Source organism: Paroedura picta, chromosome 15 (assembly GCF_049243985.1).
Source record: "Paroedura picta isolate Pp20150507F chromosome 15, Ppicta_v3.0, whole genome shotgun sequence".
NCBI classification, from domain to species: Eukaryota; Metazoa; Chordata; class Lepidosauria; order Squamata; family Gekkonidae; genus Paroedura; species Paroedura picta.
This window is the reverse complement of record NC_135383.1, coordinates 7718181-7823480: the sequence shown is the minus strand read 5'-3', so window position 1 is coordinate 7823480 and position 105300 is coordinate 7718181. Positions and strand designations below refer to the sequence as shown.

Below are 105300 nucleotides of genomic sequence, written 5' to 3'. Positions count from 1 at the left end.
GAGCATCCTATGCATGGCCCGCAGTGGCTCTTCGAACAGACGGGAGCTTCCAAAATCAGGTTACCAACCTCCTGGTGGTAGCTGGAGATCTTGCATGACAACTGATCTCCAAGCGACGAAGACCAGTTCTGGAGAAACCGGCCACTTTGGAAGTTGGGTTCTATGACCTTACTGAAGTCCCTTCCTCTCCCAAATTCTGACCTCCTCAGGCTCTGCCCCTCCCCAAATCTCCAAGTATTTTCCAACCCAGAGCTGGCATTCCTATTCCAAATTCTGTGTCACAAAGGACAAGATCAGGCCGTACAGCAGAAACAATACCTAAACCTGGACAATGGGCTTGGACGTGACTCTTGTTCTTCATTCATCCCGTGCCCCTCTTCCCTCCCTCGCAGTCTCTCTTCTATGGCCGATTTTAGACTGTAGCCTCCTTGGGGCAGGGGATTCTTGTTACAGGAACAGCAGGAGCAAGGGGCCCAGTTTGCAAACACAGGGCTGTGTCTTCGTCCCGTTTTTAAGCCCCCGAAACAGTGAATTCTGGTTGCAGCAGGCTACCCTAATGGCCTCAAAGTTGTATTTAGGGGGGGGGAGGAAGAACAGGATCCCAGGTTCCTACAGGGGAATGCAAGCAGGTACCCCTTGTTAAAGCCACCAAGGGATTGGGGGAAAGAAAGGGGGTGGGGAGAAAGAAGCCAACCCAGAATGTAGAGCCAGGAAGCTTGTGAATTTGTCTTGGTGCCAAGCCAGGAAATGAGGATCGCTTAGGGCAACTTTCTCTGCTGGGGGGGGTTGAGCCTTAAGAACCCACAGCGGGTGGGGAATGCAAGTGAGCCCACCCTCTCCGCAAGCAATGCTTGGGCATATTCTGCAGGCTGCCAAACCCACTCCCCTCCCTCCTCCTCCTCCTCTTCCTCCCCCCTCCCTTCCTCCACTACCACCCAGCAGATCTCCCCCCACCCCTTCCCACCCCCCCCCAATGTTTTCTTTTCCAAGGGCTCCCTCTCCTGTTTCCCCTCCTCCCCTTCTCCGAAACCTCTCCTGCGAATTCTGTATCTGCCCATTTTAGAAACTGCTCCCAGTTTCTCTTGCAAGAAGTGAACCTTACAAAAATATATATTCTATTCCTTCCCGGGAAGGAAGATTCTTCAAAATCTCCCCTTATGAGATTTTTATTATTTTTTTTAACAAAAAAAAGGGGGGGGGAGAGAGAAAGGAGGGCTCAATTGCCAAGAAGGAGTATTTTTCTTGTTCTTTGCATGTCATGGAAACCAACCCTTTCGCCGGCTTTGGGGCGTGCAGCAACCAGAAGTGAACTGCAGGGCGACCCGGAAGGTTTGAACTAAAGCCTTATAAACCACCCAACGGGAGAGGGAGGGGGAGAAGGGGGAAAAAAGGAAAAGAAAAGGGGAAAAAAAATACAAGCTAGACAGACGGACCGTCCCAAGATCGGCGCGGGGGGGGGAGGAATTTTTCCCCCCAGCTATAAACTTGGGTGGGTTTTTTTTCCTTTTAACCCCCCCTTTCCCCATGCCTGTTTGCAAAACCCAAAGCCCGTTTGCAAAACTCTCTGCAATTCAAGGTGTGTATTATTCCTACCTTCCCCCCTCCCCCCAAAAAAAAATCTGAACTCTCAAAGCAAAGACTGCAGGGGGGGAGGGAGGGGAAGAGAAGGGAGGGGGGTGAAGAGAGAGGAAGAAGAAGAAGAAGAAGAAGAAGAGAGGGCGGGGGAGGGTTTCAATGGATCCGGAGTCGCCGTGAAGTTGCATGCACTTCTCGCGCTGCTTTTGCAACCTGCATGTCAATTTCCAGCCCGGAGCTCGCGCACCCTTTGCAACAAAAAAAAAAAGCTCCACCGCAACAGCCCCCCCCAAAAGGAAAAGGGCAATTGCGTGCAAATGTGAATGCATGCATTTGCACCCGATCCGTGTCCAGATCGGGGGAAGGGGGGGGGTCCTGTCTTCCCGGAGCCCCCTCCTCCTCCTCCTCCTTTCCCCGACGCCTGGGCGGGTGGAGAAGGAGGAGGAGGAGGAGGAGGTGGGGGGGGGGAGAAGGAAGCGAAAAGGGGGGAGCCCATTTTCTTCCTTGCAGACGGATCGCTGGCCGGGTTGCAATTTGAAAGTGGAGCATGTGTATTGGTATAGGAAGTGTCTCTCTCTCTGTCTCTCTCTCTCTCTCTCTATTTTTTTTTAATAAATAAAAGCCGGGCTATTCAAAAAATAATAATAAAATACAAGACCCCTTTGGTGCAATTCTCCGGCCGCCCATGATTTAACGCGACCAAAGCGATGGCAAAAGGGTGTTTGGCTGGTTTTATTTTATTTTTTTTCCTCCCTCCCCGTTTTTCTTTTTTTCTCTTTCCCCCTCCGACTTTATACTTTTGTAGCAGCCTGGATTTTTTTTTCCCCTCTCTTCCCTTCCCTTCCCTTCCCTTCCTCCCTCCCTCTCCCTCTCCCTCTCTCGCTGTCTTCCCCTCTCGGCGCAGGCAAAAAGCTTCCGATTTCTCCGGGTTTTTTTGCAGATCTGCAGAATATGGCGTCTCGATTCTGTTTTAAAAATAAGCCCGGCTGCCATTTTTGCTTCCCTTTTGTCTGAAATTTTTTTAATAAAAACTGTCTGAGAATGTGGGAGGGGAGGGGGAGGGGAGGGGGGTGGGGGGCACCGAAAAGGGGTGTTTTGTTTTGCATTTTCCTAAAAAAAAAAGAGAGAGAGAGGAGGGGGGTGGAAATTCTTCCTTGCTTGGCGTTTGCGGTTGTGCAGGGGGGGGGGATGTCTTTCTTTGGGTGGGTGGTGTTAATTGCACTTTTTAAAAAAGGAACAACCCCATTGCATAGCAAAGACTGATATATATATATTATAATATATATATTTGCTTTTGTTGTTAATCTCAGGAGCAAACTCGTGCCAAAGTTGCTTATGCAAATGTTGGGTCAAGGGGGGGGGGAGAGGAACCCACCCCCAGTTTGCAAGGTTTATTTATTTATTTATTTTTGCCTTTTCCGTTTGGCGTATGGAATGGGGAGGGGGGAGTTCCTTTGCATCTGAGGATTATACTTCCTTTTCTTATTTTCAAAGAGGCGGCTTGGGGGTTGGCTTGTTGTGTGTGTTTGTGTGTGTGTGTTTTTTAAAGGTGGCCAGTTTCTGTGCCTTTTTTTTTTTTTGCCTTTTTTTGCAGAAACCACAATAAAGAGCTTTGTGTTTTTTTAGAGATGCCAGGTTGGCTGAGGAATACTTTGGAAATTTTCTTTATAGGAGTGGAATGTGCTATTTTCATAGTGTGGAATCTGCAGCTATAAAGAATGGTGAGATTCTCCCCCAGCCTTCACCCCCCCCCCCTTGTCCTTGCAGTTCTGGAGAGAGAGGTGTGTGTGTGTGTTACAGGAACATGGATTTCATGTGTGTGTGTCTATTTGTGTCTTTCCATACATGTGATGTCAATATATACCTGTGTTTTTTTTTAATGTTTGGAGCCCTGTATGCTAGTTTGTCGCTGTAAAACAATGTTGCATCATTGCACAAAGAGGTGGTGTGTTTTAGGACAAGTATGAATTTATTTTGGGAGGAGGGTGAGGGTAGACGGAGTTTGGAAATTGCATTTTTTGTTTTACTGGACCTGTGTTTTGCTATGCATGAATCTGAAAGTATTTCCTTTTGTTCAATCTCTATGTGCTGGCAAACTCGAAGGGGTTTGAGGTCTGGATTTGCCATCCTTTTTCATCCGACCGCCAGTTTGATTTAAGTTTGATTTGTTGCCTAGGCCAACTGCGAGGCCTTTAGAGGTGGAGTTGAGCACTGCGTTTTGGACTTCCCGGGGCAGATCTGAAAACTCAGGGTGAAGATGATTCTTGTGTTTGGAGTTATTGTGTTTTGCATAGTAGATGTCATTTCCTCTGTTGATTATTTATAGACCGGGAAGCCTTATATAAAAAATTATTTTTGAGGGGAAAAAAAAAGGAAACTAGCTTTTGTTGGCATGTGCAAGCTTTGAGATCACACAGAACTCTTCTTTGATGGCAAGGGCCCTATATCAAGGGAAACAGGTTTGTTTGGTTGATGCTGCCTTAGTGTTTTGAATTATCTTGGGCCCTTGGTCATTCAAGGGGAGGCATTCTGCTTGAGAAGTGAAGGGTTCCGCCTTCATTTGGAGAGGTTCTGGATTCAAGTTCACAGTTTCTGAGAGGGAAGCGCTTTCACAGTTCCTGCGTAGAGAAAATATGGGGCTAAAAGTGAGGCAGTTGCGGGAAGGGCTGTGACCCATATATGTTTGTGAATAAATGATGCCACCCGCAAAGAACTATGCCAGCAATGGGGGCTGAATTGGAATTGATATTGGTGTTCTGTGAGATAATCCCGAATCTGCTGCATTCATTTTTTTTTAATTGAGAGGCTTCTGAGAGCCCAGTGCTTCCGTCCGTGGAGGAGTCTGCCTGTAATATTGGTGCATAATTAATTTCTCTGTACTTCTTCCAGTCAGCTTCTGCTCTGGATGAGTAATTTTGTTCCTCCCCTTCACAGAGGGATCTTTCCCTTATGGATCTCTGCATGCATCTCTGTATGAGTCCATGATATAGGCTTGAATGCCTTCAGGAAGGTGGGCTATAAGTGAGGCACATCAACCTCCAATCAGGAAGCATGTCTAGAACATTGATTTGTGCAGGAAGAGGAGGCAAGTCCCTGATTATTTCGTTTGCACAGTCTAAAAAGTATGAGAACAAATCTTCTGTTTCAGTGCAGAAAAACCGTGTTCCTCTGTCAAGGTTTAAGAAGCGAACTTGCATGAATGCAGAATTGGATCACCAACTAAATCAGGGGTAGTCGAACTGTGGCCCTCCAGATGTCCACTGACTACAATTTTGCTGGCAGGGGCTCATGGGAATTGTAGTCCATGGACATCTGGAGGGCCGCAGTTTGACTTGCCCTGCTTTATGCTCCTCCGCATGCAGCCAGCTAGGTGACCTTGGCCTAGTCACAGCCCTATTAGAGCTGTTCTTCCAGAGCAGTTCTGGCAGGGCTCTCTCAGCCCTACCTACCTCACAGGGCATCTGTTGTGGGGAGAGGAAGGGAGAGATGTTTGTAAGCCGCTTTGGAGCTCTTTCGGGTAGTGAAAAGCGGGGTATTAAAAATGACTCCTTTTCACATGGGACCAAGATTTTTATTATCATTTATTATTTAATAAATCTACTATATTCTTAGTCCTGCATTTTGGCCAGAATTGGCAGCTCTTGAGAGTCAAAATCCAAAGGGAGCCTGGTTGTTTCCTGTCTTCCCTTTGGTGGCCTCCTTGATTACAGCTGGAAAACAGCCTTTAACACTGTCCTTTATATGTTCAGTCCCAATACTATCCCATATGGGGTTTGTAGCTGCTGCCCATTTCCCCATAGCACAGAGAAGCCCCCTGGTGCCCCGGGGCTGCCTACCTGACCCCTAGCCTAGTCCCTAATCCTCGTTGATCCATTTAAGTTGTTTTTAGCTTGTGTGGGACCCAAGCAGCAGAACCTAATCCCTTCTTCCTGCCTTCTTCCTGCTTTGGTAGAGCCTCTCCCATTTGATGTTGTTCACTCCCAAAGCCAGGCAAAGGTCTCCTTAGCTCTTTCCTTTCCAGGGGGTAAATGGCAGCACAGGCTTTGGGAAAGTGCGTGCCCTTTGTCCCTCTCAACTGGTTAGTCCTGTGTTTTGGCAAATGCACACAGAGGTAAGCAACTGGGAGGGGGGGGGATATAAAGGCAGGAACTGGATGCTTCCTTGTGGAGGCTTTTGCATGTGGCTTGACCCGGGAGGAGTAAGGCCCAGTGTACAGTTGTCTTCTCCCTATCTAAGAGGGTAGATTCCAATGGGTCATCGTGTTGGTCTGAAGTAGCACAACAAAAACTGGAGTCCAATAGGACCTTTAAGACCGACAAAGATTTATTCAAGGCGTGAGCTTTCGAGTGCATGCGAACGCATGCACTCGAAAGCTCACGCCTTGAATAAATCTTTGTCGGTCTTAAAGGTCCTATTGGACTCTGTTTTTGTTGTGCCTTTCTAAGAGCAAACCAAAGACCCTCATGTAGTCTTTCAGACTCCATTTGGTAGTCATGAGGCCTAGGCTTAGCATGTTTGTGGACTTCAGCCACAAATTTAATTGAAAATCGCCTCTGGTTTAACATAACAGCAGCAAGATGCTAACTGCTCTGAACTGCTTAGTAACAGAGTCGAAATTTGAACCCAGGACTTCTGGACCCTCATGGCTCATGCACTTTGGTTGGGCATGTAAATATCCAGTCCCATGGTCCCTTCTGGTAGTAAGGATTGCCTGGCAAGTGGCCAGCCAGGGAAGAGCTTTTTGAAAGAAACAGAATTGAAAAATGTTTTTGTCAAAACACATTGTCATGCCAGAAATGCTCAGGACTGACAGAAAAGGCCAGAAATAAATTCTGTGGCTGGTATTTTAGTGAGGGCCCAATGTCAAGCATGTCATAGGATGGTTCTTCGTGGTCTCTTGCATGGTCTCTCCAAATCTCTTAAAAGAGCAGCACATAGTTTCAGACATGATATTCAGGGGTGTGGGTGACTTGGGCCTAGATCCCCAAAAGAGACAACCCTTGTTTTGGGAGGCCAGAAAAGTAACTCATGCCCCGACCCCTTTTGCACGTTTGAATTACTTATTTCGACTAAAACTTTATTTTGCTTTTTTACCACCTAGCATGGTGGTGAACAATTCTGAGAAGAATCTTGGCCTACTTCACTCCCTAGCTGGATGCTGTGTTTTCGTGGTCGAATAGAGAGCAGCCAACTTTTGAGCTATTTTCCCTGACTAATCTAAATCTGATTCGCCATAGGTGACCAGCCGTTTCCAGCCGGGCCCTCTAGCAACAAAGAAGTGGAACGGCACCCCATAAATTGTGTGTTCTTGTTTCCCTTGTTCCTTTCTCCCCTTTGCTAGGTATCCAGTTGTTGTAAATCCTGCCAAATGTCAGGCTGGATTTTATTTCATATTAATTGTACGGTACGCAGCTTAACACTTCATACCGTGCAAACGGGATAATGACCAAACAGGAGTCAGGAGACCTGCTGGAATTTCTTTCTGCTACTTGGGCATGTGGCTTCCCCAGCCAGAAACCCTTGGGGGCAGGGGGTGGCATTGCCATGGGCTGTATTGCTCCCTGCAAAACAGAGGAATAGCTGTGCAAGACCAGCCATAGGGCCCTTGCCAACCATCATCACAAACTATCGTTGGTCTCCCTGGCCCGCAGTCCTGGCAGCACAGGAACTAGGAGGCCGGTGGTCACAGGGCTTTGACTTGGAGGCCTGTCCTGCTTGGACCTTGGGCTTTCTCAAGCCAGGATGCTGAAATAATACCCTGAAGAGAACAGAAATCCTATGTAGACCTTGGAGCATTGATTGAACATCCTTTTGTGACCAGAGGATAGCTGGTTACCCCCTGAAATGATATCTGAAGCGGCCATTTTTTGTTGGTCTTGTGGAGGAGTAATTGACCGCAGGCCCAAGATGTTGGAGATCTTGTATGGTGCATAGTCCCTTCTGAGAAGGTGCAGACTGTCCATAAGGGGCCATTTTTAAAGACATTTTTAAAGACTCTGGCCTTGATGCTGGGCTTCTTTAAAATGGGCACTTAATGCCTGGAAGTTTGCATCTCCTTGTGTATTTACAGCAGAAGTCTGGTTCCCTTCACTGGGGGCATTCCGAGGACCTTCCCTGAATGTTTAGCTTTCATTCAGGAAAAAAAAAAGAAACCCTCATCTTTTGTTTAAGGCAGGGGTAGTCAACCTGTGGTCCTCCAGATGTCCATGGACTACAATTCCCATGAGCCCCTGCCAGCAACTGGCAGGGGGATCATGGGAATTGTAGCCCATGGACATCTGGAGGACCACAGGTTGACTACCCCTGGTTTAAGGGACATGGCAGGCTTATTAGTAGCCAACTAATGGCACAGCTGACATTGGCAAGGCCAATAATTAATTAATTAGTAACAAGGTTGTGTTCTGGCTTAGGAGGAGGGAATCTGCTCCTGCATTCTGGCCAGGGCACTCAAAGCTTCCAGGATGGCTGGTACTGGTTTTCCTGTTGATTTACAATGACCTCCCCTTCAATGCTGGTCTAAACGTGGGCTAATGTTTGAAATGACTGGATGGTTTGCGGGTAGGTTGTTCCACTGCATGGGACCGTTTCCGTGTGGTAGTCATGGGGCTGCTTATTGTTTTCCAGACTTCTGATAGCTCAGGCCTACTTCTCCCACCCCACCCCTTGTGGTAAATTGAAGGCATCTTTTAACCCTTATGTCTCACTCCCCTTATAAGAATGCCCCGTGTGTTTCTGTGAAATTCAGGGAGCTGGATGTGCAATCTGAAAGCAATCCAGAACAGTGACTCACACAGAGATGCAACAGGCAACATCCATTAGGATTTCAGTGGTCTCGATCATCAACAATATAACAGGAACAGCAACTTAGATAAGGCCCCCCCAGAGAGGTCAGACTGGTTTAGGCCATGAAGGGGATGTCTATGGGGAACCTGTGGGTGTTATTGGGTTTGGTCAGTCTCAGGGAGATGCCTGGTGGAGGAGCTCCCTTTTGCAGGCCCTGCGAAATTGTGGGAGTTCAGGGAAGACCCTGTTCTGTTCAGGGAGCTTGTTCCACCCGGTGGGGGCCAGGACCGAAAAATCTCTGGCCCTTGTTGAGGACCAGCGTTCTTCTTTGGGGCCTGGGATCACCAGCCAGTTGGCGGTGGTGGAGCATAATGCTCTTTTGGGAGTGTATTAAAAATATTTTTGGATTTCAGATAGCATCTGATGGACTTCCTTGATAAATTTATTTGCAGTGGGCAGCCGTGGCTTCCTGAACATGGCAGAACAGTTTGCACACCAGCTCGGTTAAGCATCTGTAGCTATTATCACTTGGCAAGTACAGCTTGATTTTGCAGCTTGGTATGGCTAGCAGCCCAGCTGGAACCAGATGTGGTGTGAATACGAAGTCTCAAGGGTGGGTGCTTCTGTTTCAAAACTGTTGGGTTTCAATTAGGCTTAGCTGTGGCCGTTTGGAACGAGGGTCCTTAAGATGTCTACCTCATCTACAAATGTTTACTAGATATGGGGGGCACCCATGAATGTGAATGCCGGGGTGGGGGACAGCTATGGTGGAGATGCAGCTGAAGAAGTGTCCTGTCCTGTCCCCTGAACCTTCACCGCAAATGCCATCTCTGTTAGTATATTAGGAAGAAAACACAAAGATATCTGGATTTCCCATGTGATGTGTCATTTGCTCTGACGTGGATAGCTCAGCCTAGCCCGATCTCTTCAGAGCTTGGAAGCTAAGCAGGGTTTGCCCTGGTTAGTTGGATGGGAGACCACCAAAGGCAAGAAAACGCAAACCCACCTTGGTTTGCCTCTCGCCTTGAAAACCCTATGGGCTCACCGTGAATCGGCTGTGACTCAAGGGCAGTTTCTACTGCCGCCATGAAATTCAGCCTTGCTTATTTTGGTAGAAACCATCCATTGGTCCTCATGGTACTTTCCGCTCCTCCTTCCTTTCCGAGGCCATGGTGGAAATCCTAAATGCTCAAGAGCCAGAGGCCTTGCCACAGCATCTGCTATACACTGAAGAGGCAAGCTGCTTTTCAGTGACGGTTTAAGCACCGCTGTTTAACGTGGCTGGCCTCTTCCGCATCTGTCCGCTGTAGGAAGGTTGGCATGGGGGCAGTGTAAGCAAGGGGGATGATTTCCAAAATCTTCCAAAGTGAGGACTGTAAGGAAAAAAAATGTGTGAGCCCCACAGGGCAACAATCCAGAATCGTGGTTCTTGTAGTAATACAATATATTTCTTCTGGTTTCTTCATCCATTCAAAGAGTAGCTAGAAAAAAACCTTGTTAAAGGCTGTTTGAGTATTGAAAATCCACCAGTAACGTAACGGGGTGTTGTTGTTTTTTAAATCTGTGCCTGGCTATATCCCACAGGCAGCCTCTGAGGTGACAGAATTCTACGGAGGCCGTGAGTTTCTGGGCCAGACTGCGGTGGCCAGCAACTGTACCCAAATTTAGACCTGGATTCAGCTCAGGCACCCTGAGGCACACCAGACAGAAGGAAATTCCTGCTCGGTTGACCAGACAAGGACATGAGACCATGCTCAGAGTATTTCTTCCAGGCCTGTCTCAATCCGAACGTTTCCTCCTGCCGCCAGTCTCAGTTATAAGGCTGGACTCCTAGCCTGGCCCCTTTCCGTGCCGGAAGAGGACTCCGAGGCCTGAGCGCTCACTCACACATCTGTGCTAACCTTGGTCCCAGCCTTGATCAGGACAGGTTCAAGGCCTGGCTTGCAGGATTGGCAGGAGATGGGAAAGATGGTTCCTTCTCCTCTGGCTGTTGCATAGAGGAGTGATGTTTTTCCTTTCTGACATCCCAGTGGACTCTCTGTCAAAGAAGCTGGGTCCCACCCAGGTTGTCTGGAGCCTGGAGATGAACTGCAATGGTCCAGCTGGTCGCAGGCCAGGTAGGCAGTGCAGACATGCTGTTAGAGATCAGCCACTGAAGGTTTCTTCCTTTTGCACTGGCTGATGCTTCCAGACTGGGTTTTTCTGTGGGGTGCTCCTGTAAAGAGCACAAGAGTCATCTAGAGCAGGAGTAGTCAACCTGTGGTCCTCCAGATGTTCATGGACTACAACACCCATAAGTTGTAGTGATGGGAATTGTAGTCCATTAACATCTGGAGGACCACAGGTTGACTACCGTTGCTCTAGAGGTTTTCAGATCTTTTTTTACCTGGTTGGAGAGAATGACATGGGGTCAGGGGAGGACACCGGCCAGGCCGCCTGGTTCCTTTGGAAGCTCACCTGAGAATGCTTTTAAGATTGATTAGTGATTGGACAGTCTTCTTATTGGGGAACACCTGCCCGGTGTGGGAATTCCTGCCATAATGAGCACATGAGGTTACCGTGAAGCAGGCATGGAGACCGGGTACAACGAACATCCCCAAGATATGGGGATCTAGACGATCCCACCAAGATCCATTCTTGTATATAGCTTGTTAAGGATTCGATATTTTATAGCCGCGCTCGAGTACTAGCAGCAATACTATATTAACTTTATATATAACTGGCATCATTGTCGATTACATCTCACTGTTTGTTTGTGTGCTTGTGGTTGTAGCTTTGAAGCTGTATCTTAAATGGGCTCTCTTGGAACCCCAGTATGAATATACTTAACAGAAGTGTTAAACTTGGGACCATTTGTGAATCTAACCCCTTAGAGCAGGGCTGGCCAAACTGGGGCGCTCCAGCTGCCCACGGACTACAACGCCCATGAGCCCCTGGCATTGGAGTCCATGGACATCTGGAGGACCACAGGTTGACCACCCCTGCCTTAGAGGATCTAAAACGAAGCCAGCTGCAGCCTCCAGCTGTTTCTCCTTTGCAGGAGGCAAAAATGGGGGAGGGGATGCTTGCTTCGGCAGCATCCCCCCCCCCTTCTCTCATCTCCCTTCCCCCTTCCATCAGAATATACTCTAGGATTTGGGGGGTGCCCTTTGGTTAGACTCCCGCCACTTGGAAGAAGTGAGGTCTACAATCTCTCTTAATGCCTCTGACCTTCCATTCGGGCAGTAGGGCCTCCCGTTCTTAAAGGCCCCGAAGATGCCTGACCTTGTCACCCTCCAGTGCTGACCCCGACAGGTGACACAACCTGCACTGAGTCAACTAGAACGTGCATCTTGGATCTCCGTCCCTGCACAGCCCACCCCCACACACATTGGTTCCCGTGTTTCCCCGTGTCGGTTCTTTTCCCAAACGGGCTGCAGCCCAGAGCTTGGCTGCCTGACTCTCTCCAGGGGTTGGGGCGGTGCTGCCGGCCCGTCCCTCTGACCAGCCGCCGTGCCATTTCTGTGTAAAGAATCTCTTATTTCTCTCTATTTCAGCCAAGCGAGACAGAGGGGGCCTCAAAAGCAGGGGAGTCCCACATGGGACCCTAGCTTGTATTAACCACACTTTGGTAGGAACTGGCGAAGGCCTGTGAGCCCCCCAGCCCCAGGGACTGGTGCTTGTACCCGCCTGCACCAGCGGGGGACCGTCTGCCGCCCGCCAGCCTGGAGCACCATCTACACGCCTCCCCAGGCAGCTGTGGCCACCGGGCTTCCGAGGCCAGCCTGTGAGTACCGATCCACGGCGGAGCTAACCTCTTCCCTTTTGCAGGGCTACGACAGGTCCCTGCCTTGACCGCTGGGGGACAATCCCCTCCCCCGTGCCTTCTTACCGGACCAGGGCGGAGTTCGTCCCGTTGTCGTCCTGCTTCTGGCAGAGGCCAGCTGCGTGCTGTGGGAACTCTCAAGCAGGGTGGGAAAGCCAGGACCGGTCCCCGGCCGCCCCCTGCGTTTAGCATTCGGTGGTCTGCGGCTTGTGAACAGGGATGTTCTGTTGATCTGTATAACTATTTGATAGAATAATGCAGGCGTAGTCGACCTGTGGTCCTCCAGATGTTCGTGGACTACAATTCCCACGAGCCCCTGCCAGCAAATGCTGGCAGGGGCTCATGGGAATTGTAGTCCACGAACATCTGGAGGACCACAGGTTGACTAACCCTGTAATAATGTACCAAAAAGGATACACCGAATCCAGGGATAGAAAAAGGCACAATCTGTATTACTGGCTCTACATAATAATATGAAATAGATATTGCGCAGAGCCGGTAATACACAGATTGTGTCTTTTTTTCTAGGGCTGTTTGATAGACCCGTGCCTTTGAAACGGAGCCTGCCTCCTGCAGTATCTGCTCTTGCAGCAATGCTTACCGGCCTGTACCCATCAGGACTCCATAGGCTCTCTTTGTGTCAGTCACCTCCAATTCATCCAGTGTGTGAGGTTTTTCTGGGCTCTACCCACCCATTCTATCTCACAGCTGCATGGCAGAGCTTCCTTCTCCCCCTGCTCAAATCTAGCTGCCTCTCCACGTTCTGTTTGCCCCGCTACATAGTTTTCTCTCATCTGAGATTCTTCTCCTGGACGCCTTTGCCGAGCGTTTGATCTGCAATACCCATGGAGATGCCAGTGCTTCTGGAGGCCTCTTAATATCCAATCTTGTCACCCGCCAGCATCTCGGGCACCCGCAAGAGGAAATGGGAAGGAACACACCCTGGCATCATGCCAAAATGCTCATATCACTTCCGGTAAAATCTGGCCGATGTGTTATCAGTGATAAGAGTTTTTGCAAAATGCTAGACCGTCCACCGTGTCACTTCTGGATTTTTTTTGCAAGCCGTCCACCAGGCTCCATCCTGCAATTGCTCTTCGGTGGCCTTAGGTATCAGCTGGTCAGTTATTGATTTGATTAAGTCAAGAATTCCCAGCAATAAGCAGGGAATACAAAAGATTAAATCGCTCTACCCTGCAGTGTCCAGTCTTCACAAGTAATACAGATGTTCCCTTCAACCCAAATTGGACTCCCGTTCATCGTAGCTGTTCCGCGTTTCCAGGTGTTCTGTTTATCCTTTTCCTCACATGAGTTAGAATGTTTATGAATGTTCCGTATATTCTAGGAACTGGGTTGACAACTATAGGGGTTTTTCAGGCAGCAGCCTGTTACATGTTAATGTTTGGCCTGCAAGTGTGTGGCGGTGAGTTTGTTCTGCTGCTGACTCCACTTGTGGCATATATATTTTTTAAAAATTGATGTATTTATCACTCATTTTCAGTCCTCGTGGACCCCACCCTTACACCAGAGCAGCTAATAATGTCAAAGATCCCATTTACAGCCATGATACCACCACAATTAAACATGTTAAGGAAAGGTTTTCACTACCCAAAGGAGTTTCAGAGCGGCTTCCGATCGCCCACCGTTCCTCTCCCCACCCTGTGGTGTAGATGGGGCTGAGAGAGCTCTGAGAGAACCATGACCAGCCCAGCTGGCTGCACGCGGAGGAGGACTGGGGAATCAACCCCAGTTCTCCAGCTTAGAAGCCGCCGCCGCTTTGAGCCACTACACGAAGCCAGCTTTCACCAAAATCACCCACTGTTTCTATCGATTGTGGACTCAGCAGCTGTGCTATTGAGGCCAGAAGGCTTCCCTGCAGGATTTTTCCACAAGGGCTCTCTGGAAGCATCCGCCGTCACCAGAGGCAGTGACTCACCTCTGGCCAGGGATGAAATGTGGGGCGTTCCTCTCTGTCGCTGCACCACAACGTCGAGGGCTCAATTCAACATAGCAGCTTGGATCTCAGCAGTTGCCTGAACCGCTTTGGCTTCGCGTCCTGGAAAAACCTCTGTTCCTCCCATGCTTTCCTTCTTGTGCCATCCTGAGAGCTGCCTTTCCAAAGTCACTGCTGCAGAGAAGAAAGGAGCATCTCAAAAAGTTGCGATCACCGCAGCCCGTTTCCCAGCCTCGGAGACCGTTCTGCCGCCAGCTTTTCCACGCACCTGTCTTTCTCCAGGTGCCTTCGGCAGTTTGCAACCAGCAAACGTCTCTGTTACCTTGTGGTGGTGCTTCTGTCAAGGCAGCCCGGCGAGGGCTCATTTGCAAGGCTTGCCGCCAGCCATCGGTCATACTAGAACCTCTAGGCCGGTCTTCTTTCAACCTTTTGTCCATGGAGGAGCCCCTGAAATAATTTCTTCAGGCTTCGAGGAGCCCTGGAAGTGATGTCAGCTGGCCACGCCCCCAGAAATGACATCACAGCCTGCACCCCTAGCCCTCGTTTTGCTCCCTCCCCTGGTCCTTACTACTACCACTTACTACTACTTAAAGATGAGTAGAAGCGGAGAAGACAGCCCGGACCCCCCTACGCTACTACAGAGCTCCCACAGACCCCCTTCAGAGCTTCCATGGACCTCCAGGGTTGGAAATCCCTGCTCTAGGCAAAAAGGCCTCTCGGGGCCACACCTGTTTAGAATGTTTTTGTGAGTTGCGTTCGCATTTGTTACCCCTAATTTGCTGCCGGGTGTCCTGGTCGGACATGCCTCAATGACAGGGGTAGGTGGGTGGCTTTGTCCCTTCCGTTGAGCAACCCCCTGGTCCTGCCCTGCTCTTAACCTCAGTTTTATGCAAGCCTCTTCTCACTTGCTTTGGGCTCTTTGCTAGCTCTCTCCCCACTCTCTTACACACACACACACAAACGCACACTTTCTGTATTGGTTTTCCTTGTATGTTAGCGTGTTTGGTGTCTTCGGGTAGAGGTGGACTAGACTCGGAATGCTCGAATCTTTGGGTCCCAGGTTCTTTGGCCTGACAGAACGTAGTATAATATATCTCGCTCTTTTCCGCTGCTCCAGACAGAAGAACGTTCTATCTTGATCTACCCCGCAAGGCTGTTGTATGGATGCCCCCCCCCGCCCTCAGCCAGGCTGCTTGTCCTACCACGACCCCTGTGAAAGGCTCATTCGACCCCCAAAGGGGTCCCGACCCCCAGGTTGAGAACCACTGATCTAGAGAGTATTGAGTATTCTTTTTAGCCTACTCATGCAAACAGGAAGTTGTTTCTTTTCCCATAAGGTCTGGTTGGCTCTCGGTGGTAGAGAGGTTGACGGTGGGAGCTCACGGGGGTCTCTACACTCCTGCTTCTCCAAAATCTAGTTAAAGGTCTCGATATTCTTCCTTCTGTCCCTCTCTCCATCCTTCTATTCATTTTTCTAGTACTTTCCAGCTGCTGGGATAAATATAGACCAAGGGGATTGTGTGGGGGGGCAAGCAGAGAATTGATATTTCCTGTTCCAAACAGCATTCTAAGGTCTGAGCAGAATAAGGACGAAGCGATTGTGACCTGGTGACGTTGTAGGAGAGGAACAGCCAACCACCCGTCGAGCAGATTTTATAACCATCCGCCTGTTCCCTTTTCCTTTTGTCCCCAAAATAGGCAGGCACTTTGAAAAGGAATCCCTTCTGATCTCAGTATACTGTGACAGGAAAGAGAGAATGTTAGAATGGGTCTACTTTGAGTAAATAAAAGCTGATTGCGACATCGGCTCTCCGAGGAGCCTCCTGACTGTTCCTTGTGGTTTTAGTTGTTGTTGATTTCAAACATGTGCTATTCTCTTACCTTAGGGGTTATTGTGTTTTTTTAAAGGTTTGCTGCTCTGAAAGAGGAAGACTTTTTTAAAAATTCCCTAATTTACCTTGCCGTTGGAGAGGGGTGTGAGGGTTGGACTGGGAAATACCTGGAGATTTTAGGGGTAGATCCTGGAGAGGACGGGGGTTTGGGAAGGAGAGTAACCCCAGCAAGGTATAATGCCTTAGAGCAGGGGTAGTCAACCTGTGGTCCTCCAGATGTCCATGGACTACAATTCCCATGAGCCCCTGCCAGCATTCGCTGGCAGGGGCTCATGGGAATTGTAGTCCATGGACATCTGGAGGACCACAGGTTGACTACCCCTGCCTTAGAGCAAGGGTGGCCAGACTGTGGCTCTCCAGATGTCCGTGGGCGTACTTGGCAGGGGCTCATGGGAATTGTAGTCCATGGACATCCGGAGAACAACAGTCTTGGCCACCCCTGCTACGGAGTCTACCCTGCAAAGCAGCCATTTTCTCCAAGGGAACTGAGCTTGGTTGTCTGCAGATCAGTCGATCTCCCTGTGCCACCTGGTGGTGGGCAATCCTTAGGAGGTGAATTTCAAAAATTTATTTCATTTTAAAAGCTGAATTCGAATGCCTTTGAAGGTTGTGAATAGAACGCAGGAGGCCCCTCGGTGCATATTCCGGGCAGGGAGAAGGGCTGGTTACACCTTGTTACCCTGTGTGTGGATGGAATCTGATAATTGAGTGCTGGATCCAGATTCTTAGCTTCACAGGTTTTGGTCTTTTGGAAGGGCAAGTTTCTGTTTTTTCCCCGGGGACAATCTCCTGACGCCATGGGAGGGAGGGGGAGGCTGAGTAGACCCATCTCCTTTCGCTTATTGCCTTTCTCCAGGACGGCCAGGATAAATTGCCTGTATTTGTTTAGTCTATACGTATTGCAGAGTTATTTTTTCCCATGGTACAGAATTCAGATATTCTTGGTGATGGTTGTCCTCTCCTCTCCAGACTAGAACCCCTGCCATACACACACACACACACACACACACACACACACACACACACACACAGAGTAAGGTTTGGAGTCAGGAGTGTGTCCTAAGAACTAGAGATTCTAGGTCTTGAATCAGGATCTGCATGGGCTTGCGGCTGGTCAAGCCCTGGTTCCGCTGGCTGGGCTTCAGGTTGCTGCATGAAGGGGGCCTAATCTGGGTAGCAGCCTCTGGTTTGGGGTTAGTCTCCCCGTCTTTTGCAGCGTGGCCCAGGCCCAGTGTAACACAAGAGCTGGCAGCTGGTTTGGCAGCCCGTCATGCAATGTCTGCCCGTGCCCGGAACACACCACGAGCTGGTGCTCATTTGCATATATTACTGCGATTTGCATAGGGCAATGACAGGGAAGGTCAAAACCACCTCCCCGTCTGAAGCCCGGATCCAGATCTCTTGTTTCTTCAACTGCTTTTTTTCGCCAAAAGGTGGCCACCCACCGTTTAGCTGCAGGAGACCGACTTTCTGGGAGATAACGTTGTTCCAAGTTCCCCTGACCAAATAAGAATTTGCCCTTCCCATGAGCATCCAGGTTGTTAATGTGGGAGCGCAAGCTTCCATGGCAGCAGGAGGATTCAAATCTGGGTCTCTCCTCTCCTAATTTGACACTCCAGCATCACGCGATGCTCCTCTCCTGCATAGTCTTTGCAGAAGGCGCATTCCCTCTCACTGCGTAATTCAGAATGACGCTCTGTACATGCCTTGAGGCAAGACCCTTTCCACCCATTAATCCCCAGTGTGTTCTCACCATAGCTGTTCTTTTTTCCCTTCTAGACAGCTCCTTTGATTTCCGTATGTCAGCTTAGGTAGACTCTGAATCCCCCCTCCTTTTGGCCTGCTGGTGTTCTTTTTTTGGCAAGGGGGGGGCAGTCTTCTGCCCGCCTCCCATCTGTGCTGTGGCCAGGAAGCATCTGTGGTTTTCTGCTTCCTGAAGCAGGGCACAAAGAGGTATTTGTACAGGAGAGGAGAGCTGCACCTTAGATCCCCTCTGCTGAGTTCTCCCTTCCACTTTTACATTAATTTGGCAGGCAGAGAGCCCCTCCATGTTTAGTAAGCAAAAATCGGGGCAGGCCTGTCTGAGTCCCCCCAGCCTCTGCCTTTTGCTGCAAGGATGCGTTTTCCATTTTTAAAAAACTGCACCGAGTTCTGTGCAACTCTAGCAAATGCAGAGAATGAATTATTGTACGTCTAGGGTGCCAGGCTCCCCAGGACTCCACAATGCTGAGAGCTTGGTTATCTGACAACATACTAGGTGCTTTTTCTGTGGATGCAACCATGAAAAGAGGAGAGTGTTCACCACTTGATTTTTTTTGTTAAAAAATCAGACTGTCAGGAGGTTTCAACTCAATTGTATGACTAAATTTGTAATGGACTGAGGTCATCATAGCCCCCAGATACTTAGCCGTGCTGGGCCATTTGCACTATAAATAAAAATACTTAATTCCTTATCTAAATGCATCTTCCCGTTTTTAACCCATGACTTAACTGACGAGGACTTGCCTTTGAAAAGGACTGAAGTCATTATAGATAGAGCTCAGGGGGGGTCAACCACAATGCATCTTCCATGGCCTGATTGTGGCTAAAAGACTTATATTGCAACAATGGGAAAAGAAATGCTCACCTTCTGTAATCCAGTGGATCGAGGACTTGTCAACATTTGAATGCACGGCGCATAGACAGCAATTATGCACGGACTGATATTTAGGCACTTGGAAAGCTTTGATGGTGGCTTATCTGTAAACTGTTCCCCATTGTTGTTATATCTTGTTATTATTTTAGTGCTTTTGAGAGTTCTGTCTATGATCATAACTGGATTTGTTTTTTTAAAAGCCATCCTAGATAATTGGTTGAAGTATTTTTCTCTTAATCTGTTAGCCTTAATATATTATTTCATTCCTTTTAATTTATTGTTCCTTTATTACCAAAGAGCCAGCTTGGTGCAGTGGTTAAGAGCGACGGTTTCTAATCTGGCGAGCCGGGTTCGATTCCCCGCTCCTCCACATGCAGCCAGCTGGGTGACCTTGGGCCAGTCACAGCCCTGATAGAGCTGCTCTCACAGAGCTGTAACATCAGGGCTCTCTGAGCCCCACCCACCTCCCAGGGTGTCTCTTGTGGGGAGAGGAAAGGAAGGCGATTGTAGACCACTTAGAGACTCATTTGGGTAGAGAAAAGCGGGGTATAAAAACCGACTCTTCTTCTGCTCGGGCTACGATTTTAATTCTGCAACTTGAACTCCTGCCTAATTTATGCTTGGGTGAGGCTAATAATGTGGTCAGTCCATAAATGTGGGGTGGAGAGGGAAGGGGGGGGAGGCATTCCTGTCCAGAAATGTGGAGCCGTCAGAAGATTTGGCCCATTTCTGACCCATAACCGTCTTTTCCCTCTTTCTCTTTTGGCTTCCTCCTCAGGATGGCGGAGCCGCGCTTTAACAACCCGTACTTCTGGCCTCCACCTCCCACCATGCCCAGCCAGGTAAGTGGACTCCCCCTCTCTCCGTGACCTGAGTTTGAACCTCAAACATTGCCCAGAATCTCTGGCAGAGCTTCCGGAACGGTTAAGCTTATCGGCAAAGGAGTCTAGACGTTTTGGAAACCGCGGTGGTACGAAATGGCTCAGCTGGGCCAAACCCAACAAGTTGGCTTCTGGACAACAGCGGCTCTTACCAGTCGCTCGGTGCCCACCTGGAGCCATGCTGCCCCCTGTAGGATTGCAAGGGCCAGCATCAGGGGCTAAAAAATGTGCATGTATTGATAGAAACTAGTTAGAAGCAATACTCAGAACACACCCAGCTGTCTCCTTGAGTCTCAGACTCCATCATGGTCACTGTCTTAACTGGAGATTGAACCTGGGACCTTCTGCGCCTCAAACAGATGCTGTTCTATGCTTGAAGGACAATGCAGACCAATAGGAAAAAGTGTCCAGAAGAGGATGGGTCCAGAAAGTAATTTCTATGAGAAAGATGGGAGGATCTGGTTTGTGGTCCCCTAGAGCAGGGGTAGTCAACCTGTGGTCCTCCAGATGTCCATGGACTACAATTCCCACGAGCCCCTGCCAGCAAACACTGGCAGGGGCTTGTGGGAATTGTAGTCCATGGACATCTGGAGGACCACAGGTTGACTACCCCTAGAGAGGAGGCCTCATTGCTGCCTTTAGGTATCTGAAAGCTTTTGGAGGAGAACCCCGGCTGGTTCTCCGCCGCTCCACAGACCAGACCAGACCCAGGAGGGTCGTGTGAACAGAGAGTAAGCTCTGTAAGAGCCGTTTGTCCACAGGACTGAGGAATGAAGCGTGTGACAGATTCTCCTTCAGTGGGGCTGATCAGACACAGACCGGACACTTGTCCGTTAGGAAAGAGCGAGCTCTGGATTTCCTGCACGAAGCAAGGGATGGCCCTTCACTTCCAGGGCAGGCGATGGTTGTTTTTTTTCTCAGTGGTCACTCGCATCTCTTTCCGCAGCTGGACAACCTGGTGCTGATCAACAAAATCAAGGAGCAGCTCATGGCGGAGAAGATCCGGCCGCCGCACTTGCCCCCAACCTCGGTGTCTTCCCAGCAGCCCCTGCTGGTGCCGCCCTCCCCTGCCGAGGGCAGCCAATCAATTATGTCCATTCCCAAGCTGCAGCAGGTCCCTGGGCTGCACCCCCAGGCCGTCCCGCAGCCCGACGTGGCCCTGCACGCTCGCCCAGCCACCAGCACGGTCACAGGTAGGCATGGGGGAGAGGGGAGGGGGGTCGAGACCAGCTGCACTTCTCTGGGGCCAGGGATTACGAGCAGGTTGGAATTTCACACTGTGCATTCCACAGCTAGGTTATGGTTAGCCAAGCGTTGCTGGACCTCTCAGGCACTCCTTGGAAGTTCAGGGACTTTTGGCGCCGGGGCGGGCAAATGTAATAAGGAAAGACTTCCTCGAAAATGGAAGGTTTTGGAAACCAGGATTTGTTATTTATTTATTGCATGGCGTAAGCAGCGTAGGCAGGAGATTTAAGGGCTGTCTGACAGCCGGGCAAGGGATGTTTGGAGGAGGGTTGCCTGCCTCCGAATCATGACCCCTAGTGTTCCTTGGAGGAATTACCACCCCAATCCTTGTGGGTCAGCCCTGATTTTCTTCCGAGATCTGATGAGATCATGCTTCTCTGGGCTATCCAGGTCAGGCAGGAAAAAGAAGAGCTGTTTTCTTTTTTACGCCGTGCTTTTCGCTACCCAAAGGAGTTGCAAAGTGGCTTGCAAATACCCTCCCCTCCCTGCAACAGACACCCTGTGAGGGAGGTGAGGCTGAGAGAGCTCTGAGAAAACCGGGACTGACCCCAGTTCATCCAGCTGCCTGCACGCAGAGGAGGAGTGGAGAATCCAACCCGGTTCCCCAGATTAGAATCCAGTGCTCTTAACCACTACGCCATGCTGGCTTGCACCCAAATTACCCACCGTGAGATAGGAGGGGTGGGGATAGGACTGAGCAAGGAGGATATATGCCCCCAATCTGCTGTGCGTGATTTTTCCACCCTCCATTGGACACCCAGGAAGCTGCCTCCTTCCGAATCAGACCCCCGGTCAGGCTGCGACTGCTGTAAATTAGTGGCAGAAACTCTGCCCTTGTTGCTCCTGAAGAAGCTGGCGTGAGCTTTTGCTCCTTTTGCCTTCCAGGTTTGGGACTGGGCTCCCGCGCCCCTGCCGTTAGTACCTCGGAATCCAGTGCCGGCACTGGCACCAGTACCCCCTCCACGCCCACCTCGACCAGCCAGAGCCGCCTCATTGCCTCCTCGCCTACCCTTATCTCAGGGATCACCAGCCCCCCGCTCTTGGACTCCATCAAGACCATTCAGGGCCACAGCCTGCTGGGGGCCCCCAAAACAGAACGAGGACGCAAGAAGATCAAAGCAGAGAATCCGTCGGGGCCCCCCGTCCTTGTGGTGCCCTACCCCATCTTAGCCTCGGGTGACATCGGGAAAGAGGGCAAGACGTACAGGTAGGAACGGAAGGGCCGGGGGGACCCCAACGCTGCCCCCAGGGATGCCTGCCTTCCGCCCCCTTCCCTCCTCGTGCTTCAGTGGCGTTCTCCGAGAATTCCATTCCATTAGACCAGGATTTCCGGGGTTTCCGGATGGCCATGGGAGGGTTTCCCAAATGGGTGGAGTTAATTCATTTCATAGAATCATAGAGTTGGAAGGGGCCATACAGACCATCTAGTCCAACCTCCTGCTCCAAGCTGGATCAGCCCTAAGCATCCTATATTTTTTAAATTTGTTAAATATTTATCGGGTGAGGTGACCATAGATGCTCACGTCGCCCTGCCCTCCCACCCAAATGGCCAATGATGGGCCTGGAGGGGGTGGGAAGGGGTGGGCGATCGCACCACTTCTGCGGTTCCTGAGCCACCATTTTGTATCTGGGTTGTGGGGTTGTTGTTGTTGTTGTTGTTTTTTGCATGGGAGGGTGTGTCTCTGATTCCCTTTATTAAAAATGCAGAGTATGGAAGTTCACGGCCACTTTTAGCGCACTTCCCTATCCCGCACAGTTTTGCGTGTTAATAAAGCATCTTCATTTGGGGCCGAACAGAAGAAGAAGAGAAGCTGTTTTTTTGGACCCCACTTTTGACTCCCCAAAGGAGTCCTAAAACGGCTTACGAACACCTCCCTCCCCCTACAACAGACTCCCTGTGAGATAGGTGAGGACTGAGAGAGTCCTAAGAGAACTGCTGTGCGAGAACAGCCCTAAGAGAACTGTGACTAGCCCACGGCCACCCAGCTGGCTGCATGTGGAGGAGTGGGGAATCAATCCCTGTCCTCCACATTAGAGCACCGCTCTTTAAAATAGCGGTCCCCAGCCTTCTTCTGGTCGGGGACCGCCTCCGGGGGTGGGGGAGAGCCAGCGGCCCGGCTGCCGCAGTTGCTCATAAACATGCATGCCCAATTGCTGCGCATGCGCGTTTTGGCCACCAGGTGGCGCTAACACGCATGCACAGAGTTGCTGCGCATGCACGCTTTGGCCACCAGGGGACGCAAACGCACATGCACGGCAGTTCCGCGCATGCGCATTTGCGTAGCTGGCGCGCTGGCTGCCACACCGGCCTCTTTCCCCCCCTCTCGCTGCAGGGGGGGGAGGCCAGCGTGGTCACTGGCGGCCCGGAATGATGGCCTTTGTGGCCCGGTACCGTGCCGCGTACCGGGGGTTGGGGACCCCTGCTTTAAAAGCTACACCACTCTGGCTCACAGTCCTGCCGATTTCCTGTAAGGTGAGGATTTTATGCTCCAGGGTCTACCCAAATGGCCCGATTTGGGTAAGGGAGTGGCTGTGACTATCACCAGGGGCGGTGGGGAGGAATGAAATGGCATGGCGACCCGTGTCCGGAAGCTGCCGTGCATCGTGACACTTCCTTCTTCTCCCCCTCCAGGTGCAAAGTCTGCCCCCTTACCTTCTTCACCAAGTCGGAGATGCAGATCCACTCTAAGTCGCACACCGAGGCCAAGCCCCACAAGTGCCCCCACTGTTCCAAGTCTTTCGCCAACGCCTCCTACCTGGCGCAGCACCTGCGCATCCACCTGGGCGTCAAGCCCTACCACTGCTCCTACTGCGAGAAGTCGTTCCGCCAGCTCTCCCACCTCCAGCAGCACACAAGGTGAGTGACCTCCCCCCACCCCCCCACGTCCCCGTGGTCTCCCTCGGCCTTCTCTCCGCTCCCCTCCAGCCGTGCACAAAGAGTATGCAGGGTAGGACAGGCTAGGAAGATTTCCAAGGGATGGCTGACATTTGCAGGTAGATTTGCAAAGGCTGCCTTAAGTCCGTCCTGCTTCCCCAGCGTAGTCATTCTCTGGAATCATTGCTGGGCTGGGCCAGATCGGCGTGTCAATCCATTCCATTCCATTCCATTCCATTCCTTCCTTCCTTCCTTCCTTCCTTCCTTCCTTCCTTCCTTCATTCCTTCATTCCTTCATTCATTCATTCATTCATTCATTCATTCTATATGTATATACCGCCCTCCCCTGAAGCTTATAAGAAATGCACCGGTTAAATAAAGAGCCCAACTTACCCACTCTCCAGAGGAGGTTCACTGCAATGTCTCTGTCTGATTCACTGCCCTGGCTTGACCTTGTTCCAGTCAGCCTCTTGGAAGCAGTCAGTCTTTCCCAACACCCCAGAATTGCTTCTCTTCAGAGAAGGCTGCTTGGTGTCTGCCTGAATCACTTCTCTGGGCCAATTTACTTAGAATCATAGAATCATGGAATTGGAAGGGGCCATCTAGGCCATCTAGTCCAACCCCCTCAGTGTCAGGCTGTGATCTGGGAGTCCCAGGTTCTAATCTTCACTTTGCCGTGGAAGTTTGCTTTGGGACCTTGGGCCAGTTCATTCGTATCAGTTCTGCCTTGTGCACCAAAATTTCAATGTTCCTTGTTGTTCCGTTTCAGAATCCACACCGGCGACAGACCCTACAAGTGCCCACATGCGGGCTGTGAAAAAGCATTCACACAGCTCTCCAATCTCCAGGTCGGTAAGGAGGATGGGTAAAAGGGGGGTGGGGGGGAGTGGGACAGGCCGGGAGAGAATGGGTGAGATCCAGAGGGCTTGAGGTACGGACGGCCTCTCGGTTCAGCTTCACAGCCAAAACTTGGCCCACAAAAAGCAGCAGGCAGCAATTCAAAACCAGTGCTTGCTTGCAAATTAATTGAGTAATTAGTTTTAATTAATTAGCAAATTAATAAATTGGAATTTTAGGCCGCTCTCCTGGGGAACTGACTCAGGGCGGTGTACAAAGTTTGTATACAAAACAGAATTTAAGTTTAAAATTAATTGAAATTGGGGTCCCCCGCGGGTGGGCAGGTAGTTGTGAGTTTGGGCATTGTGCAGGGGATTGGACTGGATGACCCTGGAGGGCCCTTTCCAACTCTAGGGTTCTATAAGAAACAGGTTAAAAATTAGCAGCAGCTGCTTCTCCGCAGAGCATCTGTTGAGATGATCCCCAAACCGTCAGGCTGGGTCTGGGAGTAAATAGGTGAATGGATAGTTGGACCGATATATGAGTGGGTGGGGCCATAAATAGGTAGGTCCAGAGGTAGTCAATCTGTGGTCCTCCAGATGTCCATGGACTACAATCCCCATGAGCCCCTGCCAGCAAATGCTGGCAGGGGCTCATGGGAATTGTAGTCCATGGACATCTGGAGGACCACAGGTTGACTACCCCTGGCCTGGAGGACCCCTGAGCATCTCCAGACAGGGTCAGGGTATCCACAGCCCTGCCTTTGAAGACTCAGCATTAACTCAACCATCAGGAACAACACACTGCCCCTTCCTTTCGCTGGCGGGAGAACAGATCCCGCCATGGCCTTGCAGGGCACAGTTAGAGGTGGGGGAAACGGAGAACGTGGTCCGAAGGAGGGAACGAGCCGATTGACCTCCCCCTTTCCCTCCCCGCCCCCCGTTGCTTTGCAGTCTCACCAACGGCAGCACAACAAGGACAAACCCTACAAATGTCCCAACTGCTACCGGGCCTACACAGACTCCGCCTCGCTCCAGATCCACCTCTCTGCGCACGCCATCAAGCACGCCAAGGCCTACTGCTGCAGCATGTGTGGGAGAGCCTATACTTCGGTGAGTGTGAGGGCCGGGTGACCCACCGGAGAGGTGGTGGCAGCGGTGGGGAGACCTCAAGTCCTGGGTTCTGCAGAGTGGGAGGACGACGAGGTGGTTAGGAGTGGCGGCTTCTAATCCGGCGAGCCGGGTTTGATTCCCCGCTCCTCCACGTGCGGCCCGCTGGGTGATCTTGGAGCTAGTCACAGCCCTGATAGTGCCGTTCTCTCAGAGCTCTCTCAGCCCCACCCCACCTCCCAGGGTGCCTGTTGTGAGGGGGAGGGAAGGGAAGGCTATCGTAAGCCGCTTTGAGACTCTTTCGGGCAATGAAAAGTAGGGTATAAAAACTTTCTGTATCGAGCCTGTGTGCTTTCCTTGGTCGAGTGGTCATTTACTGCCCCTGAGAAAGAGAGGACAGAGCGTGGTGGTCCCTCCTTCCCCGCGTCTCTTGTTGCTGGCCCCTCACGGCAGCCTTTGGGGGTTGAAGATGAAGAAACATTATACCAGTATAACAGATTTCCCTTGACCACTATACTTATTTGGTTTTAGATAAGAATGCATTATTTAATATTATTGACCACCGAGGAAGACCCAGTAGGGTCAAAATATGTTTGGTCTGTTTATGTACATTTGGGATTGTCAGTCTCTAGAAGAAGAAGAAGAAGAGTTGGTTCTTATATGCCACTTTTCCCTACCCGAAGGAGGCTCAAAGCAGCTTACATTCATCTTCCCTTTCCTCTCCCCACAACAGACACTCTGTGAGGGGGGTGAGACTTGAAGAGCCCTGATATTCCTGCTTGGTCAGAACAGTTTTATCAGTGCTGTGGCGAGCCCAAGGTCACCCAGCTGGTTGCATGTGGAGGAGGAGCGGGGAATCAAACCTGGCATGCCAGATTAGTAGTCCGCACTCCTAACCACTACACCAAACAGGAATGGGAGAAAAAGCAGAGACAGGCTTCTGCAGTCCTGTTTTCCCATCTTCCCCCAAGTAGCCCGTAAGACATCAGGGACGACGGCCATCTTGGTTTGCCAGAACTGAGGGAGGGCCATCGCGGAAGAGGAAAGACCCGGCTGACCGGGCAAGGAGGGCCTGACTCTGTGGTCCCCTGACGTGGTTTCCGTTCTCTCTCTCTCTCTCTGCCCCAACCAGGAAACCTATTTGATGAAACACATGTCCAAGCATACGGTGGTGGAACATCTAGTGAGTCAGCATTCACCTCAAAGGACGGAGTCTCCCGGGATTCCCGTGCGAATTTCTCTCATCTGAATTTCGGGGAGCCCCGCCCTGAGCACGGCCCCTCTGGAATGACAAAAGCCGAGGGGGAAGGACAGAGAAGCTTGGAATCGGATCACAGGAACCTCGGCCTCTTCGGGGCACCGTCCCCCCCCCCCCGCTCCGGGGGCCCGCCGGGTCTCCCCCTCCACGGCCAGGGTCAAGAGATGGAGTCTGGACACGCCCCCCGCCCCCGAGCCGGGGAGATCCTCCTTCAATTTTGGTGGCAGCCAAAGACAGTTCCAGAGCACTTTGAACCTCTGTGTGTCTCCCACCCCCCACCCCACCCCACCCCACCCACCCGCCCGAAACACACACCCGTAGCCCATCTTTTTTTTGAATCGCCTCCAGCCTTTTGAAAGCCCTGGTCCAGTTTGTCTTTCCCCCGTTTTATTTTCCCCCTGCTTGTTTTTAAGTTTAGCTGTCAAACCATCTTATAATTTATTGGCCCCACACCTGATGCAATGACCAAGAGGGCCCCCGAGCCTTTCTGGACTCTCCTTGGGAGAGGCGACGGATGTGACCTGCAGAGGTGCCCACAGGCCTGGCCAAGGGGGAACGGCCGCGAGGCCCAAATTGCTGGGACGATGCGGGGGCTTTCGGTGCAAAGGTGCCCGGCCAGGGGCCTCCGCTGCCGACTTCAGCCGGATTGCAACCCGTGCGTGGAGGGATCCGGGGAAGGAGGCAGGGGCAGGGGCAGGTGCGCCGGACTAGAAAGAAGCTGGCCTCTTTGTGGAAGGAGAGTAGCTTTTGGAAGATTTGACTAGCGTGTGAAGCAGCTGGAGACCCCCGGAGAAGAGCGGGCGGGAGGAAACAGTGACTGAACCCTGCCATCCGTTCAATCCGTATTCATTTTAGCCTTGAGAATTAATTGAAAGAGCATCCCTCCCCCCCTTCAGAAGGCAAATGGCTGAAAACTGCGTTCCGTCTCGGCTTTAGCAGCGCATGGGACGGAGGGGGGGGGGGGCTTGGGCTGTGATGTGGCAAGGGAGGGTGTCTCTCCAAGTCCCCCTTCCCTCCCCACTCACGCATGGAGTTTCCCCTGTGCCCTGCCCCACCCCATGCTTCATATGTAGTCTACCCTTCCATCTGCCAGGGGCTCTCAGTATACCTTTCGAACTAGGGGGGTCAGTTTTCGAGTTATCCGATTGGTACTGATACTTGCCAGACTCCGCCGTCTCCAGGGAAACCCACCTAGGCAGCTCTGGACCCTGCCCCTTTTATGTCACCCACCCTGCAGGCTTGGCCCAGAACCACATGACTGTTTTGTTTTCCAGCAATGGTCCCCCATGAACCAGGACGCACCTGAGTGAGGCGAGCTTCACGGATGCTCTGGTGCAAAGGAAATCCACTGAGGGACATGAGCACATCCCCCAACACAGCTGCTTCCTGGAGGTCAGAAGAGGTTCTAGAGCAGGGGTAGTCAACCTGTGGTCCTCCAGATGTTCATGGACTACAAATCCCAGGAACCCCTGCCAGCGAATGCTGGCAGGGGCTCCTGGGAATTGTAGTCCATGAACATCTGGAGGACCACAGGTTGACTACCCCTGTTCTAGAGGGAGAACACCGCAAAGGCACCTGGAAGCTATAATACCCCTCTAACCCTTCCTTTAGCCTTGGTTAAGACAGTTATGTAGGGGGCACTTCCATTTCATCACCCCCCCCCCACACACACACACCTGATTTTTGCAGAGGCAGGTCCCTATGTTCTTAGACAGCTCTCTCCCCCCCACCTGCAAGGTCAGCCATTCAACTGCAGGTCCAAGGAACACAGGTGAAGGCTGCAGATTTTCCATCCTTTCCATACCTGAAGCACAAGCGGTACCAGTGTACTGGCTAGCCACATGGTTGTCCCAGGGGAAGTGACCCGCCCCAATCCTGGAGCCCTAACAGTATTACATTATATTCAGTCTCTGCCCCCCCCCCCCTTCCAAATCAAAGATTCAGTCGGCGAAAGGTTTGCATGTTCCTGCCATACAAACTCTGCAAACTCCCCGCTCATTTTGGGATGTCTCCCTTCAAAGCAAGCGTGGTGGACACAAAATTCCTCCCCCCCCCCAAGAAAGGAAAAAAGCAACCGGCAAACCACCCCCCACCCCCACAATGTATTTTCCTGTTCCATTTCGGATATGAATTAACTGTAATTAAAAAACAAACAAACACTTTTTAAGCCTTAAAATATATCATTTTGTTTATACCAGGTTGTTTCTTTTTATCACTGTATATTAATTTGATTCTTCTTCTTTTTTTGTTCTTCAAATCCCCCATCCCCTCCACCCCTTTTCCCATCTCCCTTGGTTTCTAATGGATGTTGTACGATAATTCAATATTGTAGCTTTTTTGGCCCGCATGTTAATAACTCTGTAAATAGGACTCTTATACATAACGTTAACACAATTTGTTTTTCTATATAAAAAGCCCAGGCTGCATCTAGCTAGGACCCTAGTTCTTACCTTAATAATGAAAATGGACGGAAAGAAGGAAAAAACTCTAAGAGGCTTCCCCCACCCTTCCCCTCCCCTCCCCTCCCTTTAAACTCTTGCACCCTGGTTACAAAGATGGGTGGGAGGCAGCTCTGTTCCCAACAGGCATTGTTTGAACAATTGGGGGGGGGGAGGGAGTTTTTTTCCAGAAAAAAAAATAAGTTGCTTTGTATTTCTTTGTTGTGGAAAAAATAAAATGTCTTTGCAACCTTGGGCTGGACTGGGAGAGTTCTGCTCTTCTGTTCAGGGCAGGGGGGGCAGCACAGAAGACTCCGCTTACCCTCCCCTTAACTGGCCCGTGCCAAAATTGGAAACTGGCCCTGTATGTTGTGCCAGCCAAGCAGCCAGCCCAGGCTTTTCAACCAGGGTTTTGTGAAATCTCGGGGTTCCGTGATGGCCCTGAATGGGTGGGTGGGAGTTGTTGATGTATATTTTCAAAAATCACTAATATTTATTGGATTATATGACCTTATATGATCAGGTCAACCCAGCCACCCCACCTCCCAAACTGGCCAATGATGGGGTGGGAAGGGGAGGGGCCCTGGGTGGGTGTGGACACAGCTCTGCTTCCCAACCATATTCTGCACGGTTGGGCCACTTCTGGGCTTCCTTGAAGCCTGAGGAAGGTTTCAGGGGTTTCCCAACACTAAAGAAGTTGGGAAAGGCCGAGTTAGACCTTTCCACCTGTGATCCTAGCAAGCATAAAACAGGAATTCTGCTATGAGGTCTGTGACAGCTCGGGGGTCAAAAGCACCATGAAGATGCATCTGAATTATGGCAATTCTGTACTGTTTTCAAAGAGTCTCAAAGTGGCTTACGATCCCTTTCTCACAACGGACACCCAGTGAGGTAAGTGGGGCTTAAAGAGCTCTGGAAGAACTGCTCAGACAGAACAGCATTATCAGGGCTGTGACTAGGCCAAGGTCCCACCGTTCTTAACTGCCACGCCAGTCAAAATCTCTCCAACCCAGATGCTCCGAGAGAACGGGCTGGAGGTTCTTATTTCCCGGCCCGTTTTCCTCGTTGCGTAAATCCTAGAATAAGTCGCCCACCGCCCCCAAACCACCAACCCCCTACTTAACCATGATGGTGCACGCACAAACACTAAAAGCTTTCTTTTAAAAGGAGTTTATTAAAAACCGACAAAGGGGGAGCGGGAAATAGAAAGTCCTTCGTCTTCAGCCCCCAAAGGCTGCAGTGAGTGGCCAGCACCAAGGGACGGGGAAGGAGGGACCACTGCACTCTTCCCCCCCCCCATACAAACCATTGGGGGCAAGCAGCTCAGCTGCTGTCCCCATTCCCCCCATCTCTTCCTGCCATTGCCCTTGGAGAGCTGCTCTGCTTGAGGCCAGCCCCATCTTCCAGAGAGAACCAGCTCGTCCAGCTGCCCCGTGTCTTGGTCACCGGCGTTGACGTTCGGAGAAGGGTCTGTAAGGCAGATGCTGAACTGTCCCCCAACCCCGCCCCAGGTCCCGGCCGACCGCAGGGGCATCTCCTAGGAAGACCTGCGGCCCCGAAAACAACTCCAGCATAGCCAAGCCGGTCCTCGTGGTTCGTCGCTGGGCAGCGGCCTCCCCCCCAAATGAGCAAGAAGGGAAAGCAGCCCAGCCCCTCCGTGCCGGTGGCGATTTGGCCAAACGCTTGGAAGGGAAGGAGGTCCCGAGTTAGAAGCACGGGGCGGACAGAAAGGACCCCCCCCCCCTCTTCGGTTGCTTTGAAAAATTGGCCAGAGAATAGAAACCGAATGAGACGTTGGGGGGGCAGAAGGGGAGAAGGTGGGAGAGGGCACTAGGTGGCAACACAACCACACTGAACACACGCACACACCCCTAACAAATTTTAAGGCAACTGTCCTGTTTGGTTTTTGAGGTTTCAAGTAGGGTTTCTGTCCAGTCCGAGGGAGGGTTATCGGTGCCGCCTGGAAACAGGAGGTGAAGGAGCACTCGCCCCGCCCCCCAATTTGGGGAGGGGCGCAGGTAGAAAGGGGAGCTAAAGCTACAGATTATGTACAGCCCCACAGCCTCGTCTTCCGGACACCCTGGCTCAAAACAGACGCGGGGGAATCGTCTCTCCTCCGCTCCCCGTCCGTGGGGGGTGGGGGGTGGCTTGTGCTCAAGATACGGTGCAGAAAAGGGGGGGGGGTGGGGAGAGAACCAAGCCGGTCAGTCTGTCTGATCTCTAAAAAAAAAAAAAAAAAGCACCCCACCCCCTCAAAAAAAAAAAAAAAAAAAGCATCCCTGCAAGGAAGGCACAAGAGGTCGGACGCTTCTAGGAGTCCTTCAGCATGCAGATGCGCGCATAGATCTTGAGGGCCGGGCCTAGCTTGATGTTCATGGCGCTCATGAGGTGGTCCTCTTTGAGCAGGAGCAGCGCCTGCCCGTCGATTTCCTGCGCGCGGAACTCCTCCGCGATTTCCTGGCAACCTGGACGGGAAAACAGGAAACGTTTGCCCGGTCAGAATTCCCACGGTGTTCCGAGCCGTGAGTCGACCGTCAGGCCTTCCAACGGCGAACTCGAAGCACGAGAAGGAAAAATGCCTATGCCACCGGGTACCACCCCTCCCCGACGCGGCCAGCCCTACCTGGCAAGGAGCGGATGAACTCGTAGACGTCTTCCACATTCCACTTGGTGGGCTCGCTGGGCAGGAAGTGGTGCCCGATGCCCACGAGGTCCCGCACGTGCATGTCGGGCAGCTCTATGTCCCGCTCCCCCTGACGCCGGCGAGAGGCGGACGAACTGGCCGAGAGGGGGGAGAGGGGCTCCTCGTAGCTGGAGTTGTCGGAGCAGCGGCTCGAGTCCTCCTGGGGGTGGCTGAGCTGCAGTGACCCGGTGACGGAAATGGGCCCAGAGCTGGGCGTGAGCGAGGGCGGCGCCTGGGGACACGAGGAAGACAACAAGAGGTGTCAGTGGCCAGTGGAGAGTGAATCCGCCGGGCTCAACAACAGGCGATCCTTCTACCAGGCCTCGGAAAGGGTCCAAAGTGATCAACTGGAGACACAGAGGGACAGAACCTGGGAACTTCTGGATGGAAAACATATGCTAGGGAACACCCAAGGCACAGTGGAGCCGGCTGCCTAGCGAGATTGTGAATTCTCCCTCAGTAGCGGTTCTCAAGCAGCAGCTGGATACTTATCCTGGCTGCTCTAGGCTGACCCTGCATTGAGCAGGGGGTCTATGGATTCTATGAGTGACTGAGAGTGGGGGCCAGACCCTCCCCTCACTGCTGGGCGCTCCAAGGTGGACTCCAGAATCTAATTCCCAGAGATCTAGAGAGAGCAGCTCGCTCAAGTTTCCCTGGCTCCAAGGAGATCAGATTGGCCTCACCCACCCATGATACGGCAGGCACTGAATACCAGGACAGTGAAACCTGGTGGAATGCCCTTCCGGATAAAATCAGAGCCTGGCAGGACCTTGGTTCTGCAGGGCTTGTAAAAACAGGGCGGTCCCACCAAGCCTACGGCGGACGCCTAAAACAACTTCGGAATTATGCTGACCTCCCATGTCAAAATCCCTAGTGGAAATACCAGCTGGGGCTAGCGGGACCCTCCCGCCGCCCCTCTCCTCCAGCAGCAGAAGAACTAGGCCCTTTTTCAGCATTTAAAACGGACAACGGCGTAGGGTTGTCCCCGCTCCGAATAGCCACAGGCAGCTTCAAAGGGTTAGCGTTTCAGAGAGCAGCCCCCGAACGGTTAGATTTCACCCCAGTGGAAACTTCGATTCCCAGCTTTCGAGAGCCAAAAGCTGCCTTCGCTGGATCGGAGATGTGCTGTGACCCCCTGAAAGCTCCCCCCCCCGCCCCCGCCAGCCCCGACTGTCCGGCCCCTCAAGGCCCGTCCTTCTCGTCATTTACCTGCTTCTTGTTTTCTTTGCTCAGAGGCGGGAGGGTGCTCTTGCATGTCCGGCGACGGCCGTGCGAAGGAGTGCTAGGCTTCTGAAGCTTGCTGCGGTCGGGGTGGAAGAGTCCCACGCGTTTTGTGCACCCCACATTGTACCTGCGGGAGGGACGAGAGGAAAGGTTAGATTTGCAGCCTCAGACGCCCAAGTCAACAAGGAGCCTGGATCTTTGGGGTGGGGAGGGGAGCGGAGAAGCAAAGCCAGCTGCCCCCTCGCTCGCCGGGCTCTACCTCTTGGCGCATGCCATGGAGCAGAAGCGCTTGGACCGCTTGAACTTGTACGCGAAGTCCAGGCGGCCGCAGAGCTCGCATTTCAGCTTCGGGGGTGACCCCTCCTCTTTGGATTCTGTAGGACAGCAAAAAGGTGTTTTGGAGAAGGGCAGCCCAAGCCCGCCTTCTCTTATCTGATCCGCTCGCGTTGTGCAGAAAGCCAGCCCTGGTCGACAGCCAAAGGTCCGTCTAGCCCAGTGTTGAGGCAGATAATGGCTTTTGGGAAGGTCCCTCCTCCACGACGCCATGAATGGAGGAGCCTCCCCCCCAGCATCCTGTGCGGAGGTATACTGCCTTGGGACATGGAGGTTCCATCTATCTAGGACAGTGAATGATCACCGGTGGACCTCTTCATGCATTTGTCCAACCTCTCTTGTTGGCAGCCAGGAGTTCCCAAATTATTCACTCGTGTTCGGTTTAAAATTTTTTTTCTTTGGTCTCTCACACCGTATTACCAAGCGATTCCACTGGTTGCCCCCCGGTGTTAGGGGTGTTTGTGAGTGTGCGTGTCAGGCATTCTTCTCCAATTACCCTCTCCTTAAATGAGGTTCCATTTTTAATTGTCTTTCTCTTCTCCTAAACTTCTTCATCTGGGAATACCACTTGTTGCATTGAGGGCCGTGCTGCATTGATATTAACGTGCAATTCTTTAAAAAATTCTCAGCTTGCTAAAAAGGCTACAGTCCTCGGTGTATTTAGTCCAGGACTGAATACTGTGGAGCGTACACTTGCAAACAATCGCATGGAGAGAAGCCCACCCATCCTCTGTAAATACATTTTCAGACCAACAATTGCTCCTCCTGAATGTCTGCCACATGAAAGGATGGCCAAGAACATGTTCTAGGGCAGGGGTGGCCAATGTGGCTCTCCAGATGTCCAAGACTACAAAGGTTGGATACACACTTTTCTTGGATGCTTTAGGATGCTCTGGGCTGATCCTGCGTAGAGAAGGGGGTTGGACTAGATGGCCTGTATGGCCCCTTCCAACTCTATGACTCTATGATTCTATGATTCCCATGAGCCGCTGGTATACTGGCAGGGGGTCATGGAAATTGTAGCCCATGGACATCTGGGGAGCCTCAGTTTCACCACCCCTGCTCTAGAATACGCAGGGAGTCCGCACTGCAAAGCAGGACTCAAAAACAGGCCTTCTATGCTAGGAAGCATCCGGTCATCCAATAAATCAGAAGTTCTCCCTTGCAAGAGACAGTTCTCACTCACTCGGCTGGTTTTCCTACAGGGCATGCATACATCCAAAGCACACCCAATGCTTTACATGGACTTGGCTTAACCAGGTGAACAGACGAGAGTTCTGCCTTGCTGGATCAGGCCAGGATCATTCATTCAACAGGCAGCCAGATGCCTCTGGAACGGGGCCGTTTGGCAGGGCCTGCAGCGTCTGCTGCTCAGAGGTAAACTGCCTCTAACAGGGAGGTCTCAATTTCATCTGTGACAGCTCAAACTAAACCCATCCTCCTCCCTTGCCTAGCCCCCCTTTTTGAAAGTTAAGCAAGCTAGTCGCTAACGCCACATCCTGAGACGGGGAGTTCCAAAGGTTAACCAAGACCTTGCAAGGTTTAAGCAATTTTTAAAAATGCATCAAGGAATCTCCTAGACTTCCAGAAGGAAGTTGCACAATAAAACCAGAGTCCAGTGGCACCTTTAAGACCCACAAAGATTGATTCAAGGCGTGAACTTTCGAGTGCAAGCACTCTTCCTCAGACTAAGAACTCCCTACAGGACCGTGGGAATATATAGCAAAAATTAATTGTGTTAAGACAGTTTGCAGGAGATTCGTCTGGCCCTCACTGAAGGAGGTATTTTTCCTTTGGAAAACAGACAGCACTGCCAAACACTTTCTCCATCCTTCCAGGTGCAAGTTAAAACCCCGATGCCACGGGGCAGACTGACGCCTCCCTCCCTCCCTGACCAGGAAGGGGAAGACCTAGACCAGGGGTAGTCAACCTGTGGTCCTCCAGATGTCCATGGGCTACAATTCCCATGAGCCCCTGCCAGCGTTTGCTGGCAGGGGCTCATGGGGATTGTAGTCCATGGACATCTGGAGGACCACAGGTTGACTACCCCTGACCTAGACTGCATCCCGCATCCTCCCTGCTTCTTTGCAGCACCGCACAGCTCCTTGTCCTGCATCCTGGCACTGAACACACACACACACACACACACACAGGTGTGCCCCTGGCTCTACCTTGCAGATAGGGTTCCTCCATTTCGGAGTCGGTGGTGGTTGTGTTATCTTGCTGCGGGGGTTTCTCGGCCAGGAGGCCTTGGGCATATTTCTTCTTGAGGTTCCCCACGAGCAGCGAAGAGCGCCCCACCTGGCAAGAGGACAGAGATGGGCGAGGCGGAATCGTCAGAGGGTCGCCACGTGGAGACTTGTGGGGTAACCCCGCCCCCCTGTGGCTTTTACCCTGCAGGATGAGGGAAAAACAAAGCCTTGATGGACAGCTGCGGTAGCGAATGGGGTTAGCTGTGCGACCCAAGCATACAAAGGTTATCAGAAATACAAAAAATTAAAGGGGGGGGGGGTTCCCCGGTGGTCACGTTTCACCCGCTAAGTACAAGCCTGGCTCCCAGGGATTTCAGAGCATGTGTTGAGTGTAAGACCAGGCTGGGGTATTTTGATATTAAAGAGCTTCTCTCCGTCCCCCTCCCCGACCTTGCCCAAACCTTCTGCGACCATCCAAAAACGAAACCAAAAGGCCGAAATAATGATTCTCTTTTTATTAGGTATATTACATTAATCATTCAACTTCTTGGCAACCAGAACCGGGGTCTCAGGTAAGTTTCTCCCGTTTTCTGATTCTTCCTCAATGATTACCACTCCAAAAATCTATGTTCCATTCAGCAGTTACAAATCAAATGAAGCGAATCCCTTGGTTGTAAGCTCTGTTGTCTCAAGGTTGCCAACCGTTCCGGTGGCCAAGAAGTTGAATGATTAATATACTTAATAAGAGCGGATGAAAGACTCATTGTGGCCTTTATGATTTCGTTTCTGGATTATCTATAACAGGGGTAGTCAACCTGTGGTCCTCCAGATATTCATGGACTACAATTATTCATGGACTACAATTCCCATGAGCTCCTGCCAGCGTTTGCTGGCAGGGGCTCATGGGAATTGTAGCCCATGAACATCTGGAGGACCGCAGGTTGACTACCCCTGATCTATAACACTGGGAGATCAACGGTGCAGCTTCTTTGCATCAAACCTCTGCAACAGCAGACAGGATCTACCGGCTAGAACGTTTCCCTCTCACGTACCCCCACGGTGTCCCCCCACCCGTGCCCCAGCCTGATCAACTGGTCCCACGCCTTCCCCCCCCCCCCAAAGTCCTTGCCTGCACCACAAAGGGATTACCCTCCTGTTCCCTTCCCAAATATTCCTTGCACAGGACTGTCCAGGAACCAGCTGCAGAAAGACAACGTTTCCCCACTCCCATGCCCTCCCCCAATTTCTCGTCCTAGTACTTTTAACACCCGATCGCAGCAAAAAAAAAAACAACCCGCCCACACAAGAAAATGCAAGCTGTCCCCGCTGAGCAGGGGCGATGCGTACCGGGAACGGCTCAGCCCCTTCTTGGATCACGAACCCCTCGATGACGTGGGTCAAGATCTGCGGCTTCACGACGGCTTGGGGAGGCTTGTTCTCACCGTTCTGGGGGGCGGTGCCGGTGACGGTGGAGGCAGAGCTCCCGTTCCCCGAGGTCATGCCGGGGCTGCTGGTGTCTGGTGGGGGGTGAACACGGTCCTGTCCGGCCTCTGCGTGGGAGAACGAAGAGGGAGGAAAAAATATATGATGTACCAAGCAGACAAAGGCAGAGGCGCGAAGGAGCGCGGACCGGCCCTGCCCCTCTGTGCCCCCTCCCCGCTCTCCCCCATTACCATACAGCTGACTTGTCCCGGCTCCCCATCAAGGGCTGGCGGCATGAATGAGCTTTCAACAGCCAAGCCGCATGGGATGGGCCTTCGGGGTTTGTGGAGGTGGGGGGGGGGGGGGGAAGAGGGCGCACACACAATTGTACAAGGCTTTAGACCTGCCAACACCTAGCTCAATCTCTTGCGGGCACAAAGACGCAAGTTCCTGGCAGGAAGAAGCGCTGGAGGAGTGTCCCAAGAAGGTGCAGAGACTCACAGCCCTCTGCAGGGTCTTTACATCGTGCAGTGGGACCTGAAACTGCCCCCCTGGGCCGTCCTCAATGTTAGTCGAACCCTCTCAAAATTGCATCCTCGTCTGCACCGGTCCACAAAGGCAGATTGCCCTACTCAACCAAACATGAGACAACTCGGCCCCTTTTGGAGCATCTTGCTACAGATTGCAGGGGGAGAAGAATCACATGTTTGTTGGCAATCAGGCAGCATCTCAGGGATCCGGGACGTCTAAGGTTGGCAGCTCTAGCTGCCACATCGTCTGCGGCTGATTCATTGGGGGGGGGGGGAGACTCTCTTAGAAGTTGGTTCAACAAAGGGATAGTTACAGTCCTGCAGATTTCCTTATTTCTGCACCGAAGACTCCTCTTTTTTCCTGTCAACCTTAATATCTGCAGAACTCTGGTGTATAAAGCACCCTCTACCCGTTACAATCATTTATTATTATTATTATTATTATTATTATTATTATTTATTAGCCGCCTCCCCCGGTGGCTCGAGGTGGGTTACAATCACTTTACTACTCCTTTATCCAGCTGTTCCCCTGACGCACTTCAGGCAGCCTTCCGGGTCTGCCCCCACCTATTTTATCTGCACCACAACACTGTAAAGTAGGCTACGGGGGAAGTGCACGATTGGTTGTTGGGAGTCTGGCAGCATCTCAGGGAATCGAACCCGGGTCTTCCGAGGTTGGCGGCTCTACCTGCCCCATCCCCTGCGGCTGATTCACGGGGGGGAGGGAGGGGGGACTCTTAGAAGTTGGTTCAACAAAGGGATAGTTACAAGAAGTCCTGCAGATTTCTGCAAAAAGATATCGCATGTGCGCACCATTCTACATGGGTTTGGATGTGCAGGAAAGAGTCAAGTGGACATGTGTACGCTCATGGCACGCCCGCCCAGCAGGACTTCACAACGCTCCCATGCTTCAATGCATTTATGGCCGGATAGAAAACGAAAAGGATCCTCACCATACCACCAGAAGCTCAGACTTAAGAGACAACCTGTGCCCTCTGGACAAGCCCCTTGTTCAAGGAGCATCCATGAACTAAATGTTCCCAGCTTGGTGTAGTGGTTAGGAGAGCGGACTTGTAATCTGGCAGGACGGGTTTGATTCCCCACTCCCCCATATGCAGCCAGCTGGGTGACCTTGGGCTTGCCACGGCACTGATAAAACTGTTCTGATTGAGCAGGGATATCAGGGCTCTCTCAGCCTCACCTGCCTCACAGGGTGTTTGTCGTGGGGAGAGGAAAGGGAAGGTGACTGTAAGCCGCTTTGAGCCTCCTTCGGGGAGAGAAAAAGCAGCATATAAGAACCAACTCTTCTTCTTCAACATGCAACAGTTTGGAGCCAAGAAGCTGGTCCATGCGCCACAGCTGTGGTTACCAAACTGTGTGGCAGACTAACCGGAAGGTTCCCATCCTACAGATGATAAAGCTGGAACCAAATGACTCAAGGAAGGATCCTTTACAAAGGGAGTGTGTGGCCTATGCAGTTGTTCTATCTCCTGCCTGGATTCTCCTACTTTTGGAGACTTCATTTTTATGCTTCCGTGTTGCCATTCCCTGCATCGCTCAACGCCATCGGGTTCAATACCGAATTCCAGACTGCAGGGATCCTACACGGAGGGCACAGGCTTGAGTGGGATCATCCCATCTCTGCACCTCAGCGAGACCCGGGGACTGCAGAATGAACAAACAGAAATCCTGCTGCATCTCAGAGGCAGCCGCAGACCTCTGGGACTGCCTGGAGGTCGAATCTGAATCCATTGTTTTTAAAGGGCAAATCCACAAACAGAGAGAGAGAGAGAGAGGGATAGGGAGAGAATGAAGCTAGCCTGCACAGATAAAAACATCGCTCTCTCCTCCGTACATCGCGTACGAGACCACCTAGGAACACATGTGCCGATGTAAGAAAGAGACCATAATCTGAGCCTCCCAGGAACAAACAAGGGAAGAGTCCCTTTTTCCTCTCCCTGCCGCAAATCCCTTTCAGCTCACCTGCAGAAAGCAGCCATGGGGGGCTCTGGGTTTCTTGCACGGTTGTTCCTCCCCCCCCCCCCCAATCCTGCTCCAACCCTCCCAGCCCCAGCAGGCAGAACATTAAATATTAACACCGCGAAGGAGCTGCAGACGCGCACACAGTCCGGGCTCACTGCAAGGCATGCTGGGAGTTCCCGTGCCAAGACACAAACAAAGGAAAAACAAAACAGCCTTTGGAAGGGGGTGGGTGGGGGGAAGCCACATGCTCCGGGTTTCTTTGTAGAGCCCGGCCACAAGTGGATCCCACAACACTCTGGCTTAAGATGGGGCCAAAGAGCTTTGCGGTGCGCAAAACCGACCGCTTGAGCCGAATTTCAGAGATGCCCCTTCTTGTTTTGAATTTTAAACCAGTCACTTCGCAGCCTGGTTAGGGCAGCTCTCGATCTTGAACGCTGCCTGCCCCTCACCCTTGAGGTTTGGTGCTTTTAGCACATGGGCTGTGCACATGGGACACGACATGCTCTCTGGCCCAAGCGTTCGGGGTGGGTAGTCTCGGACAGGTTTTCCTAAAACCATTTGGGGGTTTGCGACCTCAACTCCGCCAAGGCAGTGTCATCTTAAAGAGGGGGGGGGGGAACCACCCTACAATCTTGCTGACACTGCTTTGAAATAGCCCTTAATCCTTAGTGTGTGCTTGCCTAAATTTTGGGGCGCATTTTCCCCCCAAAAAAACCACAGGGCAGCAGCTCTTGATCTTTCTAACTGCGGCTGGCAAGGCTCCCTCCAACGGTGGACAAGACTCCTGCATCTCTGCATCCGGGCAGACCAGGGGGGGGCACAATAGCCGACAGTGCAGAGAACAGAGGACATGGCTTCTAAGTAAGTGACTGCCAAGCCGCTCAGATGCCACGGTTCAAGGGAAGGAGCCCACAGGCCCCTAGGTGCTTTCCAAGCATTTCAGTAACCAGCAGCCTCCCGTAACTAAATCACAGCCTGCCTCCTGGCCATCCCCTGATCTACAGATTGCGCTTCCAGCTTGCTTTTCAGTCCAAAGCTGCCCCCCAAAGCAAGCCCTGGGGCCGTAACAGCTCCTGTCCATGTAGATTCCACCGGGTAAGTTGGGCCATCAGAATCTTGGCCTATACGAAGAATGCATTGTTTTGCATTCTCGAAAACACGGGCTGGCCCTTCAAGCCTATTGCAACCGCCAGGGTAGGAGGGAGACTGCTGGGGCAGCAATTAAAGACAGAAACACGTAAAAGATGCATGTGACACAGCTGCCACTAATGGGGATTCAACCCGTGGCCGGCTGGCTCGGTTCCAATATTCCTTAAAAAAAATAAAAGATTCCTGCATGCACATAGTCGTTTTGAAGCTTCATCGTCACCAGTGGTCCAGCTTTGCTTCAACGAAGAATACAAAGGAGTGGGCCTACAAGGACTGCCCTGCTAGATCAGGTCTCACCCCCCGGCCATCCTGGCGCATTCAGAAAGCTCAGAAATGGGGCATGTGTCCCCTGCCAATGGAGTGCAGAGAGATACTGACCCAATAGGGAGAATTCCATTTAGCTTCTATTTCTGTCCACTGAACTTTGTTGGCCTAATTCTTTAAAGCCCTTTGCATGCTGTAGCGGGCCTGTTTTTTTTTCTCTCCCTGGCCTTTGGAAAGTTCAAAGTCCCACAAACAAGTGGAAGGGACCCCATGCAAGGATTTTGCTTACGGGACCAGCCACAGGACAATCCACATCTACAGGCTGTAGAGACAGTTCCTGGTTCCCCAAAATACTGTCTCTCCCCCCACTTTTCATTTTTTTAAAAATTCAGCATCCTACCCAAAGAGTGCCATGACATGTAAAAGCTTGCCTTCTACTATGTGACATTTTCTAAAGAAAAAGTCACGACTCTGCTTCTGCATTTCGGAGTTTCTCCCAAGAATTATGGGCCAGAACAGGACTGTAAATTTTGTACCAGCGATGAGAGGCAAAGCCACTGAAATGCGCAGGGGCGCTTAAGCTAATTAATTGGCATCCCTGTGTCTTGGTGGGCAGCAAATCTCATCCTTTAAATCTCGAGCCACGTGCGGAAATATTTCCAGTGGTGCGTCCTGAACATGCCATTAATCAGCTTCGCTGGGGGACTCCCAAGCTTCCTGGGAGGGAGAAAACCCGTTCTCTTCTGACCGTCATTCTTAGCTTTTCAACACAAGCTTCCCATCCCCAAAACTTATGAGCTCCAAAAACTGTGCCCCACGAGTCAGCCTGCAAGCCTCTTCCATGGGGTCTCCTTGAAGCAGGCTGGCTTCTCAGCTGCACAAGGACTGGCCACACTGTTGGGTGTTGGTGGCCAGCAAGACACCAAGGGGGAGGGCACGGCGGTGGAGAGAGAGCAGCTGCTGAAGGAGACATGGGCTGGCCTGGATCCTGTCCCCCAAGGCTGCCTGAGGCCTTGCTCACCCATGCTCCAGGGCTCAAGCCTAGGCTTCCATCACACGCCCCAGGAACACGAACCGGAGAGCAGCCAGTGGCCTCCCCAGCCCCTGGAAATGCCCCCCACCCCCGTGAGAGCCTGCCAGTTGGCCTAGGCAGCTGCTCTTGGGAGAAAGCCACTCCTACGCAGCAAAGCCAGAGGGGCAGGGGGGGGGCAGAGAGAGAGAGAGAGAAGCCACATATGTGCTTGGCTTAGCACGCAGCACCAGAGGGGGGGAAAGGGGCGGCATGAAAACCTGGCTGGAACTGTGTGAGGGGCGGACAGGAGCTGGACCACAGCGGCAGCAGGAAGCTGCAGACCTGGAGTTCTGGGCCAGAAGTCACCAACCGCATTTCCAGCAAGGGAGGGAGAAAGGGAGGTTGGCCACAGAGAGGAGCGTGGAAATTTGTGCTTTGGGAGGAAAAAAGAGAGAAGAACCTCACCGGTTCCCCAGAGAACATGGGCACAAATGCTCCCCAGAAGCTCCCCTTCCCTCTTGAAGACCCCCCAAGCAGGACGTGTGCACATTTCCCCCCCCTGCAGTTGCTCCCTGTAGAACACCTTATTATTCCGAAGCTTAAGAAAAACAAAACCGGATTTGTCCCACTGAAATGCACTAAGCATCACCCCTGAAAACTATATTTTGTCTTCCTAGGATTCAGTTGAGCCACAAAAAAAATGCTGCTTTGTACATTTCTAGCCTTCTAGGACGCCAGAAGGAGATATCTGGAGAGGTGGGAAAGGCAACAATTAACAGCGTGGCGGAATGGTTAGTGTGTCAAGCTAGGTCCTGGAAGACCCGGGTTCAAATCCCCCACTCTGCTACGGAAGCTTTGGCCGGTCACCCACTCTACCTAATTTACCCACGAAGATTGTGTAAGTGAAGTAAATATATTTTCTAAAGAAATGAACCAAGCACCATTCCACCAGTTCCGTCCACCCTCGCTGTGCTAGAAAAGCAGGTATCTGCTCCATATTATTTTCTGAAAACCCAACATACTTTCCCGCAACACAACCCCGGCTTCCAAGCTGAAAGCCAGCACCTTCTGCACTCCAGTGCAGCTGTACTGAATGCACTGAACAAAGGGGAAGGAGGATGCGTTGCTAGGTGCCTCTGGAGATGCACATCAAAGCAGTGCTTCCCAAGATGTGCCTGGCAACAAAGATGCCACGCTACCCTCCGGGGCTCACTTTCAATCCGGTGCAGAACCAGGCCCCTTCAGTATCAGGGCCTGTTATTCTCCTTATAATGCGCCCAATGCACACTGCACCTTCCCTAAAGGAAGGGGAAAAAGAGCACAACCTGTGCCCCGAGAGGCATATGATGTAAGCTGCCTCCCACAGCCGAAACCTGCCTTATCAGCCTTTCTCGACCATTTTACCATTCAGATTAACGTTCTTCAGGATTCGAGAAACCCCAGAAGTGATGTCAGCAGGCCACACCTTCCTGCCACGCCCCCAGAAGTCACATGTCAGCAGAAGGGACACGTGACTTCATATCACCCGGACTCTCCCACCAGACGTCACCAGGCATTTGTTTGGCTGGGGCCCTTCTTTTCTCACCCCCTCCAGGCCCATCACTGGCCATTTTGGGAGGGGGGAGGAGGAAAGTAGACATGACCATATCACTGATTTTTTTAAAATTAATGTTAATAATTAATTAACTCCCATCCAATTGGAGAAAACCTCCATGGCCATCAGCAAGCCCCAGGGTTTCACGAACACTTCAGTCCCCTTTTGAGAATAGGCAGGTAGCAACCCAGGAGAGCACCTTCTCAGTGATGGCAAGAAAAATCTGTAGTTCTCTCTCCCTCTCTGAGAGACTCTCCTGCCTCCATCTTGCGCCACTGAAGGACAATTCTCTGTTTCTTCTGGGTTCCCTGATCCCTCCCTTCCTGCCCTCGGTTTTCATTGCTGCTTTTAATGCTTCTGTTTGTGTATTTTAGCTTTAGTTTTAATGATATGCTTTTGTTTGATTTTAAACAATGTATGTTTTCAACCTGCTAGCCACCTCCGGTGACCCTGATAACAGCAGAAAAGCAGGGTACAAATGTTTTGTCAACAAAATAAATACCATGGGCCATTGTTGGGAGAGTAACTGGTCTAACGGCTCTCCATGCATGCTCAGGAGGGGGGCTGCAACAAAAATTGCTCCAGACCAAGCTTGTAAACAACAATTTCCTTTGGTGACCTATGGAAAGGGAGGACCAAGCCAGAAGGTCACCAGGTTCGAATTCAGTCTCTGCCACTGATTCACTCAATGGCCTTCGGCAAGTTGGGCTTCCAGCAGGGATTAGTACAACTGATCAAAGAAAATACCCCACCAGCACAAAGTGGTGTTTTGTGTTTTGTGGAGCAGCAGATCTCTGCAGGACAACAGGGTTTCCTGCAAACGTTTTGCGGGTGGCTGTCTCACACAAGGCTGTTTTGCGAAGCCAGGCCTTGGCTGTGGAATCCTGAAGATTGCACTGTTGGTCAATTTACAGCGGCTGTCGAGAATCACAAAATAACTGGGAGACACAGTTGTGAAGTAAACAATAACGTACAGACAAAACTGTGCCTGCCTGGGTTTTTATCAAGAAAGGCGGACTCACCTTCCTCATTTATACTCACCCAAAAGTATATGGGGGTACCTATGGGCAATGTAAACCCTATATGGAACTCTTTTCACTCAAAAAACATATAAAGCGTATCATTCGAGTGAGCATGAAGGAGGAAGTTGAATCCACACTGAAATGTTCTCTCGGATTCATCAGATTTATGATGACTATAAGCAAAGCAAGTAAAAGAAAAAAAAAGACTACAAGCTAGAGGTTTTGCTTCCTAATGGATCAACCCAGCCAGGCACAGATGGCTTTGTATATTATTATATCTCTCTGGGACTAGGATAGCCTTTCTCGTTGAGAAACCCAGGAAACAGGCTTCAGGCTTCAAGAAATCCCAGAAGTGGTACGATCATGCAGAATATGGCTGGGAAGTATAGCTGTGGACACGCCCACTCAGGGCCCCTCCCCTTCCCACCCCCTCCAGCCCCATCATTGGCCATTCGGGGAAGGAGGGCGAGTCAATATGACCATATATGGTCCTATTACCCGATAAACATTTAACACATTTCAAAAATATATTAAAAATTAACTAATTCCCACCATGCGGAAGCCCTTCCGGGGCCATCAAGAAACCCCAGGGTTTTGCAAAACCCTGGTTAAGAAATCCTGTTCTACGAGCCTTTCACATCCCCTGCTAATTGATCTTTTTCAGTGGAGCTGCTAAGGACAGAACCTGGGACTCTCCATATGCAAGCAGAGACCCTCCCCTGAGCCACAGCCCCTCCCCGTTCCTTAAACAGAAGCACCCAGCGTCTTAAAGAGATGGATTAGGTGTTCAGAATTGGGGGGGGAGGGCAGAGAAAACTGAGACTGCTAGGTCTAAAACGGTTAGAGAGCCTCCCCAGAGATCCCAGGCCCATTTTACAGCCAAGGGAGGAGACAAAAACAACAAAGGAATGGGGCTGACCAGGGACACAGGATTCTTATCTGGCTACAAATGCTAATTTTCTGCCCCACGACCGTTTCCCCTCTGTTCTAGTCACTCCGATTACAATACCCTGTGGTACCTCAGCATCCTTCACAAGCCGACATCCCTCCCACCTGCTGAGGAGCAAATTAAAAAGGACCCAAATATTTCAATCGCTACTCATGTCTGATGCTCTCTAAGGTGATCCAATCTAATTGTCTTGCACAGACCAAAGGGGGTTTTCCTCTGGGGGGAAGCAAAAGAAGAAAAAAGAACAGGATTTGTGGGCAGAGTGACTTGCTGGAAGAATCAGTCACTGCACCTCTTCCGAGGGGGTGCTGATGAGCCCATCGCATGCGATTCACCTTGCCCAGCGCTCCTTAAAGAGAAGGCCATGAGCATTTGACTGGAACCAAAACAGTGTCAGGAGTCCCACCCCTACGGCTTTAAGTATAGCCTGCGAAGCAAGCAGTTGGAATAAACAGGCTGCTGCAAGACATTAGACCCCAGAGAATCCTGTGGCAGAAGCCGACCCAGATGGCTCCAGCAAGCAGCCCAAACTGCATCTGCGGCAGAGCGGAGTAAAGAACATGTTTTTTAAAGGACACCGTGGGAAAGATTCCTTCCCAACTCCTAGCCTGGCAAATGCCGGCCTATGTTGCCTTCCCAGAGCAGCAACTTCCAGAGCACATGGTAAGTAAAATGTTTGTTTTTAAGCAAAGGATCCAGCAAAAAAAAGCATGTCTCCCGAGGCACCTGCCTGCTGTCTCTCTGCATGAGTCTCTGATCTGGTTTCAACTCTGTTGGGCAGGGAAATCCATTCCACAGTGTTGCTGGGTTTTTTTGCACTGAATGTTCCTGCAACACTTGAGCGCTCCCGGTACAGACTAGTAGCACGCTTTGCTGACGTCAGAGGAGTCTGCCTGTTCCTCCCCACCCGAGTCACTGCACTATTCTGATCTCCCTCCAATTAAGACAGAGGATTCAAGTAGGCCTGGAAAGAGCGGTGTCCAGGTCCGTATTCAGCCCCTCGTTCTTCCTCACCCCACCTCTGGGGCTCACAGGATTGAAATTGTCAGGTTATAACGTAGGTGAGAGAATTACAGACACACACAGCCCCGATCCCGACAAAGAGAGGACAAAGAGAGGATGGATGAGCTCACTAAAGGACCCTCGCACAGGTAATAACCCAAATTATCCTTTCATTACAGGCTAAGCCACAGTAGACTAACTAAGCCATATCATTTCAAAGTACTTTGAGGATGGGGAGTCACATTTGGTAATGTAATGAAAGGGAAATCACAAAGCTGGATCTTTCTCCCCAATTTCTACAGATGGGGAGGGGGGGAGACGGGGCACATGGGGAACATGAACAAAGTTATGGTCAAGAGCTCCACATTTTATTCCCTTCTGTACAGCTTGTCAAATGCCTTGAAATCCAGAGAAGCTACTAGCTAGGGCAAGCGTGTACCAGCTCTGCAGTTTGTACATACAATTCCTAGCATTGCTTAGGAGGAAAATGCAAAATCACTTCCTGGTCACCTGGAGGAGTTTGTTAATTGCAAGAGAGGCACTAAAATAAGTGACCTAACTTACATATTCTTCCTTTCCACAATTGTTGCATCTGTAATAGATAAAGCCAAAGATGATTTGAGCACTAATCCTGACTAATTACTACCTTTGGACAGACATCTTGGCTTAGCTCAACCTACACTGCAACATTGTTGTGATGCCTGAATGAAATGTCTTTGTAGGTTGCACTGGACTCAAGGGGGAAATCATATGCTTTAGCCTACAGCTATGACCTCTTATGAGGATCTGCTGAGACTCAGGTTCAAATCCCTGCCTCATCCCAGAAATTAACTGGGAAACTTCAGCCTCGCCTACCTCCCAAGGTTGTTGTTATGATAATTAAATCATAACAACCTTGTGTTAGCCTTTGGGGAGAAACATCCAGGCCAAACAAAGCTGTGTGATTTCTAAATAAGAATACAGCAGTCAAACCACCAAACCGAAGATGACGGAAAATGTAAATAACCCACCAAATAACCCACCGTGACACTTCCTCAAGAGCAATCCGGCCCAACCGCCCTCCCAGGGTGCCGAAATGCGGTTCAACAGGCTTCTGTTGCCATCTGCAAAACTCACCGTAAGGCTCCTGTTGTTCGTTTTTTAAAAGGACATCAGAATCTCGCAGCCTCGACCCAAAAAGCCAGTTAGTTCATTGCAGCATCCTGTTCCCTGCAGCCAGCCAAGCCAGAAGGCCCACACAAAGGCCAAACTCCCTTGGCTGCCGCTCCCCTCCCCTCCCCACCCCCTGCCGCCCACAACTAGCATTCAATATTAGTTTGGCAAGCAGCGGTTCCATTTGAGCCACCCACCCACAAACCGAGCCTCAAAGTGCTAACTCAGCTCCCAAACCTGGTTGGTGGTCTTTGGTGGAGATTTGTCCCTGGAGGGGGGGGGGGTGAAGCATCCGTAGGAATACACAAAAATGCATTATACTGAACCAGGCCCATCAATAAAATCAGAGTCCAGTTAAGTAGCACCTTTAAGACCTTTGTTGGTCTTAAAGGTGCTACTGGACTCTGGTTTTATTGTGCTGCTTCAGACCAACCGGGCGACACATTTGAATCAGGCCCATCAATGTCAGCTCTGGCTCTCCAACATCTCAGGAAAGTGTCTTTCACAGCCCCAACTGCCGGATCTAACTGGAGATACCGGGGATAGAACCTGGGACCTTGTGCATGCGAAGGAGAAACCCTTTTACTGAGCCCCGGCCCTTTCCACACTCAGAATGCCCCAAAACGACACTCAAAAGAGCTGATTATTCATACATAATGGTTGCGCGCATGCAAGGACGGTGTTCAAGTCCAATGCCTCCTTAAAAACTGTGTTTCCAGTGCGTGGAAGGAAGATCAGTTCAGTCACATCCAGGCCTGCTCCAAGTTTTATCCCAGCCAATCCAAGATTTAAGTTTTATCTTAACCAACCAAGACTTCCCAGTCTGCTCAGCAGGCTTCAGCTGGCCGGCCCAAACCTCTTTGCATTTATCCCTTAAGCTCAAGGAGCCTTGCTCTTGGATCAATGGGCACAGAATTGCTTCCTCGGAGAATCCCGCTTCTTAGCAACGTTTTAGCCCCTTCTAGGAGACTCAGGAGCGCATCAATGCTTTCCAAACGGTGAGCTCACATGCATTTGTTTAGCACCTTTCCAGAGATGTACATTACGGCGGGGAGGGGATGATGATGATGATGGCACCAGAGAGGCTTCCCGGTAACAATCGCCGTAAAGGCGGGCCTCCGACTTGCAACCTCCACCCTGCCCACATCTGGCTAATTCTGGCCCGCCTGACCTCAGACCCAGGAGACCTGCTGCTTCGAGAGCGCTTCTGGGAAGGCCAGAAGAGCCCCTCCCAGAAGAACAACATGCATACAAAGAACCCCAAGGGCAGCGACCAGCGAGATCCAGTTCTGCTTCCAAAGAGGGGGGCCGCCGGATGCCTCCTGAAACTCTGCAGGGGAGTAAGAGAAGCGGCTGGTGGCTTCCCCACCGGCGCCCGGCGCTGAGATACACTGCCTCTGCCGGGGGAGGCTCCACTGCGCGCTCACCGCCACCGAGCACCGTTGAGTTGAGACCCTCTCCAACCTCACCCACCCTCTCCATCCGACGCGCGGCCCGCTCACCTGGGTCACCCGCGCAGCTGCGCCAAGGCGCGCAGGCCGTCCCCGCGGCACAGCTCCATGGGGCGCAAAGGCGGCGCGCTAAGGCCGCGGCGGGCGGGCCGGGGCAGCCTCCGGGCTCCCGCCGCGCGGCATCGGGAAGGGCGGCCGGAACAAAGCGAGGCGGTCCCGCCGCAGAGCCGCCGAGCCAAGCACCTGTCCGGCCCCGAAGCCTGCCGCTCGCTCTGGCTCCCGTGCGCCCTAGGCGCGCCTCCTCTCCGGCCTCGCCTCGCCCGCCATGGGCCGCCCGAAGGGAAGCGCAAACAATGCCGCCCGCCGAGCGCCGCCCGAGGAGGAGGAGGAGGAAGGGAAACAAGGGCGAGCAGGAGGAGGTGGGAGGAGAAGGAGGAGGGCGCTGCTGCACCCGGGCCGGCCTCCTCCGCCGCCAAGCGCCAATGGGCTGCTGAGCCGCCGCGGGGCGAGGGGAGGGCGCGCAGAAGGGAAGGGAAGGGAAGGGAAGGGAAAGGAAAGGAGGCGGCGCCGGCCTGATCCGTGCGCGGCCCGAGCAGCTGGCGGGCGCGCCGGGCACAAAGGCGAGCGGGGCCAAGCCGAGCCAAGCCAAGCCGCCCGGGGAGCCCTGATGGCCCCGGGCGACGCGTTCGGGGGAGAGCAAGGGAAGCAAGGAGGAGCCCGCTTCGGAGGCGCGCTTGGAGGCGCAGGGCGCACCCGTGCGCCTTCGTGGCTGCGCCGGGCCGAAGTCGGCCCCGACCGGTTGTAGGAGGGAGGAAGGCCGGTCTTCTCCAAAAAAAAAAAAAAAAAAAACACACATTAATTCCCCCCTCCCTGCGCGCACACACTCACTCACACACAGCTCCCTCCTTTCTAGTAACCGTGTTTCAAGCGGGGAAAAGAAAAGAAAACCTGCCAGCAGGTGAAGTCTACAAAGCTCTGGCTCAGTTTAGGCAGGAAGGAGAGAGGAGAAAGGGCACCCCCTTTCCTTATCTCTTTGCCCCAGGAGGGTCCTAAGGAAATATGACCAAGGTCAGCCTGGTGTTTACGCCATTGTTTCTTTTGCCTGTGCATTTGGATTCCTTTTGCTCTGAGGTTGGTTGCAGGCAACTGCCCTCTGCAATGCACACATGCACATGCCCCAAATGCATTTCACAGGGCCCAGGAGGGAGGGAGCTCAGGTAAAATCAGCTCCCAGTGGGAATCCTCCCTCCAGAAGTCTACCAGCTCCCCGGCCCTGCATGCTTTCTCTTCTTCCAAAGCTTTTCCCCAAACCTCCTTTGGAGTGCTGGGCATAAACCTGAAGTCCCCATTGCCACCTAAAATTAAGTTTATATAGATTTGGATGTATATTCCAGATCAGGGGTAGTCGAACTGCAGCCCTCCAGATATCCATGGACAACAATTCCCATGAGCCCCTGCCAGCAGTTGCCCACAGTGCCCACAGTGCTGTTCTCCAGATGGCAAAGAAACTTCTGCCACTCCTGGCACAAGAGCAGCCTGAACATGTTTGCCCTTGGGCAGGTAACAATCCACTATCAACTCCCCATTCCCCTTGCATCCTCCTTTTTCTTCTCCCCCCCCCCCCCAACGTCTTTGTGTTTTTGAGTATGGGCAATTTGGATGCCTGGTTTCAAGAAGAACAACATGTATCCCTGCACAAGGGAAAGGAAGATCAAGATGAGCTACCAGGAAGACTATACCTGGAAAATATTCAAATGGGTCGCCGTGTTGGTCTGAAGTAGCACAATAAAATCAGAGTCCAGTAGCACCTTTAAGACCAACAAAGATTTGTTTGGTCTTAAAGGTGCTACTGGACTCTGATTTTATTGCACCTGGAAAACTATGGTGCAGTAGATGAGCCTTGAAAAATTCTAAGATGCTTTTTGGGGGGGGAAATAACAACCACCTAGACCTCCTTTCATCTTTCACAAGTTCTCACCTCCCCCCCAAGTTTGCTCCTCTCCCTTGACACCCCTTCCCCCTCCTTTTAACTCTTTGGACTTCATTCTCTTGGCTAATTCATTAACTTTGTTACACAGTTAAAAACCAAGAAGTCTGTGATTCTCTCCCTCCCCCTTCCCAGTACAGCTAACCCCATATGCTACATTAACCTAACTCTTAATCTAATTTAATCAAACATGCCGAAATTTGTATTTGAATAAAAGCAGGAAACGAAACAGCTATGATTCTACCTAACTTTTTCTGCTTTGAGGTGGTGCTTCCTTAAGACGGGAAGAAAATTCCTGCTGGATCAAGCAAGTGATCCATCTAGTTCAGCATTCTGTAGCCAACCAGTTCTCCGGAAGGGGCAAAAACCAAGCAAAGAGACCTGCTGTTGCCTCCTTAGCCAAAACTGGACCGCCTCTGAATGTGGAAGTTCCCTTTAGTTACTTTCCAACATGCCTATGAATTCTTACAAGAGCCATTCCTTCCTCTCCCTATGAGGAAAGGAGGGAAGCTACTTCTAAGGACAGAGCATGCATTCTGCAGTTCTTAAAAGTGCTTAAAACACAGCTCACTGGGAACACCCTTAATCAAAACTGGTTTTAATCAACCAATGAACTACCCAACCTGCAGGGTAGAACAACTTGGGGAAGGTAGGGCTGGCTTCTGAAAATAGAAGCCCTACACTAAATTTTTCCTTGTCTCCTGATGTGGCCATGGCCATTTTCCCTGTTCCAGATAAATGGTAGCCATCAATTGAAATCGGGAAATACATACAAAATGACATGAGTCAGTTTCCTTTTGTGTGATGGAGAGGAAGAAACAAAACGCCAGAAGGCAGTTTTCAGTGGCAGCCCCAGGTCATTCCTAACATGGGCTACTGCGGGAGTTGTGCAAAATTTCTGCTTAAGAAAGCCATTCAATACCAAGATAAACATTCGCTGTATTCCAGGGAATGCTAAATTCCCTGCTCAGTAGGCATTCGTCAAAGGCCTTGCTTCAGGTAATTGATTCTCTGCTTTTGCTAGTCATGAAGCAAAACACAACAAGGGTGCAGAAACTCTGCCCCATAAATACAGGAAACCTCTCTAATAAACCCCCCTTGCAGAAATTTTATCAGGCACTGACCAGCAACATGGGCATAAGGGCTAGAAACTTGATTTTTTTTATTTAAAAAAAAAATAGAAGCTGATATTCTTAGGATGCACAAATTTGGCAAGCTGGTCAATTTTGCCATTGCATCACTTTCCTTGCAAACATTTCTTTCCCTTTCTTCCTTTCCCCAGCTCTTTCACTTTCAGGTCTACATACATGCGTCTCTGTTCCCTATTCAGTTTTTAAGACTCAGATTCTGAGCTTACGTGAATTTGGATCATATTCCATGCTCCCCTTTCTCACTGTTTGGCCATTGGAGAGGAATGAGAAGGCGACTGTAAGCCACTTTGAGCCTAAGTGGCATATAAGAACCAACTCTTCTTCTTCTTCTCCATTTCTCCCTCTTTTACCCCGAAACACAACTCACTCAAAATCCCAGATTTGAGGGGGAGGGGAGGAATACTTGCAAAACAACAACAAAAAAAACCTCCACTCGTTTCTCCCTCTCAAAAAGAACGCCTCTCAATGGTTTTTGCGTTTTTCCCCCGCCACTCCATCATCCCCCCCCACCCCGCCCCTTCCCCTGTTCTGTTGGAATCGGATTCTTGGCTGCTGCTTTGCTGTTTCCTCTTCTCTGGGTGCTCTCCTTTGTTTCCTCAATGCCCAGCAAAGGGAGGGGAAAAAAGGAAGCGAAAGCTGGTGGGAGGGGGGGGGGAGAAGTTTGCATGAGAAGCCAGCAGCTGTGAGGGGCTGGGGGAGCAGGTGTGCCTGTGTGGGCCTACAGCCCCCCCCCCTCTCCTTCCTCAGCAGGGCCCCGCGGTTATTACTAATGGGGCAAAGGCTACGCGGGAAGGGCCTGCGAATGGGATGGCAGCCACAGGAGAGCGGCTTTGTGCACTCTCTTGGAGGGATTATCCGGCCCCCTCGGAACCCCCGGCGCAAATGCAGATGCGAGCTCCTTTTCCCAGTAGGGAAGGCTCGCTCCATTTAACTTGATTGAAGGGAATTTGCAGCCGGGTCAAAGATCTTGCCGTGGGGTGGGGGAGCCGGGCGGCCATGCCTTTTTGTCTACAGTGACAGCAGCAGCACTTCCCCCCCCTCTAGAAATGGACAGGGTGTATGGGGGGGGGAGGCCTGCCCAGGAGCCTGCACCCTGCCTTGCCCCCCCCCCTCCCAAAGAAAACATACGTCAGATTTCTAACTTCAGCTCTGAGATGTTAAGCCAAGAAAGTGCAAATGCAAAGGGAGGGGGGACTGACACAGAAGGCCCACGAGCACACACGGTTGCAGGCTGGAGGCCTTGGGTTCAATTCCCAGTGGTCTGAAAGGACTGGCTGAAAGGACTGGGGACGGCCTCTCTCAACACGGCTATGGAGATCGCCCATACATCCGAGTAAGCTTTACTAGGCAAGGAGGCCCCCTCATGAGAAGGAAGGACTCCCTGGAGAAGAGCCTAATGCTGGGAGCGATGGAGGGCAAAAGAAGAAGGGGACGACAGAGAACGAGGTGGCTGGATGGAGTAAATGAAGCAGTCGGTGCAAACTCAAATGGACTCCGGGGAATGGCAGAGGACAGGAAGGCCTGGAGGATAATTGTCCATGGAGTTGCAGTGGGTCGGACACGACTTCGCACCTAACAACAACAACACCAACAAGGCAAGAAGGAGGCAGCTCTATACATCCATATGGGAGCCATAGGCTGCCATTCACTGGAGGGGGAGGCGGGGGTGTCTCTAGCACGTCTGGTTTTATTTCTCCCTTCCCAGCACAGAATGACAAAGCTTGTTTTCAAGAGGGCCAACAAAAAATCCACAAAAGTACCATCCTCGGAGGTATAGCTCTCCCGGAGCTAGCGGAATTCCGCAGGGCCTGCAGAATAGAACTCTTCTGCCAAGCTTTCAATTGAGGCCAAGCAAAACAAAAACACTGTCCACGCCCTCCCCCAAAACCCCTCCCCACCGCCAGATACGCCCATCAGGCACAGCCCAGGGTGACTGGCCACCCCATAAATCAACAGTTGCACGTACAATTATGTAGCTAACAGTTTAAACGTTTATGCGGTTTATAATATAATATTCGTAATGTTAACGCTAGGAGCCTCTTGTGGCGCAGAGTGGTAATGCAGCAGACATGCAGTCTGAAGCTCTGCCCATGAGGCTGGGAGTTCGATCCTAGCAGCCGGCTCAAGGTTGACTCAGCCTTCCATCCCTCCGAGGTCGGTAAAATGAGTACCCAGCTTGCTGGGGGGTAAACGGTAATTTTTGGGGAAGGCACTGGCAAACCACCCCCTATTGAGTATGCCATGAAAACGCTAGAGGGCGTCACCCCAAGGGTCAGACATGACTCGGTGCTTGCACAGGGGATAACTTTACCTTTACCTTTAATGTTAACGCATGTTAAGTGTCACTTCCTGGTACTGCACCAGCATTACAATGGGTTTGGAAGTTGTGATTCATATTGTAAACCGTCCTGAGAGGGCAGTTTAAAAAATAGCGAAGGCATCCTCATTTTGATGTCCTCTTGGCCCGATCCTCGGAGGCTGATATATCCACACTTTAGATTCAAGTGGGTAGTTGTGTTGGTCTGGAGCAGCACAACAAAACAAAATCAAGAGTCCAGTGGCACTTTTAAGAGCAACAAAGATTTATTCAAGGCGTGAGCTTTTGAGCGCAAGTCTGAGGAAGAGTGCTTGCACTCGAAAGCTCACGCCTTGAATAAATCTTTGTTGCTCTTTAAGGTGCCACTGGACTCTGATTTTGTTTTGTTATATCCACACTTTGCCGTTCAGTGCTGCCAACGGGAGGGAAAAAATTAGACACGTGCCACACTTTCCACTGGCAGAAGTTGGGTCTTTCCTTCCCCAAACAGGAGCAGTCTACCTGAGTAGTGAGAAACCCGAGATTCCAGCAGGGGGACCCCAAAAAGTTCACAACCCGTCTCAACTCATCCCACCAGTTCTAACCCACAGTAGGTCAAATCTGTAAGAATTATTCCCTGCGACGTTTCATTCCCTTCCCTATTTCACAGGGCTCTTAATGAAATAAATCGAAATATAAGAATCATAAAAGATCTCCCAAAGGATCTGGTTTGGGTGGCAGGATAAGAAAGGAGTGGGAGCTACAGGCCCACAGACTTGCTAATTAATTTTCCCCTGTTGGCGGCCCACCGCCAGAGGTAAGCGCAGCTGCGGAATGGAACGGAGAAAGAATTCTCTTTCAAGCTTCCCTTCTCGGGAGCTAATTCTGGAATGCCACATTTGAGGCTGGCGTGCTATTTTGGGCTCGAGGTTTGAGGCCTGCTTGGGGTGCAGAACCCAGCAGGAAGTGCTGGCAAAGATGATGGGGAGAGGAGAAACGGCAGAGAAGGAGACGCAGCCATAGCTACAGAAAGCCTTTCTCAACTTTTTCAGGATTGAGAAACCTCTGAAATATTCTTCAGGCTTTGAAAAAAAACCAGAAGTCGTTCAATGGTGCAAGATATCATCGGGATGCATAGGTGTAAAGCAGTAAACTGCACTCACTGTGTGCAATTACATACGGAAAACGAAGAGGTTTTTTTGGCAACGTCCTGAACGGCAGAAGTGCAACCAACAGCATCGTTAAAGGTCAGGGAAGTACCAACTCTGCTTCTTCTCCCCTACTCTGAACGCAAAAGGTCTGGCAGCGCGTCAAAACGACTCCTGTTCCACAAGCATAACCAGATGCGCCGGCTAAGGAAATTTGCATTTCTGTTCGTTACTTCCCAGAATCACGGACAGGGATGGAGGAAGGCAAGCCAAGTCACGCATGACGCTGGGTCCATTTTGTGATCCTTCACAGACTCGTTCCCCCACCTCCTGACAAGTCACATCCTTCTGCCAGCCCATTTCACAAGCTCGTTCCCCCTGCTCCAAACCCTTCCTTCTGCTCCCGACGGAGTGGCAGACGGACTGGCTACAAAAAAGATTCTAAAGAGAGCCGCTGCTGCCAGTTGTGCCTAGCTGCGCGGACCGATCGACTGACTCAACAGAAAACAGTTTTTAATGCTGGATTCTGATTAATTGCTTTTAATGGGGTTTTGTTTTGTTTGTAAGCCAACTTAGGCGCATTCCCTGCAAAGGCAGCATCAGACCAAAACAATCCAGCTAGTCTTCCCCTTGTTTCTGCACCACTGGGGAATCCTGCATGGACTTCATCACCACCACCGCTACTGGTTGGTGTTTGGTACCTAGAAGACCCCCTGCTTTCATTATACTTGTCAAAACGGAAGCAAGATTCTAGTCCCTGGAGCCAGCAAAAATAAACACAGAAAGGCACGGATGATGTCCAGAAAAATTTCAGCAAGTCAGAGAACTGGTCCACATTTTTTGGGGGGTGGGGGAGAGAAACAGGGCTCTTTGGGCTCTGTTTAGCAATTTCCCCCTTCCATGTGACTAGCCAAAGTCTTCTGCAAAATGTGAGTGATTCGTCCCGCAAAGTGTTGTTATTGTTTGGGATAGAACGAACCCAGTTCACGCTATGCACTGGAACACGGTATCCTCTCTTACACTGCCCTCCCACCCTCCGTTTGTCCCTACAACCCCCCCCATTCACCATTTGAACATGAAGCATCCCTCGCCAAGGCCCCCTTCGGCCTGATCCTCTCCACTGTGCACTGACCCAGCCCTTTGGCCTGGGGATGGCCTCGGCATGGCCCTGGGCAACCGAGCAGGCCTCACCCATGCTTGGAAGGAGTCTCTTACCGTTGGACGGGGCCCCAGTGCACTCAGAGGCCTGCGCTTCGGGAGGAGCTGACGGGGGCGTCGAGGTGGTCTGGAGCAGGTGAGGCGGCTGCCCTGATTGGGGCTCTGTTGAGGACTTCTCACCGGGGAAGGCGTCTTTCCTGGAATTCTCCTGGGGCTAAAGCAGAAGAAGGAAGCAAAAAGGTGTATTTAGAAAGGGAGGGAAGGCTCATAAGCAGAGGGCTTTGGGAGCCCCTCTTGCTGGGGTTTGAAACTGAGAAGTGCCAATCACAAAATGCACATGGTTCTGCTCTGGGTGGGAGGGAGAGAGCAGGGGGGCGCCTGGAGTATCTGGGTGATGTCACTTCCAGGGGCGTGGCCAGCTGACATTACTTTAGGGCAGGGGTAGTCAAACTGCGGCCCTCCAGGGTCCGGATTGGACCCTTCCTCACGACAGACAATCGGAGGGACCAATGCCCGACGGAGCCCCGGCAGTCGCACGAAGCGCGGCTGCCGGGGGCTCCCTGCCTGGCCTGCTGCCGCCGCCGAAACAACGCCGCCCAGCGCAGCCACCGCCCCATCGGACCGCCGCCGCGGCTGGAAGAACGCCGCCGAGGGAGCACCCACCCACAGTGAGTCCCTAGTGCCCGCTGCATTTAGCTGCAGCGGGCTTGATTACTAGTAAATAAATAAAAATCAACCATGGTGATTCCATTTCCACGTGCACATCAAAATGTAAATATATTCCCTTGAGATGAAACTGCTGATTCACTTTTATTATTATTATTATTATTTATTTTTTTTTAATTTTTAGACCACCCTTCTCCAAAAAGGTCTCAGGGCAATTTACAACATAAATAGTTAAAACACAATAAAATCCCCATAAAACCTCCAATCAACCCCATTTTAGACATGCAGGACTCAAAACACAACATTTCTAAACTGTCTTCTGGGATTTCTGACTCACCGTCCCCGCAGAGGGCTGCAGCTGCAGAATCACCGCCGAGGCATGCTGGAATTTGCGCTGAGCGGCATGATTCAGGCAGCCGGCAGGGCGGCTGGGGGGGCTGCCTTCTGTCCTCTGCTGTCCCGCTGCCGGGGACCCGGAAGGATGCGCTGAATGTTGGGACGCCTGGTTGGGCCCAGGTTTGTGCTGTCCGGAGCTTTGGTACTGCGGCTGGTGAGCAGGCGGAGGCTGGCTTTGCGAGTGGGCTTGGGCCTGCAGGCCAGGAGCCGGCACAGCCTGGAGCTGGGGTGGGTGCAGCTGGGGACGGGGCTGGAGCTGCTGCTGCTGGATCACAAACTGGTGTTGCATCGGCTTCTGCTGCACAAGCTGGTGGGCCTGCAGCGGAGAGTAGGCTGCCCAAGAGAAAGCACATTGGAAGACTAAGCTATCAAGGAGGGAATTTTCTGTGTCGGATTTGTTTTTGTAAAGAGATAAAGACGAACGCTGCCCGGAACAGCTGAAATCTGCACCCTACATCTATTAACGAAGAGGATAAGCTGCGACCAAGGAGATCCGAGTTCAAATCCTGCCTCTGCTACCAAGTGATTCTGTAGCCTTCTCTCCATTGTGGTTCTCCCAATATGCAAGGCGGGGAGTACAAAGACCAGCCAACCTCACCGGGTTGTTGTAAGGACCACAACAAGATCATGTGTACCAAGCACCTCATGCTAGGTATTTATTATTGCAGAATTGTGCAAAAAAAAAAAATCAGCATTCACTTATGGCGTCGTGTACAGAGCTTCACGGAACAACAATGAAAATCTAAGCGAGGGATTAAAACCGACTTCGGCCATCCATTTTTCTTAAAAACCAATGCTTATTTATTTATTCGATTTGGAGGCCACCCCTCTCCCACAACACTCTCATGGCAGCTGCATTTAGCAGCTCTACGACCCAATGCTAGGTTTGTATGTCCCTTCAGATTATTCCAACTCTTAAGATCTTGACTGTGCACACCCTTGGCCAAGCCCAGAAGGGGGAGCATTCAGTTCTACCAGATGCCAGCCTGCTGCTGTTCCACTGGGCTCTAGCCTTTGCTCAGCTCCTACAAGCCTCACCTGCAGCCCTGCCAGAAGAGGGCACTTACCTGGGGCAATGAGCGGGTGATTGGTGACAGGCGTCACCGTCCGGGTGGCGGCGATCCCCCGTCCGTCCGAACCACCGGCTGGCCCGTTGCTGCCCCCTCCACCGCCCGCTTCTCCCTTTCGAAACTGATCCTGGGCGTGTTCGGCCAAGCCCCCCTTGGTGCCAGGGGCCAGCCCTGCAGCCTTGCCCTGAGAGGCCGAAGAAGCGGAAGGGTTGCCGCTGTTGTTTGGGGCGGGCTTCATGGCCAAGGTGGGGAGTTGCTGGCTGGGTGAGGAGGTCAGGCCCTGAGTCACCGTCTGCTGGGTGCGCAGAGCTGAGTTCTGTACCTGCGACGTGAGAAGGGGGCAAAAAAAAGAAGAGGAACGGGTGACGCTCTGTCCCTCCGATCCAAACTCCTCCCAGGCCAGCTGTCTCAACCCTGCCCAAGCCAAGGGATGCTGCCACGGCCCGTCTCAACTGTGACTCCATCCTTGAACCAGCGTGCTAGAACACGATGGCTTTCAAAGGGTGTGCTTAGATAGGAAGAATAGTAAGAGCCAGACCATTGTGGAAGAAGGCCCAGGTTTTTGAAGGACTACAGGGCTTGGCTCTCCCCCACTCTCTCTCCTCCCTCCCTCCCTCCCTCCCTCCCTCGGTGCCTGTGGCCTCCCGGATCTTACCTGAGCGGTGGTGGTGGAAGGCTGAGTGGTGGGGGTGGCGCCCTCCGGCTGCACCGCAGCGACCGTGGCTGTGGGCGTGAAGATGAGCTGGGGGGACAAAGGAACAGCACGTCCTAGGCTCCTAGCTACTTGCACAAGGTTGCTCTGCTGAGCCTGGAAATCACAGGAAACGGGTTGCCCTTATACATCCCCCGTTGCCGCTCTAGCAGAGAAATCCTAGCATGAGAACTTTGGGGTGGGGTGGGGGAGGACAAGAAGGTGGGGGGCCAGCCTCTTGGCCACTGCCAGGGTGAAAAGAGGCACGGTGCAAGAAGGGGGATTTGTGGGAAACTGAGATCCTCTTTCAACAGTGGAAGGGGCTGCCTAAGGAGGTGGGGAGCTCCCCCTCCCTCGGGGTCTTCAAACAGCGGCTGGGCAGATCCTTATCCTGGATGCTTGAGGCTGGTCCTGCATTAAGCAGGGGATGGGACTAGCTGGCCCGTCTTGCCTCTTCTTACTCTAGGAGTCTATGATTGTAGTTCAGCAGTGGAATCAGCTGCCTAGGGAAGTGGTGAGATTCTCTTCACTGACGGTCTTCAAGCAGCGCCTGGACAGATCCTTATCCTGGATGCTTTAGGCTGATCCTGCATTGAGCAGGCGGTTGGACTAGCTGGCCTGTCTGGCCCCTTCCCAACTCTATGATCCTGCATTGAGCAGGCGGTTGGACTAGCTGGCCTGTCTGGCCCCTTCCCAACTCTATGATCCTGCATTGAGCAGGCGGTTGGACTAGCTGGCCTGTCTGGCCCCTTCCAATTCTATGATCCTGCACTGAGCAGGCGGTTGGACAAGCTGGCCTGTCTGGCCCCTTTCAACTCTATGGCTCTATGATTCTCCCCATAGACAAGCACCAAAGGCTCTCTCCTGGCATCTGGAGATCCATTGCAATAGTGGGAATTCTCCAAGAGCCACCTGGATGTTCTTATTCCAATGGGGTTTAGAGTGGCCCAGGAGAATCCTTCAAATGCCCCCAACAAAGGCTCGGAACAGGAAGAAGCTGCGTGTGAAACCATTGTGATGTGGGGGGAAAACACGGGGAGCTGATCAAACACGTGGTGGAAAGGGCCATCGAGCAGCTTAAGGCAAGCCCACGAAGTTCCCGAGGCAAGCATTGAGCAGAGGGGTTTATGCCAGGGCTAACTCTGCTTAGCTTCCACAAGCTCAGGCCAGCCAGCCTGGGTCCCCGGCAGCTATTCATCTTAAAAGTTTCAAGAAACAGACCTCTCAATGAATAATTAAAAGGCTACAGTCAATTTGAGCACTTCTGTGGGTGAATCGGCAGCCCGAGTCCCAAATTATCAAATATTTAAAATAAATGAATAAATAAAACGAGAAAGGGGAATTGATGCCTGGGTTTTAGAGGCTCCTAATTTTAAAAGCAGGGGGGAAAAATTAATTTAACTACAGAAAGCGTAGTTCCCTCGCCGCTGCTTCCAGCCGAGAGAAAGAAAAGGACCGGGACTCCGGTCACTGGAGCTGACGGAGAGAGCTCTGACTCACAAAGGCCGAGGACCAAAACAGGTCGGACGGCCTGTAAAAAGCTCCACCACTCAGATGGAAACCCACGAGCATCTTACCATCTGTGCCCGCAGGTACATCTGGGCCTGGCTGGCTGTCAGGGCAGGGTTGCTTGCGTTGCCCAGCAGAACAGCTTGCTGGGCGATGCCCGAGGCTGCGGCGGCCGAATTCACACTCTGCGCCCGGTTGATGAGCTGGGCAGCGGCCGGAGAGGCGGCCAGGTTTATCTGGGGAGAGAGGGAGGCGGGTTGGGAAACCCAGGGAAGGAGCTGTGAGGGTCGCCCCTCTGCAAGCACGGCACTGCCCTCCGCAGCCTAGGCTCGGACCCCACCGCGATCACGCACTACGAGAGGGAGTTGGAGGTGGGAGATGCCCACCAAGTTCAGGGTGAGGGCATTCCAAGGCTGCCACGTGGCACGTGAGAGGTCTTACCGTGGGCTGCTGAGGCGGCGTCTGCACTGATCCATTATTGCCGGAGGAGCTGTTTTGCCTGTTGGCTGCCAGGCTGGCCTGGAATCAAAAACGACAGGAACTGTATATATATATATATTACAATAAAGCATAAATAACTGTACAACTCTTGTTTATTCCCTGCCTAAATCTCGATGCGAAATAAGAAATAAGCCAGAGGAAATCATTCAGAGAATAATGTTTCCAACATGCCGATCTCGCTCTTTTCCGCTGCTCCAGGCAGACTAACACTCTATCTTGATCTACCCCGCAAGGCTGTTGTGTGGATGGCGCCCCCCCCCCTCCCGGCCAAGCTGCAACCCCTGTGAAAGGGTCGTTTGACCCCCAAAGGGATCCCGACCCCCAGGTAGAGAACCACTGAGATAAAGCCTTAATCAGGGCTATTAAAATAAGCTTTTCTCTTCTTCTTCTAGTCTGTACCCCATACCTGTCCCTCTACCCACAGGAACACTTTCTCCCCCGCATCTGTGTCCTTGCAAGCCCCCAAACTCTCCTTGGCCGCCAAAGTGGAACATGGCTCCTCTACATCCTCCTTCCTGCTCTTCTCCACACCAGGCCTCGCACCCACTTCCTGCCTGCTTCCCCAGACCCACCTGCTGGACGGCAGCCAAGCTCTGGAGCTGGGTGCTGCTGAGGTGCTGATGCTGCAGGGCGGCCGTCTGGAGCATCAGGTGCTGTTGCTGGGCCGCATACATTTGCTGGAGGTACTGGGCTGCTGTGTTGGGCTGCCGGTGTAAGGCCTGCTGGATCACCTGCAAGGAAGGAAAGAGAAGCGACTCGTAGGGGATTCCAAGCCATCGCCTGACAATCCCGGGAGCTTCAGGGGTGGGGCAAGGGCCAGAAATTTAAATCAGATACACAGGGATGTTGCTTCCAAGTGAAGACCGGGCCATGACAGTGTGCTGGCCTTTAGAAAGCAAGTAGGGCTTATGACCACTGGAGATTTGATTGGCTGTGCAGATTTTATTTAATATGGTTTTGGCCTCCAATAGCACAAGGATCTTCACTATGTGGGTGACGGCAAGCTGCGGCAGCCATTTTGTGGCTGGTTCCACCTACCGAGGCAGCCATTTTGGGCAGCCATTTTCTACGCCCACCATGCCGTGCCAGAATTCCAAAGGTCCCTGCGGGCTCCAAAAGAAGAAATCCAGCCTGATGAGGAGTCCTGCAGAGCTCCAAAGCTTGCATATTCTTCCCCCTTTGTCTTGGTTGATCCAATTAAAGGGCACTGTGTAGATTCTATTTTGAGATTCTGCTCCAAAGCTGTGGGCCTACATACAACCTCTTTAGGTTAGATCATTAATTCAGGTTTCAGGAAGGGGCAGGGAAAGAAAACGGTATTCTGTTGGTGCAAGGGGTTGGCAGGTTACAGTGGATGAGTGACAGGGTGGTGAGTGTCCTGCATAGTGCAGGGGGTTGGACTAGATGACCCAGGAGGTCCCTTCCAACTCTATGAGATTTCTTTTGAGAGAGATCCAAGCCAGGGTTTTTATGAAGACGAACGGAAATCAGCACTCTTTCTGCCTCAGTCTGCCCATTCTCTTTAGCAAATAAAAGCTCTCTTCTCCCCCCACCGCCACCCCCACCCCCAAAAAAATCGTCACTGTTTTCAGCCAGAGGCAAGAAAGGCTGGTGCTGCTACAGGTCAGATTGTTCCTCTCTATGACACAGAAGATAAATGTCTAGGACTCTTTGATGGATACTTATAATTAGGGTATTGAGCTAACTGTGCGGAGATCCAGGAATCATTAAGCTCGAACTAGCAGTAAAAGGTCACCCAGCCTGATCAGGGGGCAATTTGACAGTCCCTGGCCGCCACCACTTCCCCACCACCCCCCCCCCCCCGTATCAAGCCGTAATATAAATGCATGAACTCTTGGGCCGCATGACAACGGATGGAGAGGTTCCCCTCGCAATTTTTTTTTTCTAAACAAAGGAAAGCAAGAGAGTCATCTGTTTTCTTTGCGATCCGTTCAGATTTTATTTTTTAAACCAGGCTATTTTTTAGAAGAAAGAAACACACCTGGGGGGAGAATACAAACTGATCTGGATTTTGAAAAAAAAAATCCTTTTAAAGCCGGTTCTCTTTCTTTCCTTTTCACCTTCCCGGAGAATCCCTATCTTTGTCTAAATCAGGCTAAGGGCAGGAGTGAGGTTAGGGGAAAGGCTGAATGCAAACACAAGTCATTTTGTCCCTCTGGGAAACTGGATTTGAGTCATTCAGCCCCGGGAACAGTCACTATACTAGGCGTGAAAGCACCATATAATCTCATTCAAATTCATTCATACCATGTGGGTGGAAAACAGGGGGAAGGGGGCAGAGTTTCTCCGCCCCCCCCCCTTCCCCCAGTGTTCTGGTCTTAGAAACCAGGAGCTTTTTTCCGAATTAAAATCAGAGATATGCTTCCCTTTTAAAACGTTCCCACTTAGAGAGTGCAGAAGTAATTAACTTTTTCCAGAGAAGCCCCGCGTTCTGTATCTGTAGGAGTCCTTGTTCTGAACAAGCTCGGAGCAGGAACTCTCACAGTGAAGTAATGGGCAGCTGTAGGAATTCCACTCCCCAGGTGAGACCTGGGGATCCCCCGGAATTACAAGTCATCTCCAGACTAAAGAGATCGGTCCCCGATGGCTACCTTGGAGGGTGGACTCCATAGCATTACACAACACTGCGCTATCTCCCTGCCCCAAATCCCGCCCACTCCTGGCTCCACCTCCAAAGTTTGCTAGCATTTCCCAACCCAAAGTTGGCAACCCTAGACAGCTGCCTGAGGTCATGTCACTACACTGGAAGAAGACCTATCCTGACTCATGCAGAGAGGCTGCGAGCACCCTCCGCTTTGGATGAGTGCTTTGGACCCACAGGAAGCTTAAGGATTGGCTTCCCCCCCCCCCTTATGACATATTAAGAATGTCTCCCAGGCCCCCCATTTGGGAATCACAGCCTGAATCTGAACCAGGTACCTTTTCTTCCCTGCAATATAAAAGCCCACTTAGATGCCACATACACATTCAGGCACAAAGCTTTTTGGTTTAGTACAACCAGTGTTCATAGAGCAGTATGCAAGGTCCACTGATTGACATCGGTCAGCCCTAAAAACGTTGTTTATTTATTAAAACACTGACATTCTGCCTTTCAGGATATTATTCCGCTTTGGTTTGAGATGGTGGCCGACTGACTGCCTATCGTGGGACAGGAGTTTTCGAAATCTAAAAGCAAATAAAGTATAGGAAAAGTGTGAATTTGGGGCTCAAGGGAGGGGGAGGGCGGGGAAACTCCCACACCAACAGGGTGGGGGCCTCCATGTGATCTGTCATGATGCCCAAGTCAAAAGATGGTGTTCAAATCATCAGAGGTATCATTTCAGGTCTTTGCCGAGAGGCGTATCACATTGCAGAGAAAGAGGGGGCTAAGACAGTGATGCCTTTAGTGCTTTCCAGGGAAATGCCAGCTTGACATTGGTCCAAGAGGGCTAGCTATCTTATTCCACTGCAGCAAAATCAGCTATACTTTTGTTGCCCTGTATTGTCCCCCCGGAAAGCCCCGTTTTCTCAAACACAGCATGGCCCAGCTTTCCAACAGGCTAGGGGGGCCGAGTTTAAAAATGGCAGACTTGACGCAGACCGAAAAACAGACTCTTGGCCTCTCAAATGAGCCATTGTCTTCAAAGAAACACAATACGCCCTGTGTAAAATCAAAACCGAGGTCCTCCCCCTCCCCACGGACGCGCACAGCAGGGAGGGACCCCATTCAACGAGCCCAAACACACGGAAAGACTCTTAAAAAAACATCAGGGAAACAAATGGCCAAGGAAAGTGAGGAGGCCAGTGGAGAAAGTTCCAGCGTAACACATCCTCTAGCATCACCCACTCCTCAAAGGGAGGGCAGGGCAGAGGTTAACTGGCAGCAGCAAGGTCAGGGCACTCTGACTCCAGCAAGAATTTGCAAGCTGCCTGCAAGCCATCCAACTGGCCCGCCATCCGTCATTCTACTGCTGGCATTCTCTTGTACCCAGGGGACCCAACAGGCCTTCAGGGAAGACCCTCTCTGCCACTGGGGGAGGGAGAAACTAATATCAACAGCCTGGTTGCTCAAACAGCAGGCTCTTGGCATTATTTCCCCAAATGTACACATGAAAGCAAGGGGTATGAACTACGAGGCTTACCAAGGGCTTACCACGAGAGTGCGCCACTGGGATCATGCCAGACGGCCAGTGAGAGGGCTATGCCCCCTGGACCATCCTCAGGAAAGAATGGCTCAGCAGACACAGGCCCTCAAACGGAGGCTTTTCCCAATTGGGGAGAGGTCTGGTTTTGTGACGAAAAGGGTGCATGGGGGTGGTGGTGGAAGGAGGGAGGGAAGCGTTGGGGAAAGGATTCTGAAGTCCTGGCCCCTTTGCTCTTAAGAAGAGACCCACTCCTTTGTGATACGAGGGTAAATCAAAAACGTATTGCTGCACAATCACAGAAACGCTTAAAAGCATATATCAAACGGCAAAGCTATTGTTTGTCAAGGTATCCTCTGTCTAGGTCTTCAATTCTGTGCTCATCGATTTACACCACGTCAATACGGCAGTTTTGGCCTCCTTGAAGGATTCGAACCGTGTTTCTTTTAAACGTTCTGTGAGCTTTGGGAACAGAACGAAGGCTGAAGGGGCAAGATCAGGGCTGTAGGGTCGATGGGCTAAGGTTTCCCAGCGAAATGCCCCTAGCACAGTCCTTGCTACCTACAAAAAACGAGCAGGCACATTGTCATGGAGGGGGAAAACATTTCTCGGTGAAACATTCTTGGCCGATGCCGTTTTCAGGTTTCTTGAAACTTCATCATAATAAGCCCCATGAATGTTCTGCGTCCTTTGAGCAAATCGCTTGGAATAAACATTTTGTTTGGATTAAACCCCTGCACGTATGAACTGGAACCCTAGGTAGCAATCCTTTTTGATGTACCCTTGTCTCTATAAAATCGGATTAAAAAACATAGCTTTGCTGCTGTGATTATCTTGAAGGATGCCGCTGTAATTGCCTGCCTAGTTCAAGTCAACATGTGAAATTCTGCCTCCTGTACCTTCCTCAGCCCAGCCCTTCTACTTCCTTCAAAGCTGTTTTGCGCATCTGAGGTTTTCTGCTTCTCAGTTCCTTATTCTAGGGGTAGTCAACTTGTGGTCCTCCAGATACTCATGGACTACAATTCCCATGAGCACCTGCCAGCAAACGCTGACAGGGGCTCATGGGAACTGGAGCTCATGGACATCTGGAGGACCACAGGTTGACTACCCCTGCCTCATTCTACATCCCCCCTCTGCTTCCAGGGGCTCTCTAACCTACCTCCTTGAACTTATATAAGCTTATCTGAGGAAGTGTGCCTGCACATGGAAGCTCACACCCTTGACTAAATTTGTTCATCTTAAAGGTCTCCCTGGACTCGAATTTGGTTGTGCTACTGTGCAGACCAACCCGGCTATCCCCTTGAATCTATATAAGTAAGGTTTTCATCCCAGGAAAACTGCTAATGGTCCTTTCCTCACAGAAACTGAATCCAAGCATTCGGCACTTTTTGCCCCAGTGGCTGGAATGTTTGTGGATATTCCATGCCAACACAGGTGATTGGTATAAAAGGACTCTGAGTTGTCTTTTTCCCCAAAGCATCATGGGAACTGTAGTCTGGGGAGGGCTTTCTCTTCCATAACTGTGACTGGCCAGAAGAAGAAATACCGTAGTTATCACAGATTAATGTAAATATAACCTATTACCTGACAGCCTGGTGTTTGCCTCCCCCCCCCCTTCTTGTGCAACATCCCCAGGTTCTGCCTTACCACACTGTGATGCTATCTTCCCTAAAGCCCCCTCTGAAATCTAACCCCAGTCCCCATCCAACGGAAACTTGTTGTACCTGCACACCACATGCTCCTGTCTGGCATTTGATTGTCCCTCATGTCCCCTGACTAGAAACTGGCAAGGCTGCTCAGTAAGCCATGCAGAGATGCAACAGGCAGCCTCCTCCAAAAGCAGGATATTCTACATTCTCTGCCTGAAAAATGAGTCAGCAATTAAATTACCTGCACCCAATCATGGCCAGTTAAGAGATTGCCTCTAAGAGGCAAGGGGCAATCCTGCTAAAAAATAACTAGTTTTTTAAAGAATCATCTCTGGCGACCCCGTGAGAAATGGCCCACAAACAAATAAAACAAAAGTTTCACAGGAGGCTGAATTCTGAGCCCCACATTGCAAAATTCTGAGCCCCACATTGCAAAATTCACACGTGCTCATCTTGCAACAAGGCAAACAAACAGGGCTGTTTTTCAGCCCAGATAACCACAGGGCAGTCGGTCACAAATTTCTAATCTCCCATTTCCCTTTAAGGAATGGCCCTCCCAGGCTGGGGAGACAGAAAACGTGGAAGCAGAAACAACCCAGATCTCCAGCGCTAAAACTGCACTCCATGCTCCTCAAAGCCCAGGAGTCGTTACCCTTTCCCATGAGGGATCAAAGCAAAGGCACTTTCAGCAGGGTGATCTCCCTCCTCCACAAAGAAAGAGCAATCAGCTAGGTTTCACATAGTCTTCTGAATGCACACACCCACACCCACATGCAGACATGGATGCACACGCTCCTAGTGACACGCTACAATAATTCAGGAAGGCAGAGAACATCCGAGGACATGAACCCAGGAAACTTGCCCAAACGCTCCCGGACTTATCGTCCCCAACCCGGACAGAAGGAAGGCCCCGACAGCTCCCCAATTCTCTGGGGATCCCAATCCCAGACTCCCCACCCCCCTCCAGGGCCATGAACCTCTCTTGCTGGAGAGGGCCACAGTGCCCAGAGAAAATGAGGGTACTTACACCGGGTGGCCACGACTGAGCACGTCCACGCCTTTGTGGAAATGCAAACCCACGGAACCGTCAAATGTGAGAGTCTGCAGCCCTCTTTGCCCACAGAGAAGAAAACCTCGCTCGCTCTCTCTGTCTACCACCCTTTATCAGGGCGCCGTGGGGACAACCCCTCTCCTCCCCAGTGACCCACCCATTCCCAATCTGTTTATGCACAGCAAGGCCCAGCCCCAAACGCCTCCTTTCCTTCCGACTCTCCAATCCCGCACTTGCCAGAGGTGGTCTCCAGGCGCCTCTCCCAAAGCTGCGTGCGGCAGGACAAAGGAATGACCTCTGACACGGCAAGAGAAAAGGGGAGGGGGATGAGAGGGAGAGAGGGGGTCCCTGGGTACGGGTTTCCGTTCAGCATCTCCCAACCAGTTTGGCAATTCAGTTTGGCATTCCAGCAGGAGAATCTGGATCGGAGCTCGCTGCCAGCAGATGCTTCTTCTAGACAAGCCCCGCCCCCTTTTTAAAAGAATCAAAATAAAAGTTGCTACCCCCCACACACACACACACACACACAACTTCTTTTTGCAAGGAAGCTTTTACCAGGTTACGTGCTTCTATGTAATATTATTAAAAAGCATCCTGATCCACTAACATAGAAGGGTTTAACTCTATGCTGGAATCAACTTTGCTAGAGTTTAAAGGGCACCATTTGATTTCTGTTACACTTTGCAGTCAAAAGCAAACAGAGCTCTTCTGCCAGGCCTTCGGCTGAACGCCAGCGAATGGGAGACCTCCCGGCAACCAAATCCATCTCTGCCAGGTAGCTCTATCCAAGCTCCTCCTCTCCAAATTGCTGCCGTTACTGTTCAGTCTTTCCAAATTACGTTTTTGACACTGATATTATGACTGTTTCAACCTGTTTACACTGTTAAAAATAGTCTGGTGCGCGTTCCTGGAGGGTACTGGAGTGTGTTATCTGTTATGAATCTGGGTTGTAAAATCACCCTGAGCCATATAAAAATGCAATAAGATCTTTTTAAAGAACGGAACACCTAACAGAGGGGCAACATTTTGGAATAGACCCCCAGGTTCCTCTATGCTTTAATTATCCCAGGGAAATTTTGACGGGAGTTTAGATTCCCATCTGTTACCTACCGAAAGCCATTTGAACCAAAATATTTCCAATTTTGTTGATGATTGCTGTGATGTGACGCATACACAAAACCCAGATTTATCGTAGATGCCGTTAATCAGGGTATTTTTGCAGCTGCTGTTTTCTAATTTGTCATTGTCTGTTCCTGAGTTTTTACCAAGAGAAATCTTTGAATCATGCAGGGTAATTTTTTTTTTTACGAAATAAAATGGCCACGACTTCCTACCCAGGAGCAGTGAGAGATCTATATAGTGCAATCTGCATCTTTCTCCCATCACTCCTCTCCCCCAGGACTATGCACAATGCCTCTTCATTACTTTCTGAATCATATCCACAATGGTTTGTGGTCATTTGAAAAGGAGCCCCTGCATCTGACAGCTGCCCTTGGTCCAAGAACTAAGACCAAGATGTCTTTCAGGAAGCACAGCCATGGGCTTTGTGCTGACTGAGCATTTCTTGCATTTCTGACAGCTAAGAGACATTATCCTCTGAATGCATACAGTGACACACGAAGATGAAGCAGATGGTAGATAATTTTCATAATTTTTCTTATTCCGGTGTGATCAGATCATCCAATCACACCCAATCCCAAAACACAACAGCGAGACTCACTGCCTGAGGGAGGCTGCCTGTTACAGCTCTGTGTGCAACACTGCTCCTTCCAACCATCTGAGAACAGTAACTCCCGCAGAAACGTAACAGATGGGTTCCTCTGAGGAGAAGGATTTTATTTATTTTTACTTCACATATTCCACTTTTATCCCCAATGGGGTCCTGAAAGGATCTTAACCGTGCTTCCCTCTCTATTTTATCCTATTTTGTTTTTATTTTTAAAATTTATTTCACCTTATTCTATTTATCGCTATTTTATCCTAAGAGCCTCTTGTGGCGCAGAGTGGTAAGGCAGCTGACATGCAGTCTGAAAGCTCTGCCCATGAGGCTGGGAGTTCAATCCCAGCAGCCGGCTCCAGGTTGACTCAGCCTTCCATCCTTCCGAGGTCGGTAAAATGAGTACCCAGCTTGCTGGGGGGTAAACGGTAATGACTGGGGAAGGCACTGGCAAACCACCCCGTATTGAGTCTGCCATGAAAACGCTATTTTATCCTAACCTATTTGATAGCTGCAAGTGCCCAGAGTAGTGTGGGAATTCAAACCCGGTCCGTCAGATCCTAGCCCAGCATAACCCAGGATTGCCAAATTTGGGTCGGGAAATATCTAGAGATTTGGGACTTGAGCCTGGAGAAGGCAAGGTTTAGGGAAGGGAGCCATTTTCTCTAGGGGAACTGCTTTCTGTCATCCGTGAATTATTCGTAATACCGGGAGGTCTCCAGGCAGGACCTGGAGGCTAGCAACCCTAACCATAACCACGGCTGCAGAGAAGCTGTCTCTTTCCGAAACTTCCAGGGGCTGACACCACAAAGATCTAGAACCCTGCAGGTTCCTTGACTTAATTTCCCACATCTCTCAAATCACCGCCAAGGCATTGCTCTCTGGATAGAACAGCTCTCCGAATACCACTAGAGGGTGCTGCACGCTTACCTATTCATGAGTCCATAAAAAAAATCCAAGGTGACCCTAAAGAATCCAGCAAACTGATCCAAATTTGGTTCAAGTGGGTCCAAATTTCGGTTCAAGTCTAAGTTGCTATTTGCCTATCATTTAGGCCTTTTGTCCACCAGTGGCCAAGATTCCTCTTCAAAAATACCTGCACCATTTATATGCACCTTCCCCCCCCTCTTTTCCTGTATGTAAATTTAATCAATTAAGTACCTCAACTGCAACACAATTGACTTCGTTAATCACCTAGCAGCCTGGCTTCCTTGCTTTTCCTTTCTCCCCTTTTGTTAATCTGGAGGAGGGAACAAAATTTGACTTGGAAAAGCCAGAACAGTTGACTAGGTGAGAGGCTGTTTCTACCAGTCTGGCCTACCCGGAGGGAGGGAGGGAGGGAGGGAGGGAGGGAGGGAGGGAGGAAGGAAGGAAGGAAGGAAGGAAGGAAGGAAGGAAGGAAGGAAGGAAGGAAGGAAGGAAGGAAGGAGCCTGAGACATAAAGGAAGGAAGGAAGGAAGGAAGGAAGGAAGGAAGGAAGGAAGGAAGGAAGGAAGGAAGGAAGGAAGGAAGGAAGGAAGGAAGGAAGGAAGGAAGGAAGGGTCTAGGTTTAAGAAAGAATTCACAGCTAATCTATGGAATTTACTGCCACTGATTTCTCTAGCACCAGCCCAAATAAATTTATTTTTAAAGGATTAGGTAAATCCACACAGGATGACCAGGGGTCAGAGCTCCACCAGCGATAGCCAACCCAGCTTAGCTTCCGAAATCTGACGAGTTCAAGGTAGCTTGTGCCATCCAGGTCAGGGCCCCTTTGGGGATGGCCCCACGGGAACGACTAGAAGAAACCGGATCCTTCCCAGTCACGCCCTGCCACTCACCTGAACGGTCTGGCGGTCAGGGATCCCACTGTACACGGAGATCTGAGGCCCAGTCTGGCGCCCATTGCTGGTGGTGGTGGTGGTGGTCGTCATGGCGCCCGCGCCGCTGGAAGGGGTAGGGGCCTGCAGCTGCTCGTTATCCATGGTGCCCGCCCGGGACGCTGAACAAGCCAAGAATGGACGAGGAGGGTGGTAATGGCGGGCGGGCGGGTGGGCTTCAGCTGCCGGGAGACACAAGCAGGCAAAGCAAGGATTTTAGACATGAGACTTCATTGCACGGAAAAAGAGGACAGCTGGACCATTAAGGGGCTGGGAGCATCTTCACCAGGAGGAACGGCTAAAGAAAAATGACAAGACAACGGGTTGTGGAAGATGATACAAGGTGGGCTCTGCACATGGTGTGGAAGAAGGAAATGGGAGGGGGGCAAGGGGAGAGGGAAAGAGGGCCGCTTGCCTTCCTTGTCCCATGAAAATCCAAACCTATGGTCAAGGCCCATAGATAAACTGGCCTCCCTACGCTGAAACCATATGGCAGGATCTCTCAACCAGTGTTTCGTGAAGCCCTGAGGTTTCTTGACGGCCTTGGAAGGGTTTTCCAAATGGGTGGGAGTTCGTTATTTGTATCTACATTTGTAAAATTTGTTAAAATATTTATCGGCTGATATGACCATATCTAGGCAGGTCTCTGCCCGCCCTCCCAGTGGCCCATGATGGGCCTGGAGGGTGTGGGAAGGGCCAATGAATGTTTCAGGAGGGTTGTCGACTGTAAGAAAGTTGAGAGAGCCTGCCATGCAGGAACAACGTTAGACATCAAATATCTATGCCGTGCTTCGGACCCCCCACCCACTGTGGACAGAAGCTCATGAGATTTTGCAAGCAAATGCTGACAACTTGATTAAACTTTATGTTTTAATCGATACAATACGTTTTAATTGTTATATCATAATTTTGTAAGCCACCCTGAGCCTACGGGGAGAGGCATAGAAATGTAATTAACAACAATAATAACAACAACAGGTATTGTGCGTGTGTGTTAAGTGCCGTCATGTCACCTCTGACTTTTGGTATCCTCACCAATTCATGACCTTTGGAACTTCCTGTTGTTAACAGCCTTGCTCAGGTCTTGCAAGGCTTGATTTGACCTAGAAGCCACTGCTTTGACTTTTGGGCAGGTCACGGTATCGCCTATCAGGTTTAGTGCCTCCGGATGGGGAAGTTCTTTTTAGGCACCGTGGCCAGCAGCCATTGCGACCGTTTCCACACTGAAGGCTTTGCGCTGGGCTGCAGGCTGGAGTCTGAATCAAAGCAAGTTGCCCTCCTGTCTCTTCCTGCTCCCACATGGGGGAGCATTTGGCCCGACGCACCTCGTGCCTGTGAGTCTTATCAAGGGGTCCCAGCACTGTGGGAAAGAGAAAGTTCTCTTATCCACTTCCTCCACCCTGTGCACAATCCTCCAAACCCCTGCCGTGCCTCTTCCCCATCCTTTTTCTTCTAAACGGAAAAACCTCAGACTCTGTAACCTTTCCTCCTAGCCAAGTGCTCCGACCCTTCTGTTGCCCAAACCCACCCACTTCACTCCAAATGATTCCTCACCCCAGATCTATACGAACCTCTTTATGGTCAGTCCCAACGCTCCCAAGCACGGACTTTGCATATTTCCCCAGAACCACATGGTGAGCTGACGTTTTCCTCAAATGCTCCCGGACCCTAAAATCCTGTTTCCCTCACAGTCTTCACCGCGCTAAGCCTCAGCAACAAAAGTTTGGATTTTTGGTTTGTTTCAACTTCAACCTTACCTGTCCTTAACCTTTGTTGGCCACACTGTTTCCTACCCATCCAGAGAAAAGATTCCCCCAGTGAGAACTTCACAATCCACAATTAAGTGTAGTGCAATCTCAAAACAAGGAGGAAGGCTGTGTACCTCTGCATCGCCAACAAATTTGAGGTTCGCCAACCTTCGGGTGGGGAATCCAAAGGAAAGAAATGACCCGTTGGTAGTTGTGAAGCAAATGTACGGAGAAAGCTGACAGGCTGGTCACGACGAAGCGTGTAGAAAAGTGGTTTTTAATTCAGATCGGTACACCAAGCCAAAACGTGGACCGGTTAAAAGACACGTTTTCACAGCTTTCCTTGCTGACTTTGTAAAGATAAGGGCAAGTTTTACACTCAGCTTCGATGCTGGCTTGCAAGATGACTCAAACCATTAATCCAAAGTGCATCAGAAAAACGCTAACAAGCAGAGAATTGCAGAAAACTGGTGGCTAAACACTTCTAAGTCCTCCCAAGGCATTTATGAGAACTCACAGGTTTGCAAGGTAAGAGGTAAACAGAGCTGGTTTGGCCATTGCCTGCCTCTCCATTGCAACCCTGGACATCCTTGGTGGTCCACCATCCAAATGCTAACCAAGACGCACCTTGCTTAGCTTCCAATATCCAAGGAGATGCGGTCAGCCAGGCGATCCAGCTCAGGCCTAAACATCTGGAGAACATCCTTACTCATAAGAACATCAAAGCAGACTTTATGGATCTGCCCAAAGTAAACGCCTTTGGGAACCTTACAAGCAAGGCACGAAAGAGTGGACCACCTTCACGAGTGTGGTATACTGCCTCTGACCATGGAAGTTCTTCTCTACCTATTGCTAGTAATAGACACTGGGCCTCCAAGGCTATTAAAGCTAACGGTCATCACAGCACCTGTTATAAGTGATTTAAATTACATGCAGGGTGAAAAATTACATCTGGCTTCTCTACTAAATCTACTGCCCATCAGCTTCATTGGGTGACCTCAAGGTTTATTGCATTAGAGAGGGAGATAAATGCTTCACAGTGTTGGACACAGTATAAATCTCTTACATTTCCTTCCTGTGCATTAGCTGCCTCTCTTTTTAAAAAAAACACCCTAAAAAGCTCCAATTGTGTAGTTTGTTCTTACCACAGAGATGCCCCAAGCCCTTGATTGCAAGGTGAATGGAGGCTTTCACACACCTCTTTTCGGTAGGAAAGAGCAAGAATCCAGTAGAGTCTTAAAGACAAAATCTGTAGCTGGGTAGGAGCTTTTGTGAGTCACTGCTCACTCCAGGCAGCGACCCTGCTAGAAAACCCTAGGAACAGCTACATTCCAGGCACCCATTTGAAGAAATCCCATAGACCCAGCCTGTCTACACAACACGGATTCTTCCCCAAAGCCTCTTTTCAAACCTTCCACAGACAGCTTGCCTACCCATCATGCTGGTGACCTTGAGGACTAGAAACTTGCATAAGCGAAAACCAGGTTCAAGCGAGAGCCAGGCTTCCTTACACGGCCCATTTCTGCGCTGAACGCAAACAACCTTGTCCGTAAGAGTGGGCGCTCTGAAATTTCGCTCCCTCCTCCACTGCCCACGGCAAAAAACCGCTCACAACGTTCTCACCGACGTAGCTTCACCCACCTTTAAGGAAGGACCACGGCTACGCGCACTGGCGGGACGAGGCAGAAGTCACGTGCAGAATGCGCCGCTCCGGCTGAAGCCCAGCCTGTCAGGGCCCCGTCCTCGGCCTGGCCTCCTGGCCCGCCATCCCTAGCAACCCAAGGAGCACAGGCAGAGCCCCAAACTTGCTTGCAAAGCCGGATTTCCCTTGCCATGGGGCAGAGCCTGAGATGTCAAGCGCGAGCCACCAGCCGTCTTAAAGCAGCACCGCTCTGGCTCCTCTGAAAGGATGCTGCCAGGGAAGCAGCGGGTTCCATGCGCAGGAGCGCATCCCCGATCTGTCTTTGTTCCGCTCCCTCCCCCCCCCCTATGCACAGCCCTACAATCATGCACATATTCAGGGTTGGAAGGGAAAAGGGGGGGGGAGAGATAGAGAAGAGAGCCTAATTTCCTGATGATTATGATGTTGCTTAGCAACGGCCAATCAGGGTCTTGGCTTTTTGCCTGCAGTATTTCATGCAAATAGTTTCGGAAGATTTTTTTTTTTTTTTAATCTCACTGGGTCAACCAAGCAGCTTAGCTTCACTCCCCAGGGACACGTTAGGAGACTGATAGGGAGTCTCGGAGGGCAGGAAGACATGCCCGGGACAGCGGAAATATCCCATGCTGGAGGCTAAGGACCAGCCTCAAGGAAGACACAGCTGGACGATGACAGAGTTGGGGTGGGGGGTGCCAGGCAGCTGCTGTAATCTATCCTTTTCCCAAGCAGAGGAAGGGACACCCCAGCTCTCCTACATACCTTGGGCCACAAGTTCAATCCCCTTCTGCAACCCCGCCAAGCAGAAGGGGTTATTTTTTTTTTAATTACGAGCAGAGCCGTGCGTGTAACCCGAGTGGAAAAAGAAATTAAAACCTCTGGCACCCAAGGTAATCCGAATTCTGAACCTGGCCTATATTATACAAAATTAATTTTGTGTCTGGGATGAGGTGGGCCGCTCTTGCAAAATGCATGCCCTCCCTCCTCCCTCCCACCCCGTTCTGCTAATTCCATCCGTTTATTGGGAAACCGAGCAATCCCAGCCAGAGAACAATACCGCCCCGAGCTTCAGTCGCCAGCTGAGTTCGCAGCTTTTCAAATTCACCACGAGAGGTCTGCGTGTCTGTACATCCGGCAACACAAACTAGGTCTGGGGATGTTTTGATAACCAGTGATGCCAACATGAAACTCGCGTTCACGAAATTCTGCAGCTAACCCTAAAAGTTCACTAGCTGCTACACTCTGGAGAAACAGCAGCCTGAGAACAACCTCCAAGGGCAGCCCCAAATACAACATATTGCAGTAGCCTAGTGAAGTGGAGTACAAAGCACGCACTACAGTGACCTGTCCAAAAAAGGGGGTAACAGGCAGCTAATCGGCCACAGCTGTTAAAATGTGCTCTTCACCACCACGTGCAACTAAACTGTGCAATCCGAAGTAGAATTATACTCTTCTATGTACACATTGGGTTGAAGCTTTGAGAGCCATTTTGGCATAGTGGTTAAGTGCGGTGGCCTCTAATCTGCAGAACCAGGTTTGATTCCCCACTCCTCCTCCACATGCAGCCAGCTGAGTGACCTTGGGTCAGTCACAGTTCTCTCCGAGCTCCCTCAGCCCCACCTCCCTCACAGGGTGTCTGTTGTGGGGAGAGGCAGGGTAGACTGTTTTGAGTGGTGAAAAGCGGGGCACAAAAAAGCCCAAAACAGCTCTTTTTCACTCTCCATCCCTCTTTTTGGCTTCTGAGATTTGACTAGACCACTTAGCTCTCTACACCACTGGAAATCCGGAAGCAGGGAGGCAGCAGATACAGAATGAAATAACAGCACAAGAATATGAGGCGCTCACCCATTTGCCCGTCCCTGTCCTCCGCCCCACCCCCCAGCGGCCCATTTATCCTAACCTAATTGTTTCGTTTCCAGGGCTGGCGCCACCTTGAAGGGAATTCCATTAGCCGGCCAGTCAAGGGTGCCTGTAGGATCCCCTATTGATCTGCTAGGCGCCATTGATTTCCATCAAGGTAATTAGCATATAAATTAGCCATTTCATGGAGAGGGGGGGGGAGGAATTGGGAAAGAAAGGAAGCATTAGACGCAAATTAATTTGAGCAGAGCGGCCATTCTTTGGCAAAAACCCATTTGCAAACAACAAAAAGGTAAGGGGGGGAAAAAAGCAAATACTCCAAACATGCCCCCTGATGGCCGCCATTGGAGAGATTGCGTGACCAGGGTCAAACATAGCAAAACAACTTTCCACAGAGTCAGACCACAGGGGCCACCTTGTCCAGTAACATCCATTCGTTCTTGTGCAGGCCGGAGGTGTAAATGGTGAGTGGGTGGGCAGAAGGGATTGTGTTTGGCACTTGGCTTCTGCAGAGGAAGGCCATGGCAAACCACCTCTGCTCCGGTCTTGCCTAGAATATGGAATTTCATGAGTTCCCATACATCAGCTGCAATTTGATGGCTCACTTGACTTTCATCTGCCAGTCCTTCGACACTTTATGTTGAGAGCCAGGGGGGGTAGGGGTTACGAGTCACAACCTCTAATATGGAGAGCCAGGTGTGATTCCCCACTCCTCCTCCCCAGACAGGCAGCTGGGGGACCTTGGGCTAGACACAGTTCGCTTAGAGCTGTTCTTGTAGAGCAGTTCTGTTAGACCTCTCCCAGCCCCACCCAGCACACTGGATGTCTGTTGTGGGCAGAAGAAGGAGAAAGTGATTGTAAGCCTCTCTGGGAGTCCTTCGGGTAGTGAAAAGCGGGATATAAAGAAACCAGGTCTTATTCTACACTTTGTGGACTCCTTTGTTCATCTGTAAGGATTTGTATGGGGTTGTTTTTAGGCATGCGCTTCAAATTCTGACGGCATGCAGAGTTTGACCATGCCGGCCACCTTCACCTACATGGTGTCGGAAAACTGGAGTATCAAGGCTGTGAGCCAATAAACTACATCCCTAGGAGCTTCCCGTCTGGATCTTTTCCACCATAAGGGCTAGAAGAAGAAGAAGAAGAAGAGTTGGTTCTTATATGCCGCTTTTCCCTACCCGAAGGAGGCTCAAAGCGGCTTACAGTCGCCTTCCCATTCCTCTCCCCACAACAGACACCCTGTGAGGTGGGTGAGGCTGAGAGAGCCCTGATATCTCTGCCCGATCAGAACAGTTTTATCAGTGCCGTGGCGAGCCCAAAATCACCCAGCTGGCTGCACGTGGGGGAGCGGGGAATCAAACCCAGCTTGCCAGATTAGAAGTCCGCGCTCCTAACCACTACACCAAACTGGCTAGAAACAAGTTCAAGAGAAAAGCCTGCAGTGTCCAGAAAAGACAGGCGCAGCTACATCCCTTCGCCATCATGGACGGCCTCCGTCTGCTCGGCTGTAAATCTCCTGAAACTGCACCGGGTAATGGCCGTTAAGGCCGGACTGGGCGAAGTACATGCTGGGCCTTCCTTCCGCATGGGACTTCCCAGCTGCTGTGTGCGCCGCTTAATGATTATTGAAATGCCGAAAATTTATGGCGGCTCCTTGATCCCAATCTGGCTTCAATTTTTTTTTTACAGCCTTGGACAGAGTCGTTCGCTGCTACCAACTTCCTCCCCAAGCTCCATGGGGCCAGTGAGAAGCCATCGGCACTACATTGCCGGCAATCAGTGAGGGAAGGCCTCCCAGTTTCTCCCTGGCTATAGCTGTCTCTCCGTGCTCCACTAGAGCTGAAGTTCTTTAGAAGGAGAAGAGTTGGTTCTTATACGCCCAGGGCCATGCCAAAGATGCCCACCCATCAATCAGGACCACCCTACGCCTGCTGCGGCCACCCACTTCTAGCCCCAAAGACAATGAAACTCAACGTCAAGAGGGGCACGCCGACTGGCAAGGAACGAAGCTACCAACACGTCAACTCCAAAAGCAGGATACCCTCTTTGCCAGGCTAAGTTTGATGGGTTCCTAGGCAGGGGTAGTCAACTTGTGGTCCTCCAGATGTCATATGGACTACAATACCCATGAGCCCCTGCCAGCATTTGCTGGCAGGGGCTCATGGGAATTGTAGTCCATGGACATCTGGAGGACCACAGGTTGACTACCCCTGCCTTACTGCACCTCCACAAATTATTTTGATGAAGGGGAGAGCCACTTCCCAAACCTTGGCCTCTTTCCCATTCGGCCTGAGCATTACACATAAATATCTGTAAGACGCTTGGGCTGACTCACAACACATTTATGGGCAAATCTGGTCACTCAGCGCTCTGTACGCGCATGCTAAGAGTTGTCGAGCCACGGCGGACTTTATGGGCACCCCATCGGTTAATGACCTCCAAAATGCTCCTGCCATTAACTGCCCGGCTCAGGTCTTGGCAACAGCCCCGTCATCGAATTACTAAGAAAACCTAAGGAATGAGGTAGCCGTCCCCGTCGGCCAGGAGGGGAAGGAGACTCAAAGGCTTGTGCTCAAATAATTAAAGCATTTCCAGACCACCCAGAAAGTTGGATCTCGGCACAATTGCAGCCCGTGACTCCCCAATTACTGGGCACAACTGAAGGCAGGACACGGGCATGGGACACGGGCATAGACAGCAACGGAGAGGAAGCTGACCGGCGCCTAGGGTACAATACGGTGGTGTGGGAGCTCCAGTGCCAAACCGAGGAAACAGAAGAAGCAGCAGCAGGGTTGTTTTTTATACCCCGCTTTTCACTAAATGAAGGCGTCTCAAAGCTGCTGTAGCAAACCGATTGGTACATCTGGCTACCTTTCCCCTCCTGCATTTCAGACCATCCGGAATTCCTTCCTTCAAAATTCTACCATTCTCCAGGGCTCTTCAGACAGTCTGCGGTCGATCCTGAGGCTGGAGGGAATGGCACGTCTTCGTATCTTTGGTCACCAGATGAACACGGACCATGTGTTGTTGGGACAGCCCCTGGGCTGAGGTGACCGCGAACGCAGCAAGCGATCAGAGGCCCTGTGCGCAGTTCTGGGGGAGTGGGACATCCAGATGCGGCTCAAGCCCCCCCTCCCCAAATGGTTCTCCAAGGGGTTCTGCAAAGCCATCCATCCCAGACAGACAGACTCCCTCCCAACTCGTCATTAGCCATTAAGGAGCCTGCCCAAGCCCTCTTGGTGCAAGTTAATCAGTCTGCCATATGGGGAGAAGGGGAGTGCCGGAACGACGGGGAATGTGTGTGTGTGGGGGGGGGGGAGAAAGACATCAAGCGAAAAAGACGGACATTAAAAATTCTACAGCCCCCTCCCTTCCGTTTCATCTCCATTTCAAGGGATTTGTTCCACGCAAGGGACACCACGTGCTTACGGTAATATGCTTTTCAACATAGAGTGCTGCTTTTTATTTTTTAAGTTACAGATAGCCTCTCCCCCCACCCACCACCCACAGCTGTGCAGAGTTTTAAAATATGTTACTCTGGAAGCGGCTAACACCACATCATCAGAGTCCTCACTGAAAGTAAGCTACCTGAGTGCCAGCATTCCAAATATTTATTTATTCCTCCATTCAATTAACTTATACACCACCCTAAACATGGCTGGGGACCTCCAGTCTCCACCAAATCCATCAGCTCCCTGGGAAGCTGCACAGGTTTGAACGGATTGTGGGATACGCCCCCATCTTCCCCCCACCCCAGCCACACACGCAAAGCCAGCTTGGTGTAGTGGTTCGAGCGTCAGACTATGATCGGGGAGATCCAGGTTCGAATCAACACACTCCGGTGGAAGTTTGCTGGCTGGCCCTGGGCCAGTCGCAGACTTTTAGCCTACCTCGCAAGGTTGTTGTGAAGATAAAACGGGAGAGGAGACTCACGAAAAGCCTTCAGAGGCTCTATTAAGGAGAAAGGCAGAACATACAGTAAAAGAGTTCCTTTTGATGCAGGCATCTGTCACAACTCAGCGTATGAAAAGCTTCTTTACTCTGACTACTCTCAAGCAAGCTCCGGGTTCCAGGGGACTCCAGACAAAACAGCACTAGTGGGCCCTTGAAGCAAGAGGTCTTTAGCCCTTTGGATTGGAACCCACAGCCCTTGGAAGGAACCACCACCTGCAAGTCTGCATCAAGGACAAGGCCATCATGCCTTCTGCTTCAATGTTCACACCCGCAGAGGACTGGCAAGATGGCAAAGCTATGCAGAGGTGCGGATAACCGCTCCATGGCAGAATGCAGGAAATTCATAACTGCCTGCCCACCCACGGTGACCCCAATTCCATGCCCAGATGATCCTCTCCACAAAAACAAAAAAACAAAAACCAGAATCCCAGGCCAGTCTGGTCTGGAGGAAATTTGCCTGGGCATGCAAGAGTGGACTGCAAGAGTCAAACTCAGACACAAGCCTCTCTGCCCACCCACTCACCATCTGCCTAAGTTCACAGAATCCTCGTAGAGTAAAGCAGGATATAAAAACCAACTCCTCTTCTTCTTCAAAACCTTGTGCCCTGAAAGCCCTCTTGGCCTCTAAGGTGTTATGGGACCCAAATCCAATAGGAGAGGTAAATTACAAAAGATCTTGAGAATGACCCCACCCAAGAGCCATGAACCAAAATAATCAAGGCCATGTGCGTGCGTGAAGTGCTGTTGTGTTGCGGCTGATTTACTGCGACCCCCTTAAAGGGCTCTTAAGGCAAGAGAGAGGTGGCTTGCCACTGACTTCCTCTCAAGAGTCTTCCTTGGTGGTCCCTCTTCCAAGTACCAGCCCTGCTTAGCTTCCAAGATCTGAGGAGAACAGGCTATTCCATGCTGCCTTCCCATCAAACTGGGACATAGTGGAGAGAAAAGAAAAGACTGTTGTGGACTTCAGGGGGGTGAAGGGCAGGTTTATCCCCCCCCCCCGCCCTCAATACTTATAACCCGCTCATGCACGCACCCACTGAACAGCCTTCTCCACAGCAAACACCAGTACAAAAATTCCAGCAAAACAAGAGGAAGAAGAGTTGGTTTGTATATCTCGCTTTTCACTGCCCAAAGGTGCTTGCCATCGCCTTCCCTTCTTCTTCCCACAACAGACACCCGTGAGTTATGTGAGTTGAGAGAGCCCTGATGTTACAGCTCTGGGAGAACAGCACTATTAAGACTGTGACCAGCCCAAGGTCATCCAGCTGGTTCTTAGAAACTGCTGTTCTTAAGCACTACCCCAAGCTGGAACCAGCAGCAAAATAAACCATAGCAAGGCTCAGGTCAATTTCCACTGCCAAAGCAAAACCAAGCTGCCTTCACTTGCCTACCAAACCAACTAGGCAGGGGAAAAAACACCCAAGAAAGCGCATACCAATACTTCAGAGCCACAACTGAAAAGGCCATGCTTTTTATTTTGTCAAGACCAACCAGTAACTTCCTCCTAATCTGTCTCTTGAAACAGACCTCACTTATCTTGATTTGGGGAGGAGGGGCGGGGGGGGGGGGTCCTATTGGAGGATCATTTCCTAAATGGCCCAAGAGCCAGTTTTGCACACCTTAGCATGCAACTATGCTGTGAAAGCATGGCTTGCTTGGAGAGCGCATGGTTGAGCAGCGCCGCTGCATCTGCTTGTCACGGATAAGGTTCAATCTTCAACAGCATGGCCAGTCAAAGGGAAGCCACGCAGCATGTCTGGGGAAAGGCACTTTGACCTGGGAAGCTGATGCCAATTAGAATATGATTCTCGGGCCGCACGGGGTCCTTGCACTGTTGATAGCTAATTTTAAGATTGCAACAGTTATATTCCATTCAGGACATGACCTGCTTTGCTGGGGGGGAGGAGTTAGAGGGACCACTGGATCCAATCCTGCCTAGCTTCCAAGGTCCAGGTTATCGCCTCCACGGGACCAGTTAAAACACCATACTCAGGGGTAGTCAAACTGCGGCCCTCCAGATGTCCATGGACTACAATTCCCATGAGCCCCTGCCGCAGGGGCTCATGGGAATTGTAGTCCATGGACATCTGGAGGGCCGCAGTTTGACTACCCCTGGTCCATGAAATGGACCAGGAGGTGGATCTATCAATAAACAAACAGAACTAACGGAGCACGCTAAGTTTTAAGAACATTTTAAACTGTGATTTTATAAACCAACCTATGATGCATGCTGCGGACTGCCCCAAGCCTGCATTCTGGGAGGGGCGGTGTATTAAAACCAATTCATAATAATAACAATCCAAGTCTGGGCCTTTAAATAACCTTAACAACAAAGACGAGGGAACATCCATTCATTCAAGGATTCCTATCCAGAGATTCTCAGACAGGTATGTGTGGCTTCTTGCTTCCCCATCAATCCCGCAAATGTGTATTACTCCCGGAAACAGACAGGAAGAGATTAAAGCAGAGGGCAGGCCGCCAATTTACCAAGGGGGCCTCAAAAGTCAGGTGCAAGAACGCACCCAGGCCACAGGAGAATGCAGCGCTAGGTGTAAAATCCACCTTCCTGAGAATCTCAGTTTTCATTCAAACACGACTACCAACTTTCTTGCCCTCGGAGGCATGTTTAAAGCATGCCAAGAATGTCTGCTGAAATCAGACTGGGAGATAAAAGAGTATTTCCAGAGGCTGTGGTGGAACCTCAGAGTCCTCTGCCATCCCCACAACTGGGGAAAGTCAAGCATGTGGGTGTGTGTGGTTGCTGTGACACAGTTTACTAATGTAACAGGATTAAACTTTGGGTTATATATTCCCACTGTTATGATGGTCAGTTCTTAGTCTGAGGAAGAGCGCTTGCACTCGAAAGCTCACGCCTTGAATAAATCTTTGTGGGTCTTAAAGGTGCTACTGGACTCTGGTTTTATTGTGTTTACCGGTTAAGTCTGCAGAATAAATTACAGAATGAAAACAAGCCACGTTTGCCCCACCAGTGGATGCTGACCCGGCTCACGCAGTTGGGCTTTTTGTCACAAAATTTGGAACGCAAGTGTAATTTACTTTGAAGCAACGTCCCACGTCTGGAACCCACTTCTCTAGGGGGGAGCCAACAGAGGTGCGTCTGGAACTTCTGCACAGATTCCCATTAATGAGCACATCAGTGCCGTGCAGCCCGGACAGCAGAGACAACGGCACATCTCCTTGAAAGAGGCGCTCACAGTTTCATCCACGGTTGCTTTCAGGTGCCACAAGGCCACGACAGGTAAACACAACCTCTACCGGCGACAGCTTCCACCCCAAACAGCAACTGGAACCACAGCCATAAGAAGCAGGGAAATCGAGCTTACATCACCCGGCCATCCCACCACACCAGGGACTTCTCCCCCTCTCCTCCCATCCCAGTTGACACCGGCCTACCTCACAGGGCTGTTGTGAGGGCAGCTGCGCTCAATCACACGTCACTCCGCACCCACTGGGGCAGAACAGCCTCCCCGCTAGGCTGGCAGCACCACGAATGCCCACAATGCAATGTCAGCATCGCAACTGGACATTTTAAAATGCTTTTTTTGCAACAATACCCCTTCCAACTCGCCAAAGAGTGGGGGATTCAACCTCCTCCTCCTCCTCCCCGCACCCCAGTGTTACCTTGCTTCTATTGCAAGAGACACCCCTTTCCCTCCCCCACTTCCCCACCCCCCCAAACCCACAGGCCTTGGCACAGAGGCTGCCTCTGCAGCCGCCCCCACCCGTGACAGCCAGCCCCCTCCCCCCAGTTCCCCAGCCTTTACCTGGCCTCCACGTGCATGCGCATCCGCCTCTCCCCCGGCCGGCCACTCCGCCCCGAGCGCGCGCCGCAAATGCAAGCCAGACAGCGCGCGCGGGAGGAGCGAAGGGACCGAAATGCCATAATTCATTAGCATTCCAGCAGGCGTCACGTGGCGGGCCGCCGCCAATAGCGTTGCAGGGTGGCCCATCTGCGGGTCCCGCACGCACGCAGCCAAGCAGGGCGCGGGTGGGGAGGAGGGGAGATGGGGAGGGGGGATCCTGTCCCAGACAGTTGCCATAGCAACTGGGTAGGGGCGGGGAAGCCCCGCCCCACGGCTCACTTGGGTGTCTCCTCCTCCGATGGGAGGGTGGAGGGGTGTGTGGGGGGGCTGCTTCCTTGGTGATCTGCATATGCAAATGTATTTTAAAGAGATGCAAATGTTCCAGGCCCAGTCTGGAGGTGGAGTTTTCCCACTCACCCCCTCCAAGGGGAATCATGGGGGGGAGGGGAGGAAAATCGCTTTTGCAGGTGAAGAAGCCTATTTGCATGTGTATTTTTTCCTCCTCTTCTCGTTTGCATGCGTGCGTGTTTTCAGCTGGCCCGTTGCACGTGTTAGAATGCGATTCATTTTTTTAAAAAACACCAACCCCAAACTAACTCTTCTTCTTCCTCTCTTATTGCTGCCTTCCGGTTTTCCTAGTGTGATTGCCTTTTCCAGGGACTCTTGTCTTCTCGTGATGTGACCAAAGTACAAGGACCGAAGTAAACTCCCCACCACCAAAAAAGACGCTTTTCTTTAGATGATCCTGATTTTTCTAGTGAAGTTGAAATGTTGGGTTTTATACCCTGCTTTTCTCTATCCAAAGGAGTCGCAAAGCGGCTTATAAGTGCCTTCCCTTCCTCTCCCCCCAACAGGCACCCTGTGAGGGAGGTGAGGCTGAGAGAGCCCTGATATTATTGAAGAAGAAGAGTTGACTCTACCCTGGCATCTCCAGGAATTTCCTTACCCACAGTTGGCAACCCTAGAAGCTGCTCTGAGCTTCATGCAAAACCTGCACTCTGCCACCGAGCCAGGATCCTTCTGCACAGGCCCTGGCTGTGCTTTCCGCATTGGCAGACTCCTGCTGCTCTAAACCAAAACTGCAATCACGTGTGCCTCATAAACCACCGGGGAAATGCGGCCCACCATTCCAAATCAACCATTCTGCCTGGCCATCAATAAATACAAGTGCATTTCCAACTGCACTTACAGTTTTCACAAATGCACCATGGGGAAGACGAGGGCATTTATGGTTTTCACTCTGAGCAGTCCACATGAACATGCCCCCCAGAGTGCATGTGATCAAAACACTCTCCTATCCTGATGTCTCCAGCGTCCTACAAATGGCATGATGGCAGACACCGTTCCCCCTCTGGCACGTTTCCAGAATCCGTTACTTGGAGGTTTACTGCTGTTTGGTTCCATCGAGTCAATTCCGACTCACGGTGTCTTGATGAACAAAGGTCTGCCGTCCCACGCTGTCTGCAGCCATTTCTTTCAGTTTTTGTAAGGTCGATCCGCTTACGCCTTGGATTGTGTCCGCTCATCTATTTCTTTGTCCGCCTCTTCTTCTGCCTCCTTCCGTCTTACCAAGCACTGTCATTTTTCTTGGAGGTATACTGCCTCTAAATAGGGTGGTTCCATTTCACTGTTGTAATTCGTAGAGGTTGATTATCTGCTGTGAGCTTATCTTAATCCCTTTCGGATAAGAGCATCATAATGCATCCCCAGTGTAGTAAAACACCCAGAAATAGCTGTCTGGGTTTTGGGGTTTTTAATCACTGATAAGGTGAAATGCAAAAGAAAGAAAGAGGCCCAGTTTTAGCAACACTTGTGAAGTCACCGAACCCCGGCCACAACTCGGTGGCACAAGCACAGGGGGATTCTTTGAAACTCATGCCATTGTTGAGCATGCATGATCAGAACCCCAAATCCACCACCTTTGGACGGCAAGCACTGGACCCAATGTGACTGTGTTATAAATAATAAATAAATCAAAGCCCAAACATACCAGACTCCCCCAGACCCACTTTCCACCCATCAGCCTGCAAGCTCTCCTTCCTCCTCACTGCAATGAACCAGAAAATTAGTGTGTTGTGCAGCAGTTAGGGTGTAGGTGACAGGAATGGCCAAACTGTGGTTCTCCAGATGTCAGTGGACTGCAATTACCATGAGCCCCTGCCAGCACAGTGCTGACAGACAGTGCTGGCAGAGGCTCATGGTAAAAGTAGTCCACGGACATCTGGAGAGCCACAGTTTGCCCCCCCCCTTTGGTAGGACTAAGACTGGGGGAAACCTGCGTTCGGTCCCTGCTCTACAATGAAACTTCCTGGATGATCGTGGGCCGCTCACTCTCAGCCTACCTCCCAGGGCTGTTGTTGAGGATTAAAGGAAGGTAGAACACTGTATAGTGTGTACATCACCCTGGGCTCTTGGGAGGAAGGGTGAGATAAAATTGCACAGGAGAGAGAAAGGCAGCATGTTGATTTCAAAGAGGCTTATGCAGGAGAATATTTCAGTGAAATCTGCATCCCAGTGTGATCCCTGTTTGGTCGCCCTTGCAAATGCCCGTCTCATGTAGGCCTGCCTCTCAATATGAACAAAACTGCAAGAACCAATGCTGCCTTGTTGTATTTTACAAAGGGAACGTTGCGTCTCAAAAATGCACAACCTTGCTTGAGTGCTTTGTTGATGTTAAACAACCTGGCAAGGGGACAAACACAGCTGTGTAGAATTCTGCAGTTGGAAGGCCACGGCCTCTTCTGGAAATGAGCAATGGGTAGCAGTAGAACTCCCAGAACCCAGTTCCTTGAACTGCCCCCCCCACCTCCAGCCAGTCCAGATGAGTGACATGGTTGTGGTCGGCGGGATCTAAATAAGCAAAAACTTCCAGGAGAATCTTTCTGAACAAAGACAGGCTTTAATCTCCGCACTGGAATGCAGGATGTAAAAAATCTTGACGGTGTAAAGGAGGCAGCAGAAAGCGAGGACGCTAACAAGAGAGAATTGTGTGTAAACCAGGTCTGGTGTGTTCGGGCTCTCCCCTTGATGCTCTCGCCAGTGTAACAGGCAGACATGCTCTTTCTAGTACAAGACCCCCTGAAGTCAAGCACTAGATACTCCACAGGGTACTGCTGGGGGCGGGGGCACGTGACATCTCCCCTTGCTGGGAGTCATAAATAATTCTGAGAGCAAATGCGCTAGTCCCTTCTAAGAGGGAAGGCAGGTGGAGTGCCCAGGCAGAGGGATCTGTGGCTTGATTTCTGCTTTAGGCAGGAGAGCGGTTCTTAAGGGAGTTGCTTATCCCACCAGGTGAAAAGCAATTTTATTTGGAAAAGCAGACTTTTAGGGAGGTTTTTTCAGCACTGGAGAGAGCGGTAGACTGAGCTCCTATAAGCCTGGCTCTCAAGGCCTCCAAAGGCCTTGAGAGAGATTAGATTACGTTTCCATTCACAAAAAACCTGAAGACATCCAGCCTAGGGTTGCAAGCTCTGGATTTTGGAAATGCATGGAGATTTGGGGATATGGAGCCTGAGGATGGGAAGGGGGGGATTTCAATGTGGTCCAATGCCATAGAGTTCACCTTCCAAAGTGGCCGTTTTCTCCAGATGAGCTGATCTCTATTCCTAGGAGGTCAGTTGTAAAAGCGGGAGATCTCCAGCCAGCACCTGGAGCTTGGCAGCCACCTGTCATGGGAGCACGTCAGTTCTCGCATTGCATCCTGGAAAATTAGAGTTTTGCTTTGCATGAACAGAAGCTGTTTCCCACCCCACAAAAAACATTTCCGATAACTCAAGTGGATCAGCCTGACCAAACCCTCACTAAATTCAACTCTACATAATTTCCCAGAAGGCAAATTGTCCACTGCAGCTAAAGAAAAGAATGAGAAGGTAGCATTTAGAGAGGAAGCAGGGGATTCTGTCTCCTTCTGCTCCCAAAACACCACTTTTGGGGTCTTGGCTTCATAAATTCCCCCTTCATATACTTGCTGCCCAAATATGTTTCTTTGATAACCTGGCAATGGGAGTTGTTGTTGTTGTTGTTTTTTACAAAAAGCACACCATTCAGCTCAGGAATGTGACTTTTCAAACTTCACCCTGCCCTTCCCTTCAGTACAGATTAAGAATCATCTCCATAACAATCTACCAGAAGTAGATTCTGTCCTCTCCCTTTCTCCTACCAAACTGTTTTAAAGCAGGGGACAATTTCCTTTGCAACACAGCAAGGATGCCCCTTTTGTCCCTCAGATCTAGCTTTGGAGTACCCACTGCTCCCTTTTGTTTGCCAAACTTCCCTATTCTTATCAGGCTTCCTTGAGGCTAAAAATGTAAGCCTGGATTGTCTCTTGCAGCAAAGAAGACCCAGGAGCCCGACGGGTCCTGCCCCTTGGAAATGGGAGATTATTCACCTTCATGCCCATTTTCAACCATTCATCTCCGAAAGAGAGATTCCTGACCTATTGCATTACCCTGTTGTCAAGCCCTCACTTTTTCCAACCACGGTTGTGGTGCTTAAAACCAACACAACACCTTTCAGTTGAATGAATTCCTGTTCTCTGCCTTGGTTGCTCATGGCGTACATCGTCCAGTGGTTAAAAGCTAGTTCTTCGACTTGTTTATGCCTATATTTCCTCCCTGCTGGGCAGCCAAAGGGGCTTATAACATTTTACCTCCTGCCATTTTACCCTCCTAAGAAACCTTTGAGGCAGGTTTGGAGAGAGTAGAGATGCCAACCTCCAGGTGGGACCTGAAGATCCTTTGGAATTACACCCAGACTACAGAGATCGGTTCCCGTGGAGAAAATAGCCACTTTGGAGGGTGGACCCCGTGGCATTGTACCCCACTGAGGTCTCTGTCCTCTCCAAACGAAAACCAAAGCTTGTAGCAGAATCAAAGGGATGGAATGATCAGTCTCCCAACCAGGTGCAGTAAAGGAAACAAAGTGGTCTCTGAATGAACCACTTGTTGATTTGCTCTTTTGCTCCCCGGACCCTTGATTCAGTGAAGAGCCGCACGATCCATAATCGGTCAGTTTGTAAAACAGCCTCCTGTAGAATTTTGCTAGGAGAAGCGATTCTCTGATTCCTTGACCAGCAGATGGCACCAGAACCCTTTGGAAAAACATTCTGTAACTTGTGGTTCTTACTGACACATGACAGCCTTTTGGGTGTCCTGCTTTGGGGGGCCATGTTCACCGAAGAAGCCTTGGTGCACATCTGGCCACCGGGATCTGAAAGCCCTGTGGAACAATGCAGGTAATGTTAGCAAACTCCCAGAATCACTCGCCAGGCATTTAACCATCTTTACCAAACACAACAGTTAGCACTTGCCAGTCAGCATCCGACCTAGCCACTGCAATCCATGCAACAACCACCTCCAGCTTGACTACTGTAACTCGCTGTATGCGGGGCTGCCCTTGAAGTCGGTCTGGGAACTTCAATTGGTGCGGAATGCAATAGCGCTGGTCCTTACTGGGACCCAATGGACAGCACACATTCTGCCTCTGCTCTCCCAACTGCACTGACTCCAGATTGAAGACCAGATCAGGTTCAATGTTTTGGTTCTCAACCTCAAAGCCCTAAATGGCCTGGGGACCATCGTATCCTATCTCACAATGCTCCTCAAAGAATGTTAAGATTTAGTGAGCAAAACGTGCTCAGGCCGAGTGGAACGCTCTGTCCGTGAAATCAGGACCTGCAGAATCTTCAGCATTTCCGCAGGGCCTGCAAGATAGAGCTGTTCCACCAGGCCTATGGTTGAGGCCTTGAAATAACATCAAAATCTGCTTGCTTCTCATCCAAATACTAACCAGCACCAAACCTGCTTTGCTTCTGAGGTCTGACAAGATTCGGCTAGCCTGGGCCATCCATGTCAAGGCACATTTAATTACAGCATATAAAAAAGGAAGCATCACATTCAGTTTATTTACCTGCCTCATTTCTATCCCAGCTTTCTCACCAAAGCAGCTTACATCTTCCTCTTCTCCTCTAGTTTTCTCTTCACAACAACCCTGTGAGGTAGGTTAGGCCGAGCCAGTGGTCCAAGGTCACCCAGCAAGCTTTTGTGGTAGAGTGGAGATTCAAACCCGGGTCTCCCAACTAGTCTGACACTCTAACCCCTGTACAACACTGACTGTCTACCAATTGGACCTTCTGCTCATAGCTTTCAGTTTCTTTTGGGATATGCCAGACATTTTGGGCCACTCTCTAGACTGGCACCATGAAAGGCTGGCCCCTGAAGAACAGTCAGGGAAGCCAGAGGGAACGGGCCCAGGAGGGAGGGAGGCCGAAGCAAATCGACTCCTTTGTTCCTGCGTCTGGTCTCGGCAGATTTGTTCTTCTGGACCTCTGCCCGGGTTATCGTGCAAGGGGAAGGAGGAGTGAAAGAAGGCTCTGGGACGTGTTTGAAGTGTTTTTGGCAGGCTGGACCATCAAAGCATTGTGTTTCTCTTCCTCAGCCTCTCTTGCCTGCCTTGCGTTCGCCTCTTTCTCTCTCAGCATGACCCCAATGTGTGTGTTCTGTTCTCTTCCCTCTCTGATTCCTTTGTCCCCTGTGCTTTTTCTGCATGGATTTCTGTCCTGGGAGTCAGATTGGTAGAGCCAGTGCAAAAGGATCATGGGGAACCTCGGCGTCACCTTACCTGCCTCTCCGTAGCAACCCGAAGCTTCTTTGGCACTCTCCCGCCCAAATACTATCAAGGGCTGACCGATATTCTATTTGCAGACACGGAAAAGGCCAACTATTAAACTCGCTGCCTTTACTGCTGAGATAACCATCCCACCTTTCCTCCAAGGCACACAAATAGCACATGTCGTTCCCTATAAAATTCCCAATTAAAACAGAGCAAGTCCAGCCCATCTGGCAGCATTTCCGGCCCAGTGCCAAGAGGGTCAGAGGTACTTCACAGCTAAAGATTGTATTAGAACAGACCCAAATATGATTGTGAGCCACTTTGAGACTCCTTTGGGCAGAGAAAAGTGGAATAGGAAAAAAACAATTCCCCCCCCTCTCTCTGTTCTTCTACCTCTAGGGAAGTGGGACACTCTGCCTATGGAATAATATTTTGCAATTAGAGGCAGTCTTCACAAATGAAAAGTGTCGCTCGCAACAGAGGGCTTGTTAGATCCACGAATTCAAAGACCAGGGACACCGGCAGTTCATTTCAGCTCTTTATTGTGATACAAAGAGGCAAACACTGAGCCGAAGAAACCCACAACCAGCCCCAACTTAGATACAAATGCCCCACGATAGATCTTCCTGTCGATGCACACTATTGGTCAGTTTCACTTTAAATTGGCTGGATCCAGTAGATCTAGCTATGCATTGGTCAATTATAGTGCCAGGCTTCCAATACTGCCTTGGACCTCAAGCCAGGCCCTTGACAGGCCTACAGACACAACAGGGCATATGGGGACTTTTGCCTGGGTGGCCTGCACACTCCTCTGTCCAAATGAGAGGACATGCTCCGCACCTCTCTCCTGAGCCCTGCCAAAAATATCAGAGCTGTGTCCCTCTGGTCCTGCTGTGCCGTTCACACACCTATGGTTGGTGTCACTGCCATAGGCCCATCCAGTGGAGTCCACAACCATCTAACCTGACCTCATATGCCGTATGTGTGTGTTTAGGGCAGAAGAATTAAGGTTCTTGGCTCCCCAATAACAAGGATCCTCTGATGGAGGCCTCACCTTGGGACGCCACAAAAGAAGAGAGGCAGAACAAAGGGAAGGTGGAATCCCACCGCAGCCAATTATGGTTTTTTTTGACAGCAACATCAAACCAGTTTGTTCATATTCATGCGACAAGCCATCAATATTCATGGGACACGTTTTCAAAGCTCGGACATGGGGGCTGGCTGGCTCCCCTCCCTGCCTCAGATCTCATCGCCCGTAAGATCTCGTGCAGAGGCTGAGCTTCCTCCCGCCGTTCGTTAATGTTAATTGAAAGTGTCCTCAGAAAGAGGCATCCGTTCAAAGAGCTGAACTCCAAAGCCTGTGGGGTGACACAGATTTCGAAACAGGAAAGGTCGTCATGGGCTCCTGAGCCTGGGAGGCCTTCCTGTGGAGCGTTGGCCCCGGATTGTCAACGCTCACTCACTGAACGTCCTGATTTTACAAGTCATGGGACAAATTTTGCATCCCGGGGCACCTTTAAGACCAACCATATTTTATTCAAGGCATGAGCTGTCGTGTGCAGGATTGTTTCCATTCCATGCCATGGAATGGAAGTCATCCCTTCATGCTGAGCCGAAAGGGAGGGTGGTATATAAATATAATAAAAATACAAATAAATAAATACTTCCCGGCAAACGTGGGAGAGCAAAGGAGCATACAGCGTCATGAGAATGGTGGACAGATTCCAGACACAAATAGGAAAGGACCAGCAATTTGGATGTGTTTGTATTCTCTTGAGAAGGAGTTACATAGGAAACATCTCGGGTTCAAGAAAGGGGTCGACATAGGAGAGTAACGAAAAAATATATAATCAGTTAGAATCATAGAATCATAGAATCATAGAGTTGGAAGGGGCCATACAGGCCATCTAGTCCAACCCCCTGCTCAACGCAGGATCAGCCCTAAGCATCCTAAAGTTGCTGATAGCAACTAGCTTAGACCTTGCCTTGTGTTTTTTTCTTGTTCCTGGTTAGTCGTTTTGGGGGATTCTGAGCACTTTTGATCTTTTAGCAACGAGTGCATGGAGAACGGGACCTGAACAGACCCGAGCTACCTCTGAATAGCTCCATACAAGCTAGTAGAAGGGAGCAAGGTAGGGCTGCTAGTCCCCACCTGGAGATCCCCTGAAATTATAGGTCATCTCCAGACTACGGAGATCAGTCCCCCTGGGCTTCATAGCCTTACACGCCACTGAGGTTCCTTCCTGGCCCCAATCCCACTCATTCCTGCTCCACCCCCAACATCGCCAGGTATTTCCCAACCCAGAGTGAGGGAGAAGAGTGGCAGATGTATTTGGGCGTGGCAATGAGGAGGGTAAATGGTTACTGCAGCAACCACTCCGTGCTCCTGGATAGAGTTCCCCAGGAAACAGAAGGTAAGACCTCCTTGGTTCCCCTGAGCAGACATTAGCAGCTTTAAGGGTTGGGCATCTGAGGACACTGCACCCTCCCCACTCCCCCCCCCCCCTTAGTCTCTATTAAATTATTCTGCCCCAACGGAGCTTGGCACAGACTCTCCGACACAAGGTCTCCTTCTCAGGGGCTACGGCTGAGTTACTGATGACGGGTACGTAATGGACCATGACAACTTCTCCTGTTCTGAAGCCAATCCGCCCCGTTTGCCCACAGACAAGAGATTGGCACTCGGCTAATGAGGGATAATGAGCCTGAGCATCCCACCGGACAAAGGTAATGGGGCGGCATGGGGCATTGGCAACTTGCCAACCCACTGTGAAGATGGTACCTTTTGCAGCAGGTTGAAATGAGTAGGCGATTATGGTTCCAGTCATGCACAAGGGAAGATCTGCCTCTCCAAAGGTCTGGAAACGCCTCCCCCCCCCCTCCAAGTTCAGTGCACTGGGGGCTGATGGGATGTATGAAGATGCTTTTAATGACCATGGTCAGATTTTTACATGATTGTTTTAATCCACGTTGTTATCTGCCCTGGGCTGAAGGGCAGTCTACAAAAATATTATTACTATTAATATTACTGTTACATTTCAGTTTATTAGTCGTCCCTCTCGGCCAAAGCCAGCTCGTGGCAATTTACAATAAAAACCATAAAATACGATATAATCCTGTAAGACAATACGTTATAAAACCCCAGTTTGCAAAACGACAACATACAATGGCAAAGATAAACACTACAGTCTAATAGTCCCACTACTCAGTCGCCTTTGCAATATCTTCTCAAAGATTTCATTCATTCATTCATTCATTCATTCATTCATTCATTCATTCATTCATTCATTCAAGTATTATGTATTGTGGACATTATGATGCTCATCACCGCTATGCAAACGAAGGATCCAAATCTCAATAAGAGACTCATATGGCACAAGCTTATGGACCAATGAGGGGGCTCCATTAAGGACCAAACAGAGGATTAATGAGCTGTCACCCACTGTCATCCTGACCTGGATAGATCTGGTCAGACTTTAGAAGCTAAGTAGGTTTGGCCCTACTTAGATGGGAGACTACCAAGGAAGTCACTATAGACTTGCTGTAAGTTGGCTGCAAAAAAAAACAAAAAAAGCAGTTATTTTGTGACCTCAATGCCAATGAAAATGCCCATTTTCATACAATTAAGCCTCTCTCTAGATGGATGGATGGATGGATAGATACAAAACTATATATATATATATATATAGTATAATATATATATTATATATTATAATATATGTATTAAAGAGGCAGGACGTCTTCTCCAGGCCAGGTGGCAACCCTACTTAGTGAGTCCCATCCCCCTCTGTTCTACTCCACAGGAACTTTTCTTGCCCATTTCAAGGGAATCCAGGTTGGCACTGCAGTTGGCAACTGCCCAGTAAAAGCCAGTGCAGCAAAGAATCCAGAGCTGTGAACATCAGTGCAACAGGGACAGCCTCGGAAGGAGAATGGCTCCAAAGGCAATGCAAGTTCCATGAAGACGCTCCGTCCAGCATGACAGAATCGGTTTGGTTTCGGACGCCTACTCTGTGATTGGGTCCTGTCGTTTGGGCGCTCGCCCCATAGGAGAATTCTGCCTCCCGTCAACAAGTGGCAAGCTGCAGGTGGTCCGAGACCCCACCTTCTCGGGGCTGGGATTAGGCTGTCCCCTTTGCCAAGAATTCACTAATTCCCAAGTAATTAAAAAAAACAAGGAGGGAGGGAGCGGTAAGCAGGCGAGAAAACCTTTGCCCAGATTTGTTCCCACGCAGTCCTCTTGCTGGTTCACGGAGCTGCCGGAGATGGCCAGCCTGTTTCTTTGCTGGCACAATACGGGGTGGGGGTAGCTAGGGATGCCAGCCCTGGGCTAGAAAATGCCTGGAGATTTTGGAGGATTGGGGCCTGAGGAGAGCGGGGTTTGTGGATCAGAGGGACCCCAGTGGGATATAACGCCTTCCGAAGCAGCCAATTCCTTTAGGGAGATGGATGTCCATAGTCTAGCTGTAGTTCTGGGCAATCTCTAGCCCCACCTTGGAGACTGGCAGCAATCCCTCCCCTCTGTCTTTCAGGACAGGTGGACACTTTGGACACCTAGCAGGTGAGCTTGACACGCTCCATCCGATGAAAGATCCATCTAGGACAGGAGTGGCCCACTTGTGGCTCTCCAGATGTCCAAGGGCTACAATAACCATGAGCCCCTGCCAGCACTGGTAGTTGTAGTCCATGGACATCTGGAGAGCCACAGTTTAGCCACCCCTGATCTAGGGAAACGGTAGCCAAAAGGAGGCTTCTAGGAAGCCCACAAGCCTGGCCTGGAAGCAAAAGCCCTCCGTCTCTAGCCTGACTGCAGAAGTTTTGTCAGACTTGCTAAGCTGACGGCTGTGGCAAAAGGCATGGATCTGTGGATGAGGGCTGGGAAATTTCTTGAGGTTTGGGGGCAGAGCCTGGGAAGAAGGTGATTTGGTGAGGGACCTTAGTAGAGTAGAATGCTGTAGAGGCCACCTTCCAACACAGCCCTCTGCTCCGGTGGAACCGATCTCTGGAGATCCCCTGTAATTCTCGGAGATCTCTAGACCTCGTGGGGAGGTTGACGGCCTTACTGTCAGTGTCTTGGGTGCCCTCACTAGAGGAAGCAGGAAGAAGCAGTGGGCAGGTAGGCTACGGAGCAAAGGTGACGCTGTAACAGGAGCAGGAAAACGATTCCGGGGAACTGAGAGAAATAGGAGATGAGGCATTCCGTGGTGTGGTAACGGAGCCAGGGGTGAAGAGGTGAGAGAGAGCAGATCAGATGAAGGATGTCTCCCCATCCTGCCTCTTTATTACCCGCCTCTGAGGCACTGCCAATCTCCTGCTTTCTGGGGGAGAGGGGGAGAGGAAGGTGCGTTGCCAGCCTCCCTCCCACAATGACAAGGGATCACGAGACTACAGAGGTGAGTTCTCCTGGAGAGAAAAATGGGTGACAATAGTATATCACTGGACCCTGCTGAAGTCCGTTCCTTCCCCAAAACCTTCCCCTCAGGAATCTCCAGGAATTTCCGAAGCTCAAGGCGGCCATCCTAGCGCAGGGTACACAAAATACGGCCCCCATGAACCTGCTGATGACATGTAAGTTTGCACCAAGCATGTGTCCAGAAGGCAGAAGAATTCAGGAGCTGGACCAGAGGACCCCTTGAGGGAAGTGCTTGCACCAAGCATAGAAATGACCATTTTAAATGCGTACGCACCGTTTTCACCACCAGGGGGCATCAAAGAGGCATGCAGTAGAAAACTGAGCAGCCACAGAAAACGAAGCATCATACAAATGTATTTAATTACAAATTGCAAAATATATTGAATTATAAAACAGAATACAAAACACCTTGGTAGTTGTTCGTGGAGGGACCGGCCCAGTTTTCAGTGAAAGGTCGGCTAATAGTGGGGTCTAAAGAGTTAATTAAGAGCCTCTTGTGGCGCAGAGTGGTAAGGCAGCGATATGCTGTCTGAAGCTATCTGTCCATGAGGTTGGGAGTTCAATCCCAGCAGCCGGCTCAAGGTTGACTCAGCCTTCCATCCTTCCGAGGTCGGTAAAATGAGTACCCAGCTTGCTGGGGGGTAAACGGTCATGACTGGGGAAGGCACTGGCCAACCACCCCGTATTGAGTCTGCCATGAAAACGCTGGAGGGCGTCACCCCAAGGGTCAGACATGACTCGGTGCTTGCACAGGGGATACCTTTACCTTTACCTTAAAGAGTTAATTAAGCACCGATTACAGTATCTCTTCACCTATCAGTATCCTCCGTTTCCGAATAACCCGATTGAACTCCGGAACGTCCCTTTACTCTCCGGTGTCCAGCCCGTAGTCCACCTTTCCACAGAAGCTTTTCCAAGCAGAAGGAATAAAGCAGAACAATAATTAAAAATAAGAACCAAAATATAGCAGATAAGAACAGCAGTAGATATATTTTAAAATACCTGTTAGGGAACAAGCAGCAAAAATAAAAATAGTATATCAGTATCTGGGTGTACAAAACAGTTTTATTCACTGGACTGCCAGGGCTATCAGTTGATATCAATATCATTCGCTCCAAGGGAAAACGTATTCTCCCAGGAAGGCTGTTGCCAGCAAGAGGGGTGAAGTTGCTTCACAGAGAAGATCTGAGCCTCAATCTGTAGGCCAAGATATGATCTAATCACGTCCTGTCCAATCAGTGACTGCCTCCAGGCACGAGAAACCTCTTCTGTCTTATCGGTTGCTGCTGAGAAGGGGACAATCAAATATATCTCCATCTGTCTAACCGTCCCGTCTCAAGTCAGATGAGATCCATGGGGCCGGTTGACTTGGGGGCAGGGCTGTCCTCACCTTTGCAACAAGATGCAAGAATGTGAGGTTTCCCAGGGAGGGGGGAAATGCGCAATTCAAAAAAAAAGGATATCTGGGCAGGTCAGAAATTCAAGGCATGCTCATAGCGCAGGGTCTTCAAGGCAAGAGAAGGGCAGGGGCGGTTCACCATTGCCTACCTCTGCGTGGAAACCCTCAGCTTCCTTGGTGGTCTCCCATCCAGATACTAAGCAGGGCTGACCCTGCTTGGTTTCCAAGATCAGAGCAAACTGGGCTAGCCCAAGCCATTGAGGGGAGGACGATGTTATGGTAGCGGATATATAAAAATTAATCTGATTAGGGAAGCCATCCTCCTGATGGGACCAAGCTCCACCCTGCCAAATCTCCAGGTATTTCCCAAGTTGCAGTTGGCATCCCAAACACTTATAAAGCACACACATTCTTTGTCCTTCCTGAACGCTCTGTTGCTAGCAAAAGCCATCTTGGGATAGTGGTTAAGAGCAGCGGCTTCTAATCTGGCAAGTTGGGTTTGATTTCCCGCTCCTCCACATGCAGCCAGCTGGGTGACTTGGGGCCAGCCCTGGCAGAGCTGTTCTCAAGGAGGAATAACATCAGGGCTCTCTCAGCTCCGTCTCCCTCACAGGGTGTCTGTTGTGGGGAGAGGAAAGGGAAGGCGAATGTAAGCCGCTTTGAGACTCCTTCGGGTAGAGAAAAGCGGCATATAAGAACCAACTCTTCTTCTTCTTCAGTAATCTCAGGGCTCTCTCAGCCTCACCCACCTCACAGGGTGTCTGTTGTGGGGAGAGAAAAGGGAAGGCGACTGGAAGCCTCCTTCTGGTAGAGAAAGAAATTGTCATAAAGTGTGTGTGGGGATCTGACATGGTCAGGTTTTATCTAAGGCTCACAGGCCTGCTGTTCAGCGCACGTGCATTTTTTCCATCTTATTTTTAAAAAATGCTGCACCCTCCAAATAAGAGATCACGAGGCTTCCAGCTTGAGGTTTGAACGCTCTTTAGTGCGGCCAAATTCCCAGTTATAAGGATTTCTTCCCATTCTACACAGTCTGCCAAATGTCAGGGGAGGGGACTTTGCACACGTGTGCACAAACACAAACTGTGCGCATGCCTGAAGAAAACAGGTGTGTTGTGGTGATTTCTGCCATGTCATGTGCCACTGTCACGTGCCACTCTGCCACATCCGTGGAGGGAGGCTGGTGGTAGAGATATCTCCTGACTTTCTCTTTCTGCAACTGAATGCCACGTGGGTGAATGCCACCCCACCTCCAGGGCACCAGCTAAGGTCACCAGGTCTGCTGAGCACCAACAGGGAAGTGTAGCTAGTGGGGCCTGAGGACGACAAGGCCCCCAGTGGAGTAGAATGCCACAGAGTTCACCCTCCATAGCATCCAATTTTCTCTAGGGCAGATTTTTTCAACCTTTTGGCCATGGAGTAACCCCTGAAATATTCTTCAGGCTTCAAGTAACCCCAGAAATGATGCCATCTGGCCATACCTCCCTGCCACGTTCCGCAAGTCTCATGTTTACAGCGTGCATGGCATCTTTCATAAAAAGCTTGCTAAATAAGAAGTTAGTTTCGTTTTTGTGTGTGCAGTACCTTGCCTGATCAAAACAGAGAAGCATAAATCCCACTATGCAAAGCAGCTTCTCAGGAGAGATCTCTGTGATTTGTAACTTTGGGAGATCTCCAGTCACCAGCAGGAGGTTAAGGAAACCAAAAATGAAAAACACTGAGTGTAGGTTTGTTTATTCAGAACAATGGCTGGAACAGCTGAAAACCACACCTGTCAAATTGGTTTTTCGATCAATATCCAGAATGTAGCAATGAAGACAGATTTCACAGTAATCTTATGGGGGACCTAGTCTAGTAAGAGAACACCATCTACAAAATGACTTTTGGTCTACTCCACCATCCGGAGGTTGGGAATCCCAGCAAGACCTTAGAATATATTTTCCCAGGGTCAGAAATGGCTGCCAGCGCAAGGGGGAAACTCGATCCAAGTTAAGAGCAGCAGCTTCTAATCTGGCAAGCTGGGTTTGATTCCCCGCTCCTCCACACGCAGCCAGCTGGGTGACCTTAGGCTCATCACAGTCCTGTTAGAGCTGTTCTCATAGAGCAGTCCTGCCAGAGCTCTCTTGGCCCTGCCTACCTCACAGGGTGTCTGTTGTGGGGAGAAGAAGGGAAAGTGATTGTAAGCTGCTTTGAGACTCCTTCAGGAGTATAAAACTCAACTTTTTTTTCTTCTTCAAGTAGTAACAAGGCTGCCGTGGACCAGACAGAGGAACAGGAAGCCTCTTGATTCCTCCTTGGGTTAGCTAAAAACAATTTTATAATATATATATTTTTTAATTCAATTCCCCCCCCCCAACTAAAGTAACCCCTCTGAGGCTCTGAAATAGCCATGGTGGAGAAGGACTGCTCTAGGCCAATTGAGCTGTTTAGTCTAGAGACGAGCTGTAATGCCCGGAGATTCCCCAGGCCCTGCCTGGAGGTTGGCATCTCTGAACTGTCTGGCAGAAGTCTGCCTGTTTCACCTGGCCACTCGGTGCCCTGCACGCCTTGCCCTCCTTGTGCCAACCCTCCTCACTGCATCCCCCGTCTTTTGATGGACGATCCAATATTTGCCTTTGTGTTTTCGAGATAAGCGTCCTCATGCGGAAGTCACCCGGCTGCGGGTGCCGCGTGCCTCAGGTAACCCTGCGGGTTAGCTGGCCCGCTGCCCGGTGAGACAATGGGTGATGACTTCCTTCTCCCAGGCTCTTCTGAGGAACGCAAGTTCCATGTGAGCGGGAGAGCGAGCATGAGCCAAGCGGAAGTGCGTTATTCTTTAGATTACGGCCTCGGCCCCTTCGTAAACGTTTCCCGACAGGTGACTAAGAGCCATGGGACAGGGTAGGAGACCAAAAGCGCCACAGCTGCTGGTCCCCGGCCAAAGCTCAAGGGTGGCTGACTGAGCATGCCAAACAAGACATGGAGAAGACTGTGGGCATTCTGGGACAAGCAAAGGGTTTGGCCCAGAAGCCTACCTCCTGAGAATAAAGACAACCTCAAGCATCTAGTCCTTATGGAGGACAATATGAACTTGATCGGATGGGTGCAAGAATTAGATGTGGGAATGGGCCGAGGGAGCCTAAAACAGGGGTAGTCAAACTGCAGCCCTCCAGATGCCCATGGACTACAAACGCTGGCAGGGGCTCATGGGAATTGTAGTCCATGGACATCTGGAGGGCCGCAGTTTGACTACCCCTGCCGTAGAGGAAGGTTTCCTATAGAAATTATGCTAGAGGCTCGTTCAGCTTCCGCTCACGGTTCCCAAGTTTTCCTGTGTCAACTTTTCCATCAAATTCCACTTAACAGTTTTCCACTTAAATTCCACTTATGCCAAAATTGTAATGGTTGTTTGCCTCCTGTTTAGTCATTCCCTGTCCTGCATCCTTGAGATTTGTTTGTTGCAATGCGCTCCTCCTTGCTCTTTTCCTCCATAAGGACTAGAACCTTGATTTATTTTTTAAAAAAGATTCCCGCTGCAATTCTGTATGCCTGGAATCCGATTCTATTGGAATCCAAAGGAATTAATTCTGAGTAGGGATGGGAACACGCTGAACGATATGGGGCCAGGTTGAATGCTTTAGGATGCTTTAGGATGCTTTGGACTGCTTTGGGCTGGTCCTGCATTAAGCAGGGGGTTGGACTAGATGGCCTGTATGGCCCCTTCCAACTCTATGATTCTATGATTCTATGAAAGTCCACAGGAGACGTATCAGCCCAAATGTCTACTGGCGACTTCTCAGACCAAGAAGCTGAACCAAGATTTCCCAGATGACAGCAATGAAAATGGAAGTCAGAATGGTGTCTAGGGATGCCAGCCTCCAGGGGGGACCTGGAGATCCCCCAGAGGTGCAGCCTGTCTCCAGACTAAAAAAGATCAGTTCCTCAGGGAGAACTCTGGAGGGTGGACTCTGTGTTACTGTACCCCAGTGAGGTTCCGGTCCTCCCCAGGCTCCATCCCCAACCTAGTTGCCTCTTCTTCCTCCACCGGTGGTCCAGGAGGATCCTTCTTGGCACCTGGGAGGCCCTCCGGAAGCAGAGGGGGACGCTTATCCTGCAGGCGGGCGGGCAGGCGAGCGTTGTTGTGTGTGCCTGAACAAAGGCTTCCTTTCTGCGCGGGGTCAGTTCATTACTGACGTTCCACGGGTCTCAACAACAACAAACAGAAGACAAAGGAGTTGAACAATGCAACCGAAGGCCCCACTCGGCTAATTACCGTCAGAAAATCTTCCACCGTGAGCCCACCAGGATTTCCGGCACGGCGGTCTCTGTTTACAGGAACGCTTGGGGCCAGCCCAAGGATTCTCGGCAGTAGCCAAGCCGGGACGTCGCCGGACACGAAAACCAGCCCCAGAATCCTTTGCAATGTCACAGAGGGTGCTGAGCCTCATGGCTGAGATATCCCCCTTAAGCCAGCTTGGTGTCGTGGTTAAGAGTGGCGGCATCTAATCTGGAGAGCTGGGTTTGATTCTCCACTCCTCCTCCACATGCAGCCAGCCTTGGGTTTGTCACAGTCCTGATAGTGCTGCTCTCACAGAGCAGTTCTCTCAGCCCCACCTAAGTCACAGGGTGCCTGTTGTGGGGATTCAGGTTAAGGCAGCTTCCTGCATTGAGCAGGGGGTCAGACTGGATGGCCTGTACGGACTCATCCAATGCTATGATTCTGTGTTCACACCCCCAGAGCTGGCCATGCTGTTCCCAGTTAACTGGCACCTTTTCAGGATTCGGTAGCCATGCTTCTGCAGTTGACTTGCGATACACTTTCTCTTTGAGGGAGGGCATTCCGGAATGCTGCTTGGGACAAGGATGGCATCTCAAAGTTTCTCTGAATAGCTGTGCCTAGGGTTGCCAGCTCCGGGTTGGAAATTGGAAGTGGGGGACAGAGATCAGACTAAAGAGACCAGTCCCCCTGGAGAAAACGGCTGCTCTGGAGGGTGGATTCTGCGCCCCACGGAGGTCCCTCTTCTTCTCAATCTTTGCCAGCCCCAAATCTCCAGGGATTTTCCAGGCCAGAGTGGGCAAACCTACCTATGGCCCACAAGGTTTTCTTGTTTGGTCTTTTCCCCACTTTACTTTGCAGAAGACCTGGCAGGAAAGCAGGAGGGAAGGCTCTTAATAAAACTCAGTCAACAAAATCTACGTCGGTTTGCCATGCGGGCACCTAGCAAAAGGGCATGCAGGTTCGGGAGAGAAAAAGAGGGGCTGGCTGTCATTTCGGAACCCAGAAGCTGGAACTGTTACAGGGAAATGTTAAAAACAACCCTGCATTGTAATTTAAAACAAAAGCAAAAACAGTCACTGCGGACTTCAAACGCCAGTGTCAGATTTGTATATTGCTGGGTATTTTTCCATCCCTTCTCAGCCTTGGCTACCAGCCAACCCACCCACCCCTAATTTGGTTTATTGGCCTTTCTTCTGTACGCTCCCCTCGCAGCTGCCCTTTGAAGCCTTCGTCTTCATTTATGGCAGTGCCCTGCAAGAGGCCCAGTCTCTCAAGGGAAATGCCATGAGGCCAGCTCAACGGCTCCTCTGCCCAAGCTTCATTTAAGGTGGTTCTGGTTCTTTGCAAAGTTCAGTTCTCTCAGAGCTCTCTCAACCTCGCCTACCTCACAGGACGTCTGTTGTAGGGAGAGGAAAGGGAAGGCAATTGTAAGCCGCTTTGAGACTCCTTTGGGTAGAGAAAAGTGGCATATAAATACCAACTTCTTCACTAATATCGGGGCTTTCTCAGCCTCACTTTACCTCACAGGGTAACCGTTGTGGGGGAGAGGAAAGGGAAGGCAAAGGTAAGATGCTTTGAGACTCCTCCTAGTAGAGAAAAGCAGCATATAAGAACCAACTCTCCTTTTCCTCCTCAGAGGGGAAGCAGCAAATAATGACTGGGGAGGAGAAAGGAGCTGTTCGCCCCAAAATCTAGATCTGGATTTTCCAGCTATCAAAGTACCTTTGGGCTGGAAAATTCCTAGGAATTTGAAGGTGAAGTCTGGGGACAGTGGGATTGGGGGAGACCTTGCTCAGCAGCCATTTTCTCTGGGCAACCCATTTTCCATTGTCCCCAGTTGTCCCCAGGACCCCGCCCCCTGGAGGCTGGCAGCAGTACTGGGGTCAGGAGCTCGGCTATTGATAGTCGACGTGGATGGAAAAGCGAAGCAAAGGGTAGCAGAGTCTCACGTGTCAATTCGGCCACAGAGCCTGAGAGAGATGCACAGGCTAGGAAAGGAACAGAAGGAACAAGATTTGAGACCAGCAAATTCGAATTCTGGCTATCAGCTTTGGTGTGTATGTATCATGCGTGCATCCGAAGTCATGTGCATGCACACCAAAGCTTGTAGGCGGACTCGAATTTCATTGGTCTTCAAGGTGCCACCGGACTAAGTTCTCTTACTTCAGACTAAGGGAAAGGGTTAGACCAAAGATGGCTTTGAAGAGCCTGTCTACATCCAGGGTCCTCCTCACCCTTCTGTACAACCCAACCTTTTCTCCCTTATTCTCGCCGCTTCCATTTTTATCCTCACAACACCCAGCCTGCGACAGAGGTGAAACTGAGAGGAGGAAACCAG

General features: G+C 50.8%; 2 protein-coding genes across 16 annotated transcripts; one reads left to right on the top strand and one right to left on the bottom strand.

Annotated features, from left to right (window-relative positions):
• Positions 1-1095: 1095 nt before the first annotated feature.
• On the top strand, positions 1096-29549 carry ZNF362 (zinc finger protein 362). 12 transcript variants are annotated; one of them, XM_077311995.1, is made up of 10 exons: positions 2054-2132; positions 3202-3296; positions 11895-12124; positions 19423-19486; positions 20472-20718; positions 21656-21977; positions 23403-23627; positions 24415-24493; positions 25436-25594; positions 26724-29549. In XM_077311995.1, the coding sequence occupies exons 4-10, from the start codon at positions 19424-19426 to the stop codon at positions 26838-26840; spliced, it is 1212 nt and encodes a 403-aa protein (XP_077168110.1). In that variant the 5' UTR covers positions 2054-2132; positions 3202-3296; positions 11895-12124; position 19423; the 3' UTR covers positions 26841-29549. The 12 variants fall into 12 exon arrangements, 11 of the variants coding, with proteins under 11 accessions (XP_077168117.1, XP_077168118.1, XP_077168116.1 ...); XM_077311996.1 differs by having other exon boundaries at positions 2115-2132; positions 3170-3296; XM_077311999.1 differs by lacking the exons at positions 2054-2132; positions 3202-3296 and adding an exon at positions 1561-1576.
• Positions 29550-30441: 892 nt separating this feature from the next.
• On the bottom strand, positions 30442-85358 carry PHC2 (polyhomeotic homolog 2). Of its 4 annotated transcripts, none has more exons than XM_077311989.1 (15): positions 85245-85358; positions 72202-72422; positions 62395-62553; positions 61763-61840; positions 61390-61557; positions 59777-59863; positions 59119-59443; positions 57993-58384; positions 57047-57203; positions 37067-37269; positions 35699-35828; positions 33454-33568; positions 33180-33321; positions 31911-32202; positions 30442-31752 (listed from the first exon to the last, which is right to left on the bottom strand). In XM_077311989.1, the coding sequence occupies exons 2-15, from the start codon at positions 72343-72345 to the stop codon at positions 31598-31600; spliced, it is 2547 nt and encodes an 848-aa protein (XP_077168104.1). In that variant the 5' UTR covers positions 72346-72422; positions 85245-85358; the 3' UTR covers positions 30442-31597. The 4 variants fall into 4 exon arrangements, with proteins under 4 accessions (XP_077168104.1, XP_077168103.1, XP_077168107.1 ...); XM_077311988.1 differs by having other exon boundaries at positions 35699-35921; positions 85245-85356; XM_077311992.1 differs by lacking the exons at positions 72202-72422; positions 85245-85358 and adding an exon at positions 68902-69064 and having other exon boundaries at positions 35699-35921.
• Between the last annotated feature and the right edge of the window lie 19942 nt (positions 85359-105300).

Coding starts and splice junctions, on each gene's coding strand:
- PHC2 (XM_077311988.1), bottom strand. CDS start 72,345: ATGGATAACGAGCAGCTGCAGGCCCCTACCCCTTCCAGCGGCGCGGGC. Junction 62,554..72,201: donor CTGACCGCCAGACCGTTCAG/GTGAGTGGCAGG, acceptor CCTTCCTTGCAG/GTGATCCAGCAGGCCTTACA. Junction 33,569..35,698: donor GGAGGAACCCTATCTGCAAG/GTAGAGCCAGGG, acceptor GCTGTCCTACAG/AATCCAAAGAGGAGGGGTCA.
- ZNF362 (XM_077311994.1), top strand. Junction 21,978..23,402: donor AAAGAGGGCAAGACGTACAG/GTAGGAACGGAA, acceptor CTCCCCCTCCAG/GTGCAAAGTCTGCCCCCTTA. Junction 24,494..25,435: donor CACAGCTCTCCAATCTCCAG/GTCGGTAAGGAG, acceptor GTTGCTTTGCAG/TCTCACCAACGGCAGCACAA.